Source organism: Dipodomys spectabilis, unplaced genomic scaffold, assembly GCF_019054845.1.
Source record: "Dipodomys spectabilis isolate Male_0828 unplaced genomic scaffold, ASM1905484v1 ptg000215l, whole genome shotgun sequence".
In the NCBI taxonomy this organism is placed as follows: domain Eukaryota; kingdom Metazoa; phylum Chordata; class Mammalia; order Rodentia; family Heteromyidae; genus Dipodomys; species Dipodomys spectabilis.
In genome coordinates, this window is record NW_024870892.1 from 7,748,666 (window position 1) to 7,889,492 (window position 140,827).

The following is a 140,827-nucleotide window of genomic DNA, read 5'->3' on the forward strand; positions in this document are numbered from 1 at the left end:
CAATTACAGTTTGCCTAGGGCCAGAGACCAAAGAAAACAGTATCATATCCACCCATCCATCCACCCATCCATCCATCCATCCACTCATCCATTCATCCACCCATCCATCTACCCACCCACCAATCCAACTATCCATCCAACCATCCATCCATTCACCCATCCATCCATCCACCCACACACCCACCCACCCACACACACACCCACCGATCTGGTGCACACTTGTTAGGGTGGGGCAAGAAGCAAGTATATGAAGCATATACAGGGGCGTGTAGATCCTTAGTGGCTCTGGGTCCGTGGTGGCTCTGGGACTTGTCATCACCGGACACCACCCTAATGCTGACCCACCCAGCGCACTCACCTCTGAGAACAGTCTTGGGTGGGAGTTCCACAACTCAGAGTTCCACCCTAGCCCAGGGAATGCTGGCCTTGGCGCCACTGTCCTGAGTATGCCTAGTCTAAAGTCAGAAGTGAGTCCTCTCTGCCATGACAGCCCCATCCCCTAGAATTGTCAACACACCAGGTAAGGGAGCTCTCTGAATAACCCGCTGACAAATCTCGTCCCCTGCCTAGATGGGAAGTCTCGAAAGGCTGTGGGCCAGGTCCCCACCTCCATGGATGATCTGTCTCCTCTGACAGACTGCATGATCAACCCCTTCCTCCCGCACCTCACTTGCAGACAGGAAGTGTGGCAGTCCTCCTGCCCACCTTGAGCCCATGGCCAGCCCTTCCATGAGGTGGGACCACCCCTGTATAGACCACAGGAACCATCTCCAATGGACCCACCTCTGTATAGACCACAGGAACCCTCAGCAATGGACCCAAGACTGGAATAAAACATCCAGGATGAAATGCTGTCCCTGAGGAAACAACTTCACAAAGGGCTGGGAAAACTGGGGGACTGGGGAGCTTGCCTGATACCTTGCCTTGACCTCCCCTCCCTCAGCACAGCCATCCCACCTGGGAGAGGAAGGGCATGACCACTCTCATTCTATCCAGCTCTCAGCAGCAGGGGAGACACTCTCTCTCTCTCTCTCTCTCTCTCTCTCTCTCTCTCTCTCTCTCTCTCTCTCTCTCTCTCTCTCTGTCTCTCTCTCTCATACACACATACACACACACACACACACACACACACACACTCAGAGAGCAGGAAGTGTACACACACAGAGCAGGAAGTGCACACACAAACCAGAGGAAGAAGTACACAAACACACAGAGCAGGAAGTATACAAATAGAGCAGGAAGTGCACACAGCAGAAAATGCATACACAGAGCAGGAAGTGCACACATACAGAGGAAGAGGTATATAAACACACAGAGCAGGAAGTACACAGAGAGCAGGAAACACACACAACAGGAAGTGTACACAGCAGGAAGTGCACACACAAATGCAGAGGAAGAAGTACACAGAGAGAGGGAAGTACACACACAGAGCAAGAAACACATAGCAGTAAATGCATACACAGAACAGGAAGTACACATACAAACACTGCGGAAGAAGTACATAAACACATGACAGGAAATACACACACAGAGCAGGAAGTACACATAGCAGAAAGTATACACACAGAGGAAGTACACACACACAGCAGGAAGTATACACACACACATACACACACATAGGCCCTAAGGCCATTCTTCCAGTGATCACAGGACCACCTAAGGACTTGTACCAGCAAGTCTCTTGATCTCTCCATCATCTGGCTAAAGGCGTCTAGCAAGAGACTGAATTCTATTCTGTTCCAGAACAGTGAAGAGACTGACGACCGTGGGCTGAGCACGCCCCTGTTCAGAGCCTCCTTTTTCATACTAAACTGAAGCTCTTTGCTCACTTTTCTTGAAGTTCATGACCAGTTATGTGTAATAACATTGAGGGACTAATGGAGTCTTTTTTTTCTTTTCTTTTTTTGGTGCTGGTACTATAGAACTCAGGACCTGGGTGCTGTCCCTGAGCTATTTTGCTACTCTACCACTTGAGCCACATCTCTGCTTCCAGCTTTTTGGTAGTTTATTGGCCATAAGAGTCTCATGGACTGGGCTGGCTTAGAACATCAATCCTCAGATCTCAGCCTCCTGAGTAGCTAGGGTTACAGGCGTGAGCCACCAGTGCCCAGCCTGGACTTCCTTTTTTGGTTCTGCCATCCTCTCTACCATCTCTTTCAAGCCGGCCATCTTTGCTCTCCACAGTCTGCATGTTCTTGTTTGTCTCAGGCTTGGAGTTTAAAGCCAGCGATGTCTCTCTGCTATGCTGAAGCTGAGCACAGACCCAGAGAGAGCAAAGCCAGGGCGCACGCCTGCCCAGCCAGTCAGAAAGCTGTCATCAGCCAGAGCCACGCCTGTCCAGCCAGTCAGAAAGCGGTCCTCTGAGCCTTTGTAATTCAAAGACCAAGTGAAGGTGGAACTCAGCGTAACCATCACAACTACCAACTTCCCTGGTGACCAGCGAAGCACTTCTGAATGACCGCTGATGTCACAGGGGAAGGAGGGAGACTTGGGGGCCAGCCTCCTGTGATTTCCCTATCTCCTTGCAAGTGCTCTGCCTGACAATCAGACTGGGAGGCAGAGCCAGAGGTGGGGAGGGGAGAAGAAAGTTCAAAGACAAGTCTTGGCTTATTAGGAAGCTTGTGCCCCAACCGCTGTGCAGCCCTGAGACTCAATACTTGGGAACTCCAGGGGACTCAGGTTTTTGGCAATCAATTTTTAACACTTGTCAAGCAGAGAAGGCCTTGAAAAACTTTCGAGCATGATTGGCATTTTGCCATTTGAAGCTCTAAATGAGCCGGAATCCTAAGACATCAGCCTTTGAAGTTTATTATTACCAGGCAGCCTCTTCCATAGAAAGCCTCGCTGTCCTACTAAAATCCAGCTTCATGAGATGCACAGAAAAAAAATCAGCTTTTATGGCACGAGAATCAAAAGACTCAAAATGAATATGAAATCGGTTACAAAATGCCTCTCCTCCCTTCATGTCTTATTCATGCCATACCTCATCAGCATTTAGACCTCAGAGAAATTTGTACTCTAAGTAGAAATTCTAGAGAAAATGGCTAACTTAAAATCTCTGCCTTTAACTAGGTCTATGAATAATACATTGTGTACTGTCCAAGATGCTTATCAAGTTTGACTTAGAAAATGAAAGAGTAAATTAATGAGGTAAGAAGAAAATGGAAATCTCCAAACCTTTTTTAAGTACACAAGATGCACAATAAAACATCACAAACACCGCAATGCAATGACCAAAAAAAGTTCTTCTCCTTGGTCATCCAGTGTGGGTCAGGGAGGAGTCACTTATATAGAAAGTCATTTAATCAAAGTGGCTTTCTGTATATCAGGTATTGGTCTGTGGACAAAAATACAATTTCTTTCTGACACCAAATGCCTTAGGAGATCCTTAGCTTCTCTTTCAGTTGTCTGATAACACTATACAGAGAAATTCTCCTTTAAGAAACAGAGAGGTACGGGGTGTGTTGGCACATGCCTGTAATTCCAGCCTCTCTAGAGGTGGAGACAGGAGGCTTGAAGCTTAGCTGAACAAGAGTTAGCCAGACACTATGTGAAGGAAACCAATTGTGGTGTGCACATTCAATCCCAGCTACTTGGGTGTAGTGGTGCACACTCGTATTCCCAGCTACTCAGGTGTGGTGTTGCACACTTGTAATCCCACCTACTCAGGTGTGGTAATGCACACTTGTAATCCCAGCTACTAAAGAGATGGTTCCTGCCCAGCACTGGCCTCAGAGTGAAGCTAAGTAAAAAGGACTAGAGACCTGGCTCAGTCTAGGCCTAGCAACACAGACTGTATTCTATCCACAGTTCCATAAGAAAAGAGAATAGAGATGCCAGGCGCTGGTGGCTCACGCCTGTAATCCTAGCTACTCAGGAAGCTGAGATCTGAGGATCGCGGTTCAAAGCCAGCCCGGGCAGGAGAGACCGTGAGACTCCTATCTCCAATAAACCACCAGAAAACCGGAAGTGGCGCTGTAGCTCAAGTGGTAGAGCGCTTGCCTTGAGCTGAAGAGCTGAGGGACAGCGCCCAGGCCCAGAGTTCAAGCCCCACGACCGACCAAACAAAAAAAAAAAAAAAAAAAGAAAGAAAAGAGAATAGAGAACTCTTAAGAGTCTGATAGCCAGGCACTGGTGGCTCACACCTGTAGTCCTAGCTACTTAGGAGGCTGAGAACTGAGGATCATGGCTCAAAGCCAGCCCAGGCAGGAAAGTCCATGAGACTCTGATCTCTAATACACCACTAGAAAACTAGAAGTGGTGCTGTGGCTCAAGTGGCAGAGCGCTTGCCTTGAGCTGAAGATCTGAGAGACAATGCCAAGGCCCAGAGTTCAGGCCCCATGACCCACACAAAAAAAAAAAAAGAGCCTGGTGGACTCTAGCTGGGCACCAGTGGCTCACGTTTGTAATTCTAGCTACCCAGGAGGTTGAGATCTGAGGACTGTGGTTCAAATCCAGTCTGGGCAGGAAAGTCTGTAAGACTCTCATCTCCAATTAACCACCAAGAAAACAGAAACTGGTGCTGTGGCTCAAAGTGGCAGAGTGCTTGCCTTGAGCTGAAGAACTCAGGGTCAGCTCCCAGGCACTGAATTCAAGCCCCAGGACTGACAGAAGAAAAAAGGACTCTGGTAGACCAAAACCATTCAGTTTCAGAAAAGACAGATTTAGAGCCCTATTAGGATGGTGGGGTGGGGAGCTCCCACAGGAAGACCCCAAGTCCAGTCCACAAGGCCCTCGCCCTTGGGCCGGCCCTCAGGTCCCTTTTGCCACCCTGAGGTAGGCACATTCTAGAGGCCTCTGGCAGTCCCGGGCACCTCCCCTGGGTGCCTCAGTTTCTCCAGTTGCCCCTGCAGCTATCCAGGCTCCTGGCAATCCTGAGCAACTCTCATGGGTGTCTCAGTATCTCCCCAAATAGTTAAGACCGCAAGGATCAGGGACTGAAACTAGAAAACAGAGATAAAGATCAAAAGTAGAGTTAGCTGGCATGGTAGTACATGACTGTAATCCCATGACTGTAATTCTAAGGAGGCTGGCATGGGAGGACTGCTTGAGTCCAAGAGCTCAACTCACCAGTCTCACATAGAGTCTAAGAGAGAGAAAAGAGAGAGGGAGAAGGAGAGGGAGAGGGAAAGGGAGAGGGAGGGGTAAGGAGAGAGAGAGATTGAAATGATGACATGGAGAGGAGAGAGAAGGCACTTCCTGGGCAAAAGTACTTCCTGCATGTACTCCGCCTAGGCACACAGGAGAAAGCTGCACACAGTGAGACCAGCATCTCCCAGCGTAGGCAGAGGGCAGGGAAGAACAAGAAGAAAAAGGAAGGGAGGGGTATGGCTTTCAGGTAAAAAGTTTAGTTCAGGAACTTTGCGTTCCTTTCCAGTTCAAAACCTAATTCAGTGTTTCAGCGGCAAGTATGTGGGCTGTGCTTCCGCGTGTCAGGTAAATGGTCACATGGTGGCAATTCTATGTAGGTGACACTGTGTCACTGAGAGGGGCCACATTCGAGCCACATTCAGGCCTTCCACACTAACAAGAAAAGACTAAGCAAATCAGCGTCAAGTCCATACCTGGAGGTGCTGGTCCTCACCGACAGGGCGCGAACAAGGTGCTTCCGGCTCTCCCTGGACGTGAGTGTGCCATGTCCCGCTCTCCTTGTATGTAAGTGTAGCATGTCATGGGCTTTCTGTGGATGTGAGTGTGCTGTGTCCCAGCTCTCTGTGGACGTGAGTGTGTCGTGTCCCAGGCAGGCACAGCAGGTGTCTGCTCCCAGGACGTGTATGCAGGTGCAGACGGCCTGCCCTAGGCGGGGGTCCATAACAGGCAGGGCTCAAAGGCAGCACTTCCCACACTCCATGGAGACGGCGCTCTCCACAGGTGACTTTGGTCATTGCCACAGAAACCCCGCAGCCTGGCTGGTTGTGTTTCTCCCTTATACAAGGGAGGAGGCAGGTAACTCCCTAGGGATGTCTGCCATGGAAGGGGGAGTCACTCCATTCTCCCTGCTCCAGAGTTTTCTCCTGACCCTGACCTAGGTGCCTTCACAAGGTGGTAGGCAGTAAAGACTCAGAACTCAATGAAGATCGGGGGACTCTTTCCTGTTCCGAGAGGCAGAGGAAGGCCTCAGCCTGGCAGATGCTCAGGCAACCTGTCAGGGGGCCAATCTGTCCCCTTGTCTCAAACCCAGAGTTCCCAGAGGTAGGAATGGCAGTGTGAAAGCCTGGGGTTGGGGGGCGGCGGGAGGCAGCATGCTGGTCGCCCAGGCCAGGCCTTATGTCTCTGTTCTTGCCACAGGGACCACCAGACTAACATAGCTGTCCCAACTGCTGCTTCTAGTGGGACCCCAGGGGTCCCATTTGGTGCAAGGCCTGGTTCCCCACTCATACTGGATTCCTACCATTCGCCTAAAAGGGTGAGGCTCTGGCATATTTATAGCAGTAAGTGCTTCTCAGAACGTGCATTAGCGGGACCCAAACACTGACAAAACTTCTCTATCGACTTACTAGTGCTCCTGCGGTGGGCGGCCAGGCTTCTGTGTGAACCCTAATTTCACATGTTAAATAATTCAAGACATTGTCAAGACATTTGCAAATGCCCTGCCTCTCGCTTAGGGTTCTCCTTCCAAACTTTGGTTTGAAAGAATGAAGCTTAAAAAGATTTCCTCTTTCCCCAGTGTGTGGTGGCCTGAAGAAAACGTCTTGAAGGTGATTGTAGGAAACAAAGTGGAAATTTGACGCTTGTAGCTATATTGGCCCAAGAGAAGGAGGGAGGGAGGGAGGAAGGAGGGAGAGAGAGACAGAAAGAAAAAGAAGGGAGGGGGATAGAGAGGGAAGGAAGGAGAGAGGGAAGGATGAAGGGAGAAGAGGAAGGGAGAGACAGCGAAAGAGGGAGGGGGTGAAGGAAGGGAATAAACATAGGTACACAGATTTATATTATATGAATTACACACATACTCCCTTGGGATGTACCAAGAATATGGAGTTGATATTAACAAAATTCACTACTACTCACATTTAAAGCTTGGAAATAAGACACATATATTTATGTGGTGCTTGGCCTTGAAGTGACCACATACACAAGCAGCAAGAATAAAGGGAAAAGGTTGTCCCCTGCAGGCAGAGGACAATGTCCACTGGGCCTCTGAGTCTACTCTGTGTCATTTCCCAACCTCTGCCTCCTTATGGGCATCAGCTCACCAGGCCTCAGTGTGTCCATCAGAGACCTAGCCCCCAACCCTCCCTGAACTCTATCAGAGACCTGGCCATGTTCCCTGCCAGGGGCTGTCAGTCCCCGCACACCCCCCAAGCAAGGCTCTCCTCGCTTTCCCTTGAACTCTGCCCCCCGTCTAACTGTCCCTTCATGGCTCGCTGCAAATCGTCCGGTTTGGCTGTAACACCTGCTTCTGCCTATGACCTGGTTCTGACCAGTGAGAAATAAAGCCAATAACTGAGACCATGCATTTTCTCACTGTTGAGTAAACTCCGAATGCCCTCATCACAAAAATATATTGAATAGTTGAGCCGATGAATATGTCAATTCTGTTGATTTAAGTATTCCACTGTTGGCAGCCCAGTGAGTTCCCTTCCCATAGCTTAGTCCACTTCTTCCCCTCTCTACAGCTTAGCATGCTCCCTTCCTAGGCAACACTAGGCCCATGTAGAAAAGGCAGTAAATAATCAGCCTCTAACCCCCCTTTACCTTGGGATGGCACTTCTCTGGGACAGCTGCCACCATATAAGGCAGCAAGAGCCCCTTAGAGTGGCCTTCAGATCTGGGCAGTTGCAGGACCCTTATCTACTATTTGGACAGCAGCTATCAATCCTAGTCCGCCATGATGCAAAGCCCCTGGCCCTCACATCCACAGCAGGGTCTCTGCCTCCTAGTCCCTTCTAGCCCTTCCTAAACCTCCTAGGTTATGTAGGTTATCTCAGACAATAGTCTGTGCTTCTTCTCATTCCTCCCTTGTGAGAAGGAGTCTTGCCAGTCCCCTTTCCAGGCAATAAACCTTTCTTTGTTCTCTGTACCTGGATACTGTATGGTTTTCTGGCAAAAGTCTAAGATAATCAAATAACTGTATTAAAAATATAACATGAATTTGTATCTCATAAACACATAGACCTATAATTTATTGCTATGTAGGAACCAAGAAAGCAAGAAATGAGCAAAGAGCCAAGTGTCAGTGGCCCATTCCTATGATCCTAACTACTCAGGAAGTTGAGATCTGAGGATTGTGGTTCAAAGTCAGCCTAGACAGGAAAGTCTGTGAGACTGTTATCCCCTCTCCCCTGCAAAAAAAGCCAAGGTGGACCTGTGACTCAAGTAGAACACCAGTCTGGAGTGAACTGGGACAGCGCCCAGGCCCTGAGTTCAAGCTTCAGTATACATATACACAGGTGTGCATATGTATGAGAAAACACACACACACACACACACACACACACACACACACACACACACACAGAGGCAGCTGCCTGAAGGGGAACACTAGGAGGGTGGGATGGAGCGACAGAACTGGGGGCGGGGCCAGGAAGCAAGTCAGATTAGAGACAAAGGAACATTGTCAAGAACTAAGAATAAACTCTGTGTTGTGAATAATTTGATGAAGAGCACACAGGTGCTTTTTCTAAGCTTTGCACTCTAAGGCCTGCAACGTACCCTGGAGCAGCAGAGCTCTCCCCTTTCCAGTCTGGCTGATAAATGACCTGGAATCTAAGTGAGCTGATCTTTGAGAAGAACGTACTTGTTGCAAAAGCCTTCCCCCTCCCTCCTTGATCTAGTTACAGAAAGCACATGCCTATGTTGTAAGGACCCCAACAGGACATAGCAGTTTCTGGCCCAATCAATAATGACAAAACTCTGTAACAGCAAGAATGGTTAAAATGTACCAGGTACCCAGAACAAAGAACACATCTAAAGAAATAGTCAAACCAAAGTCCCTGCTCCACGCTGTCCAGTGGATACGCTAGGGCCTCCTGGCAGTGGTCTGATGTCTGCTCTCAGCCTAGGAGGCACCATCTTGGCTTTCTGCTTTGCTTGCTGAATACAACCTTGTTTCTAAACTTGAATTCTGTACTTCAACCCGTTGGGTCGAAGCTGGAGCAGCCCACCTCTAGATTCCTGCTCACCTCAGGTAGTGAAATACTTTTATGATTTAAGTCTGAATTAGACAGGAGCCCATCTGTGTGCAGCTGGATGTGCCCTAAGGGACATGCAGCATTAGTGTCCACCCATGACAATCCAGCGGGGCTGGGGTCAAGCATGTGGCATGTCTTCCAAGGACTTTTCCTCACATGTCCCTGTGTGGCCCTGTGTCCAGTGCCTGACTCACCAGAACACTTGCAGTGGAGCCATCCATCCTGGGTGCAGCGTTCACAGCTGCCACCTGCTGCCTCTCCATATTCCGGTTCATGACACCTCTGCTGCCCGCCTCCCGCAGCCTCCTCAAGCACTGTACTGTGGCCTCATGCACCACAGCCTCGCCTGCCCGGCAGCTCACGCTGGGCCACAGAGGGAAAAGTCTCCCCCTAGAAGGTCTCCTTTGGCGCTTCCATCCTGGGCGCAGGTCCTACCTCTCCCCTTCTTCAAGCAAAGGGGTCCTGCAATCACCCTCCCTGGCGTGGCTCCCTCTAACAGCTTACTTTACTTCAAGAATCTTATCAGAACCGTTTTTTTTTTCTGTAAAAAAAAATTCTTCCAAAGGAGAAATGAAAATTTCATGCATTGTCAATCCTGGTAATACCTATGAAATGTGATCATACAGGTTAATCAATTCATATATGACTCCAATTTTGTAAACATATTACAAATGAGCAAGCCAGTGGAGACAACAGAGGCCTGAGTACAGAGGCTCTGCTGCTTTCCCGCCCCCTTCCCACGACTGCCACCCTCCCTTGGCCCTGCATCACCATCTCCACTTGGGACGCTCTGTCCCTCTGAACAGCTTCTTCTGCAGCTCCTGCCTGGGAGCGGTGCAGGTGGGGCAGAATCCCGACATATCAACTAATTCCTGACCAAATCAAGGAAAGGCTAGGGGTTTAGGAGCCGATCATCAGCTCAGCACTCCTGTCTGCAGAGATTGTGGAAGGACATCTTCTCAAGGAGGCTGACTTCCTTCCTTGCTTGATGTTAAAGTCAGAATGCAGAGCGAGGAAGACTCCCTGCAGATCTGGCTGTCTGAGTCACCTGGACCCAGGTGGATCCCGCAGCATCTTGGCCCAGCTGCTGTCCTGCGGGGAACAGTGCTCAGCCTGGTGCAGCGCTGCTAGGAAAATCTCCAGAGCCAGGTAGCTCTCCACATGTCTGCTTGGCCTGCTAGAAAGTTCACTGCAGTTGTCACCCCAGCTATTTTAGAGGTGGAGAAAGCAGGCTCCGAGTTTGAGCTGATTCTGGGCAAAATTTAGAGGAAGATTCTAACTCAAAAACATGCCAGGCACCCCAGCGTTCTCAGCTGCCGGGAAGGAGGAGGTAGGGGTCATGGTTTTTAGCCCAGGCAATGTTTGTGTGACAGCGTACCTGAGAAACAGACTACAAAAGAATAAGGACTGGGGAGTATGGCTCCAGTGGAGGAGTGTGGGGTGAGAGGGCCTGTGTTTCATCTCTAGGGGTGTGCAAATGTACACATGTGTATACACACATGTATACACACATTATGATGGCTCCAAGTGTGCTGGTGACCTTCGAGCAAAACTTGTGCAATCTGCTTTTGACCAGTGTGACTGTTAATAATAAGTTCTTTAAAAACTTTGCCAGCGGCTGGGAAGATGGCTCAGTGGTAGACTGCTTGCCTTGCTTGCATGAGGCCCTGAGTTCGATTCCTCAGCACCACATAAGCAGAAAAAGCCGGAAGTGGCACTGTAGCTCAAGTGGTAGAGTGCTAGCCTTGAGCTGAAGAGATGAGGGACAATGCCCAGGCCCAGATCAAAACAAAACAAAACAAAAAAACTTTGCCAGCTGGGAATGTGGCTTAGTGGTAGAGTACCTACCTAGCGTGCATAGAGCCCTGGGTTCGATTCCTTAGCACTGTGCCTTGTGCAAAAAGAAGCTTAGGGACAGTACTCAGGCCCTGAGTTCAAGCCCCAGGACTGGCAAAACAAAACAAAACAAAACTTCACCAGGCATTGGTGGCTCATGCCTGTAATCCTAGCTACTCAGGAGGCTGAGATCTGAGTATCACAGTTCAAAGCCAGCTGAGGAGGAACATCAGTAAGACTCTTATCTCCAATTAATCATCAGAAAACCAGAAGTGGAGCTGTGGCTCAGGTGGTAGAATAGCCTGAGTTGAAGAGTTCAGGGACAGCACCCAGGCCCAGAGTTCAAGTCCCATAACCAACCAAAATAAAAACAAGAACAAAAACAAAAACTTTGACTTCTCTTGGTTTCTTCAAAATTGATTCAACATAATTCTTGATTGAACATGACAAGTTATCCCTAAAGGTCTGCAATGTCTTGAAACCTCGGTGGTGTTCCATATGAAATCTTGACCACAATTCTGTTGGACCCCACTTTCTGACATTGCTGTCTGACCTCTGCTCCCTGTCCTTTCCACAGGCATGATGGAGACTGCTGTCTGACCCCTGCAGCAGACACGCCAGGGAAGAAGAAACCTTTGCAATGTCCACTTGGGCCTGGGCATCACTAAGCCAAACCTCTCAGCCTCAGCCTCAGTGACATCTGGGGTCACGGGCCCCTCCTGTATGCTGTGGGTGCTTGGCAGCCTACCTGGTCACGAGATGCCAGCAGCAAGCTTGCACTGTCTTGTAATTGAACAACAAAGGGTTAACGTCAGGTCGTAATTCATGCATAGCGCCTAACACACATGGCCAGCTGTGTTGCCAGCAGTCTTTCAGTGTGTTAATAATGCATTAGGAAATGTTTTCATCCCAAATAACTTGTAGGACAAGGGACTGGATGTACTCCATCTCCTCCAGGTCGTGTTGCTACCAGCTGTAAAAAACCAAGTCTGAGATGAGCTGTTCATGCTGAGGCCTACGCCCTGGGATGGGGGAGGGGCAGGCATGGGTCTGATCATGGTGGCTGGAGTAAGTGGAAGGTTGGGAGGGTTTAGAGCTCCCACCATCATATCACGCAGAGTCTCCAGGTCAGCATCCTCAGCTGGGCGCCAGTGTACCCTTGCACACCCACACGTGTTCTGTCCAGAGTTCTGCACAGGGCCAAAGAGCAGAGCCCCCACACCGCCATCCACAGGGGCCAGCCCCACCACCCCTCCACGGAAGCCCCTCACAGAACCTTGGCACTGGTCCTCGGCACACCCGCATGGAGAGGAGACTGGGCCTCCTCAGCCACAGCAGGAGTGTGGCCAGGACATCGGGGCCAACGCGCTGTCCCTGCGTGGATGTATGCTGTGCAGGAGTGGGTTTGGGCGAAGGGAGGCCGGCCAGTGGTGCTCGCCGACACACAACACACACGGACATGAAGAATGGCCACAGTCCCAGCCACAATCACCAACCAATGATCTGTTACCAAGAGTGAAAACAGTGATCAAACCCAACTACCCAAGGCCACCAGCCTGGGGACCTAGAAGATGAAATTGCTAGAGATGTGGCAGCCGCTGCTGCGGAGTGTGTCCCATGCAACTCCGCACTCCATGCTTCATGCTTGCAGATGGAGGATGTTAGGTCTCTGAAGCCAGTCCACTGGCAGAGCCTCAGCATGGACTGCACCAAACAGGCCGCATCTTTGGACCAAGTGACTCCTCTCACGCTGTGGGCCCAGAAGACCAGCTCCACCTAGCACATGGCTGCTCCAGGACCAATCCTTTACACCACAGATGCCTGGAGGATAGTTAAGATCCAGACCATAACAGTGACTCAAGAAATAAGGTCAGTGGCTTTAAGTTATTCAGTCAAACATCAGTCTGTAAAACAGTATGCATGAATGACCCCTTCATAGTCAAACATAGCAGATGAAATAATAACAAATATTCACATAATGGCACAAATTCAAGACATACTTGAGTCACGCAATCCCACATTTGAAGAGCAAAGGACTCGCTCTATCCCTGTTTTACATCAAGGCTTACAGAGCACACACATCGCAGCTCATGGTGCCCACTGGTAAGTGTCCTACCCAGGGTGTGAACCCAAGCAGCATGACCGCGAGTCTGCAATTGTGGTGATTACAATGATCATCTCCTTGTTGGGCTCCACCTGTCATCCTAGCTACTCAGGAAGCTGAGATCTAAGGATTGAGATTCAAAGCCAGCCTGGGCAGGAAAAGTCTGTGAGATTCTTATCTCCAATTAAGCACCCAAAAAATCTAGAAGTAGAGCTGTGGTTCAAGTGGTAAAGTGCTAGCCTTGAGTGAAAAAGCTCAGGGACAACACTCAGCCATCAAGTTTAAGCCCCAGTACAAACACACACACACACACACACACACACACACACACACACACACACACACACACACACACACACACACACACGACCAGCTCCAGATTACCACATACATTACAGCTGCCATCAACACCGCACAGGAGATGCAAAGACCTGGGAAAGGTCAACTGACAGGGTTCACAGTCATAAGTAACAATAGCAAATCAATCCATCTTTCTTTCTTTTTTTTTTTTGGTCGGTCGTGGGGCTTGAACTCTGGGCCTGGGCGTGGTCCCTCAGCTCTTCAACTCAAGGTGAGCGCTCTACCACTTGAGCTACAGCGCCACTTCCCAATCCATCTTTCTACAGTTGTCAAAGCACATTAATTGTAGTTGTTAATGGGTGTCACAGAGCAGGCCCATAATGTGTGTGTGTATATCATGCTTTGTTCTCTCCCAATATTCCTTTTACCCCACAGCGCCCCCTCCGGCATCCTCCTACTTCCCCTCCTCCACCCTTGAACCTCCACCAGAGTCCCTCTACAACTTTGAAATCATCTCTCTCCATATATGAAAGTAGATATGTGATACTTGCCTTTTTTGGTCTGACTTATCTTGCTTAACATAATGACCTACGGTTCCATCCATTTCCCAGTGCCTGGTGGGAGGGCTGCCTGGGAGCGCCATTCTTCCTTAGGGCAGTTTCAGTCCCGATCATAAAGTTGCCCTTCCTAGATTCCCAGGTGGCTGCCAGGAGAGTGCCTTGGAGCAGAAATGCACTAAATGCAGGCTGTAGTGCTTAGATTTCTCTTGCTTTTTGGTTAGTTCTTGAGCCCAAGTAAGTAGTAGGTGCTTTTCCTCAAAAAGAACTCTCAAGCACTGGTTATAGCGCTGCCTTTGGGTAACTTGTACAAGAACAGAAGCTCTGCCCTCTGGTCAGACATCACCCGCTGGCTCATAGTTCCACTGCTCCAGCTGAGAAGGAGGAACAGGGTAACGATTAAGCTGGAGTTAAGAATTCCTAAAGGAGTAAGAGGTGAGTGACAGCCAGGACCTACCCCCACCCTAGACTTTGCACAAGGCAATGTCCTAATGAGGAGATCGGGGATTGCAGAAATCAAGCAGGGCACTGGTAAAATAAACAGCCTGTAGGCCCTACAACAGTCAATCCTGGATCCTGGCAGGGTGGCTGAGTGGCTGGCAGGTGAGGGCACATGTTGCAGTCTCTAGGTATGGAGGAGGTGGGTGGCACAGCAGGGAGGGCGTGGAAGGCCACCAAACAGGTCCATCTGCTCGGCTCACCAGCCCCGGTCATTTCTGTCAGATGCTATCCCAAGATCATGGTGGCACCCCTCACTGGGGAGGCACAGAAGCAGCCTTGCAAGGCCAACCAAGAGCCCCAGGAAGCCAGTGTTTTCTTATTTCTACATAGCAAATAATCATGAACTTAAAATGACACCCATTTGCCACTCCCCATTTCTGAGGGTGAAGGGTGAGCTTGGCCAGCGGGGCCTGCTCAGATCTCCCAAGGGTCACGGTCACCCGGGTGCTCGGAGGCTTCCGTCTTTTCTCAGCAATGAGTTCAAATTTCCAAAAAGAGCCTGGGAACCTTGCTGGCTGTGGCAGAACTTGGCGCCTTGCAGCTGTGGCGGCGAGGTCTGAGTTCAGCACAGAGGGTGCACGGCGTTCCATCACCACCAGGAGTACTTCTCTGCTGTTCCAATCCTCTGCCTGCTCCCAACTTTATCCAGGCCTCACGGAAGTACCCTCCTGGATTGAACCCACAGGGACTGCTGGCACACTGAGCAGCTGGTTCCAAGCCTGGAGAGATGGCCCTCTGCAGGCACCATCTGAGGAAGGGACGCCAGGGGACAGGCATGGCAGGACTGTGACTACCGGGAGCTACCCCAGGACCCACCTCCCTCCACACCACACAACAGCGTTCCTGCACAGGCTTGACCAGCGCACAGGATAAAGGTCCCGGTGGGTGGCAAGAGAACAATGCTGACCACCACAGGAAAGTCCACTATACAGATTGGGGGAGGCTCTGAAAACTATAAGGGCTATGTTTGCATTCCCTGCTATCAAAGGGAATCTGAGCAAATTAATATTTCACCACTGGTAGAGTAATTCTAAATTTAGTAATCTTATCTGATTTTTATGGTCAAATGTAGGTAAGTAACATGACTTCATAATTATACTATAACAAATAGTGGAGTTTTAAAAATAGGCTCCCCCAAACGGGACGCAAGTCTACGAGCTTACTATGAGGCCAAAAAGCCACCCTCATCTAGGAAGCCAGGGTATAATCTTTAAGGGTCACCCTGCCAAGGTGCCGTGACATCATTAGTTCCTGTAAAGCAAGGGCCAAGATGCACAAATGCCCCTCTTCTTCTGACACTGTTTTACCTGAGCCTCTGGCACCAGGCCACACCCATGCTCTCAGGTCAGGCACAGGCATTCAACAGGTCGTGGAAGGAGGAAAGGAGAGGAGGGGAGAAGAGACCAGAGAGCAGCGTAGAGAGACAGCAGCAGGAAAGTGAATCCTGTGGTTCAAGAAACCCAAGAGGTTCTGAGGCTCCTCACTAAGGTTTGCGGTCACCTGAGCCTCCCTGGGAACCCATGGGTCACCTGAGCCTCCCCTGGTTTCTACCAGTCTCTACTTTGTTTTCAAGTCCTCAAGAATAATCACAACCAAGAGTTAAATGTTTTCCTCTTTTCACTGTTAATGTGCATGGAATTCTGAGACCTAGGATCAGAGCCCTGGCAGGCAAGCAGCTCTGGGGCCAAGCAGAACTCTGCAGACCCGGGAGCATCTCTGGTCCCCTGCACCCAGCATGTCACAGGCAGGACATGGGCAGAGCTCCTGGCTGTTCACATCTCACCCGTCCTTGAAGGGACAGAGACAGCCATCTCCAGAGACAGCAGCTGCCTATACTTCCTGCAATTTTTCCTTCTTGCTTGTTAATTCTCCCCTGCAACAGATGGAAGAAATGGTGTCTATGCGGATGTGTAGATGTGAATGTGTGTATATGAGGGGCTTTGCCGATGGGAATTAGACACTGAGTCACTCTAGTGCACAATTACAGATGAAGGGAGAAAGAAAACGAGGCATAGCACAGGAGAGAGTATTATACAGCACTAAACAAGAGTAAAATCCTGTCACTGGCAGCAAAATGATAGGATGTGACAGAGAGACCGGTGCCACACATTCTCTCCTACAGGGGATCTAAAAGAAAGTTTACCTCAAAGTGGAACATGATGTCTAGGAGCAGCAGAGAGTGTGGGCTGGTCTGAGCTCGGGGTGTTCATGTACACAGCTTTCATGCTGCACCCTACTAATATTTACAGCTGTTGATAGAGAACGGTTTTCTTCTTACGAGCTTCGTCTTTGAGATGGAAGAAAACCTAAACAGAATGCTAAACAGCTAAACCTAAACAGCATGCCTAAACAGAATGCTCTTAAAGTGATGATATTAACCTCCAAGTAACTAGCTCGAAGAGTAGGTATAAATCACTTTGAAGCTGAGGGTTGGTGGCTCATGCCTATAATCCTAGCTACTCAGGAGGCTGAGATCTGAGGATCATGGTTCAAAGCCAACCAGGGAAAGAAAGTCCATGAAACTCTTATCTCCCCAACTAACCATCAGAAAACCAAAGTGGAGCTGTGGCTTAAGGTGGTAGAGCACTAACTTTGAGCAGAAGAGCACAGGGACAGTGCTCAGGCCTTGAGTTCAAGCCCCACAATTAGTAACAACAACAACAAAAAGCTAGATAAGTATTTATTGTGCCTATTTCATGTGGCCTCTTAATTCATTGATCTTGTTTGAGAGCAGTAACAATCTCTACCCAAATTACTGTTTGAACAGTGAGCACAATGGGTTGGTGTCATTACCTTTATTGATAATTTTAAGCACCATAAAACTTGCTTAAAAACCATTTGTTTAAAGTCATGGCTCTTTCAGAGAAATACAAGAAAGAAGAAGGGTGTGTAAAACATCAATAAGGACAAAGGAGAGAATCTTGGTATATTTTTTCCTTTCGTATAATCTTCTGAAGAATGAGAGAAAACGGGACCCTGAGAAAAGCAAGTTGAGTCTGATTAGCCCCACTCAGAGCCGGCCACTCTGGCTGGCTTCCCTTTGTCAGGTGTGAAATAGAGCCTCCAGCTTGGCTTCAGAAACTGCCCTGTCAGGGAACAGGACCCGAGGCTCAGTCCTGAGTGTCTGAACACCTGGAGGAAGACCATCAGGGAGAAGGCTCACAACATGGACGAGACGCTCTCAAAGGCGGAATTAAGAAAGGTTGGTCTCTCACAAGGGGGAGGTAGAGGGAACCAGGAAACTCCAGCCTCAAGCCTCACCATCTGGAAGACTGAATCTCCCTAATCCTTTAAGATTACCACTGTCTATTCACACATTTTGGAGCAAGAATTAGAATGAAATATAACTTGTTCCTTTTTCAATGCTTAGGTAATGAGCAGATAAAAGTACATTTTTTAAAGCAAGCCAAGTATGGCAGTGTATGCTCGAGGAGGCAGAAGCAGGAAGAGCTCGAGTTAGAGGCCAGCATGGTGATGTTTGTTTTCTCTGCCCATTAAGGAATTAATAGGCAGGAAAGTGTTTAAAGCAGACAGCAAATTCATTCAAAAGCAAAAGGGAAGCAGCAAAAGCCAAATAGGGGCCTCTGCGTTCACTGAGGACATCTGTGGAGGCCGATTGGGATGGAAGATTTTATGTTCCTCGTGCCTCCCATATGCATGGATTACTTGACAGCTGTGTAAGACTCTCCAAGTCTTTTCATTGGTTGAGCGGACACCTAGCGCACTGTGGGAAGAAGGAGCATTTGATTGGAGCCCAAGCCACTATGGGAACAAGAAGCAAGATATGCCAAAGTGAGACTTGTGCTATCTGCCACACATTAGGTCCACCACTCTAGGTGCCCCCCTCCCCACAGTTACTAGAGTTTGAACCCAGATCCTAGGCATTGTCTCTCAGCTTTTTTTCTTCCTCTCAAGCCTGGTGCTCTACCACTTGATCTACAGGCTCTACTTACACCTTCTTGATAGCTCATTGGAGGTAGGAGTCTCACAGACTTTCCTGCCCCAGCTGGCTTCAAACTGCAACCCTCAGATCTCAGCCTCTAAGTAGCTAGGATTATAGGCGTGCACCTCCACACCAGGCTTGTGTGCTGCTTCCATCTCCTCCTACCCAAGAGTTCCCTTTCTTTCCCCGCCCCCCCGCCTCGTGGGCTGTATAGTGGTATTTTGCCACAAAATAAGCAAATGAACAAACAATAACTCCTGGCAGTGCTCTACAGCTGCCTCCAGGGCACATCCCATTCCAGGGCCATAGGGGGGGGCGGGGCGCAGGGAGGCAGAACATGGCATCTACTGGAATTCAAGACCATTCCGTGGGGGAACCTAGCTCTCACCGTGGCTCCCTGGCTACAAACTGCACTCTGGAGGGATTATCCTGGACTGCTAGCTTCTCTGCTTCAGGAGCCCACGCTTCCTGCATGCTTTCAGCATGGCCCGTCCATGCTGAATGGCTGGAATGGTAGTTTAGGTCTAATGGAATCGTTCTCCAGTTGTTGAGCTTCTATGTGAACAAGACACCATGTGGGGCCTGAGTGGCCTTGTGGGCACCATCTATACATGCACCCTCCTCTGGGGAGATGTGCAGAGCAGGGGCGTCGAATGTGGAATATCTGGGAGATTATGCAAAGTGCCAGTATGAGGGGCCTACTCCAAATCCTACTTGAACCAAAACATCCATGAGGAAAGAATCCTCAGGGATATTAAGTGAGTATGATGTAGGAGAGACAGTATTTATGAGTGACAGTAAAGGATGAAGAACGGTGAGACAAAGGGGTGAAGATTGTTCCAGAAGAGAATGGCCAGGGAGCTGGAGGGACTCTGGCATTCTAGGGCCACCCCAAGGGGAGATAGCTGCCTCACTAATTCTGAAAGAGATGTGCACGGAAGATCTTACCAGCTTGGCGGGGGAGACTGTCCCCCACCCCCAGCCCAAGCTCTCCGCCCTGCAGTGGCCACTGCTCTTACACACCAGTGAATAATTTATGCTCCCTTTGTTTCCTGCAGTCAGCTTAGCTTCAGGCTTGCCACATGAAGTCTCAATGGCAATAGTTGTTCTGAATTGTTCTTACAGGAAAACTCCATCCTCCTCCCAGCCTGCCTTCCCTTCCTGAGTCTTTCCCCATTATGAGTCACAGTCTCGTGTGGTTTATTTCCACCCAGGTTCCCAGCTCAGGGAAGTGTGGTGGGCAGGTATCGTGTGGCTGTGCACAGATGTGGATGTGGGGTTGGAGGCGGCCTGCAGCCTCTCCCTTGGGACCCACGTTTCTTCAAGTGGTCACGTTTACCACCTCCTTACCCTGCCTGCACGCTGAGCAATGTACTCTTTGTGGGCCATGGCCTCCTTCGGATCATTTAATTCCCTTCAGGTATTATCAGGTCAGGGACTAGCACCCACCAGGCTGAGACAGTGGACCCTAGATTCTGTCTCCCGGCGACTGGCTGGCCAGAAGTCAGCCAGGTGAAGGAAGTTGCTGGTGATTGTTTCACTTTGAACTTGCTCTACTATCGTTTAAGACTTCACAAGTTCTCCCATCCAGGTTTGCACCATGTCTACTTTTGTTCTCAAAGGTGGTCTTAGAAGTCACTTTCACCGAGAGTGTGGTGGAGTAATGTTCTGGGACTGTGAACCTGAGCCTTAGAGACGGTACAAGGTCCATTTTGTCCCTTCTGGGATCCATTTGCCATGAAATTCAGGCTAGACTACTGAGCGTGCATGCTCACACACACCAATGTGTGTGCATTCACATACACACACACAGACACACATACAGAGACCACTGAGCTCACATGATCACACATATACAGATAACCCAGGTCTCTACTGACCTGAGGAAACACCAGATGCCCTAAGCCAGGGGCATCTTACAGCCCAGCTGGGTAGCACAGGTCTACCCCAGGTCCCAGGTGGTGTAGATGGAGCCCGGATCCTGGGTAATTGCTGTTTCAGCTCCCAGTGGAGTTGCTTTGTTATTGGTTTGAAAGATAAGGTGGAGTTGATCCTCCTTTGAGAGAGTACTGACTTGTTTTCCTAAGTTTAAAGTTAAGATGTTGAGAACAATTACTAGTAGAAAATCCACTTTCCATGGTTTACAGGTATTTTATTTCCTCTCACAACTAGAAATTCCAGGTTTGGAGAGCAGCAGGATGAGTTAACGACCCCATGGTCTCACCAAGGACTTCCAATTTGTCCAGAAAGGCATCCCAATGTGAGGATGTTCCTCAGGCTGGACACTGCCACCCCCCCTTACCCCCAAATCTACAGTCCATGGACAGGTCCAGCAGGATGAGAGGAGAGGAGGTTCTTCTCAAACAGCCACTAGCAGGTTTCCTACCAGGACAGTGTGAATCTGTTTCACATTAATACTAGAAAGAAGCGAATTACCAAGGTGATGTGAACTGGGTTTACCCCTAGCCACAGCGTGGACACCTGGATTTTTGTCAGTGGGGGTAACCAACAGTGTCTGTCACAACTAGAAATGGGATCAATACCTCCGAATGAAGGTGACATTTCTGAAAGACAGGCAGCCTTTACTCAGTGGCCTAGGACAAGTCTCCCACCCCCAACTCCCAATATTAGTTTGCAGGATGAGACCTTAGTCAAAGTCCGGGGCCAGCTGTCAAGGCCTTGGTCATAAACCCTTTCCAGGAGGGTAGTGTTGAAACTGGGTCTTTAGGCCCCAAGGAATCCCCCAACTTAGGTCTGACCACTTATAAATAGGGAGGGTTGTGGGGCAGTGGTGAGAAAGGTATGCAGAGTTCAAACAGTTCCAGGTCACAGGTGTGGCCTGGTCTGCACTCCTCAGTCTAGATCTGCAAAGGCCAGAGGGTGTTCTGTGGCCTTTGGCAGGGTAATTTGCCATTTTGTGTGAAGATGCTAACGGGTGAATCCTGTTCTTGGGGCCCAAGGTAACTGAAAAGTGATGGCGGGAGAATGAATCATCAAAGGACACAGATGCCAGGGAACAGAGTGCTAGATGCCCGGCTTTTAGCTAGTTCACAGGCTGGCAAAAGCAGCTTTTCAGGGTGCCTCTTAAGTAGGGGTTAGTAAACTGTGCTGAGGAACTGTGGCTCTGGTGTCTGGGATCAGCGAACAGTGCGCCCAAGGGATGAGGATTGTGACCCGGAGGCTGCCCCAGCCAGGCCTCAGGCTGGGGTCCGCCATCCCTGAGCAGGCACACATCCCTGCGTCCCTGCGAAGGCAGAGCTGGGAAGGAGCAGGAAGAAAGACTCCAGCCCCACCGTCTGGTGTGTAGACCCTCTGCCTTGCAAGCACAAAGCAAGGGGAGAAGGGAGATTTTGGTGAAAAATAGAAAAATAGTTGGCACAAAGAAGGGTGCACTTTGTAAGGCAGAAGAGGGTTTATTGAGAGAGCAAACTGCACAAGATAGGAGGCATAGGTATCAAAAGAGCTTACTGCAGGAGAGACACGATACTGGAAAGGGCAGGAGAGGGGCGTGGCCACGGGGACAGGACATGACCTTAGAGGGGTCCCCCCACTGCTCTCAGGCATGCCAGCTGTGGGGGTTATGAGCACAAGCAGGACTTCTAGGGAAGTCCCTGTGGGGAGAGAACCAAGGGAGGGGGCTGTTTCTCCCCAGGGGACCTGACATGCTTTACTGTGGAATCACATCACTGTCCACCAACACTTTTTTGCTAGTGTCTAACCCAAAAGTGGGCGTTAACAGTTCTCTGTGCAGTCAGAGCGTGTGTGGGTCAGACCCAGAACATCTCTCCACTCTGGTCTGCCAAGGACAGTGTTTTCTGTTTTAAAGAGATTACCTGAGGCAGCAGTGGGGCTTTGAAAGCAAAGCACACAGTGAGGTCTGGACTGATCACGGTGTTCAGGCAGCCTGACGGGGGAACAGGGGCACTGGGCAGTAGGCTGCTAGCCTTGGTGGCATGGTCTTGTCCTGTCCTGTCCTGTGGGAGGCAAGAGCATGAGGCACATGGCCCTGTCTGTCTGTCCAGTCCTGTCAGAGGCAGGGGACCCGAGGCATGTGCCCCTGTTCTGTCCCGTCCTGTCTGGGGCAGGGGACCAGAGGCTGACCTTGGTGACAGGGCCAGGAATTGGGCTTGGCCACAGGCACAGAGGTGCCTGGAGATGCCGGCCCCTGATGGAAATTACACTCAATGATGGTGATGGAGGCTCTGGGGCCCAGGCCGAAAGGCCAGCCAGCCGGGAGGGGGGGGGGCTGCCCCCCTCCTACCTCCATCCCCCCCACCTCCTTCCCCTCCTCCTACCTCCTTCCTCCCTTCCCCCCTCCTACCTCGGTCCCCCTCCCACCTCCATCCCCCCATCTCCTCCCACTCCCACCCCTTCTCCCCCACGTCCTCCGCCCCCTCTCCCTCTCCCCTCCTGTCTTCTCCCCCCCTGCCTCTATTCTCCCCCTGCCCGCTTCTTCTCCCTCCTCCTCTACCCTCCCCCTGCCCTCCTCCTCCCCGCCGCGGGAAGATCGGTTCGGGCAGCCACCTGAGGAATGTGGGCCGCCGGCCGGCAGGCGGGGCCGAGGTGCAGGCCAGCGGCCGGTCCGTCCCGCCCGCCCCGCCCGGCGGAGGGTCCTGGGGGCGCCGTACCAAATTTCCCTGCGCAAGGGGAGGCTCCAGCCGGGTGCGCGTCCCCGCGGCTCTCCCGCGCGCTCCCGCGGCACAGGCTCCGGTCGCGCGCCCCGCCCGAGGAGGCGGAAGCAACAGGGCGGCGCCCGCCCCCAGATCCCGGCCGACCGCGCGGGCGCGCGAGGGGGCGGGCCCGGCGCGTGCGCGCGGCGGGGGCGCGCGGCGGGCGGGGGCTGCGGCCGGGGCGCATGCTCACAGGCGCCCGTGACGCGCCGGGCGGAGCGGGCCGAGCCGGCTTCAGAGGCGCGGCGGCCGCGGAGGAGGAGGCGGCGGGGCGGCGGCCGAGCAGCCGGGCGCAGGCCGCGCGGGTCCGACGGGAGCAGCGCCGGGCGCGGGAGCGCCGCCGCCTGCACGCGGGCGGACCGCGTCAGGTCGCCGCCGGCCGGGCGGGCGGGCGGGCATGAGCGCGGAGGGGCCGCGGCCGCCCCCCGCACCGCCCAGGCCGTGACCGGGCGGGGGGCGGCCGCTCGCGCGGGGCCCATGGGCGCGCGGGGCCGGGGCCCGCGGCGCTGAGCGACCGGAGCAGCCATGGACTGCAGCCTCGTGCGGACGCTCGTGCGCAGATACGTGAGTGCGGTGCGAGCCGGGAACGCGAGGGCCGGCGTGGGGACCGGCGGGGAGACCGGCGGGGACCGGCGGGCGCCCCCGGGGGAGCACCGCGCGAAGGGCCGCTCCGAGCTGGCGTCCCGCGCTTCCGACGGCGCGGCTTCGTGCGCGTCCCGGTCTGCCCCGCGCCCGGGCTGGGAGCACGGGGAGCGGCGCACCGTCGTCCGCGCGGCCGGCGGGACGGGGCGGCTCTGGCGCGCCAGAAAAGTTTTCGGTTCCCGCTGCCCGGAGCGGAGCGACGGCAGGGCGAGGGCGGCCCGGGCGCCCGGCGGGACCGCGGGGACGACCGGGCGAAGTCGGTTCTGTGCGGCGCCCGCGCAGGACTGCGTGCCGGGCGGGCTCCGGCGCCGGCGCTACTCACTGTCGAAATCTGGGGTCCCCAGGGCCGCGGCGGAGCTCTCCGGGAGGAGCCCTCGGGCCGCGGCAGAGCCCCCGGGTAAGCCCCGGGCTCTGCGGGGCGGCAGGACTGGTGCGCGCCTTGAGGCGCGGCTGTGGGGTGGCGGCGCGGGGCAGCTGGGGTCCCGCGTGCCCAGCCCGGGGGCCCTGGGATCCCCGCGCTCGACAACCCCTCGTGTAACGGGGTCGCGGTGTGCCCGTGTCTGTGGGGAACACGGAGGGGCGACCCCGCAGCCTTCCCGGCCAGGACCCTTCAGTGGTCTGCGCCCAGCCCCGTCCACGGAGTTCCTGCCCAGAGCAGGGACCCCGCTTTGACCCAGGTGTGGCTCCCCGGTTCCTGGTGAGCGCAGGTCCATCACAGGCCAGCTGGACGGACCCGGTGTGCCAGTTGGAGGGGCGGACGCCCCCTCCCCGTGCACTGCCCCCTCCCCACCGTCCAGTCCACGCCCGGCCCCAGCCACCGGCCGGTCCATTCCCTTCCCGGCCAGGTCCCAGTGGAGGCAGGCAGGCTGTCACCCCTGTCCTCTGGGTATCTCCAGATAAACTGTTTGGTGTTGTCCTAGCTAGCTAGGTTACACCGGGGACATCATTGTCTCTCAGACCTGGGCAGCTGGAACCTACACGTTACTTGATGATGTTCCTGGAACGCAAGTTGGTTCTACTTTTCTCACTTAGCATCCTTATTTGCTGCATAGTCATTTGCTTCCTTTCCCGTACGCGGTCATTCATGTCTGTGACTTTAAACTCCTGTCTAGGCTATTCAAGCTAATTTGATTTTTCCCAGAAACAGTCATGATCTGTTCTTGTCATTTGGTTTGTCTTCTACTATGCAAGAGTAAGTGATATTTTCTTTTGCTAGAAGATTTAAAAAAAAAGAATGCTGGGTTTAATATTTGTATTCTCAGAATTTCTAGATGTAACTTGGCTTACAAAAGTGAGTATATAGTTTCTTCTTCTTTACTGTTCACATTGTTAGAATTCTTCCAGCTCCCAGAGAGCCACAGGAATAGCCAAAGATGAAGAAACCATTGGAAACCTTGCCTATTGGTGTTTTGTTCTGGGTTAGAGTGCCAGAACAGGTAGGTAAATGAGTGCATTGTCTTCCGGGTCAGGCCTGTGTGTTTCCCTGTGTTTGGGTGACGCAATCCTTGTGTAGGACCACTGTGTACTTGGCAAGGGCACAGTGCCTACTTACCATGAAGTAGCTCAAGTGCATGGAGTAGTTTGACCTGCTGTTGTAACTTTTTAAAAGCTTGCAGAGGGCATGAGTGGTAAGTTAGCCTGGCTTCCTGTTTGAGGTGGAACATAAAGTCCAGTGGTAGGTGTTCCGAGGGGAAGTGGTAGAGCTCTGTGGGTTCCTGGTAGATGCTGCCTGAGGCTGCTTAGTGCCTGCCTGTCTCCCACTGCCACCATGTAGCCTGGGCAGATGGCTAGCCTTGTCCTGCCCAGTGCTCTTGTCTGAGGGTCACAGGGACCCATGGAGCTGTCCTGATTAAGGTAGCACACCAGAGGAATTAGGAGTGGACCCTGGCCCTGAGGATGGGCTCCGCCAACTTGTCAGCACCCGCTGTCTGTAATAGGGTGCTGGCCCTGGGGCAGTGTTGGCCAGGGAGAAAGCAAACAGGCCTGTTTTGTGGGGAGGCTCCGATCTGTGGATGAGGGTCAACAAGTTCTCTTCAGAACAGTGTGGAGGGCTCTTTGTGTGTGTGTGTGTTTTCAGCCAGGCTCCCTCCTCCTTCACTCGTAACGTGGAGGGCATCTGATTTTTCTTCACGTCTGTATCTCAAGAGCTTGAGGTCACTGTGTGATTTGTGATTCAGCCTGGAATGGAGTTATTTGTTTGTTGTTTGTCAGTGTTTCTGACTAGATGGTGCTTTTACCCTTGGAAACTTATAAGACAGCAGACTTTGGAAAGTCTGAAGGCTTTCCTTGCCGACAGATTATTTATTTTTGGAACAAATGTGTGTTCCATTTGAGTTTTGTTATAATAGCAAAATAAATGGTTTTGGTCCCTGAGGATACCTTCCCAGAATCTTAGCCTGTGCCAGCATGCAGTTGTACCTGCTTCTCTTTATTACTACCAAATGGTTTGTAACATGGATACCAGTGGTGTTGAACCGTGAGCTTGTCCTCATAGACTTACTCATTTGGTGCAATTATGCCAGTTCTGCACACTGTTGGTGTTGCTTTTCGCTTTTCGTAATCTAGCATTGATGGCAAATCAGTCTTCCTGTTGTTTATCCTGGGAGTCTGCATCCAACTTTAACCAGCACATCTTCAAGTGTTTGAAATAAGTGAATCCTCAGGCACACAGTCCCAGACTAACCCTTAGTCTGTCTGTCTCTAGCAGGGTGATAGTGGTCTGTAGGATGGACTTGTAAAGTTTATAATTAACAAGGCAGCAGTCTGACTAGTTTGCTTAGTGCCTACCTGTCTTCTGGGACTCCTATGTTCCAATTGGATGTTTCAGTGTAATTTGCCCAGCTATGTAATTTAACCTGTAGGTTAAATCCTCCCATTGTTCTGTGGAGCCCGTTGAATGCCTGTTCATTAGGGACAAGTGATCCTCAGATGCTTTCATTTCATGCCAGAGGCTGAATTTAATAACCTGAGGGAAAAGGGTTATGTTATTACAGTCAGTTAAATTTCTAGAGTTGAGGGCACTGTCCTAAGCTTCGATCACTGACAGTGGCATTGAATTTGCCCGTGAATAGACATGCCCACTACTCAGTATGTCCTCTGGGGATGTGCTATACTCTGAAACCAAAATGTACAAATTGTCCTTTGGTGTTTGGGCCATGTGATCTAACAGAAACAGAGTTAATGAGAGATTGCCCAGTCTCACATTTACAAATGCACTTTTTTTTTTTGGCGGGGGAGGGGGGGGTTCGGTCCTGGGTCTTAAAATCTGGGCCTGGGTGCTGTCCCTGAGCTCTTCAGCTCAAGGCTAGTGCTCTACCACTTGAGCCAGAGTGCCACTTCTGGTTTTCTGACTGGTTTACTGGAGATAAGAGTTTCTGGGATGTTCCTGCCCAGGCTGGCTTTGAACCACAATCCTCAGATCTCAGCCTCCTGAGTAGCTAGGATTACAGGCATGAGCCACTGGTACCCGGTTTACAAATGCACTTTTAACCATGTTTAGCTGCAATTTATCTTCCATACTCATCAACAGAAAGCCATCTTTAAAGCACTGAATCAGCAAGATTGAACAGGCATTTGGATGTTGCTATCTGAGAAGTATCATCATATCATAGTGAAGAGATTCAGCACTAGTAACAGAACTGTACTCATCTCTCCTGGCCACTGTCTGAGATTGTGCTGCTCAGTGTAAAGGGGGCACCAAGGAAGGGACATTCGGTGGCTTTGAGACCAGCTGAATTTCTTTCCTTTCTTTCTTTTCTTTTTTTTTTGTCATGGGGCTTGAACTCTGGATCTAGGCACTGTCCCTCAGCTCTTCAGCTCAAGGCTACCACTCTACCACTTGAGCCACAGTGCCACTTCCAGTTTTCTGAGTGGTTTGTTGGAGATAAGAGTCTCATGGACTTTCCTACCCAGGCTGGCTTTGAACTGCAATTTTCAAATCTCAGCCTCCTGAGTAGCTAGGATTAAAGGCATGAGCCACCAGTACCTGGCCAGGTGAATTTCTTATCAGTCCTAACGGTAGGCAAATGCTCACAAACGTCCACATTTCCCAACTCTTCTCAAGGTCAAGGCCAGGGTTAGGCAGTACTAGCCAGCTCTTGCCCTTGATGGTGTTGAGCCTGGAGGTCTAGTGCTGTACGCATGTCTCTCCTAGCTGTGTGGCCTGCCCCTGCATGCCCTATTCTGGTTGGCCTGATCCTGAGGAGTGTAAGAAAACCATTCTTCACTTTGATTTTCAAGTTCTTAATTGTGCCTTTCCTGCTTCTTGCCCTGTGACTGCTTGCATCTCACAGGATGTGAGGAGCAGGAGAAGGTTCCACTCACACACATCCTGAGAAGGAAGGGTCTACAGGGTGGACTCGGGGCCTTTTCTGTCTCCCTGTGGTGTCCTAGGCTCATGCTGGACCCTGTACATGAACACAGCAGCCGCCTCGTCATGCCTGTCTCTAGCCCAGTCCTTACATGTCTCCCCCGTGAGTGGAGTGGGGAGCTGAGTTTGCGCATGATGGGCTGTTCACTGTTCTCCCCTGCACACCCTGGATTTATCAGTGGCACAGTTTTAATTATTTGTAGTTGCCTTTGTTCCCCATTTCCATCATTTACAACACAGTGGAGGTGATCATTTTCGAGGACAAAGGTGATTTAGATGTATATTTTCAAGTCTGGCTCAGATGTGCTTAGTGACCACTTCTATCCACTTCTCCTGATTTCTTCTTGCACTTTTTTATTTTTCACTTTTGTGGCTGTCAGGACCAGGCCACATGGAAAGCTTTGCAGCAGGACCAGGGGGCCTGGGAGGCAGGTATGGCTGCATTGCTGGGGGTCACAAGTCTGTGGCTTGACTACAGAGGAGTTGGGAGCATCAGTGGCCACACGGGGGGCTAGTGGGCCACTGAGAGATGGGCAGAAAACGTTCTCAGAGGTAGAGTGTCACAGGCAAGAAGGCTCTGGTCCTTCACATGATTTACTTTGCCAAGTTGTGACTTCCCACATCTGGCAGCTGATTTTTTCACAGAGCCCGTGCTACCCTCAGTGAGATTGGCACATGTCATGGTCTTTGGGTGGCCTGGCAGCCTGATAAGTCCACTTATTGTGGACTTGAGTGTCCAGACAGGTTGTTGGTGGTGCCTGCTGGACAGCTTACCAGGTCCACCTGTCTTGGTCTTTGGGTATCCAGACCGCTTGCTCGGTTGAGCCCACGGTGGTCTTCCGGTGGTCAGGCAGCTTGCAGGGTTGTGCCACATTGAGTGCATTGTTTTCCCAGAGGCAGCTGAAAAATGAGAGTGATGGCCTTTGCCATCTCTGCTTCGCTAAGAGGAGAGGATCAGATGAACTAATGTACATGGATACAATCTGTACATTGTAAAGTGCTATAAAAATAACTCAGCAAAAGGCTTGTCAGTTTCTCCTGTCTCATGTGACAGGTAAAGGGAATGACAATAATATATTTTAGGTTGGAGAGGGTAAGAAAAGATTTAAAGAAGTTTGCTACACATGAAAGCAATTATTTGATCAGAGCTGGGAAGAGGGTACAGCCTTGGGTGTTTTCTCATCCTTGGTCTTTGCCCTCTACACAAAAGAGGAACTGGTCTGCGTGGCATCTGGCTTATTGACCAGACAGATGTTTTGGCTTATGTCACACAAGTGGATTGGGCAGGACTGCTGCCTCACAAACAAGGAGGCTGCCGGCTGGTGAAGGGAAATGGAATTGTTTTCCAGGGCTTACTCGGGATATCTTACCAGGCAGGGTTGGGCAGCCGTGGTTGGAAGTTGGTGCTCAGGTGCACAGGGAATAACTGGATGTTCCACTTTGTTTGCAGTTGTCCCGAGTGATGGAATCACGAAGGGGGTTTGATTAGTGACCGTACACATGTGCCAGTAGAGTACCCTTCTGGCTCCTCTACACCAGCAGTAACTCCTCACACCAGCTGCAGACTTCACTTTTAGTGTGTGCTTGTTCTTTTAAATTACAAAATCTTACTTGTTATTTGCTGAAGTTACATCAGAAATGATACATGGTCTGTAGTGGTAGTTTGAAGAATTTTGGAGATTTTTTTTCTCTCGTTTGAGAAGATGCCAGCTGAGAGGGGCTATGCTATCCAAAACCCTTGCTGCCATGTTTTGTGTTAAAGCTCCAGGCCCCAAGACGCCTTCCCCTGCTTCCCCTCTATCCAATGCATGGTTGCAGAACCAGGCCCAGATGCTGCTTGGTGCAGAGCTTGGGTTCCACAAGGGTGCGGGGGTTCTGGCTGGGGTTACCCATGTGCCCGCCCTGTGCCTGTCCCTGCTGTGTCAGGTATGGCGCAGCTCACCTCCGTGCTTTCTCTTCTCTGGACCTTCCTCCTGCCTAGGGAGGAGGCCTAGTTAAACATTTCAGTAATCTCCTTCCCTTAGAGAAAAGAGGATTTCCTCCGACCTATTTTCAGCAGAGGATTAGGGACAATGAAGTTCCACCACAGGGTGTCATCTAGATTTTGTGTTATTTTTCAAGGCCTGATATTCCCTGATGCCCCCGTCAGTATCCTCAGAGGGGCTGATGAGGTCATGAGATGGTGTTTGGGGGTAAAGTGGAACCCCCTAGGTTTACAGTTGCTTTGAGTCAGAGGAATGTAAGACTTGACATTATTAGGTAGCCATGAATTTTTCACACATTTTTTTCTCAGTCATGAACAACTTTGATACAAAACTGAAATCACATGTAGGTGAGAGCTGAAGTGATTGTCACAGAGGCTAGAGTTTCTGTCTCTGATGTAATTCAACTCATTTAATCACTTTTTGGATGCAAAATGAAAGTCCAGTGGCACTGGAAAATGTATTTACAACCATCCCCACTGAGATTCTTATGAAGAAATGGCTTAGTACATGCCAGGTGCTTGACACTTATTGCTTCTCTGATGCTTATTGAGTACTGGCAATAGTGCACACTGTTGGCAGTAGGAAGAAACTGGGTGAACACACGTGAACGAAGAAGGGATGAGGCTGGGGACAAGAGGATAGCTGGGGTGAGAGGGGCCTCCAAGTGGACAGCAGCATGGCTCGCCAGCCCTCTGGGTCAGGAGGAGGATGGACACAGGATGGCCCTGATTGTGCTTTCCTTCACAGGGTTCATGTTGGCTGCCCCTTATGTTTTATGGCTTAAACTGTGGAATATGCATTACATTTTGATAAAGTTTTAAATTTAAGAATATGGCCAAGAAATTGTTACACAATACCACAATAGAAACTTAGGAGGAATTTTTAAATTGATTATTTTTTTTGTTAATATATTTCCACCTTGAGACTTGCACATGCTTTTGGGCACTGTGTTGTACTTCCGTGCACGTGTACATTTGTAGTGCTGAGATGAGGATAGCTGTCGTGTCTCTCACCTCACACATTTAGTATTTGGTGTTGGGAACTTTCAAAGTCTTTTCTATGGACTATTTTGAAATATCCTAGTAATTGCCAGCTTTTGCCAGCTGCCTGTACTTAAACTTCGGGAAGTAGTCCTCATATCTAACCACAGTACTATACCCACTGACACCCATTCTTCCCTGCTTCCCTCACCCCTCCTCCCCACCCACCTCCTTTCCTTCCTCTCCCCCTCCCTCCCTACACACTTTGTAGCCTCTCTGAAGTGAGAGCTGTTGCACTTACTCTCTGAGATCAATATTTCCATGGGTACCAGTAGTGCTGGGCCTTCTGCGGCTGACTTACTTTACTTAAAACAATGATTGTTAACATTGTAAAGATGTGTTGACTTATTGAATGAATAAACAAGGGATTGACCCTAGACAGCTTCTTATTGTATTAAAATTATGTTTTGAGCTGGGTGCTGGTGGCTCATCCCTGTAATCCTAGCTACTTAGGAGCTAAGATTGAAGCCAGCCTTGGCAGGAAAATCCATGAAACTCTTTATCTCCAATAAAAACTACCAGAAAGCTGAAGTGGTGCTGTGGTAAAATGCTAGCTAGCCTTGAGCAAAAGAAGCCCAGAGACAGCACCCAGGACTGAATTCAAGCCTTAGGACTGGCACAAAAAAAACCCAACAAAATAAAAAGTCATATCCATGCTATAAAGACTGTTTTGTATTTATCCTTTCGTGTTTGTAATGTGAAATTGACTATAAGTTCTACAACCTGTCCTGTAGCTACTCTGCCTTCGATATCTAGAACTTCTGCATCGTCCCAAACCAGAACCGACCTGTGGGCAATTTTATGTATGGAATTTATTGTTTGATATTGTATAGCTTGATTTTTTAGGAACACTTTTTAATCAGGAGAAACACTAGCAGGGTGATGAGAAGACTTCTTGAAACTTAAGCATCAATTAAATTTTAATGAAAAATGTACCCAGATGGGAGGATTTTTTTCTCTTAAGTAATAGGTGATGGTAAGGGTTTAGGTGAGTCCTTGAGTATGAGCGTTTGTGCAAGCCTGCTCTGAGCTGAGGTCTGAGACTCAGACTTTCAGACAGAAATAATTATCCAGAGAGGAATGTCTTGATTAAACTTAGACTGGATAATACTTTAGCAATAGGAGATAGACAGCAGCAGAACACATAGCTGCATGTTTGAGGTCAAGCCTCAGCCATTGTGTGGCCTCAGGAAGCTGTGGGCCCTCTCCCCAAGAGCAGCTGCAGAACGGCAGTGCTGTGTGTGAGCATCCTTCCAGAAGCCCTCTTCTGCTAACAAGTTTTCTCTGTAACTTATAAAATTGATGATTTTATTATCTAGAAAATCCTTAATTCATGGACCCATCAGATTTATTTGTATTTGAATGCTGTCCTAAAAACTTGTAGGTTCTGTGAGTTTATTATTGTTGCTTCTTCAAAGGTGGTATAAATTTTTTGTTCTAAATTGATGTGATTTATTTCATCAGTTGCTGTTGCTTTTGAAAGGAAAGCATGGCTTCAGAAGTATAGCCTTCTTCTTAGCACTTGCTTTGTTAATAAGACGCTTTGTTGTACAATTGAAAGTTGGGGGACACTCACACATTTGCGTTGGAGAGCTACATGACCTGAAACTGATAGATGAGTACAGGTCAGGAGCGAAAGTGTACGTAGCTTCTTAGTCCCACGACATGAGCTCACTAAGCATCGTTGCTTCTCAGCTTGTTACCTTGCACCTTTGGAAGTGATGTAGGTCTGGTGGAGAGACCTACCAGCTGTGGCTTTCCCACTGACACGTGGGGGCTGGCATGGCCCTGAGGACTTGTCTGAACTCTGCCACAGTCAGGTCTTGCAAGTGTCTTATCCTCCTGGAGAGTGACCATCTGTTACCTGTGTGCTAGACATGTTGAAGTTGAGTTTGCATAGAGAACTTAGGGTTGTATGTGTCTTGTTTTATTTGATTTGTTAGTGGTCTTGGGTAAAGGAGACAGGGAGAAAAAAAAAATTAGTTTGTGTCTTGGAGCAAAGGCTGGCAGTGGAGGACTTTCTCTGGAGCAACTCTGATGTCAGGGTGCCGAGTGTTTATCAGGACTGTTTGTGCAAGGAGGAAGCAAGAGGATGGAGAAAGTCCTGTGCCACCACCAGCTGCCCAGAGGGGCCCTTATATATACCCTTGGGTCCTCTCCCTCACAAGGAGGAGCTATTCCCGGGGAATGACTGCAGGGGGCCCGAGGCTTAGTGCTGATGGCCCTTGAGCAGTGCTGACCATGGAGGCTGGCCATGTCTACAGCTAGGCATCAGAGTTCAGCAGTGAGCATCTCCTGGGTCCCACAGTTATTACATGTACCTGATACTCTCTACCAGTCCTCTCCATGGTCAGCACATGGACCTGGTGCTCTCCACCAGTCCTCCCCATGGTCAGCCCATGGACCTGGTGCTCTCCACCAGTCCTCTTTATGGTCAGCACATGGATCTGGTGCTCTCCACCAGTCCTCTTCATGGTCAGCCCATGGATCTGGTGCTTTCCACCAGCTCCCTGCAGTTCTCTGGAGCTGAGGTTCAAGATGTGGGAGACATGAAAGAACCAGAGCTAGACCTCAGGCAGTCCACTCACGAGCCTGCCATGTGCTCCTCAGTGTGGCAGCATAGCCTGCTGCACCAGTATGAGAACTTAGTTCTACAATGGTATCTGTGGTTCTCTTTGCAGCTGTGTAGCATGTGGAGGGGATACATGACTTCCAGGTTGGCCTCATGGGCCTCAGAGAGAGAGAAGGCCAGCCCATGGCCTTGCACACTCAAGATCCAAATGGCTGTCCCACTGTCAGCGAGTTTCTGCACTTGGTGTTGCCCTGGCATCATTCAGTCTGCAGATATGGGTTTCAGTTTTGTCATTGCCTGTGGAGTCGTTTGGCCTGCAGATTTGGTGTGCCTAGTGAAGCCTGTACTGTTTGGCACTGCTGGTAGAGTTATTCAACCTGCAGACTCGGTGTGCTAGTGAAGCCTGGACTGCTGGCACTGCCGGCAGAACTGTTCAGACTGAATAGGCAATGTGCTAGTGAAGCCTGGACCGAGAGGAATATAACTGCTGATGCACTTGTCACCCCGGTGGGCATCAGTGCAGAACTGGCTTTTTCCAACAGGCTGTGACAGACGTGGGTGAGGCAGGCATAGCCACTTCCCAGCAAACAACCAGTGGGGATTTTCCTCTCTTCCTGATGCATTGCCAGAGCTTTCCACACCAGGCCAGAACTTCATATCCAGCAGCCATGCCAGAGCCGTCTGGAGAAAGGCTTCCAAAGGAGGGCAAGGCCCCATGTGGTCAGCATTGTGGAAGGCCATCATTGAATGTTTACCACCAGGAGCAATGCAAGAGGTTGTTCACAGATGGCCAGCATGGACAGTGCAGGAAGAAGTCAGTTCCAGACAGTAACGTCATAACCATCTGCCTTCCCTGTACGGTGGGCTCTCAGTGACCATCTTCTGCTGCCCTCTGTGATGGGCTCCGGTCCTTGCCATGTGATTGGTGGAGGTCTTGGGCCCTGGTCACCTGGGGGAGGGAAGAGGTTAGAGGAGGCCAGAGGGTCGGTCTGAGCCTGTCGCAGCTGTGGAGGAGCTTGTGGTGCTGGCCAGGTCATCAGGACCCGCTGAGTGCCATCCTGGTGCTCACAGAAGAGAATCCCTGCCCCTACCCACTGAGTGCCATTGCATTGCAGGCTGTCCTGCTAAGGCCCACCATGTAAATTAGGGTGACATGTTCAGGAGTATAATCTATTTCACTGAGGTGATGAAAAGGAAAGGAAATGTAGAAGACTACATTTAGTGTGTCCTTATGGCATGTTCCTGATTATTTGTTTGAAATATTAACAAGTAAGTGTTGGGCTCACCTTATACGCTTTCTTGAGGCAAAGTAAATATTCTCGTCCATATGTAGGAATTAGCCCCGAAGTCATGGCTTGTGTGCACAAAGATGATCATATTAAACACGCTCCTGATTCTTGTGAGGGAATGTGATGTGGGCTTTTCTTAGTTTTTTTTGAGGTTGAATCTCACTCTATAGCTCAGGCTGGCCGGGAACTCACTGTGTAGCTGAGCCTGTCCTTCGTCTCATCATACCTCCTGCCTCAGAGTGCTGGGATTACAGGCATAGGCCACTACGTCTGGCTCACAACAGTGTACACAGGAGATGTGCAGGACCACATGAGGATGTAGTGGAGTAGTGAAACAGCGTTGAGGATCCAATCCTGGGCCACCCTGCAGGACATAAACTTCTTTGTAGAAGATGCTACCTGCCACACTGAGGATGGCTCGTGGGTATAGGGTATGGGATATGGGGTAGGTCATTTGTCTGAGCTCCTGCTACAAAGAAGGTGTAAGTGGGTAAAGGGGTCAGGAGAGATGCAGGCTCGCTATGATAGAGGGGCACATCCACACAGGAGCGGCTGGCTCTATCCTTTGTCTGCAGGAAGACCCTGGGGGCTCTACCGGATATCTGAAGGCAGGGAGGGAGCCCTGCTGTGGGGATCATCTCAATGGAAATTGTACTCCTAAGAGCTCTTCCCAGGAGAGTCCCTGGTCCACCCAGTGCATGAGCTCAGGCTAGTTAGTCTGGCCCCTGCCTGTGTTGCCTGCGTGTCCTTACCACACAGCCGGCCAGCCAGCCATGTTGCTGCTGGTGCCAGGTTGGCAGGCAACAGAGAAAACCAGCTGCCCTAGCTTGCACACTTGGAGAAACGTACATATTATGGGGGGTAATTTGAAGAGCTAAGAGGAGCAGAGAGTCTGTGTAAGGTTTTAAAATTACTGTTTATTTTGAAGAAAAGACCTGACAGAATAAAAACTGTGCTGTGTGTCCCTGGATACCCAGCTCTAGTGGCAAATGTGGCTAGTAGGAGAGGACAGCTCATAGAGAGCTTGCAAATCTTTTGTTTGGTGGGGAATGCCTGGCCTGCAAGGACACAGGAGATCCACGGAATCAAGGGCCTACGACAGGACAGAACAGAGATGTGTGCCTCTCATCAGCTGCTGAGGCTGCCTGCCTATACTGATAATTTTCTAGTGCCCACAATTGATGTTATAAATACCCAAATAACCTTTTGCTGAAAAAAATGTTCCCCACCTGTGCATTTTGAAAACTTACAGATATCACGTGCATATTGTGCACAACTTGGCATTATGTGTGTGGATAAGTCTGAACTGCTCCTAGTGATAGCTTGTTTTTAGCAGGTTTAACTACTATATTCTGCCAGTAATTACTGACAGCCCTCTAGAAATCAGCTACTGTGCTCAGTACCAGAAATACAGTAAACTAAACAAAAAAGGTGAGACCTAATCTTTCAAACAAGTGCCATACAGAAGTTGTCATAAGTGACATATTGTGCACAATTACATCTTGCCTTGTCTTTGCCCAAGAGGAAGTTGGGTACCCAGTGGACTGGCCTGGTTCACTGCTAGTGCATGCATCCTAGAGGTCGGCTGGAAGGCTACCTCCACCTCCATAGGCTGCCTCTGCCTCCGCCGCCACCTCCTCCTCCTCCTCCTCCACCCCCACAGCCTGCCTCCACCTCCTCCACCTCTACTACAGGCTGCCTGTTTCCTAAGGGCCACTGGCTACAAGGAGACCAATCAGGATGCCCAACTGAAATATAGATGACTTTGATGTTCTAGAACTAAATGCTACAGTTGCCAGTCAACTGAAACTTCTGGTCTTCTGGAACTAAACTATGGCAGTCAATCACACCAAGAGCTTAAGCAGCTGGGCAGCCAGGCATTTGGGTACAGGTTGAGCTACAGTCACCCACGTGCTTGTAGTCATCTCACTGATGAGCATAGGAAGTAGTCCTGTCTCTAGACAGGAGGGAGGGATTCGAGCTTTTTCTGGAATGAAAAGGAGAGATAGTAAGCATTGTAGAGGTCACATGGTCTGTACAGGACATGGCCAGGCAGGTATTAGGGATGCAATGTCTGGGAACCAAGAAACTTTATGAAACAGTGTACTGATGCAGATTTTCTGAAGCTTTGTTTTGGGATGTGCATGGGTCTTAAGTCAGTCCAGGGTAGGTCCTTGACATCCTCAGAAACTTTCATCCAAGGCTAGAAGACTCCTTGTTAATGTAGAAGTTGGGGTGTGACTGCGGATGTGACAGTGGGTGATCCTGGTCCAGGAGCACAGCTATGTGTGACATGCCACCCTGTTATTGACCAGATACCATTGCTAGAACTTTTCACTATGTTTGTTTTCCTTCTGCCTGGTTCCCATGGTCTCTAACTGCTCCCTGAAGAGGGACAAGCCAGGCCAGCTCTTCATTCTGCCCTTACCTCAGTCTAGCCAGCGTGTCCGAGAGTGAGAGGTGTCGGGAGGAGCTGCCATGGTGCTTGGCTATTTTTAGTGACCCTGCTATCTTTAGCTCATGTTTTCAGGACTTGTCTGACAAGGCCAGCAGCCACCACAACTCATGGGAGCTTTAAGAAGTGGTGACACTAACCTCTACCCTGCTTTAAAACCAGCCTGTTTGGAGATTTGCTATTTGGAGATTACTTTTAAATAGCTCATAATAATGATTAAGTGAATACCTATATATAATAGTAATCTATACTTACAGCAGAGTTTATGCTATGAATTACAAAGAAAAGCAGAGTTCTTGGTTATAGATTTTGGAATTGGAGCAGGGGTGGAGGTCCTCACTTCTGTCCTGTGCCCCTGGTGCTGTGGACAGGCATGGGTCATCATGAATAACTCAGTGGAAGTGCACACATAGCGGGTCCCACAGGCCTTGGTCAGCTGTCTGAGGGCATGTGTTAACATGCAGTAATTAGAAAGTGCCTCCTAGAGGGGGCTCGGCTGCACTGTCAGCAACTCAGGCAGCCTAGACTCCCTGTACTGGAAGGCTGCTACCTGGTGCCACCTGGGTCCATGGTGTTCACTGAAGCTTTTGGAATGAAGATGTAGAGGGGAAGATGGCGACAGCAAGTTTTGATGTGGGGCAGGCTGCCCTCAGAGCAGTGACTTGGACACTCACAGTATGCCACTGTTCCCTAGTGTGACAGAACAGGGGCTGGTACCCCAGCAGTTTCCTGGTAAGTTAGGAAAAGACACTTGGGTTTGGAATGAATGGGATTTGGGAGATAGGTGAATCATCCATCACTGGATGGAGGAAGTAGATCACTGTAGGTGGAGGAAGTGGGTCACTGCATGGTAGGGTGGATCACCGGATGGAAGATCTGGATCACTGGATGGTGGGGTGGATCACTGGATAGAGGAGGTAGATCATTATACGTGGAGGAAGTGGATCACCAGATGGAGGAGGTGGGTCACTGGATGGTGGGGTAAATCACTGGATGGAGGGGGTGGATCACTATAGGTGGAGGAGGTGGATCACCGGATGGAGGGGGTAGATCACCGGATGGAGGAAGTAGATCACTGGATGGTGGGGTGGATCACTATAGGTGGAGGGGGTGGATTACTGGATGGTGGGGGTAGATCACTATAGGTAGAGGAGGTGGATCACTGGATGGTGGGTGGATCACTGGATGGAGGGGGTAGATCACTGGATGGAAGGGGTGGATCACTGGATGGAGGGGGTGGATTACTGGATGGAAGGGGTGGATCACCGGGTGGAGGTGGTGGATCACTGGATGGAGGAGGTGGATCATCGGATGGAGGGGTGAATCACTGGGTGGAAGGGGTACTTACATTGGGACTTAGTGTGAGCATATGGCTCAGGATTATATAGGTGTTCATGTTGGGCAAACAGATACTGTTCTGCCTCCCAGCTGGAGCCAGGGATGGTTCACACCACGTATTTGTAGAAGACCTATACAATTGTAGCCTTCAGATAATTGGGGACAGGTTTCTATAAAATTGCCAAATGGAAATTAGTAAATATCCCTTGGTTTGTTTACACAGATATAAGTATAAACCATTTGTACTGAACATCCTTCACTTTGGGTTTTACCCAGTACTAGAGACAGCTGCGATTACCCACATGGTTTCTTTAGAAAGGTGTCAGTGGTGTCAGGCTGGTGGATGGGGAACCCAGGGCAGTCTATGAGTCTGGGGCCCTTGGTCACATGAAGGCAGTGCACTTTTTCATCAGAGGATTATTGGCTGGTTCTTGGATAGAAATGTAAGGTTTTATCTTAGATTTTATTACTAAGTGCTGTAGAGCCAGCTAAGCTGGATTTCAGACTTGTGATAGCTGTTCATAGCGTGTGCCACATTGCCTTACACTTCCCACTGGGCATAGCCCCATGGCTTGTTCCAGTCTGCTGCGGGCTGCCTGGCTTGCAGCCAGGTAGTTGCACAGAATCTGCTGGCTCTGTCTTGTTTTTTTTTTTTTTTTTGTTTGTTTGTTTGTTTGGCATTTTAAAGTGAGAACTCCTGTCAATCCATGCACACTGGTAACTGCCTGTGGAGTAACTGCCTGTGGACGGCCAGGCAGAGACAGCTGGCAGAGGAAAGAAGAGGAAAGAGGCTTGGCTCACATTCCCAGCTGTCCTGTGTAAGATCTGGGCAGGCATGTAGCGCAGGTGGGGAAGGGAGATGGCCTGTCAGAGGCTGTGGAGCTGCAAAGAAGACTTCTTGCATCAAGAGCAAGTGATGCCTCGTAGTTGGAAGAAGTGAAGGAGGCAGATGAGCACCAGCATGATGAGTTGTGGGGCACAAGCCCCAGGGTGGGGCAGTGGTCAGGTGACTCCAGGGAGTGCTGCCCCCATGGGGTTGTGTGGCAGTTAGAGGCTCAGCAGGCCAGATCTTGTTGGGAGGGTGGAGATGTGTCTTCTCAGAAGTGCTAGGTGCATGGTAGTGATCACCCCATATCCTCTCGTGTGCGTGTATGGGAGAGGGGTTGTAAAAAGAATGTGCATTTCCAGTGTCCCGGTTTATTCAGAGGGCAGCACATTCAGAAAACAAACTGATCTATTGCTGAGCAGAAAGAAAGCTTTGCACCAAAAAAAAAAAAAAGTAAGAATTAATAGAAAATTAGAAAAGATGGGGTCTTCCCACCTCCCTTTTTTGCCCTCTCTCATCTGCTTCCTCATGTAGCTGTCCTTGGTGGTGGAGCCTTGAAATGGAAATGCCTGGGAACTCTGTCATAGGCACATCCACCTTTAAAAAAGCTAATTAGTCTTCGCATAACTCGGGCAGCAGATGTGGCATTGCAGGCATTCAGTGTCGGGTTGGAGCAAGGGATAAATTGTGTCTTAATTTACACAAAGATTTCTGTGCATATTTGTCTTCTAAAAATACATCGCATTGTTAAGGGTGAACTTCAGGAGCCAGGCAGGGTGATTCACGTCTGTCTGTACTTCAGGAGGTGGAGACTGGGGAGATGGCCAGATACGGGGGAGGGGAAAGTAATGAGAGCCCATCTCAACCAGTAAAGAACGCATGTGTGGTGCATGCCTGTCATACCAGCTACACAGAAGTATAGTTCAGAGAATCACTGTTTAGGCTGACCTAGATAAAAAGTAAGACCCTATCAAAAAAAAGCAAGTAAAAAAGACTAGGGGCCTAAGTGGTAGGGTCCCTGCTTGGCAAAAACAAGGCCTTGTGTTCAAACCCAAGTATTTCAAAAGAATTGAATTTCTGAGAATGAACAGAATGAAGATCCTGACTCCTAAGATTCTTGCACAAGTTTTTCTTGCATCCACTAGACACGCAGATGTGAAGTTCTAATCTTGCTAGCATTGAATATTGATATTTTAAATGCATTTTATATGGCAAATATTGATCTGCCTTCCATTTCTTCAGCGGAGCCTTATCTTTTTGGCTGGCTCTGTGACCAGCTTGTTTGACCTTCAGAGCTTCACCTGCCCTCCTTGCTGAGGGGCCGTGGTACAAGACTCCTCTCACAGACCCATTTGCTTGTGCATATGAAGCCTGCTAGAAACCCAAGCTCACTGTTGAATGAAGTCACATGACTATGCTTCTTACCTTCCCAGTGTTCATAGTCATAGGAGTCACATGGCCATGCCTTGTTCTCATATGGCCATGTTCATAGCTGCTTCCATTTCTCTCTGTTTCCATGTGTGCTCTGTTCCCTGCTGACAGTGCCGGGACTGCAGAGAGCAGAGAATGTTTCTCTCACTTCTGATTCCTACTTTAGAATTTAGGGTTCCATTGCAGTATTTTCTCTCTTTCCAATTCCACATCAGCATTTTCAAATTTTACTGAGAGATTGCTTCTTAGCCCAAAACTCCACCATTAGACTAGAGTTTTGCCTTATTTAGTTATATGGGAAATGATTTTATACAAATGGATGAGTTAAAGTGGTACCTAGAAAATGGAGCCACTGAGAAGATAGGTGTACCAGTTTGCTTGATAATAGCTCTGCCTCAGAAGGTGAGATTCTATAGGTGAGATCCTGTATGGGTAAGCTCTCTGGGCATGAGGCAGTTCGGGGTGGGTGGGAGGGCTGGGGGCTAGGAGCACTTCATGTCTGGTGTGTTTCCAGTCACCTCTGGCTATATCACATACACCAGCTGTAATGTGGACATTACACTGCTGTAATGCGGGCAGCGTCCAACAGACTGTCCAGCACAGGAGCCGTTCTCCAGTCTCAGGCAGCACTGTTCCCATTGACCAGCTGGCCCTGTGCCTTGGCCTTTGGTGGCCACCGTTTCTCTCCACTTCAGAGAAACTTGAGATTCCACAGGTGGGGAAGGCCTTGGGAATCTTGTCCTTACTTATTTTTATTTCATTTTATTTTATTTTTGGTGCCTGTTCAGGGGCTTGAACTCAGAGCCTGTGTGCTATCCCTGAGCTTTTTTCGCTCAAGGCTAATGCTCTAGCAGTTGAGCGACAGCTTCACCTCCAGCTTTTTTTGGTAGTTAATTGGAGATGAGACTTTTTTAAAAAGTTCAGGCTGGCTTTGAACTACAATCTTCCTGAATAGCTAGGATTATAGGTGTGAGCTACCAGTGACCAGCTTGTCTTTATTTCTTAACTGCAAGCCAAAAATTAAGTCTGGTTGGAAGCCAAGCTGAATTCCAGGTTACTAACCTCAGGTTCTGTGAACAGCCAAAGCCCACTGTGTTGGAATAAAACTCAATTTGCTAGTATGGAAAGTATCAGAAGTTAGAAGTGGGACTTGCAAGAGGTGTCTCAATACTTCTCTTTGGTAATTTCCTTCTCGTTGACTTTTAAAAATAGAGTTTTCAGTAGGTAGGGATATGAACTTGTCTCTTGTTCGGTGAGACTTTGTTTTCTGGGACGCTGGCTGCACCGTGGATGTGGACTGCAGGGGGAGGGGCTCCTTCTGGAGGCAGAAACCCAGCAGGCAGGCATCCTCTGAGCCTCAGCCTCAGGAGCACAGCACTGAGTCCTGCCAGCACCAGTGCTCTGAGACCTGGAGGGCCGTGCTGATGACAGGGAAGAAAACTGCTCATTAGGAGTCCGTCTTGCCATTTTCCAGGAGGGATTTGAAGTCGCTTACGTAATATGTACAACATAAAAAAGAACTTTTGTTTAGTTTTTTCTTAAGAAAAAAATAGAGCTGGGCACCAGGGGCCCATGATTGTAATCCTGGCTACTCAGAAGGCTATCCAAGTACCACACTTCAAAGCCAGCCCAAGCCGGAAAGTCTATGAGACACTGAGTTCCAATTAACTACCAAAAAAGCTAGAAGTGAGGCTATAGCTCAGGTGGTAGAGTGCTAGCCTTCCTTGGGCAAAATGATCAGGAACAGTATTCAGGCCCTGAGTTTAAGCCCCAGAACTGACATAAAAAAAGAAGAAAAGAAGAAAAAAAGAAAAAGGAAAAGGTTAGTGAACCTCAGAATGGATTAAGCTTTTTTCTTTCTTTCTTTTTTTTTTTTTTTTTTTTTGTCCAGTTCTGGGACTTGAACTTAGGGCCTGGGGACTGTCCTTGAGTTTCTTTTGCTCAAGGCTAGCACTCTACTACTTGAGCCACAGCGCCACTTGTGGCTTTTTCTGTGTATGTGGTACTGAGGAATCAAACCCAGGGCTTCATGCGTGCTAGGCAGGCACTCTACCACTAAAGCACATTCCCAACTGCCCAACCACGATCATTGGTTTTTAACTTGCGCTGTGGACACCTATGGGCTGTGGCATTGCTGGGTTCTTGAGTGGACCAGTGTTCTATAGGTGACTGTAGATACTTCACACAAAAGAGTTATTCCGAAATATATAGAGGTTTTTTCCAAGTGTTTATAAGTGAACATTAATTTGATCGAACTACTGAATTCATTGCAAATTTTCTCAGTTTGAGTAATAACTTGCCTTGTATGTTCAGAAGATTTTGACATCAAGCTAGGCAGGTTCTTACTCAAATCACATGAACCATGAGAATTTAGAATGTCCTATCTTACACTAATACTTCACAGCATAGCAAAACCTGTAGCTTTATTAAGTAGAACCCTTTGTAGGCATTCAGTTACCCTGTGTGTGTTAAATCATATTATTTTGCTGATATGAAGTACTTGAGGGCACTAAGGGTTCCTGACAGTCCTCAGATCCATGGCTGAGGGTGGCTGTGGTGCCCGTGTGGACTGGCCTTGTCACCTGACCCCCTGCCCTTGTGACCTGGGTGAGCAGTGTGGTATTCCAGCAGGCAGGTTGGTCCAGAATGCAGCAAGACTGGAAGGGCAGCACTGTGGTGGTACACACCTGGGCCAGAGGTGAGTGGGGGCCTGGGGGTGGAGCCGTCACCACTGTCCTGCTGATGGTCATGCAGAGCGAGGCTGGATGGGCCAGAGGACTCCGGGGCTGGGGCCCACCAGAGAGAAGGAGGCATGACCTGGAGTGGCACTTGCTGGGAGTTGACCTGTGGCACAAGGCAGGCTTACCTTGCCTCTCTGTGCTTCAGTGTTCTGATCTGCAAAGTAGAAGTAATGAGGATAGTGGAAAATGTGTAAAATAACATAGAAAGTAGTGAGGATTAACTGAGTTACATGCAGAGTGCTTAGCACAGTGCTGAGTACTTAGTAAGGACTCGTCCACACTGAGGATGTTGCCCTGTTTCAGTTAGTCTCACTTCCAACATGAAACCTTCCAGAGTTTGACCTGGCCATAGGCCAAGGTAGAAATTACCCCATATTGTCTTGCAGTTCTAGATCTCTTCATCTTTCAGGAAGAACCTAACAAGGCCCTTGGGTGACTATGTGTAGGAGGGTGGGTTCTGCTGTCCCAGCATGCAGGCTGCTCCCCAACTCCTCGACCTGGGGTGAGTTCTGCTCCCTCAGCTGTCCCCTCTCCCCCGACACCCCCCCAGCTCATTAGCCTGTGGTGGGATTCGTCTTCATCCCTGTGGCTCTCCAGGATTCATGCTGCATGCACAGTATGTGCTGCTGTGCTCTGAAGCTCAGCTATTGCTGGGCAAAGGCAGGCACCTGTTTACCTGCCTGTCTCGGTAGGCGACCTGTGCAACCCCCTATCCTTCAGTGACCTTCCCGCCCTTTATCTCCTTTTCCGACCTCTGCCTTCTTAGGAAGGTATGCCTCTGCTCCTGGCCAGCGCTCCTGGCCTGGTGTTTCCTTGCTCCTCACCCCTGCAGGCGCTTGCTCCCGAGCTCTCAGGAAGATGTGCTTCTGTCTGTGGCACCCCGAAGTGGATACAGATGTTCTCTGACTGGGTAGTCAGACCTGGCAACACCAGGATGTTAGGAATATCCTGCCTGCCACAGTGGGGCTAGCCCTGCATACACTTCTGCTCTCCACAGTGAGCTGAGCTAAGCTCACCCCACTTGTGCACTCTTCCTGTCCAGTACCACCCCCTTGCTCACCTACAGGCTCCAGCATTGCACTCACATGCACTCAGTCCCTGTGTTCAGGGACAGCCAGGTACTGTCTGTGGTCCCTGGACTCTGAAGATGCTGGCTGGACGGTTTGCCCTGGATCCACCTGTCATGTAGCCTTCCACCAGGGACAGCTCTGAGTGCGGGGTGAAGGCAGAGCTGCTTCTTTCCTGCAGTGGGTTCCCCACTGATGCGGCCCTGCGAGCTCTAAAAGCAGCAGGGATCCTGACACCCAGGATTGGCGGTGTCAGGCAGACCAGAGGGGCTATGGTAAGCCAATGTTGGGACTCAGTTGTAGAATGCTTGCCCTGGTGTACACCAAGACCTGAGTTGAATCCCAGGACCAAAGAACAAGTACATGAAGGAATACATGTGCAGGCCCAGTTAGAGATTGTTGAAGAGCATGACTGCCATGGAGTCAGATCCAGGGGCTAGGGGCAGAATGGCACTGGGTGCACCTGCAGCACCTGCCTCTGCTCTGGGTGGAGCTTGGAGTGTGGAGCGGTTGGCAGGAGCCGGGTAGCAGGGAGGGTGCTGGGTGCTGGAGCTCCTCCAGCGCTGGCACTGAGGTCTTCGGGTTCTCTGGTGTGGATTCTGCAGGTGTCTCTGTGATAGTAAAACTGCCATTGGTACTAGTTTTAGGTGCTAAATAGAAAACCCCAAAGGAGAAAAGGAAAACTAAAAACTGCTTCGTAGAAAAATGATGCTAATTACAGTAATTTAGTCAGTATGTTGTTAGTGTTCATGGCACACATAGTACCAGCTTCTTTCTCATGAGACACCAGGATGGCTCGTTCATTTTCTGTAAGCAGTGCACCCACACGTAGTGACCCATCTTCAGTTGGTACCCTGTGGCTCAGAGGAGGTTCAGCGAGCTTAGCTTGGAAGACTCTGTCCCTAGAGGTGCTGAGCATGGGGTGGACAGGGCCATCCCTTCCCATGTGCCGAGGGGTCCAAGGAGAGACCATCACCTGCTGCCAGGCTGGCCTGGTGTGCCAGGCTAATAGCATGCTGGTAATTAGAGTATGCACAACATATACATGTGTATTTCATGTGTGGATATGCACATGCATGACCATATGTGTCCACATGTAGAGTGTCATGAACCCCTCTGTGAGCTCTGAGATGATCTTTTCTGCAGAAGCCATTCCTCTGAAGCTCTCAGGTGTGCCTGGGCTTTCACTCCCTTCTAGGCAAGCAAAAACTGCGTCAGCCTTCCCAGGCCTTGCTTTGTGGCCCCCACGCTAATGAAAGTGTGTTGTGCTCACCTTCTTTGAGGGGATTTTGTTTGTAGCATTAGTGACTGGTCTTGGGCCAGGTCCGCAGTGCCATCCTGGTGGTGGCGGTGCTGGTGCCCTTCTCTGCTGAGTCAGGACCCAGGTGTGCAGGGCTCCATCAGCGTCGTGGCCTGACCTGACCTCCCAACCCCTCACCCCGTGCCCAAGGTTGTAGGCAGTGTACTATGTTCTGAGTTCATGATGTTAGACTGAAATCTGATGCTGTTAACGGTTAAGAACCATGTCAAATGGGAAGAGGGCCCTCATTACGAGGGTAGTGTTTGTGGTCAGTTGCAGCAGCACTGGTCTTCCTTCTCTTGGGTTCATTCCTCAAGCGTGGGCTGCCCCACACCATGCTCTGTCCTCTGAGAGGACTAAGCCCTGCCCCATTCCATGGACTCAGCTGGTGGATAGGGAGGGCCCCAACAGCAGCAGGAAGAACGAAGTTGACAGGAAGCCGCTGAGCTGTGCAGGAGGGCTTCTGTGAGCTGCCTGGAGACACGCCCCTCTCCTTTCCTGAGGAGACTCCCCTGGGGTCTGTGCTGTCACAGTCCTAGGAAGGACGCAGGCCTGGGAAGCCTCTGGAACTGGGCTCTGTGCCCTGAGTCCTTCTGCTCGCCTGTGCTTGGTGTGGGGAGCTCTGTCTGATGTGTGGGAGGGTGTCGCTAGGGTGGTTCTGAACCACAGGTGTAGTTCCCTCCATAGAATAAGCACGGTTGGTAGCCTGCCCTCAGGGTGTGTGCCCAGTCACCCATTAGCGCTGGTCCTCCCAGCACTCCCAGCACTAGGGGCCACATCCGAGAGTGGCAGTAGGGCCTGCTGTCTGGACAGGTGCTCAGGACCTGCTTCCCGGGTGAGCTGGCGTGAGCTCTTAGAGCTGCCGGAACTTGTTTGGTGACAACAGGTCATACATTTTTCATGCAACTTACTTTTCACTTAAAAAAACCACCCACAGCAGAAAGACAGCTTTGCCCAGTCAGTGTGCCGTGCTGACCTCTGTCCTCCCCGGTGGCCATTCACACCCCTCAGCCACGGGTGCAGAGGTAGACAGAGCCATGGTGCTGAGGGGCAGAGCTGACCTGTGCCTAACCCCACAATCAAAACCACAGGTTGTTGTCTTTCTCAGTCTCTTTCACACACACACACACACACACACATAGAGAGAGAGAGAAACAACTCCGAGGAATGTGGCCAGAGGAAAGTTATGTGAGTTCTGTGCACACAGAGAGAGAGAGAGAGAGAGAGAGGGAGAGAGAGAGAGAGAGAGAAACAACTCTGAGGAATGTGGCCAGAGGAAAGTTATGTGGTTTCTGTGCTAGCTCAGTGCTAGTTGAGGTCTGGGGGGGGTGGGGGTGGGGGGTGGGGAAGGGGGTTACAGTTGACTGAGCACAGGGAGGAGTTGCTGGTGACTGAGGTCAAAAGGAATTCTCACTTGCCACAGCTAGCTTGGATACCATTACCATGGTCCTTTAAATGTTGTTATTATTTTTTTTTGCAATGCTGGGGATTACTCTTAAAAATATTCTCTCTCAGATGGGTGCCAGTGACTCACGCCTGTAATCCTAGATATTCAGGAGGCTGAGATCTGAGGATCGTGGTTCAAAGCCATCCTGGGCAGGAAAGTCTGAGAGACTTTTATCTCCAATTAACTCCCAGAAAACCGGAAGTGGCACTGTGGCTCAAGTGGTACAGCACTCGCCTTATGCTGAAGAGCTCAGGGACGGCACCCAGGCCCAGAGTTCAAACCCCATGATTGACCAAAAAACCAAAAAAAAAAACCAAAAAACTATCTCAAAAAATCCAAATTAAAATATTGCCAGATACCAGTGGCTCATACCTGTAATCCTAGTTACTCAGGAGGCTGAGATCTGAGGATCTCAGTCCAGAGCCAGCCTTGTTAGAAAAGTCCCATGAGAATCTTGTCTCCAGTTAACCACTCAAAAGCTGGAAGTATCACTGTGGCTCAAGTGGTAGAGTGCTAAGCCTTGATCACAAAGAGGTCTAGGGACAACACCCACAATCAACGAATGAAGTATGTGGCTATGCTGTGGACAGCTGGTGGGGGTGAGGTGGGTGGCTGCACATGTGAACAGCTGGTGGGGGTGAGGTGGGTGGCTGCACATGTGGACAGCTGGTGGGGGTGAGGTGGGTGGCTGCACATGTGGACAGCTGGTGCAGGTGAGGTGGGCCATCACACATGTGGACAGCTGGTGGGGGTGAGGTGGGTGGCTGCACATGTGGACAGCTGGTGGGGGTGAGGTGGGTGCCTGCACTGGGGACAGCTGGTGGGGGTGAGGTGGGTGGTCGCATATGTGGACAGCTGGTGGGGGTGAGGTGGGTGGCTGCACATGTGAACAGCTGGTGGGGGTGAGGTGGGTGGCTGCACATGTGGACAGCTGGTGGGGGTGAGGTGGGTGGCTGCACATGTGGACAGCTGGTGCAGGTGAGGTGGGCCATCACACATGTGGACAGCTGGTGCAGGTGAGGTGGGTGGCTGCACATGTGGACAGCTGGTGCAGGTGAGGTGGGTGGCTGCACTGGGGACAGCTGGTGGGGGTGAGGTGGGCCATCACACATGTGGACAGCTGGTGGGGGTGAGGTGGGTGGCTGCACATGTGGACAGCTGGTGCAGGTGAGGTGGGTGGCTGCACTGGGGACAGCTGGTGCAGGTGAGGTGGGCCATCACACATGTGGACAGCTGGTGGGGGTGAGGTGGGTGGCTGCACATGTGGACAGCTGGTGCAGGTGAGGTGGGTGGCTGCACTGGGGACAGCTGGTGCAGGTGAGGTGGGCCATCACACATGTGGACAGCTGGTGGGGGTGAGGTGGGTGGCTGCACATGTGGACAGCTGGTGCAGGTGAGGTGGGTGGCTGCACTGGGGACAGCTGGTGCAGGTGAGGTGGGTGGCTGCACATGTGGACAGCTGGTGCAGGTGAGGTGGGCCATCACACATGTGGACAGCTGGTGGGGGTGAGGTGGGTGGCTGCACATGTGGACAGCTGGTGGGGGTGAGGTGCGTGGTCGCATATGTGGACAGCAGTGTGTGACCACATGCCATCACTTGAGCTTGCTATTCTTTTACCTGGTGTGCTACCAGCTTGGGTCTTGGGGTGGGAACCTGGGTGGATGGTCAGGTGGGAAAGTGGAACGTTTTTTCAGGTGTCATTCACTGTAGAAATAGCAAGGAATAAGAAGTGTGCTCAGAAAGGTTGATAGTGCCACTACATCACAGCATGCACAGCTAGGAGGAACAGCAAAGCGATGAGCAAATGAAGAGAATGACTCAAACTTTGCTAAGTATACCACACCTATGTGCATTATCAGTGTCCATCGCCTGCAAAGGCATTCTAGACACCATGAAGAGGAAACCCATTAGAAAAAGTGGGCTGACAGCGTGTAGGCCACTGGTCTGAGATCTAATCAAACTGGTCAAAGAGCCAACAAGTGCAAGAAGCCAAGTAGATGGATACATGAGGACATGGGAGGTAGTATGGCACCTCTGGTGCTTATGACCTGCAGATTGACTGTACCTGGTAGCAGGAACAGGAAACAGCCACACAGGCAAAGTACAGGACTTCCACTTAATCTGCAGTGTTGTCATTCTTAGACATAAAAGCATATACCACACACGGGGTTAGTATTTGCTAGGTTTGGATGGTGGAAATCTAGTCATTTTTACCTGCTGCTAGGTATTTTTTTCTTCATTAAAGAAATACATTCCCTTAGAGACTTAATGCGTAAGAAACCCTGTGTCTTTCCTGTTTCTGTTGTGAATTCATTAAGTTTGACAGGGTGACAGTCCATCTGTGCCCCTCTTGGAGTGGAAATTTCTCCTAGTCCCCATTTTGCTTCTCTCATCCCTTCTCTTTTTAAGTGGGAAGCTTTACAGAACAGTAAGTACAGAGCTTCCGGAGGCCCTGGCCAGCTGTGGTGTCCACTGCTGGATGGGTCCCTGGCCTCCTTGCTGCACAGTGAGCTTTGGGAGCCATTTGTGCACATCAGATGCCATTATTCATGCTGGTGTTGGCGGCTGCTCCTGAGTGTGGCAGTGTGGCAGCTCCTGAGCCTCTGTCCTCCATCGACATTGCTTCGGGCCTGCAGCAGAGGTTCTGACCAGGCTGAGAAGGACTCTCAGGGTTCCTCTCCTTCATCTGGGAGGAGAGAAGTTGCCTGTGGTCCTGTGTGCATAACAGAACCAGGCATGCGTGTGGTCCTTCTTAGCTCCTCTGTCCTCACTGGTCAAACCCATTGCTGGGAAATGGTGACCTCCAGACCTGGTTGTGCTCAGGACAGTCTGGGCATAGTTTATAACAACTTTAAGATGTCAAAATCAATAAAAAATAAATAAATAATAAAATAAATGCTTTGCAGTGGTAGACTCTGAAGGGCAATTAGTCCTAGTCCCTGTGATCCCCAGGGAGTGTGAGGACAGCTTGGTTGGTGCCCTCTCCCAGCTCTGGCTCTCCTGCTTTGTTGCCCCCAGAGCAGCCACCCTGCTCCCAGCAGACTCCTCCCAAAAGAGAGGCTGTGCTCCATCAGCGCAGATGTTGGACATCCTGTCTCATCTGCCCCCTGCTTGTAGCTCACCTGAGGTGGGCTGTGAGAGTCAGTCACTCAAATAGGAACAACTGCTAAGATCTGAGTTCCTGTCCCAATCTTTGACGTGACTTTGATGAACTTCCAGGTCAGTGGACTCTGGGCCCTTCTTCCTCTCCTGACATCTTGAGATTGGTTTGGGCTGGCGGGCCAGCAGGTGCATCCTAGCAGGCCACGCCTCAGGAGAAGCCTCTCCCCCACCCCCCATCCCCTCGCCTCCACACACACTCAGGACTCCTGTTTCTAGGCTTCACAGAGTATGTGTTGACACACTCTCTTGATTACTAGAAACAGGTACAGAAAAAGTTCCTCAGGACTGATATGGATCTTCAGATTTTCTTTGCTGTTTTAGCTAAGCATTGTCTCAGCAGTGTAAACAAACTTCAACTGTCATTGAGTGTCAGGACTTCAGCTTGGTTTCTACCAACTCTGCAGTCTTAGTAGTGGGTCCTCATGGCCCGTGGCTGGAAATGTGCACGTGTGCAGGCAGCCAGGGAGGACAGTGGGTGGACATCATGTGGACAGTGGGAGGGCTTCATGGCCATTTCCCACCAGCACTAGTTCCACCCACTGTGGAGTCCTGGAGATGGGGCAGGAATGCTGGTCAGCAGCTCACCAGTGCTTTGTGCCACCTGGCAGAGTGGCTCTCTGTGCTGCTCTGCCATACCTGATTCTAACGGGTCAGAGGGCCAGTGCTGACCATCCACTACAGATGCTCTCAGCGGGGGCAGGACAGCCTGCCTCAGCTCTTGGTGCTCTGGCATACTGGGTGTTAGAGCAAGTGGCACTTGGGTATCTGGACAGAGTGTTTGTCCTCCTGCCATGTAGGGAGACAGCATGTGTGCTGACAGCTGTCCCACAGTCGCTCACCGGGACCTGGAGTTGTGTCCAGCTGGTTTTCATGCACTGCATTTGTAGGTATATCTGATGGTTGGACCTGGTTGGGACTGGGGGGGGGGGAGGGGGCGGGGAGGGGCTGCTTTGCCACTCAGGACAGCAAATTCCTGGAGGGAGCGAACTCTTCTTCTAGTGAGACTTTCCTCCAGAAACTCCCCAATCCAGAGCCCACCCCTACCTCCACGGGCTCTCATCCACTTCCCACCTCTAGACACCACACTTCTTTTTTTTTTCTTTCTTTCTTCCCTTCTTTTTTTTTTTTTTTTTTTTTTCAGTTGTGGGGCCTGAACTCTGCGCTTGGGCTCTGTCCCTCAGCTCCTCAGTTCAAGGCTAGTACTCTAACACTTGAGCCACAGCCCCACTTTGACTTTTTTTTTCTACTTAAGTGTTGCTGAGGAATCGAACCCAGGGCCTTAAGCATGCGAGGCAAGCACTCTACCACTGAGCCACCTTCCCAGCCCTCCACACCTCTTTTCTGACCACTGCCCTCCTCTAACCCAGGGCAGCATGGACACTCAGGACAGAGCCTGAGCCAGTGTTGGATTAACCAGACCAGCTGAGCCTCAGCCTGCTTGCCTTCTGTTCTTTGTCCTGGAAATGTCAGAGGTCTCATCTGGTGCTCTCAGCAGCCTGTGTGGCATGAGCTGGTAGCATGGAAACGTTCTTCCTTCCTGACAGTAGTTTCCATGTATATCCGCCCTATCAATTTTGGTGCTGCTGGGCACTATGTGGGATGTTGCGCGTTTTGTCTGGAACTGTGCCAGGAGCTGGGAGATGAGGTATACAGCCTGCAGTGGCATGCTGAGGGACATATGCCTTGTAGAGTAGTGGTGTCTGTATGGGGCCATACTCTAAACTGGGTTGAGAAGGTGCAGGGGTGTCTGTGCAGTGTGCCCGTGTTCATGGTGACATCTCGTCGGGCACCATGGTCTCTGGCTGATCTGCCCTCACGCTGCCTGCTCTGTTCTCATCCCCTCTGCCGCCCTACTTGGCCCCTCTCCTTGTCTGATTAGTATTCCTCTGAGGACATTTGTGTGACACAGTTAGGATTAAGAAACGGCTGAGAGAATGAAGGTAGCAGTGGGATTTTTACGTGAACTTTAGGCTCCAGATGAAACATTTTGTCAGGTTTTCATGGTAAATCACAGGCTTCAAGAAAACGCACAGGCGCTTGTTGGGAACCGTGACCCCCAACTCAGTCCCAGGAGAACCGTTCACCTGGGTATCGTTGGATTAACCAGATAAGAACAACTTGGCAACATTTCTTGGTGCTGATCCTAATGAAGCAGGAGCACAGGTTACTTCATTAATGGATGGATGGGAAACAACCCCCTCAAGCCTCCGTTGGATGTCCTGTTCTGAAGGGGTGGTTTGGGCATTGATCTCCAGGTGGAGGTGCCTCAGGACATGATTGGCTTATAAGTGTGGATTTCAGGGATGTCCCCTTAGGGTTTTCGGATGTCACTGTTGTCAGACACGCACCACTTGAGGCACGGGTAGGGATGGTCAGGTTATCTGTCAGAGTCCAGCCAGGGCCAGCTTAGCATGGCTTCACTTGCTGAGCTGTGTGCTCACTTTTCAGCCCCCACTGGTGGGGAGGACCTTTGAACCTCTGGGCCCCTGTTCTGCCCTGGGTCCTGCCTGCCTCCTGTCTGCTCACTGATCACCGTGCTTCCCTTGTGTTGTGCATCCTGGGAGCGTAGGGTCTGGGCTGGCTTGGCAGCTGTGCACAGTCCTGAGGAGCTATGGGGTGGAGTTTGCGATTGTGGGTGGCAGTGGTTCTCTGAACTCTGAAGGACACTGTGAATAAGGAAGGACTGTTGGAGACCCCAGCCATAAGGCACAGGGTCTGTGATTCTGGACAGTCTCCAGGCTGTTCCTGAAATCTTATCATGGCCGTTGGCTCAACCTCACGAGTTCTTAGTGGTATGGAGGAGCTGGCTTTACAGAAATACAAATGAGTAAGTCTGATATTCTGAAGAGACAAGTTTTCCTTACATCTTATTCATATAAAATTCCAGGGTCTCTGTGGAGGCTGAGATTGGGAGGGCTGCCCTTTCAGACCAGCCTTGCCAAAAGCCAACACAGACTTGCCTCCGTGGAAGTAGCTGGGTGTGGTGGCATGTGCCTTTTATCCTAGGCTTGACAGAAGCCAAATATAGGTGGATTGAGCTTGAGGTACATGCCTGGGTGAGAAGCAAGCCCCTGTTTCAACCCCTACAGGAAATGGTTGTGGGTGAGGCATAGAGCAGAGTGCTTGTGTGAAGCCCAGAGTTCAAATCCTTTTGTTGCAAAAACTATCTCTGCTGCCTCAAGAGTTCTCCCCATTCCTCAGCATCTTCTGGCTTGAGGCCAAGCAGAGGCTTAAGTGTTGGCCTCAGAAGTTCGCTCCCTTGGGGCTGGGAAGGTGGCTCAGTGGTAGAGCGCTTGCCTTGCATGCCTGAGGCCCTGGGTTCGATTCCTCAGCACCACATAAGCAAAAAGAAAAAAGCCGGAAGTGGCGCTGTGGCTCAAGTGGTAGAGCGCTAGCCTTGAGCTGAAGAGCTGAGGGACAGCGCCCAGGCCCAGAGTTTAGGCCTCATGACCAGACCTCCCCCCCAAAAAAGAAGTTTGCTCCCTTGTCCACAGGACTTACTGCGGCCCCTGTGGAGGTACAGAGAAGTTTGCACTAGCTGAGAATCGCTCCTGCACTCTGGGTGTCCTTGGGCACAATCCTGGTGGAGGGGTTCATCTCTAAGCCCCACCCCTGTATGCACAGTGACCCTCTCATTCTCAGGGTTGGACTTGAAAGGAGTGTGTGTGTGTGCAGGTAAGGGAGATGGAGTCTCCAAGCCAGCTAGATGCTTCCTTCTGTAGACTTGCAGTTGTGTGGAGGAAAAGCAGAAACAGTTAAGTGCGCATCTGAAGTCCCTGTAGAGTGGGCACCCTCCTATTCCCGGGTAAAGGGTCAGTTTGGTCTTTGCTGCCTTTTTAAAGGCAGAGAGGAGTAAACCATCAGATGCAAAATGAGCCCTGTCAGAGGTGCAGAGCATTGGAGTCCAGGGGACTGGGGGCCACCGTATAAATCTGTAATACACTGCCTGAGAACATCCCACCTCCTTGCGTGGTCATCTCCAAGAGCTGGCCTGACCTTCTGGGCTTTTGTTCTCTGCCCCAGCTTGACACTGGCTTCTGGCCGTCCCAGCTCTCAGCTCAGGCCTGTAGTTTCTTCCCTTCCTCTGAAACATTTTGCGTTTCTATTTCCCACCCATCCTGCATCCTTGTAGCTTGTTCTTCCCCTCATACCACCTCCCAAGATTGTGTCTGTCCTGCTGCTGTTCTCACAGCTCCCTCCCCCGCTTGAGAGCTGTGTACTGGGAGACAGCTCTGGTCTTTGGGCCACAGTGCTGTGCTGAGCCTGCGGCCTCCCACAGCCAGCTCCACGGACCCTCTTGGTGGTGGCGATGCGCAGCTGAGGCTCTAGTGAGTTAGCGTCCCCTGGGTGGAGGCTGAAGTTTTAGGAATTTGCATGGATCACAGGCAGCTTATTCCTCAGCCCATAGCCAGCTGAACTGTGATTTCTGATGGTTCTGCGTATGTTGTTACCCAATTTGTCAGTGTTTTCACTAAACAGCGTGCCGTAATTACTGACTCAGAGCTTTTTGTTGGCCTTCATTAGATATATATTCAATATTTTCAAGTAAGCATACAGTGCAGTGGGAGGCAAATCCACATGTAGACTCACATGTATTTGTTTGTGAATTTGGATGCCTTTGCTTGGCTTTCTGGCTAACTGGTCTTCAGAAGGGGAGACTCCGTACTGATGATAATGCAGAAGTGGCCGGGTTTCCTCGCCTGCCATGTGACAGATTCAGGCAGTTGCTTGGAGGACACTGGTCTAGATGCATGTTGTGGGCATTTGTCCTGTACTTGGTGGAACTTGCCACCCTCAGGGCTGTCCCTGCTGTGCGTTGGCTTCTTCTACTGTTGAGAATGGTTGGAGACACCTGAGGCTTGGGTATGCTTCTGTTGTGGTGCGTGGGTGATCAGTGGCAGGGCTTGGGTGGTTGTGAGCCGGGACAGCAGAGGCTTGACAGCCCCTGTCCTCAACGCTCTTGATCTTTGTCTTGCTCATGGAGCAGCACTGCTGTCCACACCCAACCTGGGCAGCATGCTGGTCACCTTTGCTGGCCACAGTGTACTCAGGCTTCCCTAGCACCAACCTGGGCTCCAACCCTGTTCCCAACAGACATAGAGGCCACGGAGCTACTCTGTGAGATCCAGGACTGTGGGCTTTGCCAGGGGCTAAGTACTGAGGGCTTCCAAGGCAAACTGCAGGAGCAGGCATGAGAGCAGCATTGTTGGCATCCATGGCTAGAGGTTGGGCCCCATGGCTTCATGCTGCACCTTTCTCTCTGGTCTCTCCAGAGGCTAGGAAGGGGAGCCTGGCCTCAAAGGTGACACTATAACTGTCTCCACCCCTCACTCCCAGAGTCCTGAGCTCAGCAGAGTGAGGTGTTCCCAACTCTGTGAGCATAGATACGTGTGTAGCAAATCTGTGGAGGCAGTGTGCAGCATATCTGCAGCTTGAGTCTGTGAGCATAGACGCGTGTGTAACAGCTCTGTGGAGGCAGTGTGTAGCGTGTGCAGCTTGAGTCTGTTGAGCATAGACGTGTGTGTAACAGCTCTGTGGAGGCAGTGTGCAGCATATCTGCAGCTTGAATCTGTGAGCATAGATGTGTGTATTACAGCTCTGTGGAGGCAGTGTGCAGCATATCTGCAGCTTGAGTCTGTGAGCATAGATGCGTGTGTAACAACTATGTGGAGGCAGTGTGCAGTGTGTGCAGCTTGAGTCTGTGAGCATAGATGCGTGTGTAGCAGATCTGAGTAGGCAGTGGATGCGGTGTGTAGTGTATTGTAGCATGCATTCATGCCATGGCTGCAGGATGTTGCTGCATGGGTGAAAGGATACTGATGGCTTCCAGGCTGTCCCTGTATCTTTACAGGCAGGCATTAAGCATGGGATGCTCAGGTCTGACGCTGGATGTATGGCTCATTTCCTGTTAGCCCAGCTCCTCAGGGGATTGCCAGATCTGGTAAGCCCAGGCTAGTCCTGGAAAAAGTAAGAGTTCATTTAATGAAAGAAGCCATGCAGGATGGTACATGCCTTTACTCCCAGCTACCTAGGAGGCTCCAGGTAGAGGATTACCATCCAGGCTAACCCCAGGGGAAAGACAAAGTATACTATCTGAAAAAAGGATTAAGTGGTATAGCTCTTTTTAAGCAAGCACAAGGCTCTGAGTTCAAACCCAATACTGCCAAAATATAAAAATAAAAGCCAGTTTAGTGTGGGAGGCTGATGAAAACTAGTTCTGCTGGCCATTTCCCTACTGCCTTTGCCTGTTTCCCAGGAAAGCCAGGCTGGCCCTGTCATCCCCAGCTGCTTCTGCTGGGCACAAGTTGGGAGATTTCTGTTACCATGTGGTGAATCAGGTGAAACTGGCTATTTGGACTCCCGCTGCGTGGCCTGATAACCGGAGAGTATGTCAGGGGCCGGTTCTTGTGCGTCTGTCCTGCCTGTCCCAGTCCCTGAACCCTGGGATCCCGGTGTGTCTTCCCGGGTCCCAGGCTGAAGTGGGCCCTGAGAAAGCCCCAGTCACCTATTACAATTCATGTTTCTTTCCAGTTCTAGATCTGGAAAATCATGACCTAGGTCAGCCAGTGTTTAATGATGTCCAGCAACTGGATGATCAATGTGCTTTTGTGTCTAAATGATGTGTGTTTAAAAATACCTTCCTGGGCCATCAGGAGCCTCACAAATACCCAGGATTACTAGGCAAAGGAGACAAACCCAGTCATGCTCACTGATCGTTGGCTAATCAGATGTCCGTGGTGTACATCCACAGTATGAAGTGAAGGACAGGCTCAGGGTCCTGCCTCACCCACAGTGTCCCCTGTCCTTGACCACAAGTGGCCCCAGGCCCCCAACTGCAAAGATTGGCAGACGATGTCTGGGGAAGGGCAGCCTCATCCCTGCAGTGCTTCTCGGGCATCCCATGTAGAAGCATGGAGCATTACACCCCAGCCAGCCTGGCTTAGGAATGAAGATGATCACCTCAGGTAGACATGGCTGGACTCAGGCAGAGGAAGGGAGGCCCAGGGACTTCAGCATTGGCTGAGACTGAGCACATTAGGGGGCTGGGCACTAGTCTTTAATCACACAGGCCCCTGAGGCAGGAACTTCACAGCTCCAAGCAGACACCTCAGTGAGACTGGCTCTGCCATCTGATGCCTGGAAATTTGAACCTTGTCCCAGGAGTCACTGCCTCTAAAATTGATCTGTAATTGAGGCTCAATGACATGCTTGTTCTCTCCCCACAGGGTAATTTGGTTAGTGGGTTTTGCTTGTTTTAGCTGAAATTTAAAACTTCCATAAGGAGACCAGTGTGGGTGCTGGTTTCCAGCCTCTCATCTAAAGCTCACCTTGCCCGTGGTCCTTTTTAGCCACTCTGCTTAGCCGAGGCTGTGGATGGACACACCTGCTGTGGTGGCTTGCAGTATTTCCTGGTTGAATCAGGAATTTGGAAGCATTTTGCCTCCTCCTAAGTGCAGAGAGGTGGCAGTGCATACTGGGCAGAGGGGACTGTGGACGTGCGTGTCCTGTTGGCTTCAGTTGGGAGTGGGTGACCTTTCCAGTCTGTGGCCTGTTGGGGGTGGCTGGACAGCATGGCCTTCCCTATCCATGGCCTGTTGGGGGTTGCTAAACAGCGTGGTCTTCCCTGTCCATGGCCTGTTGGGGGATGCTGGGCAGTGTGGTCTTCCCTGTCTATGGCCTGTTGGGGGTGGCTGGACAGCATGGTCTTCCCTGTCCATAGTCTCCTGTTAGCTTGAGTTGGTGGCTGGACAGCATGGTCTTCCTTGTCCATGGCCTGTTGGGGTGGCTGGACAGCGTGGCCTTCCCTGTACATGGCCTCACCTTATTCTCTCTTCTTCCCAGTGTCTCCCCACTAGAGCCTCACCAGACACTGGAATACCTTGTGGAAAACAAAGCTTTGTTTGTTTGCCTAAAGCTTGCGGGGATCCCACCCACAGTATGTTAAGAACTGTGGGTTGTTTTGCTAGAAGAGGTGGGGAGAAGGAAGCTTAGAAGATGGAGGGACCGGAGCTGCCCTGGCCAAGGAGAGTAATGGCTGTTTGGACTCCCCACAGGAGGGCACAAGGGCTTTGTTGAGGCAGGACCTGTATCCCAAGATCCACATGTCTCAAGGGTACAACTCAGGAGCTGGACGCTGGTGGCTCACGCCTGTAACCCTAGCTATTAAGAGGCTGAGATCTGAAGATCACAGTTAAAGTCCAGCCCAGACAAGAAAGTCCATGAGACTCTTATCTCCTGTTAACCACCAAAAAGCTGGAGGTGGAGCTGTAGCTAAAGTGGTAGAGTGTTAGCCTTAAGTGAAAAAAAGTTCAGGGACAGTGTCCAGGCACTAAGTCCAAACCGCAGGACTGGTGTGCACTTGTGTGTGCACACATACACATATAAAGATGCCCAGGGTCTGGATGTTTGCGTTCTCAGGATCTAGGTGTCCAGGGATGATAGCCTCCCTACAGTAGTAGGCAGCTGCATCTTCTCTTCATTTGCTGTCCAGCGTTTTTCTTGTAGAAGTGTTGAACTGTGGCTTCACATTTGTTAGGCAGGTGCTGTTCCACTTGAGCCATACCTTTAGACCATTTTGCTCTGGTTAGCTTTGAGACTGGGTATTACTTTTTGCCCAGGCCAGCCTGGACCTCAGTCCTCTCATTTATGCTTAATGCCACAGCTGAAATGACAGGCCTACACTGCCACAACCAGCCTTTTTCTGGAGCTAGGAGCTCATGAACCTTGTGCCTGGATTGGCCTGAAACCATGATCCTCTCTATCTCAGCCCCTGACTGGCTGAGACCAGTGCTCTGAATTTTTAAAAAGAGGGAGAAGGCAAATATTTTGGAATTTCTTTTTAAAAAGTATATTTTGAATTTAGTTCTATGAAAGTGTTTATCTGATACAAATATGGCAAAAGCATTAACATTTGTAGTCTTGGTGGCTCGTTCTAAACTCTAGTTTTCTGTGTGAGTTATTTCAAAATGCCCTCCTCTGATCTGAGTGGAAGAACTTAAAAGTGTGTCCCATCCTTAGTGGTCAGGGACCGAATCCAGACCTCAAGCTATGACAAAGTCCCATCCACATCATCTGCACTAGGCAGAAGATAGTCACGGCTGTTTTGGGTCCCGATTGCCAGTCAGGTCCAGCGAGGACAGATCAGGTGTCCTCCCCAAGCCCACTGGGGGCCTTCCTGCACTTAGGCTGCCCACCCCATGGCCCGGACTGCAGCCTGCTGCTGCTGCTTTCCGTGTCTGCCTCCTCTATGCCACAGCATCAAAGCGTGTCCCTCCACTGTCCGATCACCCCGAATCTGCTCAGATGCCATACAAGAAGTGAGGGTAAAGGGCAGAGCCTGGCTCAGATGCTGAACAGGAAGTGAGAGTACAGGGTGGAGCCTAGCTCCTTTGTGCTGTTGTGAAGCTCATGGGTCTTCTCCTTGCCCACCAGACGCTCTCCTTTGTACTGTCTGCCAGAAGTACTGCTCTACTCCTCTTAGTACTTGAAGAATCAGTCATTGTGGGCAAAGTCACATGGCTGGCCCAGACTGGCACTATTACTGAGAGAAAAATGTGTATTGTGTATGTGTGTGTGTGCGCGCTGGCCGAGCCCAGCCACAGGAGCCTGCCGCTCACCTGTCCTTTCAGTGTTTTGTGCAGAAGCCTGTGCTTTGTGGTGATCTGCAGTTCTGGTATTTCTCTGTGGGATGGAAATGACCCCAAGTTCTATTTAAAGAGAAAAAGTTGTTCACATGATTATAGGAGTAGTTGCATCCCCTTGTCCAGAGGTTAGGAGAGCAGGAATTAATCTTCACCTTGATGCTTCTGTCGCTCAGTATTGCCAGAGTTGCCTTGCCTGGAATGTCACCTCAAGAGCTATGTCGGTATGGCCACAATGATGCTGTCTCCAACCCTTGGTCCTGGGGGGGTGTCCAGTCTCCTGAGCACCCTTACTTGGTGGGAGCTAGAACCTTCCAGGATGGGCTTCTACCACCCTGCCTCTCCCCTCCTGGCCCTGCTTTCTCCCCTCCCGCCCTGCCTGCTCCTGTGCCCACCCTTTGGCCCAGCCCAGCCTCTCTTCCTAGCTACAGACAGTTCTGGTGCTTCTTTCCACTGAGCTCTTAGTCTTGCAGGAAAAAGGTGGTGGTGAGATCCAGGGCCCATGGGGCGTGGCTCTCTCCATTGGGCTCCTCCCACTGGGCACTCCTGTCTCCATTGGGCCCCTCCTTCTGCCCTTGTGCCTTTTGTAGTCTTGTTGTGTGAGCCTTGGGAATGGGCTGTGCTGGTGCACCTGACAGCCTCTCCCTCACAGCTTTTGTTTGGTTCTTAGGCCTGTGAGCCTCCTGCAGAGGATAGGACCCCACATCAGCATCATGGTGCCTCTCCCCAGTGTAGCAGGGTGTCCAGGGTGTGCAAATGTGGCGGGGTGCAGGGCCCCCGAGCACAGGCACTCGGGAGGTGCAGTGGTCCAGCTGGTAGCTAGGAAGTTCCTGCAAGCACCAGCCTTGTGTTGAGTTACACTGTAGGATGTGGTAAAAGACCACAGCAAGACATACTGCAGGTTGGCCAATGATGTGGCCTCATTTTTTTTTTTTTTTTTTTGGTCAGTCGTGGGGCTTGAACTCTGGGCCTGGGCACCGTCCCTCAGCTCTTCAGCTCAAGGCGAGCGCTCTACCACTTGACCTACAGCACCACTTTTGGTTTTCTGGTGGTTTTATTGGAGATAGGAGTCTCACAGTCTCTCCTGCCCGGGCTGGCTTTGAACCCCGATCCTCAGATCTCAGCCTCCTGAGTAGCTAGGATTACAGGTGTAAGCCACCAGCGCCCGGCTTGTGGCCTCATTTTTTAACTGAAGTAATTTATCACGTGCTCAGGAATTGATAGGTAAAGAACTATCTCTGGGGACCTAGGGCCTTTTGTCTGAATTGCTTCCTGTCTGCACCCAAGTGGTTCCCCTCCTGGAAGAGTTTTCTCCCTAGGTTTCTGGAACTTACTTGGAAGCCTGAAAAGGGGATGTAGTTCGGATAGCTCCAAATGGCTCTTCCCTCTGAGGCCAGGGGGTGCACATGCACCAGAGGCAGGCAGAAGATAACAAGCAAGGTAGGAGTACTGGTAGTTACTAGATTGCCCATGGAAACCTGTTATGTTCCCCAAAGGAGGAAGAAAATATAGGAATAATCACTGTGTGTGCCAGCAGACTGTGCCTAGGAATAATCACCGCCTGTGCCAGCAGACTGCATAGGAATAATCACTGTGTGTGCTAGCAGACTGTGCATAGGAATAATCTCTGTGTGTGCTAGCAGACTGCATAGGAATTGTCACTGTGTGCGTGAGCAAACTATGCATAGGAATAATCACCGCCTGTGCCAACAGACTGTGCATAGGAATATCACTGTGTGTGCTAGCAGACTGCATAGGAATTGTCACTGTGTGCGCAAGCAGACTATGCATAGGAATAATCGCCGCCTGTGCCAGCAGACTGCGCATAGGAATAATCACTGTGTGTGCAAGCAGATTGTACATAGGAATAATCACCATGTGTGCAAGCAGACTGTGCATAGGAGTAATCACTGTGTGTGCTAGCAGACTGCATAGGAATTGTCACCGTGTGCGCAAGCAGACTATGCATAGGAATAATCGCCGCCTGTGCCAGCAGACTGCGCATAGGAATAATCACTGTGTGTGCAAGCAGATTGTACATAGGAATAATCACCATGTGTGCAAGCAGACTGTGCATAGGAATAATCACTGTCTGTGCCAACAGACTGTGCATAGGAATAATCACTGTCTGTGCAAGCAGACTGTGCATAGGAATAATCACCACGTGTGCCAGCAGACTGTGCATAGGAATAATCACTGTGTGTGCCAGCAGACTGTGCATAGGAATAATCACTGTACGTGCCAACAGACTGTGCATAGGAATAATCACTGTATGTGCCAACAGACTGTGCATAGGAATAATCACCACGGGTGCCAGCAGACTGTGCATAGGAATAATCACCACGGGTGCCAGCAGACTGTGCATAGGAATAATCACCACGGGTGCCAGCAGACTGTGCATAGGAATAATCACCACGGGTGCCAGCAGACTGTGCATAGGAATAATCACTATGTGTGCAAGCAGACTGTGCATAGGAATAATCACTGTGTGTGCAAGCAGACTGTGCATCAGAATAATCACTGTGTGTGCCAGCAGATTGTGCATCAGAATAATCAGTGTGTGCCAGCAGACTGTGCATGGGAATAATCGCCTCCTGTGCCAGCAGACTGTGCATAGGAATAACCACTGTGTGCCAGCAGACTGTGCTAGGAATAATCACTGTGCAAGCAAACTGTGCATAGGAATAATCACTGTGTGCAAGGGACTGGCCCTCTTCAGCAGACAGGTGATGGATATGCCTTGTCTGTATCCTGTTCACATGCATGCTGGTGAGCATAGTTGGTCGGGCACTGTAACTTCTCACATGTCCAGCACTGATGCTGTCCTCGGGCTGTCACCCTGGGGACAGCGAGGAGCCACGGGCATCCTCCAGGTCCTCTCTTCACCCTTTGGTGGGCCACTGAACACGGCTTTCTTGTGCAGGATTTACCTTGCATCTAACATGCATCTAGTTCATTCTCAAGTGAGTTTTTGTTTTAAGGTTGAGACAAATCCTGCTTCATGCTGGTGGGTAGTTTATTTCCTAATCTGTCTCACAGAAGTAAATCCTACATTTCTTATTTAAAGTGGCATGAAGTTGTCATGCTTGAGTTGTTTAATAAGAGCATCTATTTGACAGTGTTAAGGACACAGTGTTAATAAACTGCCCCTGGCTAACAGTGCCCTGCAGGGCCTGCTCCCCCCAACCAGGCTCCTCTCAAAGCTGGTGCAGTAGCAGCCAGGCTCATGGCTATCCTGAAGTTCAGCTGTTGCCTGGCAAACTAAGACTTAAAGGTTGCTGGGAGGGTCAGTCTGTGTTAAGAAGGCAGGCCTGTACTTCTCTTCATAGACTGTCTCTTCACGGTGATCTCCTCCCATGATGATGAGGAGTGTCTGGCTGCATTCTAGGGAGGGGTTCAGGCTTCTCCTGGCCTGCTGTACATTTGCTTGTGAGCCTCGCCAAGGAAGTTTGGGGTCATGTCACACTTCTTGGCCTCCCTGCAAGTTGGCAGGGAAGCCTGTGCCCTGAGCTGAGGCACCAGTGGCCTTTGGCCTGAGTGGGCAGTGCTGTGGGCATCAGATGTGGTAGAAGAACTCCCTCTGAGGAGCCAAGCTGAGGTCTTGCAAAGGAAAAGTGCACCTGGTTTCTGTGGCATGGAGCTCAGGGCTAGCGGAGGAGCAGTCATGTGTGCAACTGTCCCCAGGACCTGAGACGCCTCAGCGGCGCTGGAGGTGACATCCCTTGTCTTTGCTGAGAACCTGGCTGCAGTTCTCAGGGGTGGGTTGATCTGGTTTTTCTGTTAGTACAGACAGTTCTGTAGAAGTCGGCCCTAACATAGGAGGTGCAGGTGGACAGGTATACATCCACTCACTGGGGAACTCAGATGTTTATGTACCAGCAATGTGTAGGTTGGGCCCAGCAGGAGGGGCTTCTATCTTCAGAAAGTAGTCAGATAAGTGGGTAGAGGGGCTAATGGTATAAATAGGACCAAGAAGGAGTCGGGGGAGGGTTGCACAGCCACGAGCAGACACATGGCAGTGTTGCTGTCCCCACCCCATTGTTCCTGTGGGCCGTGGGCTGTAGGTGGGGAGAATTCTACCAGGCATCAGAGGGCCACCAGTGAGAAGCAAAACCTCAGTGGCTTCTGCTCTGCTGGGCCAGGTACTGCCATTGGCTTTGTTCCTGCTGCCTCAGATGCCTCCCTGAGCTGCCGATTGAGGCACCCACCCGTCCAGGGCAGTATAGCCACACATGGCCCAGACAACACAGGAGGCTCTGAGAGGGGGTTGGTGTTTACCCGTGCGACTTCAGTGCACATGGCTGTGGCCCATTGGTGGGTGTGGAAAGGCCCTCTGTGAGCCTAAGGGGCTCCTTGCCTCCCTAACGCTGAGCTCTGCCTCTCGTTCTCATTCCAGGAAAGTCTGCTTACTCAACGCTGATGTGCGAGCACAGGTCATTCTTTACCGTTTCAAGTTTCTCTTTCACATGTCATTTGACGCCTCCTTCCAAATCGTCTTGTCTCTTCCAGAAGCCCCCGGGCTTTGCTGTTACATGTATTTCAAACATACCCACTCGACTGTGTCGAACAGCCAGCTTTTGTAAGACCCGGGGCCTCTCCCTGGGCACAGATGGACACTCCTCTTATCTGCTGTCCACTTGGGGGATGGCCAAGAAACCATTTTGGCAAGTGAGCACTCAAGCTTTTGGAAGGGCTCAACAGCAGCCGAGGCTCTCCACATACGCAGGCGGGGTCTTTGTTTTCATGCCAGGTACCGGGATAGGGGCGAGGAGAGGACTTGTGGTGCAGGCTCCGAGGCTCATGCTGACTGCTCTTCCCTCCACAGTGTGCAGGAGAAGAGAACTGGGTGGACAGTCGGACCATCTATGTGGGACACAAGGAACCCCCTCCAGGAGCTGAGGCCTACATTCCACAGAGATACCCCGACAACAGAATTGTCTCCTCCAAGGTAGTCTTGTCCTCTGTTTTGCATGGTCCTTCTTGCCATGGGATGTGGCATGTTCTGAGCAGCCACAGCGTTCCTGGTGCTATTAAAATGCTACTCCACTCCATGAGGACCCCAGAGAGCACAGCAGTACCCCCCTTTTCTGTGCACTCGGCAGGACCCCCTTCTCTGTCCACTCAGCAGGGTTTCCCCTTCTCTGTCCACTCGGCAGTACCCCCCTTCTCTGTCCACTCGGCAGGGTTTCCCCTTCTCTGTCCACTCGGCAGTACCCCCCTTCTCTGTCCACTCGGCAGGGTTTCCCCTTCTCTGTCCACTCGGCAGTACCCCCCTTCTCTGTCCACTCAGCAGGGTTTCCCCTTCTCTGTCCACTCGGCAGTACCCCCCTTCTCTGTCCACTCAGCAGGGTTTCCCCTTCTCTGTCCACTCGGCAGGGTTTCCCCTTCTCTGTCCACTCGACAGTATCCCCCCTTCTCTGTCCACTCGGCAGTACCCCCCTTCTCTTTCCACTCAGCAGGCCTCCCTTCTCCCTTCTCTGTCCACTCGGCGGGCCACTTCTCTGTCCACTCTGAAGTACCTCCCCTTTTCTGTCCACTTGGCAGGAACTCACCTTCTGAGGCCCATTCACTTCACACCACCCTTGCATCTTTTCAGTACACCACAGAACTGTCTGGCCAGCCCTATGTGCTGACTGCCCTGGGCCAAAATAAGGTAGAGGTAAGAGCGGCCACCATGAGAGAGCAAATGAAGAGAGAGATGCCAGCACTCCCAGCCCTCCCCCCAAACACAGAGAAGAGAGGAATTCTTCCCGGAGTGCCCCGAATGCTGAGGAGGTATCTGATGGTGTCACACCTACACCTTTTCCTCAGTGGGGTGGAAGTGCAGACGTGCTTCACATGTAGAAACCAGCCTGGGAAATGGATCTGGCAGTGCTGGGTGCAAGTGAGAGGGTGAAGGGTGTTTTTAGATGACACCTCCTCCGAGGCACACAACCCAATCATCTGAGGATGTATGCATGTGGTGAGGTGTGTGTGTGTGTGTGTGTGTGTGTGTGTGTATGTGTGTGTGTGTGTGTGTGTGTGAGAGAGAGAGAAGGTGAAGTCCCCAGGGGGAGGCTGCATAATTCACAAGTGGTTTCCTGTGTGTACACCCACATGTTAGAACAATGCAGTACACACATAGTTTCCTGTGTGTAGACCTACTTTGCACACCCTTGGTTTCCTGTGTGTAGACCTACTTTGTACACCCATGGTTTTCTGTGGATAGACCCAGGGAGCAGGTGCAGTTTGGTCACATGTGGCTCCCAGGTGGGGTCTTCTTAATTCACACCTGTGTAGTCCCACTTAGCTCACATAGTTTCCTGGATATAGACCTGTGGTGGACTTGCTAAATGCTTTCTGTGAACTTCCAGCGTCCTTTGTGTGTCAGAAAAGGTTATCGTCATTTCATATCCCATTTTATGGCTGTTTAGATTGTAACAGATGTTTAAAAACTTACAGTAGCTTTCATCTTTTTTGTCCAAGACAAGGACACAAACTAAGTATCTGACTCGCTTGCTCATTGGCTGGTGCTCTACCACCTAAGCCAGGCCTCCAACCAGATAATAGCTTTAGTGTAGAAACACAATGTGTAATCTAGAAAAGTATGCCCCAAACAAAATTCCAACCAAAGGAATGTACTCTGTGATTACAGAAGCTTAGTAAGTGAAGAAGAAATAAAATGAAATGGAAATTTACATTCAAACACATACCTTCTCCAACCTGTTTATAATCTGAGATACTTTGAAGTAACTCACACTTTTTCTGTGCTTGAATGTGTCTCACTAACCCATAAGGAAGGGGTCAGAAAACGTCCAGAAACCTGATGTATTTCTTAAAATCAGCTCATATCCAAGGCTGGGAACAGGGCTGTTCCATGTGTACAGGGTACACGGGGCTGTGCTGGGTACATGCCTGGCCCTCGCCCATGCCCCAGAGCCTTTTCCTTCCCAGCCATGTCAGCTCCAGTGACAGCCCTTCATTGGTATAGAAAGTTCTGTATAGACTTTTGGGGACGCTGCAGCATTTCCTGACTGACCAAGGTGGGAAACTGAAGAAGGATTTGCTTCTTATAAGCGCCTTGCTAGCCAGTCCTTTGCACACCCCACCTTGGCCTCCTCTCCCCCAACACCCCACCCCACCTACTTTCTCAGTCATTTGAGGCCCATCTATCATTTTTCTGGGCTTATCAAATTCTCCTGCAGGGAGTGGTTTGTACTGACCCTGAGAGGCCTTGTCTTTCTGGCTCCCTGGGGATCCTGAACTGGAAGGCCCTGTAAGCTTCTGGTAAAGGAGACCTGCTGGATGTTTGTCCAGGAAGTGCAGAAAACCATCTCTCCTAGAGAGCTCTTCACACCAGGAACCAGTAGAACTAAGTCAACATGCTTTTCCATGAGTGGCCCCGAGGCCAGGCCTGGGCATCGGCAGAGCCCTTGAACAACTCTGAGCTCAGCCTCTAGTGGGCTCTCAGCATGCCTGAGCACTGAGCACCCCTTACCCTTCAGAGAGGAGAGCTGGCATGAAGTGTTCCCAGGAGGCATGGGGGCAAGTGTGCTGATCAGATCCGGGAAGGTCTGGCAGACCTCAGGGCGGGGGTGGAGGGTGGGAATAGGGAGGTGGGGGGGGGGGGGTGGCGCTGGAGCTCAGCTAGTGCTGAGCTGGAGATCAGGGCAAGATGTGAATGTTTTTGCTTAAATAACAGCTCAAGTTATGTGAATATTCTTTAATATGTGAGGCACGACTTTACATCAGATGTGGAGTATATATGTCTTTTGTTGAAAGGAAGTTTTCTGTAACTAATCAGTTTTCAAGTGCCCTAACACCTGACTGGGTGAGTTTACTCCAGCTAGACCCATGGTGTGGAAGGCTCGTTATGTGAGGACCACTCTTCGCACTTGGAGCACTGCCGTGAGGCACAAATGCAGACCTTGGTGCTCAGTGACTGGCTGGGGTGTGTTTCCTTTTGGGGGGAATCCATTTCTTGCAGAATAAAGAAAGCAAGACCTTGTGATCTCCCCACTGCCCTCTCCTCAACCCTTGCATGTGTAGCACCTCCCCTCCTGAGCCCCCAGGAGGGATGGTTTGCTGCTGCCCTGTGAAAAATTATCCCAGGCACAAAATACACAGCGTTTCTCTGCTTTGCCCTAAGAAAGTTGTAGAACTAAATACCAGCTTACTCTGCACTGTCATTCTGTGCCTTAAAGAAAGCTGAATTTAAATCATTAGGAAATAGAGCATTGCCTCCACTAATGCGCAAATATAGAGTATTTTACTGACTGATATTTGTATAAATGACTTTCATATTCAGAATTTACTTTGAGTTCCAGAATAACACTATGAAGCCACAAGTACTTATTTCCAAGTAAAGAAACAGAGGCTTCTAGGCCTCTGGAGGGGATTTGCAGCCCTCAGCTGCACTGTCCCAAGCCCAGAGTTCCAATGCGGTCTTGTGCTCCACCTGTGCCTCCTCACAATGCACCAGCAGTCCAGCATTCGCCCTGCCTCCTGCCTATACATCCACTTCTCCGTAACAGTGAAAGAGATGCCTCTGATCCACACAGGGTGGGTACCCTCAAGTAGTCCCATCTTCTCTGCACTGCTCATGCCCTGGCTTTTGAGTGGGCCAGAATCCAGTCTCCTGGATCTTCTAGACAGTCAGGTGCACACCTGTGGGATTGGATCCGCTTCAGACAGATGATACCCCAGGCTTCTTGGTGCTTATCTTGCTGGCAGAGTACAGCTTCCAGTTCCCTCCAGGCCTCATTCCATGTGACTGTGGGATCACGGGTAGAAAAGCTGGGACCTCCACAGGCCACACTCAAGACCAGTAACACGAAACCAGAGATTGGCTTACCAAGGAGCAGGTGGCTGTAGGCACCCGCTCAGTGCTGGCATAGCACTTGTAGCTTAGGGAAGAAAATGGCCTTGTAGACCTAGAGGTGAGTCTTTTGACTTGTCTCGTGATTCAAGTGCCTTGAAACGTCTGTGCAGAAAGTATCTGTGGTCTCCCGACTTCTTACCCTTGCTTCCTTACCATCGAAACAGCCATGGCTTTGATACCAGAGTTTTTCCAGGATTAAATAGTTCACTGTTGATATCAGAGTAGCCCAAATGCAGGTCAGTGTAGACATTGCATGGTGGCCCACCTGCCTAGACAGATACTTCAACTATGACCATTCAGCCATGGTCAGTTTTCCAGTAAAATGCTGGTGTTGTTTTATTTCGGCCTATCTTGACCATTTTCTGTGTACTTGCAGAAGGTTAGATAATTTCTTCTACAGCATTTCAGGTTAGCACTGGTAACTGTGTATGATTTACTCTTACCTTCAGGGCTCGCTCAGAACCGATGGACAGGTTAGTGGCTTTTAATTCCACAGTGGTCCTGGTTCCTTGATAGGTGTTAGAATTTGGGGTTCAGGGGTCCTAGAACAGTAACACACACCTGGCGAGGGTGTGGGAATCTGCTTTTCACATGGCTGTTCTGTGCGCCCCTGCTGTGGTGCTGCGGGCCGTGCAGGTGGGAGCTTGCTTGACTCTGCCTCAGCGTGTCCTTTACCCCACGTGCAGTTTCACAGAGCCCATCAGCCAGATTGTGGCTCTGGCACAAAACAAGTTTACCTTGCAGTAGGCAGTTGAGCCACCACTAGGACCTCAAAACTAGGTGTCTTTACACCTGCCGCAGCTCCACAGCGCTCCCACAGACTCAAAGCACCTTTGCAGGTCCTTCCACACCTGCGTAGATCTATTTCTCTGCACTGATAAAAACTCCAGCCTGGAAGTGGCGCTGTGACTCAAGTGGTAGAGTGCTAGCGTTGAGCTGAAGAACTCAGGGACAGCACCCCGGCCCAGAGTTCAAGCCCCATGACTGACAAAAAACAAAAAAAAAAAACAAAAAAACAAAACAGCCTTCCCTTGTTCTCTGGCCTCTACTTACAATCCATTTCATTCTCAGATACATGTTCCTTTGTGGGAGGTTCATTTCTGTATTTTGTTTGAGTTTAGCAGGTGAATAAACTTGATCTGCATCTAGAAGAACGTAGAAGGTGATATTTTATCTCACGTATTTTGTTATAACGTCTTCATATGGAAATTTGTAAACCAGGCACACGCAGAGAGAAGGGTTTTAGATCTGTTTCTCATTGCTTGAGGCTGGCAGTTCCCACATTGCCACCCCTTCTCTTTTAGAGCCTAAGATCACATAGAAGGAATCCTAGACCCCAGATGACTGTCACCTGAACCATTCCAGTGGGTAAAAGATGGAATGTTAATGTAACTCTTTCTCTTGATGTGCCTTTTTTACTGAGTGAATGCATTCTAGACATCTGGGGAGGTGTTTCAGTTAATTAATGAGTGGCAGGTTGTGCCCTGGATGAGGAGACTTAGGATGGCTTCCTGGAGAGAGGTCTAAGCTATTCCATTTCGGAAATATATGAAGACTAAGAGATATCCATTACAGATCATATCTGTTAAGAGATTACTCTTCTTTTAAGAGAAGAGCTACTTTGTATTTATTTTATCTTGAGTCCTTGAAAATCAGGTAATTTGTGTTTGTAGTTTTGGAATACACCTTCTTAAATAAGTTTTGGGGAGTTAACACAGATAAAATGTCAGAAATCAATTTTGAATGAAGAATTGGTGCCTAAAACAGAAATTTCCTCTGAAATCCACCACTGCTCATTATACTCTAGAAGAACACTACCCGAAAGTAGAATCTGCTGCAAGTGACTTACTGTTGCTTTTCTTTTACACAGTACACATTTTGGAACTTCATTCCCAAGAACTTATTTGAACAATTCAGGAGAATAGCCAACTTTTATTTTCTCATCATCTTTCTCGTACAGGTAAGGCAGTCCTAGTTTTCCATCTCATCAAATGTAAATCTAATTAAATGACTTTGATTCTCAACTGATTGCCATACGGATTGCTAATAAAAAGATCAGGGACTCAAGGCCTCTTGTCTACAGTTCACCCAGTCTATTCTCTGAGGCTTATCTCAGTGAAAGTACACATGAGATGAGAGCACTGTGTGCACACAGGCATCTGAGTGGTGCGTGTCATGAGTTAAATGTATCAGCACATCAGACTTGGGTCTTTGCCACATGTTAAACCTGGTTCTCCAGCACACCTCTTAAGGGGCTTCCCTGGCTGCAGCAAGACAATGGGGAGTCAGCAGAGTGAATTAGGCATAAGCAGCAAGAGGTGGCTGTGGTACCTGGCAGTGGGCTATCAAGGTCACTGGCAATGTCACTGATGGGTGTTTTGCTCTCTCCTCACTGCAGTTGATCATCGACACCCCCACAAGTCCAGTGACCAGTGGGCTCCCTCTCTTCTTTGTCATCACCGTCACCGCCATCAAGCAGGTAAGAAGTTCATGGACTAGAGAAAGGCAGTGCCAGCCTTGGCACATGTCAAGGAAGCCTTCCATTCAGAGCTACAGTCTGGTTTGTTTCAGCTAGCTCATAGAAAAGTTAACTGAATTGTAGAGGTTTATTTTTCAATTGCTTTGGATTACTGTTTGAGTTAAAATCAAAGAGCTAGTTACTAGTTTGGTACCTTCTGAATCTGAGAAGAAAATAGGTCTCTGCCTCCTGAGCCAACCAGAGACTGCCACAAGTCAGACACTGCAGAGTCCTGAGGCCTGCACTGTCTCTCCCAAAGCCTGCTCCTGCTGATAACGTAGCACCACCTTCTGTAGGTTTATCAGGTCATAGCTTATCTTAGGAACAAGTGATGTTTGTGTTAGAAAAGTGGGATATCCCATGTTAGGAAAGAGTGAAGTCCTGTGTTGGAATGAACAGTGTTCTGTGTTAGGAGCATCTTCAGATCCTTCATCCCTGTTAAGTTGTACTTTGTCTTCCTCTGGACAAGTCACTTGTGGAATTGTCATGCATTCTTGATAGGAGGTGCTTTCCTACTGCAAACCACTTATCCTGCAAATTGGAATTTTTCACTTGAGTCATCTGGGCAATTTATAGAACAGCAGCTTCTAACTCAGTTCTAGGGCCTTGTGCTTGGTGGACTGGTATTTTATTGCTGAGCCACACTCCCACCTTACTTTCCCTGGTCACTTTTAGTCTAGGTTCTCACTTCTTATAAGCTTTCCTCCATAGAAATGAAGTCACAGACTTTTCCACCTGGGTTAACTGGAGCCATGACCCTCCTGATCCAGCTCCCTGAGTGACTTAGGATAACAGGTGCACACCACTCTGCCTTACTTAACAGAGCCCCTCCCTTTCCTCTCTGCAGTACTGGGGTTTTGAACTCAGGACCTCATGCTTGCTAAGCAGGCATTTTACTACTGCTGAACCATACCTCTAGCCTTAATTTCTGCTGGTTATTTTTGAGTGCTAGGGTCTTGTTTCCTGGGTTCAATATACCTATATTAGGCTTCCAGTAGCCAAGATGACAGGCGAATGCCTGTCCTGGTCTTCGTTGAGACAGTTCTCTCAAACTTTTTTCTTTTCTGTCAGGCTGGCCTCAGACTACAACCCTAGTAATCTCAGCTTTCAAGTAGCTACATTACAGGTGTGCACTACTAGCACTTGGCTTTGCCTGAAATACTGTTGCATAGACATGGAGTGAGTGTAGCCCTCAGTCAAGAGGTAGTGTAGAGACATTGCCACGATTTGCTCTGATTTGTAACAGGTGAGGATGGCCCATGTTCCCTGTGGGGGGAGTGGTGTGTGTGTGTAGAGGTGTGTTGTGTTCTCCCACTGGGAGTTCAGGCCTCACCATGAGAAGACCTGAACTTGTTTTTTTAGAACACAATTGTGCAGAGTATTCCAGTTACTGTGAACTCATTTTGTGTCTCATCTGACAGTAATCTGGAAATACAGGTTTGAAAACAATACCTGTCTTTCCCAGGCCTGTTCTGATGGCTATCCCAGTCCTGTTCTGTTGGCTTGTGGAGGTGTGCGGCACACATAGGGGTGAGCGTGGTGAGCAGACGCCGTCACTTGTGACTGAGGAACCAATCAGATCACTGTGGGACTTAGTGTCACAGCCGAGGGCTAATGGTCCTACCCAACTTTTGACTCAGACACTTCCTTTTTAGGAATTTATCTTGAGGAGATGTCATGGGTCATGTCACAAATGTGTAGTTATAAAGACTTGGATCATATTTCTAATCTCGTGAACATAAAGCAAGTCAAAGTATGGTGGGTCTTGGTGTGTCCAGCAGACCATGTGGAGGACATGTTTGTGCAGCTAACTTGGGGGTGTCTCTTTTCAGGGTTATGAAGACTGGCTTCGTCACAAGGCAGATAATGCTATGAACCAGTGTCCTGTGCACTTCATCCAGCACGGCAAGCTGGTTCGGAAGCAGAGCCGGAAGCTGAGGGTAATGCGCCATGCATGCGCCTGGCTTAACCACAGCTTTCAAAGGAACTTGGAAGTGGCCTATGAGTATAACATATCGCTGAAGGTTTCGTGTGTTTTGATTATTTAGTTGGTCACATTTGGGCCTGTCTGACCATTCAGAAGTACCTGTGTGTGCAGAAATGCCTGTATGTGCACAAGTGACTCTGTGTGTGTGTACACGTGCGCGTGCGCGTAGAGAATAAGAGTTCCAAAGCTTGTCCCAGTGTAAGTAAATCCATTACTTCAGTCCTGACCAGACTGTGAACTCAGATTCCATTCCCCAGCTTTATCTCCAGCCACCTCTTCCTCCATACACCCCTTGCCCTGTGCAGGCCTCACCCCACACTCTTGTCCTGCAGCTCTGTCCTGTGTCCTGACTGCTTCCCTGATGGAGTGATTGGGATCAAATCAGAAAGCATGGCCGTCCCAGGGAAAGACGTCTCCTCTTAGCCTAGCATGACAGCTGGACAGCTGGTCATCCTCAGGGTGTGTCTTGGGCCAGCCACAGCTCCCTACCCCACCACCACACATTTGCTCTGTGTATGGTGGGATGGCGTGATCACAAACACCCCCAGGGCAGCATAAGGCTGTGTGTTAGTGTGTGTTGGTGCATTACTCTTGTTTCTAAGTAGCATCGTGTTTGTGCTGCTAAAGGCGCTTTCCCTCTGGTGGGCCGGCTTGGGGTGTTTCCCCAGTGTCATGGAGTTAGACGACCACTGGGCTGGAAGCAGACAACATGTCTACATCAACAAACTCAGAGTCGAGGCTTGGTGCAGTCCGTGTAATGACGGCATTTCCTGGCAGACACCTGTGCTCCTAGATACACATCCTTCTTTATAAAGCAGGATGCAGAGAAGGGAATGTTTGGTAGCTGCCTGCTTGGGGTCTGGGGTTTGTAGCTGAAAAAGTAAGCCAGCTGTCTTTGCCTTTGAAGGTACGAGAGGGTACTCGGAAATTAGCCCTTCTTGACATTTTGTTTTGGATGGTTATGGTAGCATGGGTGGTCATGGTGGGCAGGACTAGGCCCCGGGGAGCCTGCCCCAGTCTATTCTCTCTCTTGGATTTGGTCATTTCTGGTCACACTGTCAGCACTGCAGGACTGCCATTCCAAGGGGGCCTTCCCCCTTCCTCCACCCCAGCCTCTCGTCTGGCCTGTGTGGCCTCCCCTTTCCCCTCTGCCCCAGTGAGTTCTGCCCTTGGTGTCCATACAGCCCAGCTGGGAGTCACATGCTGCTCAAGGGGCGTGAGGTGTTTCTGCTTTTGCTGTGACCACAGGGTGTGGTGTGAAGACAGACTTTGTGTCTTTGGATTGGAGGCTGGGGCGTGGCTGCCCCACTCCTTGGGAGGCTGCGCTTTGGCTCAGGAGGAATGTCCCGGCGCTCCCGCTGTGGCTGCCACTTAGGGTTCCCACAGCATGAAGAGCCACCGCGTGGCCCCTCACCAGCCTGGAGGCTCTGCTTTCGCCCTAGACACCGGCTCACTTCAAGGATGTAAGGACCGTGGCTAGCCTTCCCGGTGCCCAACCACCCTGGACTCCTCATGCTGTGGCTGTCCCTTTGTTCTACTGCCTGCTAGCAGGCAGTGGAGGTTTTGTCGCTGTTTTGAGTGTGTGTTCCATCATGTAACATGTAGTGCTTTGCAGAGCAGAAGCTTTAACTTGAAGAATTCTGACTTCTCAGCTTCCCCATGAGGCTCTGTTTTCCAGGTGTGAAACACCCAGGTGTTTGACCTTGTGTTGTTCTTCTAAACACCTGTGGTTTCATATTTTACATGTTAATGTTTCTGGTCCCATTTGAGTGAGGCTCTGATGTGGGGGTTTGGTCAAGGGTCCTGTTAGCTCCAGCATCATTTGTGAATGTGCAGTCAGCACCAGTCCTGAGGACCAGGCCCTTCCCTGAGGTCTCTCATGGTGCTCACAATGCTCACTGTGCTCACCATGCTCACTGTGCTCACCATGCTCACTGTGCAGACAGTGTCTGTGCTGTCCCACCCCACTGCCCACCACTCCTCCAGGATCGTCTGAGCTGGTTATGGCCTGTGCCTTTCCATTTGCATTTCATAGTAGCTCATCTGCTCTGAATCCTGGGTGGGATTTGATGGAAGGTTCTCCAGAGGTCTATTTTGGAATGTGTGCATGTTGTGGTGAGCCTCATTTGCAGGTAGACAAGAGCTAGGAGCCCCAGGAACAGCAGCAAGGCTGTCCAAGGAGCCCTCACAGCTATTGCTCCCCCTGATCACTGGGGTTCAGTGATTACTTGCCTTCCAAATCACACCTGTTTCCCTGGCATTGGAGGACTCTGGGGGGGGGGCCTTGTCCCCACCCTCAGCTGTCAAAAAGATCCCCTCCCTGGGGATGTAAAGCCTAGGGAATGACTTCCTTTAGAAGTCTGTATGAGTCTCGGCTGTGGCTGCTCCTCCCCTTGGGAGGCCGGGGGGACGAGGGGGGGGTGAGGGGGGGTGAGGGGAGGGGAGGGGGGGCGAGGGGGGGGCGAGGGGGAGGAGTGGTCTGCTCACAAGGTGCTGAGAACTCCTCACACCTGCTGTCAACATCCTCCTGAGTGACACTTCCCTCTCCGCCCTTCATCAGACATTGGAGCTCCTCATATTTGGTCCAGATTAGCAATGGCCTTGCTAGAGTGAGTGGTCCATCTAACAGGATTTCGTTGTACCCAGTCTCCCTGGTGTGCCGTGGGGCTTCTGAGCCAATGGTGTGGTATCAAGTGAGGACTGAACACCACAGAGGAAAGAACTCCAGCACAGGGGGCCATCCTGCGAGGGGGCTCCAGCCCAGCCTGTGAAGGGGACTTATGGCCCTTTCTCCCCATCCCACGATGGGGCTCCGGTCCCCTCTGTCTTTCAGGTCGGGGACATCGTCATGGTCAAGGAGGATGAGACCTTCCCCTGTGACTTGATCTTCCTTTCCAGCAACCGAGCCGACGGGACCTGCCACGTCACCACCGCCAGCCTCGATGGAGAGTCCAGTCATAAAGTAACGTGCCTGTGTTGGGTGCAGTCAGAGTTTCAGCAGCTAGCCAAGCTGCTGGTGGGGACCTGGCCGCTATGTGCAGATGCTGTTGGTGTCTGCGGGGAGGGCCTGGACTTACACCTGCCGGCTTTCCTCCCATTTTTCCACTCAGCATATGTAACTACCGCTAGCTCTGGTGAATGGAAATGGTTTGGGGCTCAGAAGGTGGCTCAGTGGTAGAGCGCTTGCCTTGCATGCCAGAGGCCTTGGGTTCGATTCCTCAGCACCACATAAGCAAAAAAGAAAAACAGCCGGAAGTGGCGCTGTGACTCAAGTGGTAGAGTGCTAGCCTTGAGCTGAAGAGCTGAGGGACAGCGCCCAGGCCCAGAGTTCAGGCCTCACTACCGGACCCCCCACAAAAAAAAGAAATGGTTGCCATGTTAGCCCAGGCCATTTAGTAGCAAAATGGACAGATGGATCTTTTTTTTTTTTTTTTAATTTTATTTTATTTTATTTGTGAACATACTGTACAGAGGGGTTACAATTACATGGGCAGGATAATGCATACATTTCTTACCAAGCATTGCAGCCTCCTCCTTTGGTTTACCCTTCTCATCCCTTCCCAGCCTCCCCCCTCCCCCCCAAGGACAGATGGATCTTTAAAGGTTTCCACTTTACTAGTTAAAATTGGTATCTTTCCTAGCATAGGATTGGGTGGAAAGTCACACAGTTATAGATTTTTGCCTGAGTGTTCTACAGTAAGTATCTTTTTGCTAAAAATGTTCTTAAAAGGATTTTCTAAAGCTGTAATTAGTTTGTCACACTTGGTATAGAATTCTACATGGGCAGAATTCTATATACGCTACAGAAGTTTTAATTGACAATCATAGAAAAAAACATAGCGCTGTTTATCTTCCAGGATGTCTTCTCTTTGCTTAAAAGGTCTGGATGTTCCCAAGCTGAGGAAAGTGAGAATAGCTCATGAATCTGCAGGTCCAAAACAGTGCTTATATAGTCCCTGTCAGTGAGGCAGCTTCTTCTACAGATGGAGACACTGTTTTCACAGAACACCAGCAGATGTGCAGTCTCTCATGCAGTAGTTCATGATATCATTGTAGAAAGTCCTTGGGATTTTTAGCGTTTATTTTCACATTTTCTCTATAGCGTATCCCAAGGGAATGAACCTTCTGCCATAAGCACTTGCACTGGACGTGGGGGGCCCCCTAGATGAAGGGAGGATTTAGTCTGAGCCTGAGAAGAGGCCTGATCCAGCCCTCAAGACTATGTGAGCCACTGGCGCTCTGTTTTCCGAGGACTGCTGTTTGGACTGGTCCCAGGGAAACCATTGCTGGTCCAGTGGAAGGCTTAGAGGTGTCTAACGCTCTGTTAGCACACTGCTGGAGATGAAGCAGGGGGCTATTGTCCCATTTGGGAGCTGAATGTGTTAGAATGGTTGTTGTATGCTAGCTGCTAGTATGTTTATACTTAGCATCCTACCTGTGCTATTGGTGCATTCTGAGCACTACAGTTGAACCATAGCCTTGAAGATAGAGCAGGACAGAGGAGGCCCTGGATGTCTTAATTCTTGGGAGTCCTGCGCTACCCTTGGGACTTGAGTGGGCTTTTCACCCTGTCTGACTTCTCACATCTGTGAAAGGGGGACAGAGCTGATTTTCAAGGCCTGTTGTGAAGATAAGAGAACTTCCCAAAGTGCTGCGGAACCTCTAACTCTCCATCCTGATCTAACAAAGGGCTAGCCTAGGAATCCTTCAAAACCTGGCCTCTGGGGTGCAGTGGGAGGTGGCCGCGGCCTGGTGGTCCCCATGTGGCCCCTGGGGTCAGACGGTGCCCCAGCAGCCTGGGTGGAGCGATGCAGGGTGTGAGCTGGTGTTGTCCTCTGCCTGCAGACCCACTATGCGGTGCCGGACACCAAGGGCTTCCACACGGAGGAGGATGTTGACAGGCTGCATGCCACCATCGAGTGCGAGCAGCCGCAGCCCGACCTCTACAAGTAAGTTCACCCCAGCTTGGAGAACACGGCCTGCAGACGTGGGCCTCCAGTCTCTGTGGACAGGCAGCTCCACTACAAATTCCAGGCAGTATCCACACGTACCCCAGCGGCCTGCAGGTTAAACTTAGGGAGAAAGGCTGCTCCCTGTCCAGGCAGTTTGTCAAGAGATGGTTGAGGAGCATCTAAGCCCTGGCAGGTTTGCTGAGGAGGGGAATGACCTTTCCACAGGCATCTGTTCTCAATGGGGCCTGCCTGACAAGAGTGCACCCCTGAGGGGCCCCTTCCCGGCGAGTCATTAACCGGGCTTCTCTGTTGCCAGGTTTGTGGGACGCATCAATGTTTACAATGAGCAGCACGACCCTGTGGTGAGGTGAGTCGTGGGAATCCTGGCAGCACTATGGTATGAGGAGCTCTTTCTCTTTTCTTGGTCTGAGCATCTCCTCTTGCTGCTCTGTTCTGTTTGTAAAGTAGGATTCAGCCTCACAGAGAACAGGCTCTGTTCTCAGTCCTGAGTTTGTCTTTGCTTGTGTGTTGGAATAATGATGCTCTACAAGACTGCCCAGAGTGGCCACCTGGGCAGGGCACAGAGCCATGCATTGTGTGTGACAGGACTTACGCTGCGAAGTTGGTTTCCACTTGGGAGGCCATTTTATCAGATGTGTTAGTATACTTGGGCTGGTCACTAGAGCAGGTCTTACTCGAAGCTCTCGCCAGCCCACATAGGAAGGTAGGTAGCTGCTGCCTATCAGGAGGCAGGTGGATGGCCGTTGTTGGGTGTGCTGTCCCTCAGGCTGGTGGATGACCATTGCTTGGTGAGCTGTCCATCGCAGGGTCTGTGTCAGCACTGCAGTCCCACACTGTGCATCCAGAGCTCCACACCACCTTCAGATGTCCATCTGAGAGCTGCCCGCTTCCCTTTTCCATCTGATGCTGTTTTGAGTCTAGTAGTTACTTATAAAACGATAACTTGCATTTTTAGTTTAGGAAATTAGCCTATAAGAAGGTTTTAAAAAAGAAATGTCAGGTAATGAGTACATGTCTTTTTGGACAATGTCATGCTTTCCATCATTTCCTATTTCCCCGTCCTGTCCCTGCCTTCAAAATGCATAGTGCATTTTCCACATCATGTTTACCGAGTGCCATGCCTGCGGTTGATCATCCGAGTGCCATGCCTGTGGTTGTTCATCTGTCCTCCCTCCCGTTACCAGCCTTCTTTAGACCCCTGCAAAAGTGTAGCAGGCTTCAAAGCTACTTCTCCATAAAGAAGAGGGAATTTTTCCTTAGATTCAAGCGGTTTCTATATCCTCAGTGCTGTTATTATCATGTGTTTAAAATGTTTCCTCAGAAGTAGAAACACTGCAAAATAGTTACCAAAATATCCCTTGGTCCCTAGGGATTGCCTCCCATGGGGCTCAGAGCTGTTGTTTCAAGGAAGCAATTTGCCCTCCACGTGTTCCATTGTCACCCAGCACAGTGGGTGGCTGTTAGCACCATACCTCTCCAGATGTATTAGAGGTGTTGTTGTGTTCCTCCTCAGTATATATTATTGCAGAATCACTTGTATTTCTCTGTTCTTTGTGGTGCTCTGTTTTCTTTTGTTTCCTGCTACCAAGTTTGTTTGTTTTTTTTTTTTTGCTGGTCGTGGGGCCTGAACTCTGGGCCTGGGCACTGTCCCTTAGCTCTTCAGCTCAAGGCTAGCGCTCCACCACTTGAGCCACAGCGCCACTTCCGGCTTTTTCTGCTTATGTGGTGCTGAAGAATCGATCCCAGGGCCTCATGCATGCAAGGCAAGCACTCCACCACTGAGCCACCTTCCCAGCCCTGCTACCAAGTTTTGAACTGAGGAACTCACATGTGCTAGTCAATCACTTTGCCCCTTAAGCCATGTTCCCTGCCCTTTGATGCATGTGTTATTTTTCAGACCAGGTCTCATTTTTCCCCTGATTGGGTTGGAGCTTGTTTCCTGCCTCTACCTCAAGGCACTCCCTGAATGTGGGATTAAGAATGCAGCGTTTACATGGCTTGTTTCATGTTTGAGTTGATAGGTTAATCCCTATGGGCCTTGGGATAGATCTAGAGTCAGCCCTGCCAACCAGGTTCTGTGTGGAGACATGCTCCCTGCCCGTGGGGAGGGGCCCACGGGTGCCATGTTACCCAACCTTTAGTTTACCCAACCTTTAGTGTTGATATTGATGCTACTCAGTAAGCTTTGAATATTTGAATCTTTAAAGATGCTCATAATGCTGGAAGAAACTGGCTATTTTGAGTTACTCACTTCTTAGTCCCCTCAAGTGTATTTCTTCTTCCATCTGTCCAAACTAGAAGCAGTTCTTGGTTGAGTCTCTTATTTTTAGACTTCCCAGAGACCCATTTTAAATGGGCCATTTGTTTTCATTAACGCCTATGACATGAATTATTGTAAGTGTATTGCTAACAGAAGCTGACAGCCCTGTGCAGCTCAGGGAGCCACATCTTCAGAGGTGGTCAGGCAGAGGGAACGGGCTGCCAGCTGCCAGCCCCAGCCATACCTCCCTGGGGTGCCCCAGCAGGCAGCCCCTACTGTGCTTCCAGCTGGGTGCTGGCTGAGCTGCCTTGGCTGGATGCACTGGCTGCATGTTAAGGTTGTGATACTCAAGTTCTCAACCATCCACATTAAAACAAAATTAAATACAAACCAAAAACAGCAAAAACAAACCTCTGCAAATACTTGTCAACTCTCTGCCTCTGCCCTCCAGAGAGACCAAGAAGGTATTAGTAATAGGGAAATTTGTACATTTGAATTTACTTCGAAAGAGAACAGGAGGAACCGATGTTTCCAGCCTCCAGGTACTGGCTTCCCGTGGCACAGCTTGGAGCTGCCTCTGTGGCTCACTGCCCAGGGCCGGGCCAGCACTGTCTCCTAGAGTGTGTTTAGGATCCTTGGCTGTGGCTCATTCCCCAAGGCAGCCAGGTATGGATTATAGCCACACACGTGACAGCCATGGCCTCCTAGCCTTATCCTGCCCTGCCCTTATCCTTAACATGACGGAGCCAAGCAGGACTCTTGAGTGTCATGAGGATAAGACAGAAATAACTGAGGGGTTAACAAAACTCTGCAGACGATCCTGAGATCCCTTAGCACAGCCGTTCTCAAACTTCAGCTGGTTGGGGGAGGGCTGGCCCCACCTCAGGGTCACTGCTGAAGGTTGGGGGTGACAGTTCTGATGTGGCCCAGGTACTGCTAACGGGGCCACCAGAAGGAACCCGTTGTGTGACCTCGAGCAGGAGTGCTGTCAAAACTTTTAGATGCCCGGTCAGAGACCTTGTCCTGCTTCCCTGCTCTCCTGGTGATGGGGCTGCTGTTGCCACAAGTCACTATCCCCAGAAAGAGCCTGCATGCCTCACACAGCCCTGTGGCGAGGCCAGGCTGACTGGGGGGGGGGGGGAGTGTTCTCATGGAAGGCACGGCCTCTGAAGATGGTTTCCCTCACACTCTCTCATCCTTGTCTTCTCAGGCCACTCGGGTCAGAAAACTTGCTTCTCCGAGGAGCCACGCTCAAGAATACGGAAAAGATCTTCGGTAAATATTCCAGTTAGTGAGTCACTTACAATAGCTTGTAAAGTTAACATTCCACCAAGCAAGCCTGCAACCTTCAGCGTAGTCCAGGTACAGTGCTTCGGAGTGCAGAGCCCGGCACAGGACCCGCCCCTCCAGGAAGCCCTGGGTGGGGGGGGGGGGTGAGGGGGTGGGGATGACTGAGCCACCAAACAGGACAGCAGAGGGTAGGCGCGGAAACCGACAGTTATGTTCTTGGAGAGTCACACAACTCCAGCCCAGAGGAACTTGCTTTAGGTCTGCATGCCTTCTCTGGTATCCCCACTTCTATGTGCTGTTGTATGTTTTCATGAAAAGTACAAATGTGGCCATGGTCAGAAAACTCAGTACATTAACATCTGAATTTAAACAATTAGAGCAGACTTCAGAACTCTGTCTGAAATGTCCTGTCCCATGACTAACTGACAGTTTGCCTACCTGGGAAATGAGAAGTGCAGCTGGTTCCCCCGTGGGCGGCGTGGGGCTCGCGGCGGTCCAGGTGCCAAGTTCAGCCCTCTGCTTCCAGGTGTGGCTATCTACACAGGCATGGAGACCAAGATGGCCTTGAACTATCAGTCCAAGTCCCAGAAGCGCTCTGCTGTGGAAAAGTAAGGCCCCTCCCCTTCCATGTCACTGCTATTGGCCATCGCTAAGTGCTGTACACAGTGTTTCCCCTGACCTGTTCCTTTCCTCCAAGGTCCTGACCTCTGCAGAGCTGATTCTGTAGGTGTAGGAGCTCAGCCTTGAACTCCTGCCCTGCCCTAGATACCAGGGCCCAGACCAGCGCAGCTGTTATCACCACAAACTCACGCAGGCCTCAAAAATGGGGTTATTTAATCTGGGGACTTGGTGAGAGCCAGCATTTTCCGCTGGGAGAGTGAACAGGCTCTTCATGAAACACTACACCTGACAACAGTGCGCCAGGGTGATGGCTGGGTTTGCAGGGAAATGTGTCTTGGGGTTTGGTCCTCTTTGCTCCATGTTAAAATGTGCCCTGCTCGAGGTGGGGTGCTGAGTGCTTCCCATTCCCCGCTGTAGAGCTGCTAGAGCTGCATGGAGGACTGACAGCTGGGATCCTGGCCCCTGAGAGGGCCTGGACGTGCTGTCCCAGGCCTCTGCTATCCTGGCTCACGTATAAAGGTGGAGCCTGATGGTAGAAAATAAGCCTCTGTCCACAGCCGAAGTTGGGCTCTTCCCACCTGAACATTTCCCCTCCCTCCTGACTGTGCCCCTCCCTCCTGACTTTGCCCCTTCCTCTCCTTAAGGGAAGTAATCACTGAATTTTGACTCCCTTGTTGATGCTTCCTGGTGGAAGCTTCTGGGCTTTCTTTAAAGTGGTAGCATTCCAGCCACACAGAGTGTTTTTGCTGTTTCTCCCCTGCTCCTTGCAGCCCTTCCCACTGTCTGGTGGGGCGCTGCCATCTTTGGGGTGCCTTGGTGGGTGGCTTGGCTCTTCCTCACATAGTGAAGCCCTGCCTGGGGAGGTAGAGGGGGGCAGTAAGAGCTCCGTCTGTGCTGTGAGGGAGATAGGAAGAGCTCTGCCCCTGCTGTGTGAAGAGGTCTAACTACCTCCCTCTCCGTGTGCTCCAGGTCAATGAACGCCTTCCTCATTGTGTACCTCTGCATCCTGATCAGCAAGGCCCTGGTCAATACTGTCCTGAAGTACGTGTGGCAGAGTGAGCCATTCCGAGATGAACCCTGGTACAACCAGAAAACCGAGTCCGAGAGACAGCGGAGTCTGGTATGGAGGCTGCCCTACCAAGGGACTGTCACAAAAGATGATGCTGGAAAACCACAACAGGCTTGGTACAGGGCTGATCATGCAGGCTTGAATGGATCCTTAGAGGTCAGCCGACGCTGCTGTTCTGCTGGCTTTGGGTCCCTGAGTAACGAGTCTGAAGATGTGTAAGAACAGTGTCTGAAATTCTTAGGGTGTTTCCTATAAGCCCTGGCCCAGAAAACCACTCAGACACAGACATGTAGAAGCTGACAGGCTCTCTCTCTCGGGATAGAGAGTAGCAAAGCTACTCTCAGGCAGGGGAGGTAGTTATAGTATGAAGAGGAGCCTGAACCAGGGGAAGGGGCTGGAAGGAGGAAATCTTTGTAGTCGCAGCTGGACCCTGGAGACATCAGCCAGCAGGGCAGGACATTCTGTAGCTGGCTTGTTGCCAGGGAAAGCATTCTGTGTCTGGCACGTAGCTGGGACAACGCATCTTGCGTCTGACACTAGAAATAGCGTGTGACTAGAAATGGGCATCCTAGCGGCAATATGTCACTGATGCAGCTGGGGCTGGGGGCACCTGCAGTTGGTAGGAATGGGCAAGGTGACCCATGGGCTTTTGGGATGACCCCAAAATAGGGGTGCGTATGCTGACATCTACAAAATCTAGCATAGCATCCCATGTTGATGGCGTGCTCAGCGATGCTTATTCATTATTGGGACATAAATGGTGTGTGTCATGGTGCATGTCAGAAAAAAGCTTGCTCTGCCTTCAGAGCAGGGCTGTGTACAGACCCAGATGCTGTCCCAAGGCTTTCCTCTTGTGTCACTTTGCCTCTCCCTCCCTAAAACTGGCATGCCTTCAGGCCTCGGAATAAGACTATGGAAAAGTCATTCTTACCAGACACTTCTACTTTGTGTGGCTTCTGGGTTGTTTCTTAGTAGCTTTGGTAACTTGTCAGTTACAAAGAGAGGTCATGAATTCTCAGTCGTGAAGTTGCATAGCCTGGCCCGTGCCAAGGCAGTGCGCTTACTTGTGTAACCTCCTGATAGTGCAGCTGAACACTCCTACTCCTGGCTGGGCAGTCTGAAAATGGTGTGGTCCCAAATTACACTACCATTTATGCCTCCAGGTAAGATTTTAGTACTCCCTCTGCCTTAAGGTCTCGGTACTGCCCCCTGCAGTAAGGGCTCAATACGCTTCCTCCCCCCTCCTCCAGTATGGTCTTGATATTCAGTACTCCCCAGTGCAACAAGGTGCTTGGTACTTGGTACTTACACCGTCTCTGATGCAGCCCCTGCTCTCAGTTCCTCAGGGCCTTCACCGACTTCCTGGCCTTTATGGTCCTTTTCAACTACATCATCCCCGTGTCCATGTACGTCACAGTCGAGATGCAGAAGTTCCTGGGCTCCTACTTCATCACCTGGGATGAAGACATGTTTGACGAGGAGATGGGCGAGGGACCCCTGGTCAACACTTCTGACCTCAATGAGGAGCTGGGGCAGGTCAGTATTTGCTGGCATCTCCCATACTTTGCTAGTTCCGTGCCAACCTCCTGTGCGTCTCCAGATCTGATTCTCTGTGGCTCCCGCTGTGCTGCTAAGTCATCCTGAGGTCAGATGAGGCCTTTTCCACTGTCATGCATGCATTTAGACCCGCTGAAGGGCTGGCTTTGAACTTTTATCTGCCTAACAACTGGCAGTTTATAACCTATGCCAAATTAATTGCATTAACCAAGTCTGGATTTTTTTCCTGTTTCTGGGCCTTACTGTTGTGTGGATGGGAGCGGCAAGATCGCTTTTGTAGGTGATAATTAATCCTTACAGCCTCTTGTATCTTCTCTTTAAAGAAGACAGATGAGTTTCCATAACATCATGTGGCACAGAGTTCGGAATGCCTGGGTTTAGACTAGGGTGGCAGCCACATGAGATCAGGACCCTCATCTATACCCCCGAGGTGTCTTGTTCTGTGGGTATGGGAAACCACAGGTGCTACCTGGCTAGACATGGTGCAGATGACACAAAATGGTGGAGAGTGACTCAGAACCACTGGGGTGGGAGGCTGTGCTGCCCACCCCACACACACACTGTGTCCCTGCAGCATGAGGTCCCATCTGGTTTTAGTGCTACCTGGGAACACAGAAGCGCAGAAAGTCGCACCCTGTCCTGACAGAAAGACCATTTGGTAGATGGCACTCATTGTCCTCTGATCCAGCCTGAGGTACTGGTGGCTGCCATAGGCCCAGAGGCCCCAGCAGCGATGGTCCTGGGCTTGAGCTGCCTCCGGTGAGAAGTACCCTTCACCAGAAATGAGGATTGCCTGGTGACTGGTTTGGCATTCGCTACTTTCTTCTATTGCATTTCACAGCCTGGGTGGGCTGCTTCTTCTTGGCAGCAATGCCCGAGTTAGGGCTGAGGGAAGAGCCCCCTGCAGCCGCGCAACACACACAGCCTGTTTTGTGTGTTCCTGAGACACCTACTGGGAAAGGTTTTGCTCTAAGAGGAACATTAAGCAGTGCTAAGACCCTCGAGCCCTGTCTGGAGTCCACTGCAACAAGATTTGACCTGTGCTCTCCTGAGCTAGGCTGCAGTGCTGGTTACAGGGAAGTCCCGAGGTCAGGACAGGCAGGCACCTCTAGGCCACCTGTTGCCATCAGCGTCCAGTCAGATGATGCCTGCTCTCCGCAGGCATGTGAGGTGCTGTGCGAGGCACAAGTCTGCTTCTCAGGGGAAGATGCAGCCCAGCTCTGTGAGGTCAATGCCACCACCTCCATTTCCAGAGGGGAAACTGAGGCTCAGAAGATTGTCCAACTGTCCGTCCCAGAGGCCATGCTGCCTCGGAGTGGCAGGCTTTGTGCACGGTTGTATTGGAGCCTGCAGAGCCAGCGGCTGTTCCTGGCAGAAGAGGACACGCCTGTATTGAGCACAGAGTGAAGAAAGAAGAAAAGCCACTGTCCCTACTGGGCAGAGATGCAAACCCCACAATGAACAATGACAAACAAGACCACCAGCCCCAAGAAGACCAGGCACCGAGACCAGGTGCCAGAGTGACTCCACAAGCCCTGCGACCAGGCAGACCCACCCAATGCCACATGGCTCCCCAGTGCACATCAAGAATCAATGTAGCACACTGGCAGAAGAACAAGACAACAGGACAATGCAGAAAAAGCAACTGATGAGAGGCACCAGCCCTTTCTTCCATTCCTAACAGCCAGGTGTGGAAGGAAGTTCCTCAGCATACCTGAAAATGGTGTGGCCAGCCCTCAGCCAGAGGTCAGGAGTGGTCCAGGCACCTGCTCATGCAGGACAGTCAGGCAAAAGAAAGAAGTAAAGGGCATCCCAGGGAGAAGAGGAAGTTGGACTGTCCTGGTTTGCAGATGATAAGATCTTATCTGTTGAAAACTAAGGATTCTGCCACAAATCTGTTAGAACTAATGAATTCACATGAAGCCAAAAGCATTTCTGAACAACAAACTGTCTGAAAAACAAATCAAGGGCTCTCACAGACTTGGTCTAGTCGAAATGAAGATGTCTCCTGGCTGTTCCTGATTATCAGAACAATTTTCAGCCTGTCTCCATGATAGTAGAACTGGGGTAATGATGGTTAATAGGATTAAATGAGATAACCTCAGTGCCTGGTAGATGTGAAGAGGTTAACATGTGGCGGTTGTAGTTTTCTGTTGTTAGTTATCACAGGTACAATCCCTAGAAATGTGCTTCCTGTTTAGCTGTAGTTGAGCAAGTGGATAAATCCAACATCTTAACATTTATTCTTTTCTGTTTGACCCTTTTAAAAATGATGTTAGGGCGTAAAGCACAAGTAAGAAAGAATAACATTGTGCTATGGCTTTATAGAAATAGGTTCATAGCCTATTTCAGGCGGAAGGGGCTGCAGCGGGCTGCTCCCTTCTGTCCCTGTGTACTTTAATCTGACTTCAACCCCAGCTCTCCTGCCAGCACCCACCTTTTCCACCTCGGGCAGGGACAGTGCAGGCTAAGTGTCACCTTGTCCACCTTGCGGTGTGGCCCAGAACCTGCTTCTTAGAGCTCCTCATGAAGAATATTTAACCCAAATTTAGGGTTTAAATGAGTAGCTATGTCTTCACCACGGTCTGTGCTTTGTCCATAGTCTATTTTGTCCTTTCCATTGTTGGGCTCCTGTCTTCTAAACCTTGCATGGTCTTGAGTCTCGACTGCAGATGTTATGGTGACGTTACAGTGCTTTCTGTTGTTGCTCGGTGAGATCGCCCCCAGCCCACATTGTGCTGGCTCCTGAGGGAAGGTCCTTCAACAAGGCCACGTTCTTTTCTGCTCAGCCTTGGTCACTCCTGTTAGGCGTGTGTGCTCCTGGGCCCTGTCTGGGCTGTGAGGGTAGCCTGGTGTCAAAGGACGAGAGAAGCCCCCGTCTCACCTGTGTGTGTGCTGCCCCAGGTGGAGTACATCTTCACGGACAAGACAGGCACGCTCACGGAGAACAACATGGCCTTCAGGGAATGCTGCATTGAAGGCCATGTCTACGTGCCCCACGTCGTCTGCAATGGGCAGGTCCTCCCTGACTCAGCCGGCATCGACATGATCGACTCCTCCCCGGGAGTCAGCGGGAAGGTACGCACCAGTGTGGGCACATGTGCGCAGGCAGTGCCTGTTCAGCATGTGAGTGTGCATGGCTCTTGACACATGTGCGCGGGCAGCACCTATTCAGCATGTGAGTGTGCATGGCTCTTGACACGTGTGTGCATGCAATGCCTATTCAGGATATGAGTATGCGTGGCTCTTGACACATGTATGTGTGCAGCGCCTGTTCAGGATGTGAGTGTGAGTGGTTCTTGACACATGTACATGTGCAGCGCCTGTTCAGGATGTGAGTGTGCATGGCTTTTGACACATGTATGTGTGCAGCGCCTGTTCAGGATGTGAGTGTGCATAGTTCTTGACACGTGTGCTCGGGCAGCACCTGTTCAGGATGTGAGTGTGCATGGCTCTTGACAGGTGTGTTCGTGCAACGCCTATTCAGGATATGAGTGTGCGTGGCTCTTGGCATGTGTATATGTGCAATGCCTGTTCAGGATGTGAGTGTGCGTGGTTCTTGACGTGTGCTTGGGCAGTGCCTGTTCAGGATGTGAGTGTGCTAGGCTCTTGACACGTGTACATGTGCAGTGCCTGTTCAGGTTGTGAGTGTGCTAGGCTCCTGACGCCTATACATGTGCAGCATCTGTTCAGGATGTGAGTCTTGTGGCTCTTGCTCACAAAAGCCATCCCCTTTATTCAGGGTGTCTGAAAAAGGCAGGGCTATCTGTGGTACCTCTGTGAGCCCATGGTGTGGATGTCACTGCGATACTCTGTTCCCTGGCGGGGGGCAGTTATTCACACATTAGAATTGACTTCTTGGAAACACTGTGTGAACAGAAAAGGCTGTGACCCAGAGTAACGTGTGAGCATTACATGTGTGTGCACACCCTTGTGTACAGGCACACATGTTTATGGATACATATGTGCACACCCACGTACACGGGTGGTAACCACACTCACGGACCTTAGCAGGGTGGCTCCAGCTCCTGGCATCTGTGGGTAGGAGTTTAACACATAACACGACCAGGACACAAATTCTCTAATGTGAGCACCCCAGAGAGGAGGAGGGGTCAGGTGTCCTGTGGCTGCTGTAGATCAGCCCCCTTCCAGTCCCCCCCAGCTTCCCTACACACACACAGAGTCAGCCCTTCTTCTACTGCTCTGGCTGTACACAGGTTCCAGACCCTCCAGACCTCAGCTTCCATGTGCAGCAGGCAGCATGAAAGGAGTTATGCTTATGGGCAGAGGGCTGCAGTCAGCCTGCTGGGACCCAGCATACCAGTTCTGGCTCCTTCCTTGGGAGCTGAGGCTGCTGGCACACTGTACATAGGCGTCTCCGTCCTGTACGGTGCGGGGTGCTGTTTGTTACCAGGAATGACAGCCCATCCAGGGTGTGGCTCTCGCATGTGACTTTCCCAAACTTGAAGCCATCGCTTGCCATTTTGAGTGTCTCTCAGTTCCTGGCAGTATCATGCTGGCCAGAGCCCCTGCCTTCAGTCTGGCTCCTGTAATTTCACAGCTGGAAGACAGAGGAGCCAAATGTAGACCAGTGGAGGGCCGGGCCAGTGGCTGTCTCTTGGAGGCCAGGCCTTCTGTCAGTGGTCTTGTAGATTTGTCTTGCCTGTGTTTGGACAGGAGCGGGAGGAGCTGTTTTTCCGGGCTCTCTGCCTCTGCCACACCGTCCAAGTGAAGGAAGATGACCACGTGGACCTCGGGGATGGCCCCGGGAAGTCGCCAGACTCAGCCAAGTCCTGTGTGTACATATCTTCCTCGCCTGACGAGGTGGCGCTGGTTGAAGGTGTGCAGAGGTGGGTCGGCCCCTCCAGCCTGGGTCTTAGAGCAGGTGGTGCACGTAGCATGGGCTGTCTAACACAGACCATACCCCGATTCACTCTGGAAAGCACCACTCACCCTCTGTGCTCAGCCAGGCCCATCGGGGGGTGACCCTTGATGAAAAGCAGTGTGGCTTTTGTTCTCTCCTGGCCATTTTCCAATCATCTACAGTAAGCTAGTTCAGGCCATCTCCAGTGTCCTGGCATTCTAGGTGGGAGCCTTCCCCTCTCCAGTCTTCCTCCTGATGCTGGAACACTGAGGCCTAGCTGTCCACAGTATTTCCAGTCATATCACTGGAAAGAAGTATTGGTGCCAGGTTCTGCCTGTTTTTTTTTGTGACTGATCATCCAAACAAAGCTTTTGCGCCCAATGTGGAGTCTTGTTTTCGAAGGGTCTTTGTTAAGGTCTCTTGGAGAGACATGCCAGTGTCAGTGGATGCTCAGGAAGGTGCTTCAGGCATCCCAGACACAGGGCACAGTTCCAGTCAGTGACAGTCCCCGACTGTTGGGAGTACTCAGCACTCAGGGTCTTCTTTGCCACTAAGAGCCAGGTGCTACCCGCAGGGTGAGGGAACAGTGTGGCACGAGCTCTGTGCACTCATGCGTCCCAGCGCTGGTGTACACTGCCATGCTCTCTTGTGCTACAGCTCAGGCTTGGTGTTCATGTGAGGCACACGCATGAGGTTCCTGGGCTAGGTCAAGCTGTTGACAGATTTGCACAGGATTAAATAAGCCACAGTCCCCTGCAGACAGGCCTTCCCTATGGGCTCATGATTTCAGTAGGGCCTTCTCCTCTGCTCTGGTTCCCACCTGGCACTATTAAGTGATGGGTTCCATCCCCATCTTTAGTGGGGTCCTCGGCCCTCTCCTTGCTCTCCCAGCAAGTGCCCTGCACCTGGAAAGGTATGGCACTCCTCCACTGGGGTGCCAGTCAGCACTGTGCAGACCAAACACCGACTGCTTCCCTGCACTGTGCGTCCTGGCAGGCCGCTGATGGCTGGCTGTGCATAGACAGAGTTTCATAAGAGACACAGTGCGTCATTAGTGTAATTACAGTTCTGTAACTGTATTTTTCACAGTTCAGGCTGAAAAGTCCAGGGCCAAGGTGACAGCCTTCAGCTGTGTCCTTAAATGGCAGCGGCAGGGAGGGAGGGCTGGAGAGGAGGGGTGACACAGCACGGAGAGTGTGACACTGCACGGAGAGGGACAACACCACATGCCACATGCAGAGGCAGCACCCTCATGGCCGGGCTGCTATGGGTGGTCAGCTTCCCGGGCCAGGGCTGGAGGAGCCTGGAGCCACAGCAGGCGGCCTCCGAGGTCTTCCTCATCCTGACACCCACTAACCGGTATAGAGAGTAGCAGAAATAGGAACCTAGTCCAGAGCCCTGCTGTCCTTTTTCTGAAAACCATCACATGGAATGACCCCTGTGTCTGGTGTGGGGAGAACAGTGGTAAGCTGGAGACTTTGCTTGGAGCATTTTCTGAGTTGACAATACATTAGCTTATGATCCCTTAACTGCATTATGCAACCTCTGTTTCGCTGGAAGGGTTTCTTCAAAAAGCAGCCTTTCTCTCACTCAGTGTGAGAAGCATTGGGCTGGTTGGATTCTGCATTTCAGATTCAGCCAAGCCTTTGCCTTCTCTGTTGCAGGCTTGGCTTCACGTACTTAAGGCTGAAAGATAATTTCATGGAGATATTAAACAGAGACAACGACCTGGAGAGGTAAGGACACCATGATCTCCCATCGCAGAACCTTCTAGATACCTGCATGGTAGAAGGGGCAGGGGATTGATGATGTCATGGGGTGATACCACCTAGTGTTTTCCTTGGAGGCATAAACTGGTGTTCAGTGAAGAAAGTTTCATTATCATGTATTTTTGGTCAACTCAGGAGTTCTCAAGGCTTCTAGAATATTCCAAGCTCCCAGACTCCTGTGACGGTCCATGAAAGGGATGGTTCGCACCAGTCCCCCATGTGTGGGTGGTGGAGCAGGTGTCCCTGAAGGCACTTTATACAACTGTGCCTTTGATCTCCATTTGGGACCACTCCACTGTCACATTGCCTCTCCCTGAGACTGCAGATTCATCAGACGAGTGGGGTCATGTCTCCTCACAATTGATTGCAAAGGCAGGAGGTTTGTGTTGAAGGCATCAGAAAACAGGATTGGTTGTCATATCGCATACAGGTCGATGCTGTCTTCCAGTCCATTTCACCACCTCCCTCAGCAGCTCAACCATTTTCAGAGCTGGCCTCAGTGCAGATCTCTGGTCAGCTTTCCACATCCACACAGAAGTTATGTGTTGCCCTAGCAGAGGGCTGAGCTGGGCATTCTGGAAGATCCAGAGCCTTCAAGGAGAGACCCACACAGGGTGGGCAAGACTGGCAGAGAGCGGAGGGTGCTGCCACCCTGCTGTGGGTTTGGCGCTCCACAGACCTGGAGGACAGTAAACTTGTTACTTTTCTTTTTCAGATTTGAATTACTGGAAGTTCTGAGTTTTGACTCTGTGAGGAGGAGAATGAGTGTAATCGTAAAATCTGCGGCAGGTAGGAATTTCTCTTAATTTTTGAAATTGTACATAATTATGGCTTTATTCTGATGGCTAAATTCTGTAGGACCTTTAAAGTTTAAGATTTAAGAACTTTTTTTTTTTTTTAGGCTAGAGTAAGCGCTGACATGGTGACAGGTTGGGAAGGAAATGGGTGCTGGCATCCAGCATAGTTGCATCTCTGTGGTGTCTTCCCAGGGTCATCTCACACAGTGTGCATTGTATTTCTCTTGTGAGAGTCCCCGGCACTGCCACATGTCTGTCTGAATAATATACAACTTTACTGCTTTTGGCAAGACTGGGATTTGAACTCAGGGCCTTGAACTTACTAAGTAGGTGCTCTACTACCTGAACCACCCCTCCTCTCCATCTTTGAATTCCCTGGGCTTTTCTAAGTAACAACACACTTAAGAGCTGTTTGAACCACGTGCTATCGTTGGGAATAGATTCTAAATCGGCCTGCTTGCTGTCAGTAGCCCCAGCACCTGCTGCCCGTGGCGAGTGCCTAGGACCTGCGGGTAAACTCTCATTCCGTGATTCCGTGAGCACCGAGGGGTGGGACCTGTGGCTTCCTCACACTGCTGTTTCCTCCAGCTCTTCGCTAGCCTTTGCTTGGCCACAGGCTCTGCCCAGGCACTCAAAACAGGTTTCCTGGTGCTGTCCCTTTCTGGCCATGGTTGGCCTTAGCCGTGGCTACAATCCCAGGCTTGTCATACCAGTGTTTCAGATGCTTTTGTGCATCTCAGCACTTAGTACCTCCTAGAATCTAGTAGGCAAAGTGGGCTCCTAACATACCACCAAGCCATGGTCTTTGGTCCTTGTTAGCAGTCCAGAAATGTGTTTTTCCTCCCCCCTACTGGAGGAGGTAACCCAGCTAGGTACTTGCCTGCCAGCCTCTGGTGCCCTCTAAACTTGCTGCTGCCCATGTCTAAGGGCTCACAGCATCAGGGGCCTGTCCCTGCCTGGGGAAAGGTGTCCGAGCTTCCTGGGAACTTCACGTGGATGATAGTGTGCCCCTTCTGCAGCCCCCTGACCACCGTGGTGCTGCATGGTGGCATTTCTATGACAACATGCAGCAGTGAGCTGCAGGCCTGGGGCACGCGCCTGAGGATGGGCTCCCTGCCCCATCAGAACTAGCACCCCACCAGAGCGCAGTTTCTGCTGAAGCAGAGAAATGCTTTGTCTTGAGGAGTAAAAATCATGTAGGCACAGACGGGAGGTATGTGGGGAAGATCTTGTTTCTCATGACTAAGAGAAAAGATGGACGACCTTGTTCCATGCCAGGGCGCTCACAGGGATTTTGTGTCCGCCTAGAGCTTCAGCAAACTGCAACCCTCCTCTGCGGTCAGACACGTGCCCTAGCCTTGCTGCACCTCCACCACCACCCTGGTCCCAGGGAGGAGAAGGAAACCAAGCACCCAGAGCTAACTTTTGTTTGCAATTCCTTTCTCTGACATTTTTGAATTTTGCAAGTTAAATGAGGTTTTGGTATAGTCCATGGATTTAATTTTTTCCTGATATTACTCTTTTACAAATTAAATGAGGCTTTGTTACTGCCTATAGATTTAATTTTTTTCCCCCGATACTACTATGTTAACTGATCCATTAAAATCTTTAAAACAGTATCATTATTTCTGTCATGTGTTAAATTCACATGATTTTTTTTTCACTTTACAGGAGAAATTTACCTGTTTTGTAAAGGAGCAGACTCTTCTATATTTCCCAGAGTCATAGAGGGCAAAGTGGACCAGATCCGCTCCAGAGTGGAGCGCAATGCGGTGGTGAGTGCTCACTGAGCTCTGGCCCCTGCCTCTGCTCATGGTAGCAAACTTCTTTCAGCTCTGATGCATTCTGACACCAAAGGTAGCCTTGGTGCTATCTGTAATGACAGCACTCATTCCTCCTTGTTGATGCTTTGAGCCTGGGATCTGGGGACAGAGCTCCTGAGAAGGACTTATACCCTCAGGGACAGAGAGGCACACAGGCCCTCATGCCCTGGAGTAAGACAGTGTGAGGACACTACCCCCAGAGCCCCAAGCTAATGTAAATGTTCTTTCTATTCTGCGCCTTTTACCTGACCTCAAATGAACATTCTTGAACAGCTTTGAGCAGAGTAAGTTGGGCTTCATGGAATTTTCCAAGGCACTGTTCTTGAAGTCTCGCTGTTAAGTGAAGTCTCAGATGGAGGATCTGCTCCTTCAGGATCACTCCGACAGACACTGGGGCAGACTGACGCTGCTCACACTTCCGTGTGTTCTTCAGGATTCTCCCTTAGCTAGGAGAGAAATATTTTTCCTTGAAAGGGTGGAAGCCTGCATTGTATTAATTATGAATTGAAGTCCATCTGCTTTTTCAGAAAAACATTTACAGAGGTCTGGTTGACACATACGAGAGTGATACATGCATGCATAATGAGAATGTAAAAGTGACAAGTTTTCAGTCAGAAAAGCGATGGCCCTAAATTACCCACTCGTTGCATGCCCTGTCTGGATCCCTGCTTCAACTGTTGTCCTCTAGAGTTTCTATTGGTACAGTCAGGAAACACATACTAATTTATCTGGCTTTCATTGTACATAAGTATTTTGAGATTCATTACAGGTGTGGGTACCAGTTGTTCACTCCTATTTTTGCTGAGTAATGCAGTCCATTGCGTATTGTGTGAATGGATCACAACATGTTTATTCATTTACTCATTGGTGGACATGGGATTTTTTTTCCACCCTGAGGTTGAGTGAAACTACTGTGAGTTGTTTGGTGTACATTTTCGGCTTGAAAGAGCGTGGATTTTTCTCTTGAGAAACCCACGTCATAATTGTTCTTGTTCCTCTGTATGCAGTATATCTTCTTTTTCTTTGTGCTTTGAGCTTTTCTTCATGATATGCCTTGGTATCATAAGGGTGTTGGCTTTTCAGCATCTTAGACATGTAAGTCTTCATCAAGATTGGAAATTTTAGCTGGGTGCCAGTGGCTTCACGCCTATAATCATAGATACTCAGGAGGCTCAGATACGGGGATCATAGTTTGAGGCCAGCCCAGGCAGGAGAGGCCACAGACTCTTATCTCCAGTTAACTAGCTAAGAGCTGAAAATGGAGCTTTGGCACTAGTGGTAGAGTGCTAGCAGGCTTTCTCCTCTGCTCCTTTTGATGACTCATGCCTGGCCTCTGTGCATTTGCTCACCTGTGCATGGTCTTCTGTTCTCTGCCGGACACTCGGGCATCTCTTGCTGCCTGGAGCTCTGTTCTGAGGCTTGTCCTGACTCTCAGGCCCCTCCCACACCACAGAGAACTCGTCTCTGCACTGGAGTCCCCTTCCATGAGCACCAGACCATTCCAGACACCGAGCCAAGGCACTCACAGGCCCTACCTGGATAATAACAGTGGATTTTTTTTTTTTTTTACATTATTACAGATGATGGAAGTAAAGCTAGTTGCAAAGATAGTACAGAAAAGACCATTGCATCCTTCAAATCCAGTTACCTGAAGATTGCCCCTGTGTTTTTTTCCTACAAGTTTCATGGCTTTAGCTCTTAAATTTAGGACTTTGATCCATTTGAGACAGTTTCATATGACGTTAGGTAAGGGCTTAATTAATTCCTTCATGCGTGAATGTCTTCCCACCATTTATCAAGGAGACTGAGTGGTTGCACCCACATTGAAGGGTGCATATGTCAGTGACTTATTTTTGGCTCTCAATTCTGCCCACTCTTCTCCACTGTCAATGTTTATTGTCTCTTTCTAGTAAGTTCTGAAGCCAGAATAGGAGTGTTGTCTGACTGTCTTCTTTTGCAGAACTATGTGGTCATTGTGAGTGCCCTATTATTCAGCGTTGATCTCTGCCTGGGTTTTTCCATTCTGCAGAAATACAAGTAGGGTTTTGTTAAGGGTTTTGATAGGGATGACATTGAATCTGTAGTTTTCTTGAGTAGTAGTGTGATCTGAAATCAATTTGAAGTCTTCTAATTCACAAACATGATTTCTTTCCTTTACTGGAGGCTTCTGTTCTGTGTTTTTAGTCTAGGATTATTTTCCATGATTACACCTACTCCCAAGTATTTTTCTCTTTTGGTGCTTTTGTGCATGGAACGATCCTGTTAATTTCCTCTTCTAGTTGTGACTTGGGGGTGTATGAAAACGCATCCGGCCTTGGTGCACTGCTCTGGTTGGGTGTGCCCTTGCTGGACTCACTGATGAGTTCTAACCATTCGTGTGGCAAGATGGTCATCCTTCATGGTTTCGTCTGCAAATGGTCTTTTGCAAGGCTTTATTTCTAATCTGGGTATATTTACCAAGCAGGCAAGTCTTTGTCTTGTTCTTTTCTTGAAGAAAAGCTCTGCCTTTCACCATTGAGGGTGAGGTTAGCTGTTGATTGTTCAGATGCGGTTTTTCTCACATTGAATGAGTACCTTCTAATCTGCACTTATTGAGTGGATGCTCGTGAAATGGCTCTTAATTTTTTTTCAAGTGTTTTTTCTCCAGTTCACATAATATCATTTTTTTCTTTCATCCTGTTAATGTCTCATATTGTCTTGGGTGATTTCATGTGTGAATTCCACTTGGCCTCAGTGTATAGTCCTGTTGTGTTGGGTTTTCTGGCACTGTGGAAGATTTCTGCATCCATATTCTGAGGGGACCGTGGACAGGTACAGATACTGTTCTGAAGATTCCTGTTGCCTGCTTATCTGGCTTGTGTTGCTCACATCGGGGTGCTTGGTGTGCGATAGGCAGGACTCCAGCAGTGCTGAGCAGGAGGAATGGGGAAAGCACTTTTGCCCCTGAACCTATAAGAGAAGTTCCTAGTCTGCTTTTAAAAACAAACACCTATTTATTTCTGAAAGCCTCTGCTTACCTTGCACTCCACCTTCTGGGGGCAACTCTGGATTATTGTCTTTGTCATGTAGTTTTTCTGGCTGGGAAAAAGGCATCTGCCTTGCTTCCAAGAATTCTGTTTTTTTCTGGCTCTCAAGGGCCATTAACCCAGCAGTGGACAAGCTTGGATGTCTGAGCGGCGCAAGCAGTGGGAAGTAGTCCTCAATTGTGAGATGTTTTGGCATATAGTGGGAAGTCTTTTTAAAAACCTTAAACATTTTCTCAGAATTCAGAAGGCTTCTGTTGGAGGATTATGGTTCTCTCACTGTCATGAGGGGAGGCATGGGGAAAAGGTAGGGTCCGGGAGAGCAACGGCCACTCCTTTGCAGCGGCCTGGAGTGCCAGGGCCTGCACGAGGGCCTTCCGTCTCAGCACCTGGCTCAGCCTTCCTTGTTGTCTGGTACTGTGTGTTCTCCACAGATAGAGACATCCAGGATTAGGATCACATCACAGGACCTGTTATCCTTAAATTCTGGTTTTCGTTTTCTGTATACCCAGTAATGTGAACAAAAGACTTTATCATCTTCCTTCAGTGAGCACTAAATAAGATAAAACCACTCCACATGTTCCCCCCACACACAGTGTGCTTAATTTACAAATACCAAATAACATTGACCACAGCATTGCAGATTTAAATATCCCACTAAAATTGCCAGACACAGTATAGTATGTCTGTAATCCAGCACTCAGGAGGCTGAGATGGGAGGCTTTTGAGCTCAAGTCCAATATAGGCCTCATAGTCAATTAGTTAAGGTAATTCAGAGCTTTTGTAATAATCAGTATATGTGTGTGTGTGTGTGTGTGTGTGTGTGTGTGTGTGTGTGTGTGTGTGTGTATGTATGTATGTATATGTATATGTATAATCCTAAATAAGGTTTAAACTGAATGTTGCATTTGGCAAAATAAAGATGCAAAATATCTTTTTGTATCATGGCCTGACTTAAGTTATTACCTCCACCTTTTTAGTTTGGAAGACTCATAATCCATATTGATGATTCATTTTTAATGTAAATATAAATAATTTATTTGTAGCTGACTCTTCTCAGGGCTGGCTGGGTTGTGATTCCCCGTCTTGTCATCTGGTTAGAGGGGCTTTGCAGAAGTCTGGAAATGGCGTTCGGCAGGCAACGCTGGATTCTCCTTGAAACACTGCTTTGTGTCCTATAGGAGGGGCTCCGAACCCTGTGTGTGGCCTACAAACAGCTCGCTCCAGAGGAGTATGAAGGTGCCTGCGCACTGCTGCAGGCTGCCAAGGTGGCCCTTCAAGACCGAGAGAAAAAGCTGGCAGAAGCCTACGAGCAGATCGAGAAAGACCTTGTTCTGCTTGGTGCTACAGCTGTTGAGGACCGGTAAATGCAGCACGCTGTAGGGGTGGGGAGGGAGGGCACTCAACACACACTAGGCCGGCTCAGGTTTTAAGAGAGTGAGGCTGTCTTGTCCCTAGCCTGGCACTAGGGACGAGGCTCCCACTCAGGGTTTGGGAGGTTATTTTTCTTGGGTTTTTTTGGCAGTCTGAAATTCCAACTCAGGGCCTTGTACCTGCTATGCAGACTGCGTGAGTCCTGCCCCAGACACCCTCCTTCACTGCTTGTTGGGAAGACAGGGCTCCTTACTAGGACAGTTACCCAGGGGACAGTGGTTCAGGAAGCAGGGGCTACTCTAGCAAGAGAGCGTCTGTGCAGTGTGCAGGGGCTCTGGAAGCAGCTGAGGTAGGTCATGTCTGAATCCATAATTGGGACTCGGTGCATGAGAGTTAACAGCCAGGGGAAAGAGGTTGTGGCATGATAATGTCTGATCACCAGGCTTTGCAAACTGTTGCAGGCCTAGATGCCTTTTCAAAAATTATAAAGACCGCCAGATGCTGGTGGCTCACACCTGTAATCCTAGCTACTCAGGAGGCTGAGATCTGAGGATCACAGTTGGAAGCCAGCTTAGGCAGGAAAATCCATGAAACTCATCTCCAATTAATCACCAGAAAACTGGAAGTGGCACTGTTGCTCAAAGTGGTAGAGCACTCGCCTTGAGCAAAGAAGTTCAGGGATAGTGCCTAGGCCTGAGTTGAAGCTTTACGACCACCATCACCACCACCAACAAAAACCATAAAAGACCAAGCTATTTTTCCTCATCTCCAGAATCTGTGGTTGTATGGTCTTTGCCCTTTGATTTAAGAAATCCTTTCCAGAATCTCTGAGAATCCTTCCTTTCCTCTGCATCTTTCATTGAGCACTCGTAGGAACAAGGATGTGTCCCATGTTTCTGAAAAGTGAGACTGAATCTAGAGGGTTTCAGCGCCCATGGTGGCTAGCCGGTGCCTGTCCTCCACACATCTGTGAGCCTCAGTGGCCTTGGCTCTCCCTGCGTAACTGATGGTGGTGAAGTCTGATGCTGCAGAGTTATGCTGGGGAAAGGTCCTGCACACTGGGCTTCACATGGTCTCTGCGTATGCTAAACTTGTGACACACACATCTATCTGTGCTAAACCTGTGACACACATAAGCCAACCGTACGACCACTAGTCACACTATCAGGATCTGGTGTTATCTAGAGGCCCCTGGGCTCCAGTTTAATAAGCAACATTTATCATGGATACTGCTGGCCACCTCTCACACTGATGCTGTTCCCCTCATGACTTTTGTGTTGGGCCTGGGAAGGTGGCTCAGTGGGAGAGTGCTTGTCTCGCATGCATGAAGCCCTGGGTTCAATTCCTCAGCACCACGTAAACAGAAAAGGCCAGAAGTGGCACTGTGGCTCAAGTGGTAGAGAGCTAGCCTTGAGCTGAAGAGCTGAGGTACAGCACTCAGGCCCATAGTTCAAGCCCCATGACCAACAACAACAACAAAAAAAGACTTGTGTTGACTTAGGCTCTGGAAGGAACTCCTAGCTCAGTGCAAATGGGCATAAATGGTGAGATTCAGCCAGACAGAAAACCGCGGTGGAGAGCCTGGAAAACAGCCTTCTTGTTCTAGATGCCTTCTGTTTGTGGGGCTGGTGACATGTGCATTTGTGAGAGTGGGCTCGGGGTCTCGCCTGTCCTTTGCACAGGGACCGTGAGCAGTGCCTCACTGGCTCATGCCATTTGCCAAGTTACTGTTGTCCTGAGAGCCACACTGTTTGGTCGGCTCCATGTTTCTGAAACTCTGGTGGTCTTTTTCAGTCCTGATTCCCATGTCCACCCACTCTGACAGGCTCCAGGAGAAGGCTGCAGATACCATCGAGGCTCTGCAGAAGGCTGGCATCAAGGTCTGGGTGCTCACTGGGGACAAGATGGAGACCGCCGCGGCCACCTGCTATGCCTGCAAGCTGTTCCGGAGAGGCACACAGCTCCTGGAGCTGACCACCAAGAGGATGGAGGAGCAAAGCCTGCACGACGTGCTGTTTGAGCTGAGCAAGACAGTGCTGCGCTGCAGTGGGAGCCTGACCCGAGACACCTTCTCGGGGTAAGCGGCAGGGGCCTCCTCTTTCCAGCCAGATCCTCATTACCCACAAGAAGCTCACTTTCTCTGTACTGATGATAGTTCATGTAAATGCTCATCTCTGTACAGTTGCTAGACCCATCTTCTTGCACATGTGTGCATGTGTACAGTTCAAACTGCTAGGGAAGGGTGCAGAAAGGAATGGTGAAATATATTGATTGGGATCATTCCCATCAACTCCTAAGACGCAGGGCTGTGTTACAGATCCCTTCATCCTCCCAGAGGACCAGGCAGTATTAATAATTCAGGGTGCCTGTCTGAGACACAGCAGGATGCCCCCGAGTTGTTTCTTTCCAAGAACATCCAGCACTTAGGCAGACATGCCTTGTAACCGCTGCCCTGGACTATGTCTGATGCATCCTCTGAGATTAGGTCTTATCTGGATGGTTTTAGATCTCATTAATGTCAGTAAAGGCAAATCATCTTTCTAATCATACACATCTTAAATTACCCTCAAATAGCAAAAAGATATTGCCATGTAACCCATCAGCAGAATTCCTTTTAGGGATTAGAGTTTGTTTTGGGTTTGTTTTTTTTTTTAAGCCTAGCACAGAGGAAATTTTGACCACGTTCTAATAGCTGAGGTCATCTGGACAAAAACCTGAGGAGATAGTTATGTAGACAGACTAAGGCTAGCATGGGAGACCACAATACAGACTGACTTCTCTAAAGGCCACATGAATACTCCCATGTGAGTCCAAGATTCCTGGAGTTCCAGGACGAATACATGGGAAGCTGCGTGGTTTCCTCAGAGTTCAGTAAGAATGCCATGAAGCGGGCTCCAGGCAGGCCGAAGTGTCCACCATGCTAGGTTGTCTAAATAAAATGAAGAGCTTCTTGGTTCCAGAGATCTGTGAGCATCTGTAGATCCCCCAGAGTGTAGTGTTCTCGAATGTGTAGGCTTAGTGGCTGATCTTTCTGTTTCTATGATCTCACAGACTTTCAACAGACATGCATGACTACGGTTTAATCATCGATGGAGCCGCACTGTCCTTAATAATGAAGCCACGAGAAGATGGGAGTTCCAGCAACTACCGCGAGCTCTTCCTGGAGATCTGCCGGAACTGCAGCGCTGTGCTGTGCTGCCGCATGGCGCCTCTGCAGAAGGCCCAGGTCACAGCCCTTTCTGTTCCTCTGCCGTGGAGGGTGGGAGACCCTAGAACAACTTCGAGAACGTGAGGCAAAAATGCTATGTAAAAACTGAATTTAAACGCTAGACATTTTTTTTTGTTTTGTTTTTGGTCAGTTGTGGGGACTGAACTCTGGGCGTGGGTGCTATCCCTCAGCTCTTCAGCTCAAGGCTAGCTTTCTACCACTTGAGCCACAGTGCCACTTCCTACTTTTTCTGTTTATGTGATGCTGAGGAATGGAACCCAGGACCTCATACATGAGAGGCAATTACTATACCACTGAGCCATCTTTCCAGCCCCCAAAACTGAATTTTAAATCTCTCGAGAAGCAGTGAGTCCGGTGGACCCTGGAGAGAGACACCATGTGGGGCTCACAAATATCGACCCACAAGGGTCTCCCGGTGGGGAGACGATGGCTGACTGACCTGTGTCACCCATAGGCAGCAGTGCGTCTGCCTTCAGAATGTTAGAAGATGAGGTTAGCCTCATTTTACAAGCTGGGCTATCTCGTCCAAAAGTGTGCAGGACTTGTCTGTTGGACTCCAAATTATGCCTCTGCACTCCCCATTCTTGTGGAAAACGTACCTGAAACATTTCTTAAATGCTTTCTAATGCATCATGGAACACACATGATAGGGCTGGGTTGCTCCGGTGCCTTGAAGTGGATGGTCTGGTTTCAGGATGCCACATTTTAGGTGCAGTGCACTGGTTCACCTTGCATTGTTCATGAAAGGAACTCATACCTGCTTAGCCTGGAGAATGAGACTACACAGACTGAGAAACGGGTCTCAGGAGGCCCCTCGGTCACCTGCTCCACTAACCTATCAGCATCCCCATGGGACTCTCACAGAAGATAAGCTGAAATAGCTGGGAGTTGAGGGGCTCTATTCCCACTCCAAGTTCTCTACAGAACCTACAACCATTTCCAGAAGTTAGCTTGTTTGTTCAAGTGGTGCTGAAAGGTTTAATGGGAGCAAACGTGTGCTTCAGCCTCTCACGTTGAACCCAGAAGCTGACCACACTCCCATCTCTCAGGCCTTGGGCTCCACACAGTTGCACATGGATACATGGGCAAGGCACGCAGATGGGGAAACAGAGAAATTGACCAAACACTTAGAAATTATTCATTGCGTTAAGTCGCTAGATTTGATTTTTTTACACCTGACAGATTGAAAGTTAAAATCGTATCAGGATCACTTAAACTCTTTTTTTTACTTGATACTACATCCCTTGGGACTGCATCACAGTACCATGTCACAGAACGCAAAGTCGGTTTGTGCCGGGCTTACTTGGATTCGGAAGTGTGAGGACAGCTCTACACAGCCCTCCAGTCAGGGCACTGTAGTCCACTCTTAGTAACCCTACTGGGCTTCATCTTGCTTTCACTATGAACAGGATTTTGTCCTCTATGGAAAAATTGAGTGTCCTAAATTAGCTCTTTTCAAACAACTTTTTCCTCTTTGTAGACTAACTTTGCATATTAGCTTTGCCTACTAGTAATTAACTGGTTTTTGTTTTTTTTTTTTAATGAAATTGACAAAATTTCTACATTTATTTACTTTCCAGATTGTTAAGTTAATCAAATTTTCAAAAGAGCACCCTATCACATTAGCCATTGGTGATGGAGCAAACGACGTCAGCATGATCCTGGAGGCCCACGTGGGTATAGGTATGCTGTTGCTGTCGAATAGGGGTCCGTTGCAGTGGTGCACGGAGAGCCTCTGGGCAGCCGCCTGTGGTTAGCGCATGGGTGGTGGGGACACCGTGGGTGCGGCCCTCCGCCTCCATGGGCTCGGCTCACCAGCCTGCCCTTCCTCCCTCCCAGGCGTCATTGGCAAGGAGGGCCGGCAGGCGGCAAGGAACAGCGACTATGCAATACCGAAGTTCAAACACTTGAAGAAGATGCTCCTTGTTCACGGGCATTTCTATTACATTAGGATATCTGAGCTTGTGCAGTACTTCTTTTATAAGGTAGGACGATGCCTTTTCTGCTCATCCAGTGGCATGTAGCAGTGGTCTCTGTCAAGGCAGGCCATCACTACCATGGTCCTTCACCTAAAAATAAAAGTGACTGTCAGGGCACCTTGGCCCCTCTGCCGCATGACACATCAGGCTCCATGCATGGAGCTTCTAGCTCCTTAAGAAACAGGAAGCATCAGTTGTGGGATGTTGGGTGATAGTCCTCTGTTTCCCCCACTAGGCAGGCAGTGTCTTTGCTGCCACTGTCTTGGCTCCATTAGCTAACTCTTCATGTTGTTTCTGCTCAGGATAGCATAACAGTCAGAGTAGTTGCACACACATTTTAGTCGTCATTGTAATTAGAAATACCGAAGCCTATTGTGTTGTTTTGTAAGGTCCACTCCTGGAGCCCCTGTGTGGGCAGCAGGCTGCGCCTACCACGCTGGGAGCCCTGGGCGGGCCTGGCCTGGCCCCTCGCCTGCACCCACTAACACTGGTGGCTTGCCTTTCAGAATGTCTGCTTCATTTTCCCTCAGTTTTTATACCAGTTCTTCTGTGGATTCTCACAGCAGGTGAGTCCTATGTCCTAAGTGGGAAGTTTGCCTGATCCTGATCCTGGGGAGCGAGGACTTGGGATATGTGAATGAAGGAGGGGGGCAGAAATGTGGATGTGAGGCCCCCAGGGTCCCCCCCACCCCCAGCAGCTGGGCCAGCAGACCCAAGCTGGAGGTGGTGATCACAGTTACAGGCTTTTGAGACTCTGAGCAGGTTTGCAACAGTAGAGCTGTTGTTTAGCCCTGCCTGGTGGATAGGGTGGGTGGAGCTTTCACAATTGCCCTGGGCTTTCTGTTTCTGTGGAAAGAACGGCTCTTGACAAGTATTTTGCACTGCTTGTGCTGCTTTGTAAATTAGAAAATACCATCATAGTGAGCCAACACAACTGTGAAAGTGCCTGGGGTGCTGTTCAGCTGACTTTTCCTTCCTGCAGACTTTGTACGATACTGCGTATCTGACTCTCTACAATATCAGCTTCACTTCCCTGCCCATTCTTCTGTACAGCCTGATGGAGCAACATGTCAGCATGGATGTGCTGAAGAGAGACCCAACCCTGTACAGGTGTGCACCCAGCCCCTCTGCACACATAGCACAGACCTTGTGAGTAGGCAGGGCTGATTTCTCCCAGGAGTTGCCTGGCAGATGTTAAAAAGCCAGAAACACCCAGAACCAGCTCATAAGGCTCATTTCTACAGGCAGTCTTCACACAGAAGGGAGGTCTTCACACAGGAGACATACACACAGGAGACACACACACAGGAGACACACACACAGGAGACACACACAGGAGGCACATAGGAGGCCTTCACACAGGGGTTTTCACACAGGAGGCACACACAAAAGAGGCCTTCACACAGGAGGCACACACAGGAGTCCTTCACACAGGAGTCCTTCACACAGGAGGCGCACACAAAAGAGGCCTTCACACAGGAGGCACACACAGGAGTCCTTCACACAGGAGGTACACACAGGAAGTCTTCACACAGGAGGTCTTCACCCAGGAGGCCTTCACACTGGAGGCAAACATAAGAGGCCTTCACACAGGAGGCCTTCACACAGGAAGCACACACAGGAAGTCTTCACACAGGAGGCACACATAAGAGGCCTTCACACAGGAGGCCTTCACACAGGAAGTCTTCACACAGGAAGCACACAAAAGAGGCCTTTACACAGGAGGCACACATAAGAGGCCTTCACACAGGAGGCACACATAAGAGGCCTTCACACAGGAGGCACACATAAGAGGCTTTCACAAGGCCTTCACACAGGAGGCCTTCACACAGGAGGCCTTCACACACAGGAGGCTTTCACACACAGGAGGCTTTCACACAGGAGGCTTTCACACAGGAGGTTTTCACATAGGAGGCACACACAGGAAGTCTTCACACAGGAGGTCTTCACACAGGAGGCACACAAAAGAGGACTTCACACAGAAGGTCTTCTCATGGAGGCCTTCGCACAGGAGGCACAAGACCTTGCAGCACAGGTGAATGTGGATTGTTCTGTTCTTTCCTCGCTTTGCTGCTAGCGAGTTGGAGAGCAGCCACAGGACTGCACTGACCCTCCTAAAGCCCGGAGGCTCATGGCCCACACTGCCCTGTGGTTGGTCCAGTTCAGAAGGGCTCACTGGTCCCATATGTGTGCTCTTTACTCCTGAGTTTTATTGTTTTTGTTCTAAGTAATCAGGAAAAGATTCACAACTGCTCCAGGATCTTTGGCAGCTTCAGTATCCTCGTGCATGTGTGTGTGTGTGTGTGTGTGTGTGTGTGTGTGTGTGTGTGTGTGTGTGTGTGTGTGTGTGTGTGTGTGTGTACTGCAGCTTGAACTCAGGGCCTTGTACACTTTCTTGGCTTGCTCACAGAGGGCAGTACTCTTGCCACTGGAGCCTCTCCTCCTGCCACCACTTTGGTTGTTTGACTAGAAATGGATTTCCTTGAACCTCTGATCCCAGACTTCAGAGTAGCTAGGACTTTGTGTGTGTGTCTCCAGCACCTGGCTTGTAGCAGCCTTTTAAATTAAGCTCTAGTTTTTAGACCATTTAGACACACATGTAGCTGTAAGAAATAAGTACTACAGGGAAGTGCCTATGCTTTTTTCTAGTTTCCCCCTGTGGTTCAGGTCAGAGGCTGCCACAGCCAGCCAATGTCAGGTTCATCTTTCACCACCTCCTGACTTCCCAGGGTCACCTGTACAGCTATATGTGCAAGTGAGCATGTGCAAAGTTAGTTCTCAATCTCCACCTATATTGGTCCCGGAGCCACTCCACCCTTAGCCTCTCTGCCTCTGTTAGAGCACTTGGCCACATAAGCATCCTTGACATTTAAGGATCTAGAAGCTGCCCATTGCTTGAGACATGAATCCAAGGTGACACCGTAGCTGAGACCTGGTGGGGTGCACAGTAGGCCCAGGTTCTCTGACATCACATGTGTGTTAGTTACCTTCAGAAGACAGGCTGTGCACATCTTGTAATGACATTACAGTTTAGTATTGATGGGAAAATTTGGCATCAGACACGTGTGCTGCCATGCAGGAGTGGTTGCTGCAGAGGTAGAAGTGGCACGCATGGGCAGGTCTGTGCAATGTCACAGTGTCATTAATATTTTCCATCTCTTTCCTTATACAGAGACATCGCCAAGAACGCACTGCTCCGCTGGCGGGTGTTCATTTACTGGACATTCCTAGGAGTATTTGATGCATTGGTATTTTTCTTTGGTGCTTATTTCATGTTTGAAAACACTCCAGTGACCAGCAACGGACAGGTCAGTACTGAGCTTGATCTTGTTGGCTTTCCTGCTTAGTCATAAACCCCACCTGTGTGGTCATTTTGTGAGAACAGCAGCACAGCTCAGCCTGGGGTTAGGTGGTGGGCCCCTGTGTGTGGCAGGACATGTTACATCAGTGTGGCGGCTGTGCCATTCCGCAGGCAGCCGCTGACAGCTGTGGATTTATTCCTTGGGTTTGCCCGGCTGATTTGTAACTTCACCTTCCACCCTTAGCTAGTGACAATTCCATTCAGGCCTGGCTCTTCCCTGTGGGAGTTGGTGCGGTCTCTCCTGGGACTGCTTCTGTGTGCTTCCTTTGCAATGAGTAAATCTGTAGTTTTCTAGTGGACGTTCAGCGCTAGTTGTTTGCGTACTTTCTGGGGTTTGTTTTATGCGTATCTCGCTTTTTTCTCTTTGCCACTTGCCTCACTTCCACCCTCAGATAATGACCACCAACACACACATGGTAAGACAATCTGGGTTTGTCCTCTCTGTGTTTTTTGGAGTGCCTTACAAATAAAATATTTCTCGAAAATATTTTCAAATGTGACTCCTTCTGTGTGTTTTGTCGGTAGAGATGCTGTTAGCCGCTCCTACCTCCCCTGGCGTCAGAGCTGCGCACACGCGTTCTGACCGCCTCCCAGGTGGGTCCTCTCCTGGATCTGTGTTGGGGCTGCAGTGGAAACTGGCTGTGTTCAATGGCCTCCATATGCCACTGTAAATGAGGGTATAGGTGGCTTGTTGGGGACCCTGCTCTGGTGGCTGCCTTCACTGGCCAGGGTGGCCGAGAGGCGTCAGGCAGTCCTTACAATGTCCCCAAGGTACCAGGCTGGATGTTCAGACAGATACTGCTTGAGCATCAGAAAAAATCCCTCTCAGCCACCACTTCAGGGCAGCAAATGAAACAGAAATGCTTTACATTTCTTGTTTAACCCTGTTACCGCTCCCCTCCCCACTGTTGTCTGCCCTGTGTCCATCCCCTAGACTATTGCAGTGAAACCTGAAACTGGGTGCATGTCCTGGCTGTGTGTTTACCCCTTGTTTCTCTTTGCTCATTACAAAATGGTGCTGTTATCTTTCATTATTACTTAATTCACTTTGGCTAAATCAGTTCTGATAATTTGAAACCTCACTTCTCTAAAAATGTGATGTTTTTCTCTCATTGATCCTTTGTCTCAGCTTACTTTAATCAGCCAGCTTCTGAGTGCTGCCAGACTTTATGTGTAGATAGAGCTACTGTGGGTTCTCACAGATTTGTCTATGCTCAGGCTTTAGATATGTGTCTTGTCTGTATTTTAAACATCTGTCCTGAGGACCTGACTCCACACCATGATGGTGTTTTGTCTCAGTTCAGTCCCTGTCAGCGTGCGTTCGCTGGCCTGAGGAGGTTAGAAGCAAGTTTTTGCAAGGTCAGGTGATAGTGAGAAGCAGGCTCAGAACTCAGGCCGTGATTTGTGCCAGCATCTGCCTGGTCCTTGCTGCCCTGAGTACCTGTGGTCCCAGCATCTCAAGGACAGTGGTAGCCACTCCCTGTTCCAGAAGGGTGAGCAGAGTGCAGTGTCCAGCCTTCCCAGAGCTGCCCAGCATGCCCCTCCCATCCTCTCCCACTTGCTGTGGCTGCAGCTGGCTGGTGGGTATGCCCCGCGGGGAATTCTAGGGTGCCCTGCCCACAAGACTCATCCTCCACCTCCTCCACCTGTCAGGTCTCCTCCTGGGAGGATGCACCTTGGTGGCCCTGCTGTGTCCCTACCTGTTACATGACTGTCATCAGCCTTATTAGTCAGATCTTGAAATGAGAAGAGAACATAGTTCAAGGCAGGAGTGCACGGGGCCAGTGTAGCAGCCCTCAGAGCCTGCCACTGATAGAGGACTTCAGTGGCCCTCTTCCATACATGCTGGCCTGATGGTAGAGGCTTAGAGTGCAAGACAGGCCTCTCATTACATAAGTGCTCCTGAGGATCTTGGGTCAGGAACATGGGCAGTGCCCAGGGCACCAGAATCAGGCATGGAGACAGGATGCTGCGAGGTACCAGGCTCTGAGCAGACCTGGGGCTGGACTGAACCTGGCCCCAAGCATCCATAGGCCTTCAGAAGTGATTCAGGGGAAGGCGTTGGAGGAATTAGGATTACCAAGCCCCCTCCGTGGGCAGCGAGTGGCCAGTGGGTACCTCTGCCTCCATCTCTGGATATGTGCTGCCCACTCTGCCCCTGGCTTCTGGGGCCCCACTTCCTGGACAGATTAGTGTGTGCGTCTAGGGCAGTGAGGTTGTTCACTTACACTACTAAACTAAAAACAGTGTCTCAGACAGGTTTTTCAAGCCAGTAGCATTGACCAGGTCAGGTTGACCTGGTCCTGGGGTCACAGCTTGGTGATTGTGATCTCAGTGTTCACTGTGGTGACCTGGGTCCTGAGGTCGCAGCTTGGCAATTGTGCTGTCAGTTCACTGTGGTGACCTGGTCCTGGGGTCACAGCTTGGTGATTGTGATCTCTATTCACTGTGGTGATCTAGTCCTGAGGTCACAGCTTGGTGATTGTGATCTCTATTCACTGTGGTGATCTAGTCCTGAGGTCACAGCTTGGCGATTGTGATCTCTATTCACTGTGGTGATCTGGTCCTGAGGTCACAGCGTGGCAATTGTGATCTTGTTCACTGTCGTGACCTGGTCCTGAGCTCACAGGTTGGCAATTGTGGTCTCAGTGTTCACTGTGGTGACCTGGTCCTGAGGTCTCAGCTTGGTGATTGTGATCTCAGTGTTCACTGTGGTGACCTAGTCCTGAGGTCGCAGCTTGGTGATTGTGATCTCTGTTCGCTGTGGTGACCTGGTCTTGGGGTCACAGCTTGGCGATTGTGATCTCAGTGTTTGCTGCCAATCTAGGTTATATTTTACAGATGAGGCGGTTTATAAGCCTCATTCTTCTTGTGAGTGCTAGGGGAAAATGACTTATTTTTAAGGACTAGTGAATATTTATAGAGCACATGTGATATTGAGGGAGCAGAGAATTATCAACATGATTGTAAAAGACATCTTATTTAGGAGCATTTTCTTCCCAGACATCAAATGCCGTGATGATTTCTCATTCTGGCTCCCCAGAGGCAGTAACTGCTCCTGCTGAGCAGAGCTGTTCCTGCACAGGCATCCAGGCACCCAGAAGGTAGCTGAGATGGTATTGTCAGTGTTGGGTGATCACAGCCAATTGATGGGTCATACAATGCAAAGGTTTTGTGACTGTCACCTCTAGAAGATCCAGTCATGTCTGTTGTGAGATATTTCTGCACAAAGAGATTAAGTTGATTTTAGTTGCAGGGTTTTTTTGAGCAGAAATATCCCATGAAAATGCTTCTCCTCAAAGGGAATGGTTGGTCAAAGTGATGGAGCTAGTCTGGTGCCAAGTGTAGAGGACTCTGACCCAAGGACAGAACTTCATGACTGGCTCAGCTATCAGCCACACCATCAGTGGGGGTGTGCTATGGATGTGTGAGTCAGTGACCGGCAGTTGAGGTGTGAGTCATTGACTGTCAGTGGAGGTATGCTGTGGAGGTGTGAATCAGTGGAAGTATGCTGTGGAGGTGTGAGTCAGTGACCCATGGTGGAGGTGTGAGTGACCCGTGGTAGAGGTGTGCTGTGGAGGTGTGAGTCAGTGACCCACGGTGGAGGTGTGCTGTGGAGGTGTGAGTCAGTGACCCATGGTGGAGGTGTGCTGTGGAGGAATGAGTCAGTGACCCATGGTAGAGGTGTGCTGTGGAGGTGTAAGTCAATGACCCGCGGTGGTGTACTGTGGAGGTGTGAGTCAATGACCCGTAGTGGAGATGTGCTGTAGAGGTGTGAGTCAGTGACCCATGGTGGAGGTATGTTGTGGAAGTGTTAGTTGTCAGAAAGTGTTTTCTCAGTAGGACAATGCTGAAGAGGTCACAAATCTTATAATTTGGAGGTGGGAAAAGATGTCTTTGGCAGCCCTGAGAAGGAGTACCAGTATCCTGGGACTTACTCCCACTTTTCACCCAGATCCTGATGGAATCATGGGCCTGGGCAGCTGAAGGAATTGGGGCTCCCAAAAGATAGCTCCAGACCATCTGTCTCAGGGAGCTGGTACCACCAGCTGAGGACCATGGACACAGGGAGAGTAGGCCATTGTGCTTTCTGGCTTTTACACTGAGGAGGCTATGCCTTATTGCTGTCTGCCCAGAGGACTGTGGTGGTGCATGTTTCCTGGACTTGGGGCTGAACAGCACCCTAAGTTGGACGTTGACTACATGTTAGGAGACTTAGCAGGAAGGAGGCTGAGGGACTATTTCCTGCCTTACAGGCAAGGGGGGGGGGGGGGGGGCGGCGACTACTGAAGGTTAAAGGGCAGCCCAGATGTGTGACATCATTCCCTTGAGCCCTGCACACCTTGGCCACAGAGTACTCTTGCCTGGTTTCCTTAGAGCCCACTGTGTTTCCTCCCTCACTATGATTCCTGCGGGGTACGGTGTGGACAGCTCTCTTCCAGTTGCTCAAGCCCATAGCCCTTATTCCTGGCTGCAGAGGTGAACTCCAGAGGGGAGATCACTAGGATTTGAACTCAGGCTTGCTAAGCAGGTGCTCCACCACTGAGCCATGTCTCCAGCCCTTTTATTGTGCTCACTGGCTTTGAGAGGTCTTGCTCTCTGTCCTGAACAGTGCATAAACTTCAGTCTTCATGGTTTTGGGGTCTTGCCATAGCTAGGACGCAGGCACACCACTCCACCCCACCCCCCGCCACTGCCTTTTCTGTATTGCGATGGAGTCCTGTGAACTCTGCTCTGAGATGGGCTAGAATGGTGTTCCAGTCTCAGCTTCCCAAGTAGCCTGGACAGCAGATTGAGCTACTGTGCCTGGCCAGAGAGCACTGTGACAAGTATCCATCGAGTTTTTGAATAGACACTGGCCCTTTGGGGCCGGGTCTTCCTCCCAGGATGTGTCCTGGGCACTTTGGGTCTGTGTCTTCCTCCCAGGATGCGTCCTGTGTGCTTGGCCTCATGTTGGCCTCAGCCCATTGGCTGCAGCAGCATGCTATCCCAGCGTCCACAGGGGCCAGCGGGACAATCAGAAATGTCTCCAGACGTGGCTGGGCGTCCCAGGGCTGTCATCTGGCTGAGGAGCACTGTGGGCTGGAAGTTTCCAAGTCACCATAGGACGAAGGGAGCAGAACTCATTGGAGCCCTTGAGTAAAGTCCTAACACTTTTACATGGCAGGCATCCCTCCCCCAATGTTACCTCCCCCCTCCCCCCTCACACAGGTGCTGAGTTGTGAGGCGCGCTGTAAGCATAATTCTTTGATTTAAAGTAACTAAGGGAAGCCATTAGTGTCTAGCACTTTAAATCTGTGTAAAGTAGGACTCATTTTCTTTTACCAAGAAGCACTAGGAACTCTCTCAGAACTACAGTTTGTGGACCGAGCTGTAAGTGCCTGCTTACAGGAAACAGCCATTCCAGGAAGCCTTCTGGGTTGCAGCCTCGAACTGCAGTGTCTGTATTTAGGAGGAAACGTGTCACCAGGACTCCTGCCTGTACTCCTGAGAGGGCAGCCCCACAGCCTGCAGTCTTCCCTTCCCCGTGGGTCTGGCTGGCTGTTGGTGGCTCTGGCTGTGGGGCTGGTCTCTGGAAGGGTGGTCTCTGGAAGGGTGGTCTCTGTCTGACTCTGTCCCACCTGTCTGCTGCTTCTCTGTCTTGCTGTTTTCCCTGGAGGGCCCACCTTGATGCTGTCTCCCGTGTGTCTGGATATTCCTGGCTGTTACCCCAGCAGTGGGCAGCTCATGCTTCCTTGAGCTTGTTCTTGAGCCAGACAGAGCAAGGAATGGGGTGAATGTCTCTTCGACAGAAAATGGTATAGGAGGTGCCCAAGTTTGTCCCATGTACTTACCTAACTCCGTTGGGAGGGGCTCTCTGTGCGTGGCAGAGGCCATTTGCCCTGTGCAGATACTGAGATCAGCAGCGGGGCTGGTAGGAGGTCTGATGGGCAGCCCGGAGTAGGTCTGCATCACTCAGCTGACTAGGGCTTCCCCAGCCACATCTCCATAATCTTTGGGCCAGTGTGCATAAGCCAAGAGGTATAGAACGAGTATGCAGGAGGACAGAGTGGGGTCACAAGCTCACCAACTCTCTTCCCCACAGATGTTTGGGAACTGGACTTTCGGGACCCTGGTGTTCACCGTGATGGTGTTCACCGTTACTCTAAAGGTGAGTAGCAGCACCTAGAGGTGTCCACATGGTAGGGTAGGGGCAGTGCCCACTACCTGAGCCCTTGCACCCCTGTCCAGGGTCCCTGGATCCCCAGGGAACCTGGGTGATGCAACACACAAACCTGAAGAATGGCTCAGGAGTGAAGGAAGTGATGAGGCTATCCTTTGGAAAGGGAAAGGAGTCTTTGTGATAGGATTCACTTACTTAAATGAGATGTAGCCCCATTAATATGATCGAAGTATAACTTTGTATGGACAGACGAGCGCATTTTGAAAATACCAGCCCTATTTGAAGTCCAGTTGAACTTTGTAAGGAGACTGAATTGACAGAGATGCAGGCAGGTCTCCTGAGTTCGTGTGACCATTGTCATGGCCATTGACAGCAGCTTGGCCTGCCACACTGGCCCCCCAAGGTCCCAGAGGCTGCCTGCAGCGGAAGCCAGGGTTTGGTCTGCATTTTCCTAGAAAGTTCTGTGTAGACACTGGTTGTTGGTAAGTTTGGGTTCTGGCTGTGCAATCTCTTCTGTGGATGTCCAGAGAGGGCACCGTTAACAGCCTCTTCTTCTCCCTGCAGCTGGCACTGGACACGCACTACTGGACCTGGATCAACCACTTTGTCATCTGGGGGTCACTGCTGTTCTACATCGTCTTCTCCTTGCTCTGGGGAGGGATCATCTGGTAAGAAGCGGGCAGCTGTCAGGGGATGAGTACTGCTTAGCACCTTGCCTGCAGGGCCGGGTCAGTGCTTGGGGGTGTGCCTGCTGGCCAGCCCTCGCCGTCTGCGCCTGCTGCTCAGCAGGATGCCTGTGGCTGAATGGTTGCTAATAAATGTGAGCTTCTTTATCCCAGAGCTCTGAAGGCTGGAAGTCAGAGAGCAAGGCTCCAGGCACCTGGAGCACCTGGGGAGGACCCTTTGCTCTACCCCGGCACGCCAAGGCTGTCACATGAGGGGCAGTGTTCCAGCTCCACTAACACCACTGGGGCCCCACCTCAGGGCCTCACCCAGTCGCATCACCTTCCAAAGGCCACTTGGGTAACAGGTCCAAATGGGCTTTGTAGGACACATTTAATCCAGAGCCCTGGGATGCTCCCCGCTAAGACATGCTCTCCCAGAAGGGGAGGCACCATTACAGGCTGTGGTAGGCTACAGGACACAGGCAGCAAGCTGCAGCCCTGGAAGGCCAAAGACAACCTCAGAGAGAGTTGTCGTTTGCAGTGAAGTGAGGGACGTCCCCACCGTTGAGCGTGCCTCCTCTAGTGAGGCCCTGTCGGCCTGGGTCTCCACGCCGCATGCTCTGCACACCACAGTAACAGCTGCCACACGGTAGGCGAATCAGCAAGCTGGCATCTGGGTCACAGCAGCCCCCGGTCCTAAGAGCAGGAGAGCGCTTTCCCAAAGTGGCTGCACATACAAAGGCCCTGGAGCAGACAGAAGTCTGAGCAGATCAGGGCCCTGCAGGAATGGGTCCGCACCGTGTTAGTTAGGGATCTTGGTGGGCCCCAGCCTCTTCCTGGTCATCTTCCAACCGTAAATCTGTGTTCCCCTAGAGAGGAGCTGCCTCCAAGAATCAGTGAAATGTTTTTGTGGCCCATGCTCTCCTCCTCCCCACAGTGTGGCCAACTGGAGCCCTCTTGTGTTCAAAAGACACATCACAAGCTCCCAGAGCCTGGGGAAGGCTGAGAGGAAGGTCTAGGAGGTTCCCCAGCCCTGACCAGAGCCGCAGAACCCGAGTCCTGATGGCTGGGAAGCCGGGAATCTAAGGGGCTTTCTTCCTCAGCCTCTGCCCTGGGCGAGGCCCCAGGGACCCCTGTTTCTTGGGATGTGCATATCCTCCCTCCCTTTCCCACTCATCAGACCCCCATGTTCTTAACAAGGAGGAGCCTGACAGATTCATAGTGACTGGGTGGGGTGGCTCGTCCAGTGCAACCTCCAAAGGAAAGGACAGAGATGCGTATCAGTGTCCCTTCTGCACGGTCTAACCTCACCGTCTCCTTCTCACAGGCCTTTCCTTAGCTACCAAAGGATGTACTATGTGTTCATACACATGCTGTCCAGCGGGCCCTCCTGGCTGGCCATCGTCCTACTCATCATTGTCAGCCTCCTCCCGGATGTGCTGAAGAAGGTCCTGTGCAGGCAGCTGTGGCCCACAGCAACTGAGAAAACCCAGGTATGTAGCCTGCCTGCTCTGGCCCACTCACCTCAGTACCTAGGCTACAGCAGGGAAGTAATAGCTGAGATAGAGCATGGAAGGTTTAGGTTTTATAACACCAATCATTCTCATCCTACTAATGAAATCCTAATGATGCATGATTTGAAACATTAAGTCTAATGAAAGTCAAGAAAAATGACATTTAAATTGATGTTTATACCTAATCAGGGGATACAAGAAAAGAATCAGAGAACAAGGGCTAATACAAAAATTAATTTTTTATAAATCCACAAAAACCTGAATTAATCACTTTTAAAGATTAAATCCTGTTGTCTTTAAGGGTGGTGAATATGACCCAGTTTGCATTAACACCAGGGAACCCTGGGCCTTGGAGCAGCTGCTTGTTTTACACCCTCCCAAAGTGGCCAAGAGCTCAGGAAGAGCTGTCACACAGCCATGCTGTGAAGTAGATATGGTGAGGACTTGGCCCTGGCCCATGTGAGCTAAGTGTGCTCGGGCCTTTGCCATGTGGACCAAGCCACGTCTCACCAGGATGTTGGCAACATCCACTGTGACCAACCTTCAAGGAATGTCTGATCAGACTATCTAATCTCCCATGAGACGGAGGCCGGTGCAGGGGACCTCCATGGAACCCCATGGAAGGGGGAAGGCAGTGGCCACAGCAACTCCTGTGAGTGGGAGCCAGCCTGACCCAGCCACGGCATAGTGGGGCTCACAGCCCATGCCACCAGATGCAGACATCAGGACTCCAGTCCCTGGGTAGTGCTAGTAGGCCACATTGAGGGTGAAAAATAGGCAGTCCTGCCCTACTGCTGATCCCAAAGTGGGACTGGGTTGTAGGCATTCCTAGAACCTTGCTGACTCAGATGCTGAGAGCCATGCCGCCTGCTCCATTCTCCACCCTTTATGTCACGGCTGTCGAGCAGGCCTGCCAGAGCAGGCATTTGTCTAGAGTTTTGCCTGGGCCTGCCACAGACCCTGCTGTGTGAGAGGCTGCTGGGTGGGCATCCTGAGGAGGGGCATGGGGATGTTGTCCCTGCAGTGAGTGCAGGCCTGCTGCTGAGCCGAGAGAGGCAGCCTACTAGGCATAAAGCCAGGAGGGAGCGGGCGGCATCGTGGAGGGTCCTGTGCCTCAAGCTGTGTGCGCAGGACAGCAGCTTGAATGCGCTAGGAAATGTTTGCCTATAACCAACTCACCTCTCTTCTCTCTTTCCTCCTCTTTGTCCTCCATGCTTTGCCTAAATAACCACCACTTGTGTAATCGCTCCCCGGCCCACAGGCCCGGAACCGGTGCCGTTCGGTTGAGCAGCCCACCGTCTTTATGCTTTCCCAGACCACCAGTGGTCTCAGTTTCTGACCAACAGGTGACCTTCTCCGCCTTTTCCTAAGCTGGGGACCATGACCATGGCCACAGGGGGACTTAGTGCTGAGACCAGTGCATACAGTGACACATAGACAGTACGCAGCTCACCCACTGACTAGGCTACACCCTCTTCGGCAGCAGCCCGGTGTCCATCAGCAAGCTTAGTGCTCCTGCTCAGTGCTCCCCGCACCACTGGGGCTCCGGAGTTCAGGCCTAGGCCCACCCTGAGCAGTCCATACAGCCCACAAGCAGCCTTGCCAGCCAGAGCACAGCAGCCACAGTGTAGCCCTTCTCTGCCTGTCCCTGGGACCGTAGCAAGGCTGCTCACCCACACTTCTGAGGGGGGCAGGGGAACTGAGGAATGAGGAAGATCCAGAGGAAGCAGTTTGCTCACAGACCCACAGAGCATTGCAGGCTGAGGCCCCCTGACTGTGAGCACATACGTACCAGAGTCCCTTTCCACCATTTTTAAAAGATTTTCAGAAAAAGCTTCTCCTGGGCTTTCAGTGACCTCCACAGCCCTCTGGACATCTGAGCCAGGACAGGCTGACCATGTCTGGAAGAGGCGCTGTGACTGCTCAACTTTCGTTCCCCAGTGCAGACATGGCTCCCTGAAGCAGGACAATCTAGAGCAAAGGACAGGTGTTTCTCCCCCTTTCAGTGGCAGTTCATCTTTTAAAGCTTTTAAACTAACAAGATAGTGTATTTTTAAGGCCAAGTAAACCATTGAATTTTTAGAATAAATATATAACTACATAATTTCAGCCTACTGTTGGATGAGATGGTTAAGAGCACTGATAAATGCTTAGGAAACGGATAAGCACATGGAAGCAGCTAAGCGTGGGCCTTCCATGCATTCACGGAAGCTAGACTCCACCTGCTGGGCAAGCCTCGGCCTCAGATGGGAGCACAGAGGCCTTGCTGCACAAGTTCCAGGCACACATCACAGACAAGTGCTCTGTTCACATAAAGCCATTCTGCAAAACTTTGGAGGAACCAACGGTGTCAATCCCTGGTGGAGTGGATTTTTCCAGACAGCAGGGTGCATGCTGTCTGTACACTGTCCACACACAGTGCAGTGCACACCCTCCCTCCCTGTCTGTTCCCATTGGGTCGTACAACATCTTCTGCAGCACCTGCTGTGAGGTTGCCGCTCCTCCCCCGCTCCCTCTCCTCACTGGTCACTCACCAGTTCAAACCTGCCTCTGCAATTCCAACCTGTACCTCTTCGGGTCTGCTATTCCAACCTGTACCTCTTCAGCTCCTCCAGCGCCCTCGCTCCTTGTTCTTGAGGGCTGGAAGCCCTGTGTTCAGGTGCCACCCAGGCCCGAGCTGACTGCCGTTAGGACATGGGTCTGGGTCAGGACACTCCACCTGTAGGGCAGGATGGACAGACACTGCCCCTGGCTCAGCCCAGAAAGTGGACCACGTGCTCAGAGGGGGCAGGGCTGAAAGTGCTCCCTGCATCCACAGTTGTGTTAGGGCCAGCAGCCTCCAGCTACTGCCCTTGGGTGGTTCCTTAGCTCTGCCACCAGCTCTGCTCCTGGCACAGGTATCTCAGAGGAGCACCTTTTGGAGAGCAGTCTGTTGTCCTTACCAAGAAACAGCTTGGAAGCCATGTCTGGTGGCAGCACTTTGCAGGCACTGTAAACAATGCAGGAGTGTGGAAACAGTACAGGCCGGTGCCCACAGGGCCACGGTGTGCATCAGCCCAGGCACCGGACGCCGGCCCCCGCCCACCGCAGGCCTAGGTCTCAGTGTCTTTCCTCGCCTTGCAGAGGAGTGCACAGCTCAAATCTCCAGTCGATGCCACGCCGAGCCGCGACGGGCCACTTCTGAAGAACCTCTTAGCGCGGCCGAGGCACGCGTAGCTCAGCACTAGGTAACTGAGGCCGCTGCCTGTGTGCACGGCCAGTGTGCGGTGACTCTCAGACTGTCCGTTTTTCCTCCAAAGTTTTGCTGTGTTGTGCCTTTTCTATAACAGAGCTTCATGATGGAAACACAACACACACATACACATCCATGCACACAATTTGTGTCCCAGGTAAGTGACACAGCTGAAAGCTGCTTGCGTAGGGAGCCTGGGCACCTCTCCCGGGATTGTGTGGGGAACACAGGCACACAGTCTCCTGCCGCTGTGCAAGCTTGCTGTGACCACAGCGGGCTGCTGCAGGAAGCCACACAGGCCACTGTGTCAGGAAACACTAGGCTGAGGGCATGCTGGTCAGCACGTGTGTTCCATGTCTGAGTGTTCAGAGCCTTTCCGCCTTATCTGAACATGGTGGTGTTTACAAGAAGAAGGCCTTGTGCCCACCCCTGGGCACTGACAGCTACAGGGGGTGAGCCCTCTTCACTGCCCATCTGCCAAAATGGCCTGAGATGGTAGAGGGCCTAGGAGTGCTGGTGTCAGGTAGAGGTCCCGTGGGTGTTGGTGTTGGGTAGAGACGTGGGTGTTGGTGTCAGGTACAGATCCCATGGGTTCTGGTGTCAGGCAGAGGTCCCGTGGGTGCTGGTGTTGGGTAGAGGTCCCATGGGTTCTGGTGTTAGGCAGAGATCCCATGGGTTCTGTTGCTGGGTAGAGATCCCGTGGGTTCTGGTGTCAGGTAGAGATCCCATGGGTTCTGGTGTTGGGTAGAGACTGTGGGTTCTAGTATCAGGCAGAGACTGTGGGTTCTTGTGTCTAGTAGAGATCCTGTGGGTTCTGGTGTCAGGCAGAGATCCCGTGGGTTCTGGTGTCAGGCAGAGATCTCATGGGTTCTGTTGTCAGGTAGAGGTCCCGTGGGCGCTGATGTTGGGTAGATCAGCCACAAGAGCTGCCAGTTGACTGTGTCTTCTGTTCTCTTTGGCAGAACGTGCAGTTCCAGAACCATGTCTCAGAATTCACCCCTCTTACCTCTTTGCAGAGCCCCGGCTCTCAGCACCCTGGGTGCGTGGTCACCCCACGTGGCTCTTTCCCTAGGCCCGTGACCTGTGTATTCTGGAGGAGCGAGGAGTACTCTGCTCTCTCGCCCTTCCCAGGCCTCCCAGCCCACTGCAGATCCAGTGTGAGGCTTGGCTGCTGGGGGTCCAACCTGGAGACCCCACACAATGGCCCCGGACCCTAAGAATACCCCAGGGGCATGGTGCAGACTGCATGCTGGCGTGGAGCACTGCAGTCTGTGTCCTGGGCCTGGTGGCTCTGCATCCTGTGGACTGTGAAAAGGGACCCTTGCCCTGGTCCTGTCTTGTGTCCTGCCGCACAAGGCTGACCCTGCTTGGGTGTCTGCCCTCCTGTCACTGTCGTTGTCTGCTGTCCCTCGAAGAACCGTCCACTGGTCTGTGGCCCTGTGGGTCCGTGTCCGTCCTGCAATCATGTCCTGCTGCTCCACACTGGCCATTCTCCTGAGAACTCTGTCCTTCTCCCGTGGGAAGTGGCCATGTCAAGCATGGCTGGTGGTGTCTGCTCTTGACCCACAGCCCTGTGGTGCCCACATCCAAGTCTAAGTGATTTCTCCAGCTGTGTCCAATTTGTGTCTAAGCAGCAGCTCAAGGCCAGGACTTCAGTCCCCAGCACTGGCTGCTCTGGAGGAGGACCTTGTGGGGGGACAGGCCGCACAGCCAGACCAGCCCCTCAAAAGCATTGCAGCAGCCACCTGCTACTCACCGGGGTGACAGGTTCGGTGTGCCTGATTGCAAAACTGGGTGATGGAGGAGTGGCTTGGGCTCCTGGGAAGACCTGCCCTCAGCTGGGGTGAGCCTGGCCCCCGAAGCCTGTCCCAGCCCCATGTGGCCCTCTGGTCCTGGCAGCAGCGCCCTGCTCAGCACCTCCCGTGCCAGCGTGCCAGTGTGCCACCCGCCGCTCCCTCCTTGCAAGCCTTCCTGTGCCCGAGGATTCCGTCCAGGGTTTTTTTGGGTGAATGGGCAATCAGAATGCTGCTGGACTGCGGAGTTCCTGTTACTTCCAACACCATGATTTCTACTTGTAGAAGAATATGCAATTAGCCTTAATGTTCTTAACTTAGAGAAGGTTTCAATGTGAGGCTCAAGCCTCAGATGTGAATTAGAAGGCCTTAGCCCAGGGCAGCTGCAGCTGGCCGTGCAGCAGCTGGCAGGGGTGGTGATGGCATCGTGGCTCCATCTCCACTCGAGAGCTGATACTTGGGACTGCAGATGCGACTCGTGTGTTTGAGCTGGGTGGGTGGGTGGGGGGCGGGTTAAAGCAGGAGCAGGGGTCAGGGGAGGGCAGCAGGAGAGAAAGCACCACACCAAAGATGGGGGTCGGAAGAGGCAGCTCCCCATTCCTGCCCACCCTCCGCGCCCACCCACCTGGCGGTGGTCTCTGTGCTGTGCTGGACCCCGCTGACCCCACAAACGGTGGTGTGTGCATTTTTACAGCCCTTTTTAAGAACTCGATAACCCGGGGTGGGGGTGCAGAGTCTCTGTTTAGTTCACAAATGATTTGTAATGTATTTTTTTAGGAATCTTAAAATTGCCTTTGCACTGAAATATTTTCATAGCTGTTTATATTTCTTATGTGTTAATGTATTCTGGTTTTTAAAGTGTGTTTTTAAAGCTTTCATTTATTAAGTTTATGAAAATTTGGCCACTTTATGTTTAAATTCAGAAGAGAGTTTGGGCTGAGTGTTTCAATATCCAACGAGTGATATTTGAGGTTTGGTTTTACTCTCAGCATGCGTGTTTCTCAGAATTTCTGAGGGCAAAGGTGAGCTGTGCACTTTAAGAGCACAATGATTTCCTCTGACTTTTTTTATCACAGTCCTAATTTAATCAGTTTTGTTGGTTTTTAATTTCCATCAGCCTTAAAAATAGAAGAATCTTGCTTGAGGGTTGGGTTCTGTGTGGGGTTTGTCGCCTTTCGGCTCAGGAGCTCAGGTCTCAGCACGAAGGCACCGGACTTCTTGAGAAATTATTAAATGAGTGTGCCTAATTATCTTAAATAGACCAGAGGCGTGAGGTAAAGAATAAGGGGAGGAAGAACCCAGCAAAGCGACATTTCAGATATCATTTAGTACAACTTTCCACCTCACAGTGACTGGATTGACTTGCCCTAAACCAACCCTAGAGCACATAATCTCAACTCTAAAGCTAATTCTTAGCCTTGGAGATCTTGTTTGCTGTCACACATGTTAGTAATTTATCACTTTACTGTATTCGTGAGCGGTCCTAAGTCTCAGCCCATCCCCTGTGGTAGTGGCCATGTTGTCTTCTTAGTTTCATCTCCACACAGCTGGGCACGTGTGCCAGCCTGCAGCCCTGCAGTCAGAGGTGCACAAAACCCTTGCCGGTGCCTGCACTCTGTCCTGTGTCCCCATGCTCCGGCTCCTTTCCAAGGACGCTGTGCAGGGCACTGGCCACAACTCTGGGCGAAGATGTGTGGGGCTGCACTCACCTGCCGGCTCTGTGAGCTTCTCCCCACGCCTGGGCCTCCGGAAGTGCTGCTTCCCAGCCCTGTCCTCCCTCATTCATATGTCACAAAGGGGGCCACCAGGCAGGCCTGCCTAGGCTGCACACTGCTTCTGGGAGCAGGGGCCGGACCCTGCCACATGCTAGCTAGCAATGAGCACCCTTGACTCCAGGTCCCAGTGACCCCTTCCTGAGCACAAGCAGAGCCAAGGGCACCAGGGAGGGCCTGACAAGATGAGGTGCTGGGGGCTGAGGCTGGAGAAGCCAGGCGGGCACGGCCAACGGCACCTGTAGCTCACTGAAGAGCGTCTCGCTGTCACAGCTCTGCATGGCTCAGGTCGCCCAGATACTGGAGGAAGCCCGGCGTGGGCTGTGCACGGCCACGCTCCTGTGTTCGCACTGACGGTGCTGAACTAACAACCACGTTTATTTCAACTTCATATTATTTATTGGCAATGCAATGTATCAGCAGCCCCGTGTGTGCTACCTTTCTTTTGGAAGTTACCCATTTACAACTAAGTACAGGACGACTGTCCATGAAGGCAATCGTTTTCTAAGCTCAAGGGGTGGATGAACAGGAACTGAAGCCGTGCTGAAACAAAGCTTTAATGAAGATCTGTTGGAAGTATTATGGAAGTGTGATTCTACTTTTGCAGAAAAAAAAAATCTAAAGATCAATTTATATAGCTTTATTTTTTACCTTATCAAAGTATATAGAATTTTAATATGCATATATTGTCTCTGACATAAAATTATAATGTGTCTGTATTACCATTAAAATGTCTACTCATTCTGTGATGTTATAAGAGAGAATCATCAAAAATGTACTTAACATGAATGATATCTATAACTGTCATCAATACTGGAGTTTATTTTTAAATTAGCAAATGTAGTAGATACATTTAACATAAATCATCTCCAAACTGTAATGTTTAAGTGATAATCCATTAATCTGCTTTGAAACGTTCATTGTGAATTAAACCAAATCAAATATGTCCATAGTTTATTTTGTGTTCTGCTGTGTTTAGCTTTCATTTCTGTTGGCAAAGTACCACTCGCGAATCTTAGTTACTTTGGACTTTTCTATAGGCCATCTGCTCAGGAACCTGGATCTGCCTACAATAAAGAAAGATCTGCTGTGGCTTTGTGAGCACATGGGATTTCGTGGGCTGCACCTGTGGTTTCTGCTGGTAGAGGCTGGGTGTTTCCTGGAGGACAGCCCAGCAGGGTCAGAATCTAGCCGCCCTGCAGGTTTGCCGGACAGCAGCCTGCCAGACAGGTGCCGGATGGACAGCAGCCTGCTGGGCAGCGGCCTGCCGGGAGGCTTCCACCTCCCATTGCCAAGCTCCAGGGTTTTTCTGTGGCCAGGCCCAAAGCCCCGGTGCTGCTGTCTGCTCCAAGGCCTTGGAGACACCAGCCCACCCAGAACAGAGGCCTGGGGGAGCTCCCTCTACCCCCTCCCCACCCCATTATCACACCCAAGGCCCCAGCCTGGCCTTCTCTCCTGTCCAGCGTCTGCCCACACTCCTCTCCAGCCTTGCTACTGAGCAGTTAGCTCTCTCTCCCTTCCCTGCCACACAGGCTCTGCGTGCTGTGTGGAGACCCCGGGAACCCCTGGGAGCTCGGAGCTTTTGCCCACTGAGACTTCCTAAGTCAGCCTCCTGGCCCTTGAGTCCCTGGCCTCACCCCTGCCAGCGCCCCTTGGGCTCCTGAGCTAGACTCTGCCTCAGAGAACAGGACCCTGCGGCTTCCTCGTCATGGGTTCTGTGACCCCAGCTCCCACCAGAGCATACCTGAGCCTCACCCTCAATGGGGTAGGGTTGGGTGGGGTGGGCCTCCATCCCTGTGTAGAACTGGGGGTGGGGATGAGCCTCTGGCTCCATGAGGGCCATGTTTGTGGCCTTCTCTGCATGTGGGCACCATGGCTGTGGCCGCCTCTGTATGTGGGCACCGTGGCCATGGCCTCCTGTGCACATGGGGCTGTGGCTATGGCCTCTTTGTGTGTGGGGGCTGTGGCCATGGCCGCCTGTGCGTTGGGCACCATGTCCGTGGCCTCTGCATGCGGGCACCATGTCCATTGCCTCCTGTGTGTGTGGGCACCGTGGCCATGGCCTTCTGTGCACGTAGGCACCTTGTCCATGGCCTCCTGTGTGCATGGGTGCCATGCCCATGGTCTCCTGTGTGCATGGGCACCGTGTCTGTGATCTCCTGTGTGTGTGTGTGCATGGCCTCCTGTGTGCGTGGGCACCATGTCCGTGGCCACCTGTGTGTGGGCACCATGTCCGTGGCCACCTGTGTGTGGGCACCGTGTCCGTGGCCTCCTGTGTGCGTGGGCACCGTGTCCGTGATCTCCTGTGTGCATGGGTGCCATGCCCATGGTCTCCTGTGTGTATGGGCACCATGTCCGTGATCTCCTGTGTGTGTGTGCATGGCCTCCTGTGTGCATGGGCACCGTGTCCGTGGCCTCCTGTGTGCGTGGGTACCGTGTCCATGGCCTCCTGTGTGCGTGGGCACCGTGTCCGTGGCCTCTGTGCACATGGGTGCTTTGGCTGTGGCCTATGCACATAGGGCTGTGGCCATGACCTCCTGTGCATGTGATCACCTTGTCTGTGGCCTCCTGTGTGCATAGGCACCACATCCATGGGCTCCTTTGTGCTTGGTCACTGTGTCTGGCCTCCTGTACATGTGGGGCTGTGGCAGTGGCCTCCTGTGTGCATGGGCGCCATGTCTGTGGCCTCCTGTGTGCGTAGGCACCGTGTCCATGGCCTCGTGTGTGTGGGGGGGCTGTGGCTGTGGCCTGTACGTGTGACGCTGTGGCCGTGGCCTCCTATGCATGTAGGCATCGTGTCCATGGCCTCCTGTGCACACGGGCACCATGTCCATGGCCTCCTGTGTGCTTGGGCACCATGTGCGTGGCCTCCTTGTGTGTGGGCACTGCCCGTGGCTTTCTGTGGGGGACTGTGGCCATGGCCACCTGTGTGTGTGGGTGCCACGTCCTTGGGCTGCCCTCCAGCTTTCTGCTCTCTGGGGTTGCCTTTGTGTCTTGTCTGTGGGAGCTGAGCCCAGCTTTCCCACTGCTACCTCCTGTTGGAGCAGCAGTGGAGAGGGTAGGCTGTGTCTGGAGGAAGGGGAGGAGAAAATGTGGGTTTCCTGGGTCTGCAGAGCTGAGGCCCCCTAGCCCATCAGTGGCTGCTGCCCATCAGATAAAGCCAGGAGAGGGGGGTGTCTCCTGCCTGGGGGGAAGGAGGGGCTCCTGGGCTGAGCTGCCCTCCAGTGGGCAGAGATCTGGGTCCACCTGCCAGGATGCTTTGATGAAGTGCCTGTGGAACATTCTCGGTCACGGTTGACAGATGCCAGCCCCGAGCAGCAGCTCTGCTTTAGTTCACACTCTTCACAGGCACGTACTGTTCCCTAGAGTATAGTGCGCCTTAAAACGAGTTACACAAGTCAGACGCCAGTGACACACGCCTGGGATCCTAGCTACTCAGGAGGCTGAGATCTAACGATCAAGGTTCAAAGCCAGGTTGTGCAGAAAAATCCATGAGACTCTCATCTTCAGATAACCACCATAAAGCCAGAAGTGGAACTATGGCTCAAGTGGTAGAGCTAGCCTTGAGAATAAAATCTAAGGAAGAGAATCTAAGCCCTGAGTTCAAGCTCCAGTACTGGCACACAACACTACAAAAACTACTTACATTTGAAAACAGTTGTCTACTGATGCTCATCCACTTGTTTAAGAGTCAAGTAAATGAAAGAGGATTTAAGATGATTAGGAATATGACCTGGAGAATTTCAGGTAATTTTAATACCTTTAGAATTGTCAACAGCCTCAGCTCGAGTTAATGGATTAGGTAAGGGTTTATGTTGTTTATACATGATTGCAGTTTCTCTGAATGCTTATCAAGCAGTTAAGAAAAGAGAATACCTGTTACCAGGGCTGAAGCTATGAGCAGTGCTGGGTATCCGCCACTGGCTGGCGGTAGGAGGAGGTGCGCGGTTGTGGCACCGGTGAGCGGGCGGAAGGGGTCTGCGCCGGAGCACCATCACTCACCACCAAGTCTGGATCTTGGCTGAGCCACCACACAGCGCTAGGTACTTGCTGCTGGCTGAATGCTCTTCTTGGGTTGCCAGAACCAAGTGTGAGGACTGGACACCGACGGGAACCTCCCCTCACTGCTCTGGGGGGGCAGGAATGCCAGTCCCACAGGCCCTTCCTTAAGGAGCAATTAGCTGCATACCCAAGTTCCTCTCAGTGGCCCTGGGGGCCCAAGGTGGTGGGCCACTATCTCTGTGCAGTGGTGCCCACCTGCAGACCTACTTCTAAGAAGGTGTGTGGGTGGCTGCAGCTCCACCTGCTGCTGCCTCAAGTCCACGTACAAACCACACAGCCATCTAGCTGGCCTCGAACACCTAGGTGCTGCCAGGCTCTGCCAGCCCAAAGGCCACTTTCCTGGGGAGCCAGGCCTGGCCAGGGGACACCACAGCCAGCCTTGGGGCCATCCTGAGCTTGGCAATGGGATGTGAGCTTTCAGCCCGGGAGGCAGAAGTAGTGACCCATCCTTCTCAGGAGTATGGAAACCCACCGTACTGCCATCTGAGAATGCATACCCGTATATGTGCACACATGGACACAACACTCCTGACCCTGGCACTCTCCAGCTTCCTGCCCCTCACAGAAGCCTCACTGAATTTTGTCATGCTAGTCTGCCCTTCTTCAGGTGTCTGGGGCCCCAGACACCTGAAAGCCAGCAGGCTCTGCAGGGGAGGGGCAGGCCAGAAGGGCTTTGTCCCTCTTAGATCAGCCTCTTTTTTTGCCTTCCTACATCTGCAGTTGCTCTGTGACATAGCTTACATGCCTCCCCTCAGATTCCACTCTACACATTAACGTGGTTTTGGAGTGGCATTGTAAATCGCACTGGTTTTAGTTAGTGGATACTAGTTGTACAAAAGGATTTCCTGTGGTAGCTGATCCATGAGTCTGTGCTTGGATCAGATTAACCCACCATTATGAATTACTTCTGTGTGCTCCCTCCTCCCCACTCCTGCCACAAATGAAGCCCTGCTGCTGCCTTTCCCTCCCCCACCCCCAGCACTTTGAATGGCAGCAGCCCTGGGGTCTGTCCCCAACTCTCTGTCCTGGTTACAAGATGCAGACAGGTTTCTAAGGGGTAACTGCAGGGGGCTGTGCCACAGACAGCCATCATTCTCTTTTCAGCTGGTTACTGGTGGTGTGGCAGGCGGAGTGAGCCTAGCCCCTGCCATGGGGATCACAACCAGGGCACAGGCCCCTCCCCATAGTCTTCTTCTTGTGGCCACAGCTGCTGGCACACCAGTGGGCGTTCAGGACTGCCCCCTTTATGGCTTCTGTTGCTGCACTGCACCTGACAGGCTGGTGAAGTGTCCTTCACCACATCCTGGGAGATGGGGCATCGTTTCAGAGGCATGCAGAGCCCAAGGCTGTCCTGACACTTCGGGGAGAGGGTGCTTCTGGGAGGATGTCTGTCGGGCCTGCCCTCCAAGGCTCCCGAGGAGTCCAGGGCTGGCACCACACTGGGCAGGCGCGGAGCTCTCCTGCAGCCAGCTTGCCAGCCCTCCCAAGCTCCCTTGCTGCCATCATGTGGGTGTCTGCCAGGATCATCTCCAACAGGAGGCCAAGCTGCTCCAGGGGGGCACTGAATCCTGTGAGCTGGTCACCCTCCAGGCCCCAGGCACAGCTGGTCAGTGCCTAACCCTGATGATATGGGGCACTGGATGGGGTGGGGAGGGGGACATGGGGAGGGAGGACATGGGGGCAGGGGACGGGGCAGGGCAGGGCTGGTGACTGGGAGCGCCCAGGAGGGAGGTGTCTCCCAGGGGAGTTGTGTGTGCCATCCTCCCTAGGACCTGTAGAGCCTGAGGCAGCAGTGAGGTTGGGCCCAGCTCCCCCCTCCCCCCGGGGCCTCCACCCCCACTCCCAATCCCCCACCCCCGCCATCCCCTGGCTTGGTGGCAAGGCTCGGGCACTGAAAGCACCTGCAGTCTTCTCTGCCATGTGAGTTGGTGTAGGGGCCTGAGGCATGGGGGATAGGGTGTGGGGGCTTGGGGCATGGGGGATAGGGTATGGGGGCCAGGGGCATGGGGGATGGGATGTGGGAGGCCAGGGTGTGGGGCCAGGGTGGCAGGTTCCCTCTGTCTGAAGGTTGCAGCCATAGTGCAGGAATCGGTGCCTGGTTTTCAGGATGGGTTCTCTGGGGGAGATTCTCAGAGGAGCATTTAGACAGAAAAGGGGCCCAGGGAGGAGACGGGGAGGGGAGAAGATGAAACAGTTTTTCCAATTTTCCTTCCTCCATTTTTTAAAACAGTATCATGGTTTGAGCTCCAGGGCTCAGATCTGCTAGGCTGGTGTTCTACCACTTGAGCCACACCTCTGATCAACATTTGCTTTTTTCAGATAGATAGGCATGTTTCCCCAGACCAGCCTGGACCAGGAGATCCTCCTAACTCGGCCTCCCTCACAGCCAACACCACCCTGCCCAGCAAAGCCAGACTCACTGCGGGAGAAGCCCATCCCTCAGCCTGGGTCTGATTGTCCTCCCTGGGCCCTGCCCTGCCCAGGTCCCCACACAGGGGGAAGCAGGTGGCAGGACAATGCTGCGTTGTGCGGGTGCCTGGAGACCACTGTGTAGAGAGCGCCAGCCCACGCTCCCCAGCGCCAAAACTGTACAGAGCATGAGGGCCATGTGTGGCACCTTGTGGCCTTAATGATCCCAGGACCCTAGGGATGGCCCTGCTGTTGGTGGGCTACCATCCACCTCCGGGGACAGAAAGAACTTGGTACCCTGAGCCCCTGAGCACAGAAGCAAGGGTTTGGGCCTCACTGGACAGGCAGCTTCCTTCCTCCCTAAAGAGCTGTGGTGAGCCAGGAAGACACCCCAGCCTCTCCTTAGGACCAGATGGGGCCTTGAAGCCCCCCAGCTGACAGCAGCTGTCCTTGGGGCTGGCTGAGCAGGTCCACACTGGGAAGCAAGGAGGGTGGCACCGGCGGGAAGTCTTCCTGGAGGGCACCCTGGCCAGATGTCCAGGGGGCCTCGGTCCAGGTGGGCAGGGAGGAAGGTCCAAGCAGCAGGGTATGGCCCAGCTTAGACACACCCAGACCCACCACCAAGAAAAGGTGACACGGAGAGACAAGTCCTTGTGGATCCGCAGATAAAATGTATTTAAGTTGAGCTGTTTGCATCCTCCTGTGACAGGGCTTGTGGGAATTACAGCAGCGATGACTTGTAAATGTGCTGAAATGCTCCTGAGGCTGGACTACACCATGACCCGAGTGGGTGGGGCTGTACATGGCCCCGCCTCCTGGTAAAACACAGTTGCTGGTTTTCTCCTTAAATTGAAGATCGTGCCTCCCAAAATAGTTCATTTATAGCATTTGCCAGGTGTTTGTTGGAGGAGGACTGTCACTTGCCAGGTGTTTGTTTGTTGGAGGACAGTCATTTGCCCGGTGTTTGTTTGTTGGAGGAGCATAGTCACTGTCAGGTATTTGTTGAAGGAGGACAGTCATTTGCCAGGTGTTTGTTGGAGGAGAACTGTCACTTGTCAGGTGTTTGTTTGTTGGAGGACTGTTACTTCCAGGTGTTTGTTTGTGGTAGGAGGACTGTCACTTGCCAGGTGTTTGTTTGTTGGTGGACTGCCATTGCCAGGTGTGTGATTGTTGGAGGACAGTCATTTGCCAGGTGTTTGTTTATTGGAGGACTGTCACTTGGCAGGTGTTGGTTAGAGGAGGACTGTCACTTGCCAGGTATTGGTTGGAGGAGGACTGTCACTTGCCAGGTATTGGTTGGAGGAGGACAGTCACTTGCCAAGTGTTTGTTTGTTGAAGGAGCACAGTCACTTGCCAGGTGTTTGTTGGAGGATGACTGTCACTTGCCAGGTGTGTGTTTGTTAGAGGAGGATTGCCACTTGCCAGGTGTATTTGTTGGAGGAGGACAGTCACTTGCCAGGTGTTTGTTGGAGGACTGTCATTTTCCAGGTGTTTGTTGGAGAAGGAGGACTGTCACTTGCCAGGTGTTTGTTGGAGAAGGAGGACTGTCACTTGTCAGGTGTTTATTGGAGGACTGTCATTTGCCAGATGTTTCTTGAGGCGGACTCTCACTTGCCAGGTGTTTATTGGAGGAGGACTGTCACTTGCCAGGTGTATGTTTGTTGGAGGAGGATTGTCACTTGCTAGGTGTGTATTTGTTGAAGGAGGACAGTCACTTGCCAGGTGTTTGTTTGTTGGAGGAGGACTGTTACTTGCCAGGTGTTTGTTGGAGGAGGACTGTCACTTGCTAGGTGTTGGAGGAGTACAGTCACTTGCTAGGTGTTGGGTGGGAGGAAGACTGTCACTTGGCAGGTGTTTGTTGGAGGACTGTCATTTGCCAGGTGTTTGTTGGAGGACTGTCACTTGCCAGGTGTTTGTTATAGGAGGACTGTCACTTGCCAGGTGTTTGTTGGAGGAGGACTGTCACTTGCCAGGTGTTTGTTGGAGGACTGTCATTTGCCAGGTGTTTCTTGAGGAGGACTATCACTTGCCAGGTGTTTGTTGGAGGAGGACTGTTACTTGCCAAGTGTGTGTTTGTTGGAGGAGGATTGTCACTTGCCAGGTGTTTGTTGGAAGAGGACAGTCACTTGCCAAGTGTTTGTTATAGGAGGACTGTCACCAGGTATTTGTTGGAGGAGGACTGTCACTTGCTAGGTGTTGGAGGAGTACAGTCACTTGCTAGGTGTTGGTTGGAGGAAGACTGTCACTTGGCAGACTGTCACTTGGCAGGTGTTTGTTGGAGGACTGTCACTTGGCAGGTGTTTGTTGGAGGACTGTCATTTGCCAGGTGTTTGTTGGAGGAGGACAGTCACTTGTCAGGTGTTTGTTGGAGAAGGACTGTCACTTGCCAGGTGTTTGTTGGAGGAGGAGGACTGTCACTTGCCAGGTGTTTGTTGGAGGAGGACTGTCACTTGCTAGGTGTTGGAGGAGTACAGTCACTTGCTAGGTGTTGGTTGGAGGAAGACTGTCACTTGGCAGACTGTCACTTGGCAGGTGTTTGTTGGAGGACTGTCACTTGGCAGGTGTTTGTTGGAGGACTGTCATTTGCCAGGTGTTTGTTGGAGGAGGACAGTCACTTGTCAGGTGTTTGTTGGAGAAGGACTGTCACTTGCCAGGTGTTTGTTGGAGGAGGAGGACTGTCACTTGCCAGGTGTTTGTTGGAGGAGGACTGTCACTTGCTAGGTGTTGGAGGAGTACAGTCACTTGCTAGGTGTTGGTTGGAGGAAGACTTACTTAGCAGACTGTCACTTGGCAGGTGTTTGTTGGAGGACTGTCACTTGGCAGGTGTTTGTTGGAGGACTGTCACTTGCCAGGTGTTTGTTGGAGGAGGACTGTCACTTGTCAGGTGTTTGTTTGTTGGAGGAGGAGGACTGTCGCTTGCCAGGTGTTAGTTGGAAGAGGAGGACGGTCATTTGCCAGGTGTTTGTTGGTTGGAGGAAGACTGTCACTTGCCAGGTGTTTGTTGGTTGGAGGAGGACTGTCATTTGCTCAGGGTATAGTTTACTCAGAGGATTTTAAAGTGTTTTCAGTAATCTGAATAAGCCGTCAGTGCCGGCTTTGAGAGATTGCCAAGTCAATGAGCTGGACACGAAAACCCAGAGAACTGGGGACTTAAATTTCTCTGAAACTAGAGCCTAAATGTCAAGGAGAAAGTCTAGATTGTCTTCCTTTCTTCTTTAGCAGTGTAAGTAAACACAGTCTTGCTTACACAAGCCTTTGTTTGGAACTGGAGGAGGGCAGGGTAGAAAGTCTTTGGAGAAGGAATTTAGTTCTGAATGCCCCGTAGCCATTTCAGAGGGCTCTACCTGCTTCCTCTGGTTTTGTCTGAAGAATGCTATCTCCATCTCCTTGCCTTGTGTTCCACATCACAGCCTCATGCTGGACTGCTGGAGGCTCCTGCTGAGCAGAAAGAGTGGAAGAGTGCACCGCTCCCTGCCATGCCCCGGTGGCACCCAGAAGGAAGATGGTGAGCCTCAGATCACCACGTCCAACAGCCTCGTGCAGGACGCAGCAGAGGCTGAGGCCCCCGGTAGGTGCCTGCATCACAAGCTCCTCTCCAGCCTCAGCCCTCTGAGGACTGGACCTGAGCTCTGTTCTCAGCTGCGTTGGCCCCCCGGGGATGGATGGGGCCTGGGCCTGGCTGTGTTGAAGGCATCTTGGGGCCCGCATGAGTCAGCTGCTCACTGTGGACTGTCTCTAGGCAGGGGTCCTGTGGTCCTTTGCCTCCTGGTTGGCTATTTAAATGAGCATTTTGAAACCAGATCAGGAGAACGGTGTCTCAGGTTTTGGATAAAATGCAGCCTGCCTGATGCGGGACTAGCTCCAGTCTTGGATTTATTTTTAAGAAAACAGATTTTTGGACTGAATTTGGTGTGTTATGTTAAGATGGCATAAAACTTTTACTCTTCATCCAACCAGTACCCCTGCCCAACCAGACAGACCTACAGCCCCAAACTCCTGGGAGCAAGATTTTTTCTCCAAGTCCAGTTTGGCCTTCCTTGGCCCTGCTGCGTGCGTGGCGCTCAGTGGCTAGCTCGTGTGTCTGACGTGGTGCCCTCCATGGCTCCAAAGCTTTCTGTGAGGAAGCTGGGTGCTCAGCCCCCCTCTAAGGAGGGGGTCACCTGGCCATGAGACATGGGCTGTGTCCACATCGCCCCACTGCCGCTGTGTAGAGCAGCTGGCTTCAAGGCCAGAAGCCAGAGGCTGCCCAGGGAGAATGTCTATGTATGTATTTGCTGGCCCTAGAGCTTGAACTCAGGGCCTGAGCTTTGTGCTCAAGGCTAGTGCTCCAGCTTGTGTGGGGGGGGGGGGGGTGGGGGGGAGGTGTTAATGGAGATAAAAGTCTCAGGCACTTACTGCCCAGGCTGGCCTCAAACCATGATCCTCAGATCTCAGCCTCCTGCCCAGGGACGATTTCAATCATGGATCTTCTTGGCACTCCGTTCCTGGCTTCTCTTGATGTCAGCCAGTGTCTGCAGTGGTTTGGCCTTCCCATCCCAGAGGCCTGTGGGGTATCCACAGGTAACACACTCCCATTGTGCTTGGGAGTGCCTGCACGGGAGCCTCTGTGGCTGCTGCCTGACCTGGTGACCACTCCTGCCTGTCCTGAGCTTGCCCTGCCTCCCCAGCCACGCCTCCCTTGCCTGTCCTGTGCCTGCTGTGCCTCCCCGGCCACACGTCCCACGTCCCGTGTCCCACATCCCATCACGCCTCCCGCGTCCCACGTCCTGCCCACCACGCTTCCCGTGTCCTGCATCCTGCATCCTGCCACATCTCATCTTATCTACATTATTTAGATTCTGGGCAAAACTTGTGGTTATAAAGTAAAAGTGGGCTGGGTGCCGGTGGCTCGCGCCTGTAGTCCTAGCTATTAAGGAGGCTGAGATCTGAGGATCACAGTTCAAAGCCAGCCCAGGAAGGAAAGTTTGTGAGACTTTTTAAAATTTTTATTTTATGTTTGTGGGACTCTTATCTCCAATTAACCACACACACACACACACACACACACACACACACACACAGCTGGAAGGGGAGGTATGGCTCCATTGGTAGAGCACTAGCCTTGAGCAAAAAAGCTTGGGAATGGCTGGGAAGGTGGCTCAGTGGTAGAGTGCTTGCCTTGCATGCCTGAGGCCCTGGGTTCAATTCCTCAGCACCACATAAGCAAAAAGAAAAAAGCCGGAAGTGGTGCTGTGGCTCAAGTGGTAGAGCGCTAGCCTTGAGCTGAAGAGCTGAGGGACAGTGCCCAGACCCAGAGCTCAGGCCCCATGACTGGACCCAAAAAAAAAAAAAAAAGCTTGGGAACAGTGCAGGCCTGAGTTTCAAGCCTTAGAAAGGGGAAGAAAGGTGGGGGGGGGGAGGAGAGAAAGGAAGGAAGGAAGTGAGAGAGAGAGGGAAGGAGCAGTAGCTGGGTGAGGGGTGGAGGTAGGAAGATGTGGGTTCAAAGCAGCTTTTGGCAAAGTTACTGGGAAACCGATTTGATAGACAAAAGCAAAAGACACTGACTGAGTGTGCTTGCTTATTACGACGTGAGACCCTGAGTTGACGCTGAAGAAGACCATTAAAATTATTCATTAAGATGAGGAGACCTGGCTTTTCCTTGGATGTAGTCTGATGAGCAGCTTGTTGCTGAGTGGGGGTGGCTTTGTCCCGCGTGACTTCCGGGGCCTTGTCCGCCTGTGGAAGTGGTGCCGCCGCTGTGAATGAGTAACTTCCTACCTCACCTTTCCTGGTGTCACGTAATTTGGGTTTTCCTGTTTTTCAGGAAGTGGGCGGGCATTCCTGTTGTTTTTGGAAACCATGTTCAGTGTACATAAACTTACAGACATTCAGAGACCAGCTGGTGTGTTACTAATTAATAGTGGGAGAATTTGTGTCTGCTGCCAGGTGCGGGGCGTGGGGCGCAGGTGCAGCACCCCTGCCCCTGCTGCTCCTCCAGTCCTAGGGCTCCTAGATGGGAGGTTCTGGAAGGCATTGGCTGGAATATAGCACTCTGTGTTCACATGCGTATGACATGGGTGCACCCTCTACACGGCAGCCAGCAGTGTGCTGAAACTGTGTCTACGTGGGTCTCTGCTTAGCTGCATGACACTGTCCCTGCCGACCTGTGTGAACCGCATAGCTGGAGCTCTCTGTGAAAGTGGGTCTGAAGAACATGCCCGACACAGAACAGCCATTAACGAGCCGCTGCCACCGCCACTACCATGCAGGGCAGTGGACGCACAGCCGCACAAAGGGCTGCTTAAAGAGCCCTCCCCTCCCTCCCCCCTGTGCCCTCCCCCCTGAGCCCTTCCCTCCCTGCAGCAGGGGTGGCTTCAGGAAGGCAGGTCAGACCTCAGACTGGAGTTTGCCATCTCTAGACACAGGGCCGCCTTTGTAACACTCCTTTTTCCCCCTCAGTGAGCATAGAGACATGTGATTGATTCAAATTCATGATTCAAATTCAGTCTGTAGCCATTTTCCTAATTACGGGTTCTATAGAGAGACAATTGTTATATTTAAATGGCATTTCCAAATCAAAATATTAGAAATCAGTTTTGCTTTGAAAAAAAAGTGTCGAAATTCTTTGGACAAACAGAAAGCGTGTGAATTACTGGAGCTGCGACTGCAATGGCCAATAACCGCGCCTCTCCCGGGCGCTGCCCTGTGCCGCGTGAGCCCAGTGACCTCTGAGTTCATGTCTTGGCAGGGCAGATTTCAGGTTACTCGGAACAATATTCATTTGTTTTATTGGCACCATTGGAAAATCTGAAATGCGATATTTATTTATAAATCAAGTAGACGGTGAACTGCTCCTGGGACGTAGTGTTAAATTTCATCATGCTTTGCAGGTGCAGTTCCTCTCTCCTCCACCAGGAGGGCCGGCTGAGCCACTGGGGTGTCACATCCGCCCTCCTGCTCCTCCGAGAGCCCTCTTGTCTGTGGGGTCCCTGAGTCTGGCCCATGGCAGGGTTTTGTGTGTGGAATTCTGCTGGGATTTCCCTGCCAGGCCAGTGACCTTCCTCACAGGCTGCTCGGCGAAGGGCATCCCGTGGTTGTGGCCACTGGTTTGATTCGCTGCCCAAGGTCAGCATTCAGGGGAGCAGTGGACACAACTTGTGCATTAATATCTGGACATTAGCCCCTTTTTGCTTGGTTTAATTCATCCTCTGTCATTCTCTTTCTCCTTTCTCTGCTTTATGAAACTTTTCTTAAATAATGCAATACCTTAGAGAGGCTTCAGCAGCTTTTATAGTGAGAGTATGCTGTTTTGCAGCTGGACTTTTTTTGGGGGGCGCGGGGTCTGGGACCAGGACTTGAACTTGGTCTCTGATGCTTTTATTTATCAGCTGGCTCCTACTATCTGAGCCATGCCTCCAACCCATACCTGAACTTCTGTATGAGCAAATTGCTAAAAATTATAGCTACACATCTACTAAGGAATGGGTATAGTCGTGAGAAAACTGAAGTGAAAAACAAATGTCAGCTCTCCATGGAGCTCAGACTCTAGTGGAGAGGCCTGACTTAAATCATCTCATTCAGACATTGTCTAACCAGGTTCCCTACCAACACCATTGGAACAGGAGTTCTTATGAGGAGGATTTATTGATAGCTCAATAAACACATCTTACAAGGAGCTTATAAGGAGGTATAGACAACAGAATCATATGGGAGAAGGAGCTGACTAAGCCAAGCTGAGTCTAGCCTCAGTCTGATGGTGTGTGTGTGGCAGGGAAGGATGCCTCTCTACTGAGCTAATCTATCATAGGACTCTGATTATGTGCTCATGGATCCGTTGGCGCCATTTGTTGAGTGGCATCACAGGTGTATGTCAGCAGTCTCTTAGGGAACGGGCACAGAAGTAGGCCATTTGGTATGAAAAACATGGTTTAAATAGGGATGCAGGTTGACCCACTGCAACAATGAGATGTACAAGACGCTATGTTGAAAAACAAACTTAACAATTTAGCCTGGTGGGGGCGGCGGCAGGGACATGGAATGTAGTTGTAGAGATAGGAGGGAAGGGATGGTAGGGGAAAAACAAAGGAGGAGGAAACAATGCTTGATAAGAAATGTACTCATTATCTTGCTCTTGTGATTGAGCCCCTCTGTACAGTATTTTCACAATAAAAAAACTTATTAAAAATTATAGCTACATGGGCTGGGAAGGTGGCTCAATAGTAGAGCACTTGCCTTGCATGCCTGAGGCCCTGGGTTCGATTCCTCAGCACCACATAAGCAGAAAGAAAAAAGCCAGAAGTGGCGCTGTGGCTCAAGTGGTAGAGCATTAGCCTTGAGCTGAAGAGCTGAGGGATAGCGCCCAGGCCTAGAGTTCAGGCCCCACGACCGAACCCCCCCCCCAAAAAAATTATAGCTACAGCATAGCATTGTATAGTTATTTAGGCCAAATACCAGTGGCTCCATTGTGGGTCTTTAAACACAGCCTCACTGCAGGATGCTCTGTCACCTGTACCCGTGGGACCCCAGTCCACGTGTCTGCAACCCCAGACAATTGGCTTTTCCTTAACACTGGTGTTGTGATTTCTGAGCCTGCCCACTTCCTGGATGGCAGTCTTCAGGAGGTCAGCCAGGGAGCAGGGCCCTGCGTGGTGGAACAGAGTTCCGGCAAGGACCTCTGACTGCGCTGGGGATCAGGGGCAGACCAGTAAACTGCAGTCAAAGGCCCACAGGGTTTCTAGAAGCCTGGACCAGAGGCTACAGGACACTGGGCCCCTGGATCCCAGAAGCAAGATCGTTGACAAGAGGAGACTCAAGAGATGGGGTTCTCGGCCTTGTGGGCTCCTCCACCTTCTGAAATGAAGCCGTGGGCAGCAGACACCTCCACACAATCGCAGTGCTTCACGCAGAGCAGAAGTTGCTGTCAGTGAATTGCAAATGTGTGCGACAGTGCAGAACAGGTTCCTGGGTGGGGGCCGGAGCCTGCAGGTGAGTGGAAAGGCTCTCAGATGAGAGGTCGACTTCCATGCTCGGGGGCATTGCTAAGACCCACACCCCAGCACCCCAGGACGCCCTGAGTGCTGACCTCTCACCCCACAGAATGTAGGGATGCACAGGGGCCTTTGAGGCTGCTTGTGCTGCATTTGGGGAGCAGAGCCCCTCTTCAAGCATCCTGGCTTTCAGTCAGGAGCTGGAGCGCCACCAAACTGCAGTGCCCACAGCGCCCACGAGGGGGCAGATTTGCCTGGGCCAGCTGGACGTCTGCCCTGGACCCTTGTGCTCGCGAGTTTCCTGGGAGGGGAGGCCCTGGCACACACTGAAGACAGACACCAGCCCCGTGAGGACGCCGGGGTTCCCCAGTGATCGCCAGCCCCGTGAGCAAGATGGGGTCGCCACCCAAACGCCAGCCCTGTGAGGACGCCGGGGTCCCCAGGTGAATACCAACCCTATGAGGACACCTGAGTCCCTGTCTGAACACCAGCTCTATCAGGATGCCACGGTCCCATGCGAACGCCAGCCCTGGCTTCCCAGACGACATTTGACACACCCGCAGGCTGTTCGCTGGGACGCACGGAGCCCTCACGTGGGCGGCGGCGCCCCACTTTGCGCTGGGGCCTCTGCTCTGAGCCGTTCTCCCTGCAGGCACTCTGCAGTCGTCCTCCAGGAGGCAGAACCAGGCCTCATGCAGACTGCCCCCTCATCTGTGGCCCTCATCTGTGGCAAGAGGTGAAGCTATGTGCCTGGGAGCAGGAGGGCGGCTGCCCAGCCTTGGTGACCAGGAAGGCACTGGCCTGTTCCTGCTTCTCTCCGGTGGCAAAACCATGACTCTCGGGAGCCCTCTAGGGCCCAGGTGACGGCCACCTCGGTGTGTCTCCTCCCCTCTGCCGGCAGCTTTTTGTTCACGTCTGTAGCTCCAAGATGGTGGGGAGTGTACTGCAGGACTGTCCTCCCATGGTAGCCATACCATGCGGGAAACCACTGTGCTCTGCCCAGCACCATGGCACGCGCACACGCTCGCTCGCTCTCCCTCCCTCCCCCCTCCTCTCCTCTCCTCTCTCTCCCTCTCTCTCTCCCTTTCTCTCTCCCTCTCTCCCTCCTTTTCTCCCTCCCCCCTCTCGTACCAGTCCTGGGGCTTGAATTCAGGACCTATACACTGTCCCTGTGCTACTTTTGCTCAAATAACAACACTCTATCACTTGAGCCATAGCACCACTTCTGGCTTTTTCTAAATAGCTTACTGGAGATAAGAGTCTCACAGACTTTCCTTCCTGGGCTGGCTTCGAACCTTAATCCTCAGGCTTCAGCCTCCTGAGTAGCTAGGATAACAGGCGTGAGCCACCAATACCTGGCACCATGGCTTTCTTTGATCAGCTGTCTTAGGGCAAGTGGCTGGACCTGATGTGTGGGCCGGGCCGGCCTAAGATCTGGTGCCTTCATGATTTCTTTGCAGCACAGCGCCCCTGATGGATTTGCAGGCTGCCAGCATGGAGTAGATTTCAGGTGCGAGGTGTGGTCCCACCCCCACAGGGCTGAGCCCTCATGGAGGATGGGCTCAGCAGGGATAGGTCCCTGCCCACATGTCCACCTCTGTTCCTGGGAAGTAAATGTCACAGTCCCCAGATCCTAGGGTGGCCTCAAGGTTTGGCGGAGAGCAGGACTGCACCTTCTAGCCGTTTCTTTTGCCTCTGGTGGGAAGTGCTGGCCGGGAAGTGCTGGCAGGAGGCCTGCAAATGATCTGTGGCCCAGGGGCAGGCTCAGGCAGGAAGGGGCCTTGGGCGGGTGAGACGGCCCTGCCCCGGAGGGCTCTGGTCTGTGTGCTCCCCACCCCGTGGGCAGACACCTCCAAGCCAGCCAGCCGTGAGCAAGATGACCGCCAGAAGTGCCTCGCGCTGTCCACACAGTGATCCTCCCGCGGGAAGTGGCGCTGTGTCCCGGTGTCCACACAGCCAGGCTGTGCGTCTGGGGCCTTGCAGAGCAGGGGGCCGCCCCAGGCTGGCAGGGCCTCTCAGGGAGCGGACGGGGAGGCCTTGGGGCTCCCACAGGGCCTCCATGCAAAGGGAAGAGACTTGGCCTGGCCTTCACAGCAGCTGTGGGCAAATCCTACCACCGAGAATTGGTGCCCCAGGCCCTTGGCTCAGCTGTGAACCTCAAGGCTTCGCAGAGGCGTCAGGGAGCCTCCCTCGGCCAGGCTGGGGGTGCCCCACGAGCGGCAAGGGGCAGCGTCGGGGCCCAGCTCTGGCTTGTTGTGGTATTGTTCCGAGGCAGTCTCACACAGGTGGCTCAGGGTGGCCTTGAACCTGCAATCTACCTGCTCCGCACCAGGAAACCCACGTAGGCACATACCACAGCCCTCTACTCTGACTGAGAGGAAGAGCTGAGGAAGCCAGGGTTGTGGATGCAGCTGTGGCCTCAGGCTCTGGGGCTGGCTACCCCCTGGGTGTGCAGTCGGAGGGGAGGGCAAGGGTGGGCAAGGGCGGGCTGGCGCGGACTCGGGGCTTCTGGGTGTGGGAGGGGTATGGAAGCTGGCAGTGGACTCAGGCGC

The 140,827-nt window shown here is 51.1% G+C and overlaps 1 protein-coding gene across 3 annotated transcripts; it reads left to right on the forward strand.

Moving 5' to 3' along the window:
• Positions 1–23,523: 23,523 nt before the first annotated feature.
• Positions 23,524–121,549, forward strand: Atp11a (ATPase phospholipid transporting 11A). Of its 3 annotated transcripts, none has more exons than XM_042697201.1 (30): positions 23,524–23,603; positions 65,171–65,293; positions 71,076–71,165; positions 71,604–71,684; positions 73,556–73,663; positions 76,544–76,672; positions 78,556–78,659; positions 78,979–79,029; positions 82,154–82,218; positions 82,760–82,841; positions 83,824–83,974; positions 85,262–85,459; positions 88,385–88,558; positions 90,158–90,330; positions 92,009–92,080; positions 92,829–92,902; positions 94,582–94,685; positions 98,938–99,119; positions 100,956–101,207; positions 102,182–102,356; positions 103,940–104,042; positions 104,199–104,344; positions 104,845–104,904; positions 105,321–105,448; positions 107,511–107,646; positions 113,785–113,850; positions 114,427–114,530; positions 115,855–116,020; positions 119,165–119,268; positions 120,236–120,323. In XM_042697201.1, exons 1-29 carry the CDS (start codon positions 23,565–23,567, stop codon positions 119,255–119,257), a joined length of 3,429 nt encoding a protein of 1,142 aa, XP_042553135.1. In that variant the 5' UTR covers positions 23,524–23,564; the 3' UTR covers positions 119,258–119,268; positions 120,236–120,323. The 3 variants fall into 3 exon arrangements, with proteins under 3 accessions (XP_042553135.1, XP_042553136.1, XP_042553134.1); XM_042697202.1 differs by lacking the exon at positions 119,165–119,268 and adding an exon at positions 117,303–117,387 and having other exon boundaries at positions 120,236–120,320; XM_042697200.1 differs by lacking the exon at positions 119,165–119,268 and having other exon boundaries at positions 120,236–121,549.
• The last annotated feature ends 19,278 nt before the right edge of the window (positions 121,550–140,827 follow it).

What these genes read in the sequence shown, in the direction of transcription:
- Atp11a (XM_042697200.1), top strand. Translation starts at nt 23,565, where the DNA reads ATGGACTGCAGCCTCGTGCGGACGCTCGTGCGCAGATAC. An exon ending in AAGCGCTCTGCTGTGGAAAA is followed by an intron (nt 82,842 to 83,823) that starts GTAAGGCCCCTC and finishes CGTGTGCTCCAG; the next exon opens with GTCAATGAACGCCTTCCTCA. An exon ending in TGCAGTACTTCTTTTATAAG is followed by an intron (nt 104,345 to 104,844) that starts GTAGGACGATGC and finishes CTTGCCTTTCAG; the next exon opens with AATGTCTGCTTCATTTTCCC.